Source organism: Podarcis melisellensis (assembly GCF_964234715.1).
Source record: "Podarcis melisellensis genome assembly, chromosome: 1".
Lineage (NCBI taxonomy): Eukaryota > Metazoa > Chordata > Lepidosauria > Squamata > Lacertidae > Podarcis > Podarcis melisellensis.
The window spans coordinates 45,900,769-46,010,335 of record NC_138528.1 but is presented as its reverse complement, the minus strand read 5'-3'; the positions used below and the strand labels follow the sequence as shown (position 1 = coordinate 46,010,335).

Sequence of the window (109,567 nt, the reverse complement as noted above, 5' to 3'; positions counted from 1 at the left end):
AGTTAGGTAATTTCAGACTCTAGGTTTAATAGTCTTGGGGGTGGGAGGAAGCTTTTTAGATGGCACTGTGTCATCTCTTACTTCTGACACCAGTGCTGCATGCCATACCAATCTCTGAGCAGCAAGAGATTCCCAGGGTCCAGGTGATTAGCCAGGGTTCCTGTTTCCTTTTGGAAATGAGGCACAGCAGAGACTGTGGTGTCTTTATGATATATGGCTTATGTGCGTGTGCACGCGCACACACACACACACACAGCCTGAGCCTGTGATGGAGGGGCTCCCAGCATTACACTCTGGCTTCTTCCATAGCTGAATTCAAACAGACTTCAAACATGATATAAAACATTCTAAACTCTCCACTCTGATCCATAAAGTCTCCTTTTGTCTTCTACCTGACACAAAGCTGGAAGAGAGGCCCCCTCCCATTTTTATTCTGGCACAGAGCCTTTGCCCTTTGTCGCCTTTTAATACCCATCTCCACAGCAAATTATTTCATCAGGAAGCATAGCTGTCCATGTTTTCCTTTTTTTAAGGGAAATTCACTTATTCCGAATAGGATTCCTCGCAAGAAAAGGGAAAAGTTGACAGCTATGTCAGGAAGCCAGCCTGGCTTATATTTTAACATTTGCTGGGTCCAGGGGTTAAAAGATCTGACACCTACAAGCTTATAACAATATTATAGGCCAGCCCTGCTGAGTTTGGTGGTCGTCCTGCTAATTCTACTGACCAGGGCCTTGGCTTTTGTCCAAAGTCCTGTCCTAATTGCATCCCAACCCAGAAGAGGCTAATTGGAAGTAGGTATTACCATATCAGTGAATTATACAGGCACAGTGGGCAAGCCCATTGGTCGGTGAATACTTTGAATTCACAGGAGCCTTTCATTATTTTTAAATTTTATTTGTCATGACAGATTGTAGTTTTCTCATGGCACATAGTTTGTATTTACTGGCATAGGAAGAATACTTAGGAATGCTGCCTTCCAAACTTCAAAAGTATTTTGTAAATCATTGACCAACAAAGCTGATAGTCTTGTTCTAGTTCATGATGGCAGATAAGAATGACAAAAGGGCTGGTCATTCTCAAAAATTGTCCTATCCATGTCTACTAAGAAGTAAGTCCTGTTGAATTCAATGGGTCATGCTCAGGTAAATAGGAAAGGATTCCAGCCCAAATAATGGTGGACACTTACATGTCTTTGATCGAAGAATCTTTCATAGCAATAATTATATCCTGTGGTGCATCTCTTAGGTGGAGGTGAGTAGGGATTAATCAGTGCTCATGTTTGCTTTCAAAGTGCATTGCTAGCAAAGTTTAACTTACAGACCTCAAAAGCTACAGAAGCACCTGTAACACCTGGGCATCATGGGGAAAAGCAATGTCTACCAAAGACTAATTAGAAAGATCCTGGGAAGCAACACTTACTATACCTCTATGATTCTCTATGTCTGGCAATTGATCTTGGTGACTTTCTAGTTTCTGCTGATACTGATTGGAGGATGTGGAGAAAATGGTTATATCTATATTTTGTTGTCCTCTTTATTAACTTCTATCATTCAAGAACTGACTTAGTTGGTCTTTAAGGTGCTACTGGAAGGAATTTTTTTATTCTTACCTTAAATTAAGCTATACAAAGATTGGGGGGGACTTGAAAGGAAGACTTATTCTCTGTATTATTTTGGCTCTCTGTCATTCTCGGTTGTGAATGGCAAGAGCACCATATTGCAACAGAGTGGCCATATGTTACCTGCCCCAGTCCACCCATTTTTCTGTAGGGATAACACTGAACTACCGGTATATGGAGGAATTATCAAGAGCCACTGATGTGCAGCCAGCACTGCCCCAATATTGCAGGTAGCGAATGTGGTGCCCTCCAGAAGCTGTTAGACCACAACTCTCTTCAGCCTTGCCCCAGGCAGCATGGCTAATGAAATATACTCAGCGTCACAAAGTGATTTCATGTTCTTTATTCAGCTCATAGTGGTGAGGAGGAATGAATGAAAGTCCTCTCACAGTATCTGCTTTATATACATTAGTTACACAATGGGCTGCACATGATTGGCTAATTCCGGAATTCTACTGTAAGCCAATCAGGTTGTGGATTCACTTCTATCTGGAGCATGATTGGGTGGTTCCTGCCAACCAATCATACTGCTGCATTGTTCTAGGACCAATCAGACTGCTGCATTCTGAATCCTATTGTTCTAGGACCAATCAGACTGCTGCAGTTTGGATCCTATTCAACTCAGTACATAACAGCCAACAATCAGGGATAATTTATTATTATTTATTATTTAAATGTTAAACTGCTTTGAGCATATAAACATGATGGGAGTTGTAGTTTGATGGGCCCTATTCTACAGCAACTGATACTAACAGTGGACTTGTGTTACAGAGTTGTTGCAAGTCATTCCCTGGTCATTTCAATAGATAATGAGTTTCAAACAACTGCAGGGTAATTTAGTGCCTATGCATAGTAGAGGCTGTCAGACAGAACTACATTTAGACATGATGGAGATGTGCCAGGGTGTTTCTGCCTTTCCATCTGGTGGCCTCAAGAAACAGCAATCTGGAGATTGCTATAGTGGTCTGCACTGCAAGGCTGTCTTTGGCCATTCTCTCTCAGCCTCAGCTCCTTGTTCTCAAATGTAGAGGAATTAGACCTTTAAAACAGGGCACAAGCATTTCAGCATGTTTTATGACTGATTTTCATTTTATAGTATGGCCTTGCTGGCTTTTATTGGTATTATGACTACTAGTTCTATGTCTTTTATTTGTTTGTATGCTTTTTTATTGTAAGCTTATTAGCAACTATACACTGCCCTGGGAATACTGAAGGGGGACTCTAGAAATTACTTAAATAAATCCCATCTCTCACAATGCCCCACCCCATGATCTGCAAAAGCAGATAATAATATTGGACAGTTTATTTCTAACCAGTTTAGTAAAGAGAACATACACAGCCAAGGCTTCAAAATACAGACAGACAGACAGACAGACAGACAAGAAATCCTTTTCTTAATCAGGAAACCCCAGCCAGAAAGACCCAGAAATGGGACTCATAAAAGGTTCATTCAAATTTGCAATAGCAGTCCAGAGCTGGGAGATGCTACTTTTAAGGATAGTCCCCAAGATGACCTAAATGGCAGAGAAATGCAATTGTATAATATAGAAATCCTTCCCCTCACCTGCACCTGGGATTTGATGTTATGATGCATTACGATATGTGGCTATGTTATGTAGTTGTGTGTATGCAGTATATGTTATTTTAGAATATTACTTGCTGCTTAAAATAAAAGCTGATGGAAGCTGGAGCTCAACAACCTCTGGATGTTCTGTGGAGCAGCAAAATTGCCCCTGCCCTCTGCTTAACTTTCATCTTGGTTTGTGTCCTGTTGGTCCATTTATTTCCATGGTCCTCAGTACCAGTGATATATTTTCAACGGATTTCCTAACCTTCTATGGAATGTGACAAATAAATTAATCACTTTTTCCAGAAATCTAATTTGCTCTGCCAGTTCTTTGCTTTGAAGCCTTCCTCCCTGCTGTCCTTTCATGTTATTCTTTACTAGTTCTGGTTGCCTGGTAACCCCAACCTCTATCTTTCTCTCTCACTAATTTCCTTTCCTCCTCCACCCCCTGCTCCCCTCCCTGTAATACATGATAACATTCATACGCACTGTAATATGTTTCTTCACCATCTGCGCCTCTTTGACGCTATCTCTTCCAAGACTGCCAAGTGACCAGCATATGGAGCTCAGCCTGTTGTTTTGCTTTTGCAAGAGATTAGAAGCCATTTAATGACCTTTTTCCCACTGAGGGGAAGAAAAATTTACACAGCTGAGAAGGCAGAAGGTTTCACCCTCATGTCTTCAAGCATCACACGGCATCACCCTCATGCTTCCACTTCCAAAAGGCTGTGCCTTGCAGTTTGTAGTGAGGGCCTTTCCTCACAGCATGTTTCCCCTCTGTGTTTGCTCCCACACAGACAGCCTCCACACCAGGCGTAATAAGCATGTCCTTTGTTTTGAGTGTGCCCCTATTTCTATATCCATATGCACAGAAAAAGCATGGGGGCAGGTTGTACTGGGAGAACAAGCAGCCATAGCTTGTGGCAATCTGGAGAAGAGACATTGTGTCCCTGGGCTGAATCTAGACACAACAAAGAAGTGTTTCATTTTAAATATGTAAATTTTCAGTTGTAAATTTAAATAGGGAAAACGGGTAGATAAAAATGGGACACCACGTTGCCATCTGGTGGCACAATGTTATATCACACATATGATGCATGTAAATCACTTTTTCTTTACCAGTCTAGCCAAGTCCCTGGTTTCCATATAGCTTTGTACTTCCCTTTCCCCCATTGTTATTGCATGTGGCAAGGACTGGGGGCAGACCTAACTTTTCCCTCAGGGTTTCCAGTGGCTATTTAATTGGGTTCTCCCTCCTGCTGCAATTAGTGAGAAATGGCCAGAGGAAACTGTTCCTAATTAACCTAGGTTGAAAAGATAGGTTGCATATCTTTGTGATATTCCCCTACAGAAAAAGAGTTGAGCGACAGAGCCCTGTAAGCTGCTGCCTGACAAGCCCCTGGGGGTTACTGCAGAATGTGCTAAACAAACTTCCCTGCTTAGTGTAAGTAGATAAATTTGTGCTACTTCAGTCTGTGGTATATATAGCTATACCTCAGGCTTGGAGGCTAATTGTGGCCCTCTATCTGGCCCCTTGGAGCCACACCCTCTCCTTAGGCCATATACCGTATTTTTCGCTCTATAAGGCACACTTTTCCCCTCCTAAAAAGGAAGGGGAAATATGTGTGCATCTTATGGAGCAAATGCAGGTGGGAGGCTCTGCTCAGCGCTCCCTTTAAAGAGCCGCGTGGAGCGTGTGTGCAGCTCTTCGGGGCTTTTCCCCAAGGAGGGAGAAGGGCTGCCCTTCTCCCTCTTGGGGGAGCCTTAGCTGCGCGCAGCCTCTCCCAGAAGCTGTCCTGGCTTCTGGGATTCAGAATATTTTTTTTCTTGTTTTCCTCTTCCAAAAACTAGGTTTGTCTTATGGTCTGGTGCGTCTTATAGAGCAAAAAATACGGTACTTCACCAGCCCTCCCAGTGACACTAGTCTACTGCATCAAAGTGAAATTGACATTAACTGTCCTGCCTACTTTTGCCTCTGGCTCTGCCATGTGAACCCGATAAAGCACTCTGGTAATTTTGAGTGTAACCCTAAGGTCAGGCCAAGGCATTTTGGTGCCTGAGGAAGACAATACAGATGTCCCTCCCCCTTCCACACCAATTAACTTGGGACACAATCCTAGCAGGATGCTATCCTGCACAAGACTTGACGCAATGTAGAAGAGCACTTCTTTTTCCATTGGGGCTTCTGCAGAAGAACTTCCCTGTGGATTCTGCCCCATAGCTAGGTCTTGGAGAGGTGCCTATCTGAAACCCTGGCAAGTCACTGCCAATCAGTATAGACAGTATGGAGCTCTGTGAGTGCAGCTTTCTCCCGATTGAAGTGCAGAGTGTTTGAGGACCGGGACATTCGCAGGCAAACCAAAATGCTTGTCTGCAAAGCTATTGTACTACCAACCTTACTGCATGCTTGGGAAACATGGACCAGTTACAAACGCCAACTCCAGCTTCTCAAAAGATTCCATCAATGGTGTCTCTGAAAAATCTTACACATCACATGGGAAGACAGGTGAACTAATATCAGTGTACTGGATGAAGCAGAGATCACCAGTATTGAAGCAATGATTCTTCAAAATCAACTTCGTGGGACTGGTCATGTTGTGCAGATGCCTGATTATCGTCTTCCAAAACAACTACTCTATTCAGAACTTAAAAATGGAAACCATAATGCCGGTGGTCAACAAAAGAGGTTCAAAGACTGTCTCAAGGCAAATCTTAAAAAATGTAGTATAAACACCGACAACTGGGAAACACTGGCCTGCAAGCACTCCAGTTGGAGAACAGCCTTTACCAAAGGTGTCATAGGCTTTGAAGACACTTGAACTCAGGACGCAAGGGGAAAACGTGCTAAGAGGAAGGCACGCTTAGTAAATCCACACCGTGATCAACTCCCGCCCGGAACCCAATGTCCCCACTGTGGAAGGACGGGTGGATCCAGAATTTGCCTCCACAGTCACTTACGGACTCATTGTTAAAACCGTGTTTATGGAAGACAATCTTACTCGGCTACAAGTGATTGCCAAAGAAGAAGAAGAAGAGATGGACCAATGGTCTGGCCCATTATAAGGTAGCTTTCTATATATATATTAACCAGTTCGCATAGCATGGTCATCTCAAGCTGGGCTTGTTCTCCTCAGCAATGCAACACTGGAGTCGAAGGCATCCCTCCCAGTCAGTCTTTTTTCTCCGCTTTTTCTTCCCAGCACACCTTCCTCTAAAGACTCTTTTCCTGTCACTTCACACCCAGTTACCCTGGCAACCTTCTGTTTTGCCATGCCCAAGAATTCCTCTCAGATGGGCTATCAATACCTTTTGTTATGTTGATCCCAGGTGAGGCCCTGGCTTAGAAAGAAAGCTGAGCCCCTCCTTTCCACAGGCCTGCAGTCTTCCTTTCAGTACTCCAAATAATCAAAATCCTACCAATTATTAATTGTTAGAACAATCTATAGCAATATAATTTCAAAAGTCAGGGATATTGTGCAGTCTTTGTTCAGTGAGCCATGATACAATACAGGGTATCCTTCAAAACCAGGGTTTCCCCAAACTTGGGTCTCCAGCTGTGTTGTTGTTTTTTGACTACAATTCTTATCATCCCTACCCACTGGTCCTGGTAGCTAGGAATGATGGGAGTTGTACTCCAAAAACATCTGGAGTCCAAAGTTTGGGAAACAAAGCCTCCAGGGCAACCTCCTTGGGACTAAGCCATAAACTAGCATAGAGGCACAAAGGCCTGGCCATATTCTATTGGGGTGGGGGAAGATACAAATATACCTGATTTTCCAACAAAGAAACAATGTTCTGCAGATCCTACTGAAATACCGTACTTTTCAGTGTATAAGACTAGGTCCCCCGCCCCCTTTAAAACCATGCTTAAAAGTGGGAGTCATCTTATACATGGGTAGTGCATAGAGTGGACGTTTGATTGGTTGCTGCTGCGGCTGTCAGCAGCTATTGTGCGTGTTATTGGTTGCTGCATCAATGGCTGGTGTCGATTGGCCGATGCTGCGGCAATTGGCAGCTTCTGCTGGCGAGGAGACAGACGGGAGGCGGATTTTGCGATACATGTAGTGATTTTCCTTAAAAAAAACTCAACAGCTCTCAGTAATCCTTATATATGGTGTCTTATATATGGGGGGTGTCTTATAGATCAAAAAGTATGATAACTCGAACTCAGAATTTGTAAATCGCCAGGGAAAGGGCATGTGATTTGAAACAGGCATTTTGCCATTCTGCCCATACTGTGGAAGGCAGCTAATCCACCAAATGCAGAGCTGGTAACAATCCAGTATGAGAGGTGAGGGAAAGGCCCCTGAGATGCAGATGGGTGCTTTCCAATGCTTTGTACACATCAGTGAATTTCCATGTGGTGGAATTCTCTCTGCAGGGCCAGATGGGGCCGGTTGCTTAGCATTTAGAATAGGAATAATTCGGGGCGGGGGTGCGTGTAATTAATTAGCCTCACAGTACACGGAAAAGAAATGCGTTCCAAGTACATAACTAACCTGCTCTTATGCAAAGAGCCTAATTTGTATAATTAAAGTTCCATAGTGGCTTCCTGCTTTCCATACCAGATTAAGACTCATCCTTCTCTGTGCAATGCAATTGTTCTGCAACCCGCAGAGAATCGGTATTTTTCTAGGAGGACGGAAGCAACGTAGCACAAAACATTACTTATTTATATAGGCAAACAACTCTCATACAGGTCAGGGTTCTCACTTCCCTATTTAAGAAACAGGAAAAAAGGGAAGGCAGAAGAAAATGGTAATTATGTTAATTAGCATCTATAAGACATCAAAGACTTAGTGCAGGCAACTCATTTGTAGAAAGCCCTCCCCAGAGAGGTTCATCTGGTCCTTTTAACACAAGGTGAAGACCTTTTTATTCCTCGCAAGCCTTTGAATTTTAGTGCATTTTAAATCCATGACATTTACTATTCTTGTTTTTTTATGATGGTTTTATGTGTCTTGGGTTGGTTTCATAGCTATTTCTGTTTATTTTATGCTGCTACAGATATTATATTAACATTGCTTTAGTTTATTTTTATTGCATTCTTTATTTTTCATGGGGTTTCTTTTTGTAAAGTAACCACGGGATTTGCTTCATTGGTGTATAAAATACCATAAATAAAATTAATACATTAGAAGAAGAAGAGGAGGAGGAGGAGGAGTAGTAGTTTGGATTTGATATCCCGCTTTATCACTACCCGAAGGAGTCTCAAAGCGGCTAACATTCTCCTTTCCCTTCCTCCCCCACAACAAACACACTGTGAGGTGAGTGGGGCTGAGAGACTTCAGAGAAGTGTGACTAGTCCAAGGTCACCCAGCAGCTGCATGTGGAGGAGCGGGGAATTGAACCCGGTTCATCACATTACGAATCTACCGCTCTTAACCACTACACCACACTGGCTTAGCACATTGACACTGTTTCATGCATCTCCTAAAAACAAAGAAGAGGCTGCTGGATCAGACAAGTGGCCTATTTTAGTGGTCAAGCAAATACTTCAGGAAACCCCACAATCAGGACCTGAGCCCAGCAGCACTCTCCCTTCCTGCAGCTTCCAGCAACTGTCATTCAGAGACATACTGCAAGTCAGTACAGGCAGGTGGCGCTGTGGTCTAAACCACTGAGCCTCTTGGGCTTGCTGATCAGAAGGTCGGTGGTTCAAATCCCCGCGACGGGGTGAGCTCCCATTGGCTCTATCCCAGCTCTTGCCAACCTAGCAGTTTGAAAGCATACCAGTGCAAGTAGATAAACAGGTACTGCTGTGGCGGGAGGTTAAGCAGTATTTCCGTGCACTCTGGTTTCCATCACGGTGTTCCATTGTGCCAGAAGTGCTTTAGTCATGCTGGTAACATGACCCAGAAAGCTGTCTATGGACAAACGCCAGCTCCCTTGGCCTGACAGTGAGATGAGCTCCGCAACCCCATTGTCACCTTTGAATGGACTTAACCACCCAGGGACCTTTTATAATCCCTACATTGCTAATAAGACCTGAGGCAGAGAGCACCAAGCTAAGATCGCCAAGTGAACTCATGGTAAAAGTGAAGTTAGAACAATGGCTACCTGGTTCACAGCTTACTTTCTGAGTGACTGTGCTACACTAATTCACAACATATAACAGACTGTTCATTATATCTTGGCAATGGTATTTGGAGCTTAACAGTACTAAATTCGCAGGGCCACCTCCCAGTTTATACAATATCTCACCTCCCTCCATAGAAATCAGAGTGACATAAGTGGATCTTCCTCCCATTTCAACCTCACAACAATACCCTGTGAGGTTAGGTCCAAAGTCACCCAATGAGTTTCATTTGTGAGTCAGCATTTGAATCCGGGTCTCTGATGCCAGCAAGAAGGGCTTTCTGGGAGTGCTAATCAGTTGATCAGTGAACCCCACTGAGTAGGGATTGGCTGCACTAGGGAGCTTCCTCTGCTGGCCTCAGGGGTGGGGCAGGGGAGCGGCGTTTGGTGGAAATTGCCAAATAGGGATCCCTTTTGGCATTTCAGCACCGTGGAACATCTGTGGCATGCATGCTCATCACTGAAGGCTGCAAAAGAGCGTTGAAATGACAAATGGCCAGATAATTTTGTAAGATTACTCACAGTGTTTCACTATTCCCAGAAATACATTATTGGCACTTTTCCCGTCTTCATGGATGCAGCCAAAGCACTCAGTCATGTCAAGTAGTTTTTGTATCCCAAGCTATAAAAAGATCTGGAGGTGAGAACATCTTTGGAAATTAGCCAAAGCAATTGGACAGGCACTAAGACACCAGAGTGGTTCAAAACACTGGACTGGTGAGTTGCATGGTGTGATTGTCATGGAGAATTGTCTGGTGGGAGAGAAGTACTCAACTATTGCTCTGCCCATTTCCCCTCTGCACAAACCGTGAGTCTAGTTTAAAGATAAAGAAAAACTGTGAGTCTAGTTTAAAGCTAAAGAACCGTAAGCACAAGCCTTGAAGTTGATCATCTGAGGAAGCTTGAGCGCCTGGTTACTGCCTTTTCCAATATTTCTTTATATATAGAGGCGGGGGGGGGAAGAGATTTTTACAAATAATTTCCAAAAATCATATCATATATTTTCTTATCTTATACAATGTTTTGGCCTTCCATCAACGACATCTGAAGATTTTTCAACCTTTATCACTTAATCTACATTTCTTAATTTCTCTATTACTTTTAATTATCCTTAACTAATAACTCTCTTCATAATCTTCTCTGCAATACTTCGCATAATCCTCCTTACAAAACTTATTGAAGTCCTACTAGCGTAATCTGTTTATTACCATTGCTTTTCAAATAGTTCAGATATTTACTCCAGTCCTCTGAGAATCTCTGGTCCCACAGGTTTCGGATCCTTCCTGTCATCTTGTCTAATTCTGCATAGTCCATTAATTTCGTCTGCCATTCTTCTTTCATCGGTAGTTCTTCGTTTCCATTTATGTGCCAGTAATATTCTTGCTGCCTGAGAGGAGTTCCCTACCAGGACAGACTTTGTTCGTGTGCTCAAGACATCGATTCCACAAATCATATTTTGTTGCATTGTGCAAAATATGAGCAGGCCAGGGCTGAACTGATATTACCCTTGCTGGTACCTTTCCCAGGAAAATCAGAGGCTCATTATGTCAGGTTCCTACTGGAAGACCGGACAAATGCTAGAACGTTAGCAGTGGCAAAGTTTTATCGGTGGTTGCAAGAACAAATGAGCCCTATATTCTAAACAAAATGCTTGATTAACCTGGAGGTAGGCTGTGTGAATTGTGTATTAATTTGTAATGATTTGTTGGGTCTCTGGACCATAATAAAGATTGATTCTTGCTGCCGTTATTGCATATAAAAACAGTTTATTATCCTGTTTGTTAATATCCTCCCCTACAATGCCAAGCAAAAATGCTTCTGTTTTTTTTATATAAATGTATATTTCAACATCTTTTTCATCTCATTATATATCATTTCCCAGAAGCTTTTCACTGCCTTCTCCAATATTTCTAGACTAACATCTATACATCTAAATCAGCATGTTACGCAAACTCATGTGTGATTCATCTCCCCCCTTACTTTGTAGATGTGTGAGTGCCACCCTGGTGAGCTCTCTTTCCGTACTGCTCCATGTCTCTGAATTTCAGTCACTCAGACGTTCTGCTGTGGGGAAGCAAATTTGAGGACAGACCCTGATGCTGTTAAGAGCTCTGAGGACCCACTTGGACAGCCCACAGCCAGGAGAACCCTCCCATTGCATCCCTTTCAACATGCTACACCCCTTTGAGGTTTTTATGCTCGACTTCCAGTGTATCCTTATCCCTTTGGGGAGAGGAAGTCCAGTGTGACCGATACTTACTTATGCTTCTTTATTCATTACTTGGCACCTTTTCAGCTGCAAAGCAGGCACATCCCTCCCTTGAAGAACTTGTCTAAAAGCCTCGCAAGAGAATTTAAATAGAATCTGTGCGTGTTGCTATTACAGAAATCATGTGATGGAGTTGCCCGCTTGAGAAGTCCTTCCAGAACATAATTTCCAGGCATGCAGTTCAAGCTGTCAAAATACAGATCTATGCTGCTTTCCCCCTGCAATATGTTTTAATAATTTGACTGCAGTGAGAGGGCAAGAGTCAACAGAGGGACCACAAATGTGTGCTGGGGAAGGTGAAGACAAGAGCAAGGATGGGAAAGGTTATGATAGGGCAGAGTTCGGCTTCAGTTGTATCAATTGAACCTTGGGCCCTCCAGAACTCCAGTTGGCCATGAGTGATGGTGCTGATGGGAGCTAGCGTCTAAGACATTCAGAGGGCCACAGGTTCCCCATCTGTGATTTAAGATGTGTACATCTGGAGCTGGTACAGGTTTGTTTTGTATTGTTGCAGGAGACACTTGTGCTATGACATATGCACCTGACTCTGTTCAGAAGTTTGAATAATGAACACATAGCAGTCAGATTCAGTAGCCATGATCCTCTTCTTCCACACATTCATATCTACATGAATGAGCATGTGACTGGGGCTGAGTAGAGCAACACATCTTCACGACTTACGAAGTGGATGGTTCTGTAAGACTGTTTAAAGTGTGAGATTGAATTCCTCTTGCTCTCTGTTTTACCTCTTTAAAAAAGAAAGAGAAAAAATAAAATTCTTTCCATATGCACCTACCCAGACCCTGAGATCATCTTCTGAGGTCCTCCTTTGTGTGCTTCCTTCTTGAGAGGTCCAGAGGGTGGCAACACGAGAACGGGGCCTTCTCTGCAGTGGCTCTCCATCTATGGAATGCTCTCCCCAGAGAAGTTCGCCTGGTACCTTCATTACACACCTTTAGGCGCTAGGCAAAACCATTCCTTTTTAACCAAGCCTTTGGTTGACCTGATTGACATCCTATACCCTTTTAAAATGTGGCTCTTTGGGGGGGGTGTTATTGGGTTATTGTTCTTATTTTGATTTTATATATTGTGATATTTTCTGTGAACCGCCCTGAAACCTCTGGGTATAGAGTGGTATATACAGTGGTACCTTGGTTTAAGAACAGCTTAATTTATGAACAACTTGGATTAAGAACGCTGCAAACCCAGAAGTAGGAGTTTTGGTTTGTGAACTTTGCCTTGGAATAAGAACATGTTCCACTTCATGTTGAGTGTGTTCCATTTGTAAATTGAGTCCCCCGCTGCTATGGGAAAGCACGCCTTGGTTTAAGAACGCTTTGGTTTAAGAATGGATTTCCGAAATGGATTAAGTTCGTAAACCAAGGTACCACTGTAAATTCAATAAATAAATAAATAATAAAAATAAAATATGCATGGACATGGTAAGAATACAAAAGAAAAACAACATAAATATAAATCTTGTAGTATGTTTACGGTATACGTTTAGAGAAAAACCAATGAATGAGCATTAACATCTAATTGTAAGGAAAAAATAAGGGGGGAAATAGGCAAGCAACCTAAGTCATAAATGGGAAAAGCAAACTGGGGAAGCGCAAATTATAGCTACTTCCAAATGAATTCATACTTTACGGGAACTATATTGAGATAGGGCTGGTTAATAAGAAACATCACAAGGGTTCACCAAATGTCCACATAATCCTCAGGCTCCGCAATTCCCCACAGCGTTGCATTCCTAGCTGGTCAGATCTTCTGGCAGCACAGGACTTGGTGGCAATTCCAAAAGAATCGGTCTGAAAAACTGAATTGGGAGGAAAACATCACAGGGAGTGCCAAGGCATGTCTGTGAGCACCTAGAAAGGAATGCTGTGATCACCAATAGTCAGCATGGATTTCTGAAAAATAAGTCATGTCAGACTAACCTGATCTCGTTTTTTGACAGAATTACAAGCCTGGTAGATGAAGGGAACGCAGTGGATGTAGCCTACCTTGATTTCAGCAAGGCATTTGACAAGGTGCCCCATGATATTCTTGTAAAGAAGCTGGTAAAATGCGGTCTTGACTATGCTACCACTCAGTGGATTTGTAACTGGCTGAATGACCGAACCCAAAGGGTGCTCATCAATGGTTCCTCTTCATCCTGGAGAAGAGTGACTAGTGGGGTGCCACAGGGTTCTGTCTTGGGCCCAGTCTTATTCAACATCTTTATCAACGACTTGGATGATGGACTCAAGGGCATCCTGATCAAATTTGCAGATGACACCAAACTGGGAGTGGTGGCTAACACCCCAGAGAACAGGATCACACTTCAAAACGACCTTGACAGATTAGAGAACTGGACCAAAACAAGCAAGATGAATTTTAACAGGGAGAAATGTAAAGTATTGCACTTGGGCAAAAAAAATGAGAGGCACAAATACAAGATGGGTGACACCTGGCTTGAGAGCAGTACATGTGAAAAGGATCTAGGAGTCTTGGTTGACCACAAACTTGACATGAGCCAACAGTGTGACACGGCAGCTAAAAAAGCCAATGCAATTCTGGGCTGCATCAATAGGAGTATAGCATCTAGATCAAGGGAAGTAATAGTGCCACTGTACTCTGCTCTGGTCAGACCTCACCTGGAGTACTGTGTCCAGTTCTGGGCACCACAGTTCAAGAAGGACACTGACAAACTGGAACGTGTCCAGAGGAGGGCAACCAAAATGGTCAAAGGCCTGGAAACGATGCCTTATGAGGAACGGCTAAGGGAGCTGGGCATGTTTAGCCTGGAGAAGAGGAGGTTAAGGGGTGATATGATAGCCATGTTCAAATATATAAAATAATAGAGGAGGGAGAAAGGTTGTTTTCTGTTGCTCCAGAGAAGCGGACATGGAGCAATGTATCCAAACTACAAGAAAGAAGATTCCACCAAAACATTAGGAAGAACTTCCTGACAGTAAGAGCTGTTCGACAGTGGAATTTGCTGCCAAGGAGTGTGGTGGAGTCTCCTTCTTTGGAGGTATTTAAGCAGAGGCTTGACAACCATATGTCAGGAGTGCTCTGATGGTGTTTCCTGCTTGGCAGGGGCTTTGACTTGATGGCCCTTGTGGTCTCTTCCAACTCTATGATTCTATGGCATCTAGCCTTTCTAGTCCTATTCCTTGGGGAGGGGGAGGTTTGTGTCAGTATTATTTTATCATCTTATTTTGAAGACGACTACGCCTGTGGGTGGAGTGGAAAGACTCCCACTTCTTGTGGGTTAAGAGATTGAAAGAAAACTTGGGTGTACCTGAATTCATACCTAGAGGATTTCCAGGTATTGTTGTGGCACTCCTTAACTAATCAAATGTCACCTTCCACAAATGACAAGACACTATGGTATGCAGAACATATCATCCTAGTCATAGGGACAGGTTGCTGAAGAAGGGAGCATAGTTGGTGTGCCTTATGGCTACACAAGGGAGGGAACCCAAGGTGTATAAAAGGTAGGCAATGCATAAGCCAAAGAGAAAATAGATTGTGTCACATAAAGGCCACAGTCCAGAGGTAATTGTGTGTGACCCTGGCAAGCAGACTGCGATACATGAAGGAAATCATGCAATATGAATGCAGACTAGGCAATGTGCTTCTATTTCTATCCCAGCTCACTTAGTTGCAAGCACACACACACAAATCAGCCCTAATAATAGCAAAATTTTGCAACACTTCTGCAAAGAATTCAGAGATACTGTAAATTCTGACAAATCTCCAGAAGGAGGGAGCACAACGATCATAGAACAGCCTGATATTTGAACTTGATGCTAAGAAGGTATTCTTGGCTAATCGCAGGGTTCCAATAATATTATCCATATCTATTTTGGGGAGAGTGCTCTTGAGCTCGGTCCTGTTTGTGGGTTTCCCACAGGCATCTGGCCACTGTGAGAAGATGATGCTGGACTAGATGTGCCATTGGTCTGATCCAGCAGGCTCTTCTTATGTTCTTATATTCTTAAGTAAGAATGCTGGAATCGTATGCTACTAAAGAGAGACCCAACCTTGTTAAGATGAAGGAGATGCATTCCACTGAACTGTTGAAACTTCAAGGGAAGCCCCATCCACGAGTGCCTTGCAGGAATCTGTGTATTTGTCAGGGACTGGGCAGAGGAGGAAACCAGCTTGACCCTCCCAGGGAGGAGGAAGAGGAAGACAGATTAGATTTACAACAGGGGTTTGAGGGGGGTCACAGCTCATAGGCAGATGAGGGGGAAAGTTGGGAAATAATGGGAGGGGAGGAGGAAAAGGAAGCACCAGGGGAGCGACAGCTGATGGATACAGTGTCTTTAGAAAGCACTCCAGACCCCACCCCACCCATCTCCCAGAACCCAGAGAGCCTTGAAAGTAGGAGAGCAAAGAGCTCAAAGGCAGAGGGCACGTAGCAGCACCCGTAGGAGTGACAATGCAAATGACGAAGGAGGAAGTGGGAGAGATGGGGGGTGGAGATTCACTCGGGACAACGCCATTATCCAAGAGGCTGGATTCCATAGCCTCTTTCTGTAAATACCAACTAAAAAGTGGATGGTAAGAAACAATATCTTGTCTTTGTACATTCCTTGCAACCAGCTGGGAGTTGCTGACAGCAGCCTGACAATATTAGTATATTATTATTGTATTGTATTGTATTGTATTGTATTGTATTGTATTGTGTATATATATGTTTGTGTTTATTAGTATATACTGGTAAACAACGTTTCCATGCGCTCTGGTTTCTGACATGGTGTTCCATTGCGCCAGAGGTGGTTTAGTCATGCTGGCCACATGACCCAGAAAGCTGTCTGTGGACAAACGTCGGCTCCCTCAGCCTGAAAGCGAGATGAGCGCTGCACCCCATAATCACCTTTGACTGGACTTAACCATCCAAGGGTCCTTTACCTTACTTTATTAGTATATGGTATAATAAAAATTTCTGAGTTTAAAATATTCCAGCAGTCCATCCTTGAGGGTAAAATATAGCATACTGTTGTCACACTGCAACACAGTTTAAATGAGAAGACAGAAATAAAAGAAAGCATCCAGTTGAAATTGAGAGATTAAAATATGAGACAGGAAGTCACAAGAGGAGGCAAACTCAAACCATGTGTTGTCTGATTTCTTGGCACCAGAAACCTATGAGTGGCAGGTTTTAAAGACGTCAAAAATTGTAGAAGAGACATCCTGTGAAGCTTAGGAGAGATATGAAAGCAATGGAATCTTGTTCTCTGCGCATCAAGAACAAGTTCTGCAAGATCTATGATTCTAGTCTTCTATGAAGATGGGTTAGGTGGGTGGCAAAGGCAGAGCACCACTGAAAGAAAAACAATGAAGGAAGCCGGGGGATATGCTGTAACAATACAAGCTCAGTACACAAATGCTTGACATTGTTAATTAGATGGCTGCCATGCATCCCAGTGAGGAAGCAAGGTGAATTTCAAGTATTTGATTGTCGACTGCAGACAATGCTGTATTGTATTAATTAGATTTTGCCAGTATCAGATCTTTCTAGTAGGAACAATAAACTTATAAAGCCTGATCTAAAACACAACAAAACAACTGATCCTATCTATTCCCAGTGTGAATTTAAAAAGTGGAATCCTTCTTGGAATATAAGGTGAACAGCATGACAAACTATTATTTAAAACATGAAATGAATGGTGAGAGTGGCTGATCTTAAAGTGGAGGATCCAGTCTCAACCTTCATTTTAAACAGACAAAAATGCCAAAACATTACCAGACAACCGGAAATAAGCTGTACATTGTTCAGACTGCAGCCTTCATCATTTAGAAACCAGTGTTTCTAAAGTGTTTAGTGTTTAGGCAATTGTTTAGAAATATGTATATCACATACAAAAGATTCCACTTATTTAATGCAAAATCAGCCTCCTTGTAGAGAGTGGTGAAATGTTGTGCTTTTTTAAACGTTACACTGGCCAATGCAGTGGCTGGGATTTGCCCCCTCTTACCTCTCTGCCCAAAGAATTGGATTTACCCAGGTAAATCTATACAGTCCTCTTCATAGACTGGATGATGATGCCATAATGCGTAAGGTATTGTGTCCATGTCTAGTATTTCTCTGAATCAGGATGGCTCATTCTGAAACTGCACTGCAAGCATTCAGATGACCTAGGCAACCACTCCTTTGACAGAAGCCAGGTTGCCCCCAGGTCAGAGTGAGTTGTCTCTCTCATTTAATCTGTACTTTCTAAACCTTCATCCACAAACACCTTCTCAGGTCTCTGCCTTGTAAGTTGGCTATGATAAGATAGCTGCTCCAATAAACGTCTACTCCATAGACTAGACTCCCCTGCTTGGTATTCTACAGTGGTGTCCCGCAAGACGAACGCCTCGCAAGACAAAAAACCCACTAGACGAAAGGGTTTTCCGTTTTGGAGGCGCTTCGCAAAACGAATTTCCCTATGGGCTTGCTTCGCAAGAAGAAAGCCCATAAGGAAATCTCCGGGGACCTCTTCTAAATGCTAGCGGTGGGGAGCAAAGCCTTCCCCCCCCTCCAGGAAGGCCGGCGGGGGCCGAAAGGCTTTGCTCCCCACCGCCAGCATTTTAAAAGCAGTCCGGGATAGCAAGGAAGCGCTTCCCGCTATCCTGGATGGCTTTTGAAGGCAGGCGGGGGGGAGCAAAGACTTTTGCCCCCCGCCAGCCTTCAGAAGAGGTCCAGGACCTCTTCCGAAGTCGGGCGGGGGGCAAAAGTCTTTGTCCCCCCCTGCCTGCCTTCCCGGGGGCTTTTAAATCGCCCCAGGACTGTCCCGGGGCGATTTAAAAGCCTCCGGACGGCTTTTGAAGGCAGGCGGGGGGGAGCAAAGACTGTCCTGGACCTCTTCTGAAGGCTGGCGGGGGGGCAAAAGTCTTTGCTCCCCCCTGCCTGCCTTCCCGGGAGAGCGGGAAGGCAGCGCTGCTTCTCCGCTCTCCCGGGAAGGCAGGCGGGGGGGGGGAGCAAAGACTTTCACCCCCTGCCGGCCTTCAGAGGAGGTCGGGGGACAGACTGTCCCCGGACCTGGTCTGAAGGCGGTTTCCATAGGAACGCATTAATTGATTTTTAATGCATTCCTATGGGAAACCGTGCTTCGCAAGACGAAAAACTCACAAGACGAAAAGACTTGCGGAACGAATTAATTTCGTCTTGCGAGGCACCACTGTATATGCTACCTACCTGAGTTTCAAAATCAACCCAGGGTTAACTTTAAAGAAAAAAAGCCTCAGCCATGCCCTGGAATGTGCTTGTCTCTACAATAAATACCTTGGTGGACATTTCCATTCATGTTTGGACATGGACAGACTTTTCGTCCCATTTGCATTGTGTCCTTAAAACTCTTAAAGTCAACAAACACTGTCTTTTGTGGCCATAAACATGCTGACTAAGTCGATAGTCACAGACAAGGAAAGGCTGAATATATCCTTGTCCTAGTCATCACCCAACCCCCTCCCTCTGCCCAGACGACTACTACTTCTTCTTCTTCTTCTTCTTCTTCTTCTTCTTCTTCTTCTTCTTCTTCTTCTTCTTCTTCTTCTGTTTTGCTTTAGGAGATGTACCTTAATTCTTTAAAACTAAGTAATTGCAAGAAAACAACACGCTTACATTAAACTACCTGGGCTCCCATTCATCCCTTGATACCTTTGCTTCGCCCCTCCCTCTGTTCTCACCCCAGCTCCACCAGACTTTAGATTGTATGCTCCTGTCAGGGACCGGGCAGAGGAGGAATGGTGGAGACTGCCTCCCCTCTCTGACCCTTCCAGGGAGGATGAAGAGGAAGACAGTATAAATTTACAACAGGGGTTTGAGGGAGGTCACAGCTCAGAGGCAGATGAAGGGAAAAGTTGGGAAATCATGGAAGAGCCGGAACAACACCCAGCTGACTCATCATCATGAGAGAGCATTCCAGACCCTCCATCTCCCAGAACCTGGCGACCCTTAAAAGTAGGAGAGCAAAGAGCTCAAAGACAAAGGGCACGTAGCAGCACCTGTAGAAGTGACGAATGAGGAAGTGGGAGAGATGGGGTGGAGATTCACTCGCGACAACACCCTTATCCAAGAGGCTGGGTACTGTAAAGATTGAAATAAAAAAGGGCTGTAAGAAACTTTCCTTTCTCTTTATACTGACTACTTTCTAATTATTCTCATGCTGCAAAATGCCCTGCATGTGCACTGTTGGGTTTAAACAACAAATAAACAAAAGATCTGGATGCAGGGACTAAGGCCCTGGTGGTCAAAGAGCAACAGAGAGATTGCAATCATGTTTAAAAGAGAGTGTGCATAGTGTAGCGGTTAGAGTATCGGACTAGGACCTGGGAGGCCAGGGTTCAAATCCCTGCTCAGCTATGAAACTGACCTTGGGCCAGTCACAGTCTCCCGGCCTAACCTACCTCACAGAGTTGTTGTGAGGAAACAAACATTTTAAGTGAAGAATATTATCCCAGTCTGTAATAGATTTGAAATTATTTTTATATATGGGATTGTGTAGAGACAATGCCAGGCTAGGACAGACAAACGGTCTAACATGGAATAAGGCTCCCTCCCATCCCCATCTCTGCTAGATCCATTTTACCAACAGGAAACTAAGAGCAACTTGCCAATGGTGGATATCATGTGACTTCATGGCTGAGCCTGACTTTGGAAGCAGGGTCTCAGGTCCAAGATCGACACTCTGTTCGTTGGCCCAGCCATCATACAAAAGGAAGATACTCTACATAGTAAAACTGATGTTCTTCAGCAGCTTTTTGAGCAGAGAAAATGTTTGCTCAGTTAGACAGTACATTGTAAGACTAGCTGTGACTAACCAGAGGTGTGTGTGTGTGTTTTGGATGTGACATTTGTAACAAGTCTATAATGCAAAACACAGAGACTTTTATCTGGATGGTCTATAGCCCTGCTATGCTGATGCTAAAATTCCTTTATCTGTTGTTTAAGCGCTTCCACCCACTTATTTTATCTCCTTCTCCAGGCTTTATCTGTCTAGCTTTTTCTGCACTAGTAAATCCTGCCATGTTTGAGAAAATCTGCCTGGCACTACCATCTTCCCCTTAAGCCCTTGTAGGAACTGCTTGCCTTGTTTGTTGTGGACAATGTCAGATAAGTGTTGACACCTATTATAATGAAAGTATCGCTAACTCCCTGGGACAATTTCCTTTTCCTCCTTAGGCAAAGAGAATACTCTAAAATCCAGCACTGGGCATTTTATTGCATGGAATTCATCAAAATGCAATTAAATGCCATCAACAAAGAGACTGATTGAGTCTTTTATACCTGAACTGGAGATAATTGGCAAAAGATGACTAACGGCAGTCTAGTAGGATTTTCGTCTCTTTTACTTCTATGACACACCCACACACCATATCAGTAATTTATATGATTAAAGCTCACAGGTTCTGTCTCTGGTTTCTACCACACACACCATTATTTGTTGCAGAAACACACACGCAAACACCCCTCAAGCCTTTACTTTCTTTCAATTAACCTATATTTGCAAACAATCTATCTCACGTGTCCATGTATGCACACATATGCATATGGAAGTCCTTCATATCATTTTTGTTGTTGTTGTAGCTTGGGGGAACTGCTAATCTTGAAGGGAGGGGGACAAAGTTTTTCCAGCTGGGCAGCTGGGTTTTGGTAGTAGTTAATAACCGTGGCATAATGAAGGGGGAACACAGGGAAGCAGAACTTTGGGATATTTTCAGAGCAGGAGCAATGACATCACCAGTTGGGAGCACAGGGATAATTTATGGAGCCTCCTTGCTCTGGCAAGGGAAAGAGGTGATAATGAGGCTTTCAAGTATGCCTGTACTAAGGAATACGCTTTCAGCAGAGACTGTGTTGTTGAGCTCAGGACCTGCTTATAGGTTTCCCACAGGCCACCTTGAGAACTAAATTGCTGAGCGCTTAAGCATTCATCCTGACCTGTTTGCACAAAGTCTGCATAGAGGTTATAAGGCACCAGCTGTTTAGTGAGCATTCAATCTGAGTTGTTTGTGGAGGGGTTACACCACCATGCCATGTCACAAATGTTACCCCACATTTCCCAGTGCAGTTTGTCACTTTATTTACCACAAGAAACAACTAATTATTGGGGGGGGGGAGTGGTTCATTGCACAACAGCTCCAAATCCACTTTAATTGGGCAACTTGAATCCAGTCACAATGGAAATAGGGGAACACAGGGGACACAGCCTTAAGCAGAAGTTAATATGGCCAAGGACCTGGGCAGGGTGGAACTTGTAGGACTGGAAGAGTCTTGTGACTCTGTTTTGAGGGGGTTGTGGATAAGAATGGGAGAGTGTGTACAACTGAGCCAACAAAAGGGATGGTCAAATGCATTGAGGAAAAGGCTATCAGTGGCTAGTAGTCATGATGGCTATGATCTCCATGATGATGGCTATGATGGCAGTGGGAACAGGAAGGAGATTATTGGACACTAAGGTCCACTTCTGAGGGTCTTCTGGAGGTTCCTTCACTGTGGAAAGTGAAGTTACAGGGAACCAGGCCTTCTTGGCCGTGGCACCCTCCCAGTGGAACGCTCTCTCATCACTTGTCAAAGAGAAAAAGAACTACACAAATTTTAGAACACACCTGAAGGCAGCCCTGTAGCAGGATTTTTTTTAATGTTTGACATTTTTTTATTTTTAATATTTTTCTGGAAGCCACCCTGTGGCTGTGGAAACCCGGCCACATGAGTAGGGTATAAATAAAATAACAACTACTACTGGGGGGCGTTGTTCTAGATGACGCTTGCTCCCAACACTATAATTCTTTGATTCTATGACAAGAAGGACATACCTTCCAAAGACCCAGAGCCATTTGAGGACGAAAGAAAAGCCTCTGCATGCAAAAAGCCCCAGGTTGGATCCATGGGCATAGACAGGATTTTTGTTTTGGGGGGGGGGACAGACTTTTGTTGGAGGGCGGAACCTCAGATTTGTATTGATTCTTTTTGTTTTATTTTATTTGGGGGGGAGCAGCTGCCCTCCTGCCCGTGGTGGCTGGATTCCCCCAACAGCTCCTGGTAGGGCCGGTAATGACCTCTGAAAAGCAGCTGCTGCCACTCAATGTGGACAATACCGACGAGACTCCGCGCAAGGCAGCTCTCGGGCTCTGAAACCAAATGGACCGATCATGCCCTCCAACTTTTGGACTTCAACCGTCCCGCCACTGCCCCCCTGAGCTTCGTGCCCTCGCGCCCCAGCTCCAGCCGCTCAGCGCAGCTCCCATTTCGCGGGAACCCCGCGCGTTTTCCGCACAAGCCTCCCTCGTGCCAGAGGCAGGCGCCGCCCGCTCCTCTCCCACAGCCGAGCGCAGGCGCCGGAGAGCCCCCACCTCCCGGGTTCCTGCCCCTAATCAGAAAGCGCCGCCTGCGCCTTTAAGAGCTCGCGTACCTAGGCTGTAAACAGCGAGGAAGGTGGGTCGCCGCGGCGCGCGCGTGGCTCGGCGTCCGTCCCCCCGATTTGCCGCGCGCTCCTTTGCCTACTCTTCCCCTGCCTGCGTCGCCTCCTCAGATTTTCTCGTTGCACCTCTGTTCCGGAGCGCCCATTTCTCCTGGCGGCTGCGAATGAGTTCGTGTTCGGGGAGTGAGCTGAGCTGATCCTCGCCCCCACCTCGCCTCCCCCCCTCCCGCGTGCGAAGCGAGAAGCTCCTTCCGGGTTAGCCAGAATTGCCCCCCTCGCAATCCTCGCCCCAACATAACACGACGCGGGAGGCGGTGGCAACAGCCAGACACCCGGCGCGCGCGGGGAGGAGCAGCAGGAGCGGCGGCGGCAGCGTCTCCCTCCTGGCCGCGGGAGGATGGGAGCGAGCAGCCGAGCCCAGCCGAGAGGTGGCACCACCAGCCGCAGCCAGACGGGAGGCTGTGGCGCCGCCTGAGTGTCCGGGCGGGCAGGCAGGGCGAAAGGCGGCGGCGGGCATGGAGCGGCAGTGCTCCGGCGCGGCCGGGAAGCCCAGCGCGGGCAGCCGGACGGCCCCGGACGGCGCGCGGGGCGCAGGGCCGTCGTCGTCGATGGGCGCCCTGCAGCGCGGGGGCAGCCAGAGCGCCGAGCCGGACGAGCTGATCCGCAGGGCTCTGGATTTCAAGAGCCAGGGCGCGCAGTGCTACAAGGAGAAGAAATTCCGCGAGGCCATCGGCAAGTACCACCGCGCGCTGCTGGAGCTCAAGGGGCTGCTGCTGGCCCAAGAGGACGACGACGTCGTCGGGGACGGAGACGCCGCCGCCGCCGCGCCCTCGTCCTCCTCCTCATCCGGCGGCGGCGGCTTGGGCAGAAGCCTCACGGGCGAGCAGAGCCAGCTGCTGGAGAGCATCGAGATCGACTGTTACAACAGCTTGGCAGGTCAGCAAAGGGACTCTTGCGTTCCTTCTGGCGGGAGATCATTCGAGGGGCGCGCGCCGTTCCGCTGCTCTCGCCCCGACGGCACCTGGAAATAAACTTTGCCCGGAGAGCAGAGCGTGAGGGGCGCCGGGGAACGAGGGAGGGATCATGGGGAAATGTGCCCTGTCTAGCCCCCTGCTTGCAAGGTCGATTGGAAAGCGCCGCGCCGCCGACAGGTGCCGTTTCCCTCCCACCCCATGGCCGGAATTCCGGACTTGGGTCAGATGGAGGCCGCCCTCCTGTTTCCCCAGGGTCAGGAGAGGCCGCCTCTCCAAGCCGTTTCAGGAGCCCCCCCCCCCAGCGAGGCAGCAGATTAAACGCCCCTGGCTCAGGATGGCAGGCGGCTCTCTCGGGTCTCCGTGGCATGTTGCCTCCTAGTCTTATTTATTAGGAAGAGCCAGCAGGAGAGAGAACTACTGCCAGGAGCCCCAATATCTAATGCTGGAGTGTGCAAACGTGCGGGTCAATACATCAGGGAACTTTCTCAAAGTAAAATAATCATGGAGGCAGGTCTCTGCCCCAGAATGTTGCCATTTATATTTTAGCATTAGAGAGGGGGAGAGAGGAGGAGGAAATGTCCGTCTTGTGGAACCTTAAAGACCACATTTTTCTCCTGGCATAGGCTTTCATGGACAAGAGCCAGCTTTGCCAAGGGAAAGCCTAGCTCAGCAGTAGAGCATCTGCTTTCCATGCTGCAAGTCGCAGGTTCAATCCCCGGCATTGCCAGGTAGGGATGAGAGAAACCCTGGGGAGCATCTGCCAGTCAGTGTGGACAATACTGAGCTAGATGGCCGAATGATCTGACTCCGTGTAAGGCAGTATCCTGTCAGATGCATGATGTGTTGTCCCTAGTTGACAGATAGAAATAGGTATCTGTTGACTGTGAGTAACACTTCATGCATCTGCCAAAGCGGGCCCTGCTCCAGGAAAGCTGAAGCCACAATAAATCTGTCAGGGCCCCTCCAGACGGGTGTTTTTCTGCAACATGTCATCGAGGTAATAACAAGGCATTAGTGGTGGATTTATACCCGGCTGTCCACACATCTTTCTGCTTTATTAATCGCTCTGCGATGCTTCCCAAATGATACTGCATTATTGCCTTCCGGGGGTGCGCTCTTGCGCACAGAGCTGCAAAAGCAGAGCAAAAACAGCCCCGGAACATGGGGGGGTATGAAAAGTCACAGGATTTCATCAGGAAGTTACAGAACGTTCCCTGTCTGGAAACGAAGTAGTCTGCTTCCCCCCAAACTCTTGCATGTGTTGGCAGGATTGAAAATGGGATTGCATATAAATGTCCTTATACCATCTTTTACAAATAACCATAAGAGGTTAAGGTCTGCGGGTTCTTTCTGCTGTTTTTCGTTGCAGCCAAATAACACAGCTCTGCCTCTGGAATGGATCACCAAGGGAAAGTTAGCATCACTGTAGGTCCAGTGGCAGCAGATATCTCTCTCTCTCTCTCTCTCTCTCTCTCTCTCTCTCTCTCTCTCTCACACACACACACACACACACACACAAAAGGAGAGGAGGGAGCACAACAGCAGTGATGTGTGTTTGGAGAGAGTAGGGAAGCAACAGCAAAGTTCTTAGGTCACGGTGTATAATTTGTGTCAGGAGACCAAGAGGTTAAGCCAGAGGCTCCACTAAAGAAGAGACAAATTGGAAGAACTCCAATGGTGGTTGGGGGGGGGGAAAATATTTCCATAACTGTGTGGTGAGGAGAGGGGGACAGGAACAGAGGGGCAGCATCCAGCAGATCTCTCTTGGAAGTTGGAGCAGTCGACAAAACAAGCAAAGCCAACTATGGTCCCTGGCAATGTTCTAACTCTTAAAACCCGTCATGCAGTGGGGTTAACGTCTCTGTTCTTTATGTCTTTCAAGAGCTGTGTAAATAGGAACCTGCAGTTCTGTGGGGCAGCCGCTCTGATGTTGGGGGACTTGAAAGTGCTTTCCGTCCTCCAAGCTTATACACCAGCTTTTTCCGCCTGCCTGTTTCCTGCAATTGTTTTTACCATGCCTTCAGTTCAGTCATTTGGTATGAGGAGTGTTGCAGTGGGGAGCGGAGTACTTGTCTGTCCTAGGATCAGTCACCATCACATATGTTGGGTGTTTTTGTTTTAATTGTAGATATCAAATAGGTCAGTTAAATTTTAATTTGTGCCAGCTGTGGGGGACCAACAGGAACTTGTGGCCAAGCCTGGATGTGCAACTTACAAACAGTTGTATTCTGTTCCTGCAGTATTTACTCCAACCAAAACTGACCTTAGCTCTGTGTGTGTGTGTGTGTGTGTGTGTGTGAGAGAGAGAGAGAGAGAGAGAGAGAGAGAGAGAGAGAGGGAGGGGGGAGGGAGGAAGGGAGGGAGGGAGGAAGGGAGGGAGGGAGAGATGATACAGTGGGGATCATATGCAAGTTTCTCTTTCTTGTCCTGCCCTCTTTCTCAAGCTTTTGAATACACATTTTATTGACTATATGCTATGAATGTATAAGAAGCCTAAAGCACTTTGGTGTAGAGAAGAGTGTGACAGCCCCATGAAAAGGATGGCAGTTGTTCTATACTGGCAGATTTGTTTCTGTGCTTTTTGTAAGGCATGCAATTTTTAATAACAAAAAATATTGACTGTGACCTACGAGATGGCAAAGACTGGCCAATCCAGTCTTTGCACTTTGGAAACACTTTGAGTAGGGCAAAGACAAATGGAAAACCCTGTCAAAAGAGGGTCAGTTGAACGAGAGAGCTCTGGCCTGTTCCTGTGGGCCACAATGGCTGAGAGTGGCAGAGCTCCAAAGGTCTGGCAATGGGATTCCTACCTTGGGACGAAAAGGCAGCTCATTGCTTTGTTGTGCTGGCAGAGCTATCCAGCCCTGCTTGGTGCAGCAGCATCCTTTGCACTGCTGGGTGCCAATTCTCCCTCTCCGGCTCTTAGGAAGAAACAGTGGCCAGTGGGTTGCTCTGACATGGGTGGGGAAAGGAGTCTTTTTGTGCCCACAGGAGCTCTGGAAAAGGGTTCAATTCTCATAGAAAAGAATCTTTCTGTGAATTGCACTTTGCATCACAGAACAGAGGCTTGAGAAAGCCAAGAATTCAGAAAGCTCTCTTGCTCCTCTCCTGTCTGCCTTTTGCATGTTTCTCAGGTCTGCTGGATCTCCATACACCTAGGAACCATTTAACATGTGCCTGTAAATCACTTGATGCTCACTGCCAAACATGTGAATTGCCTCCTTTGAGAAGGTTGGCATTTGAATGTTGTCAGAGGCAATGCAAGGTCTCTTTATGGTGTTTGATCTGCAGTAGCTTTTTCTTGCATTCAACCCCTCCTGGGATGTTGCAGTCAAGGAACGATAAACATATATGTGTGAACTCTCCCTGAAGCTATAAGGCTGAAACTCTTTCGCTTGCAAGTCAAAGCAGCAATTAGCTTCTCTCAAAACACATTTGATGATTTTGTGAAATGTCATCCCTTCTTTTCATCCAACATGCAATTTTTCTTTTTGCTGTAGTGGAACATTTTGGAGATAGAACATCAAATGACTTTGGGTTGTCCTCACCCCACCCCCCAATTCATTTTTGTATATGTATAAATGCTGCAGCATTGCTATCCTTATCTAAGGCTAATTCTTCCTCTTTTGTGAAAAGAAGCAACACTACACACATTGATTTGCTTCCATTTCCCATTGCACTTTGTGCTTGCAAGGTACTATATACATTATCAGGGCTGCAGCATTAATAATTCAGCAAATGCTGAAGTGCTCCCTAGTTTTGAAAAATAGACATTGTTAACTGGAAAACATCTGCATGATCGTCAGTACAGAGATGCCAATCAAACGGATCTGAAATGGCTTTGGGTGACGTTTTGGCAGTGCTGGTAGCCTTTCCGCTGAGCCTGCAAGTTCCCTTGCTGAAAATGTCTACCCGGGTGCTCGGAACTGTTTTGCATCACAATAGCGGCGTATGATACGATGTGCTTTTTCTAATTCCTTGTACGGCTTTGTTATTGTTCCTTCCACATTTTACTACAACAGAGGGGAGAGCGCATTTCTTGCACTTTCCCTCGATGTTCCCACAGGGCTTTTTGCCTTTGAGTGGCAAGGATGCCCACTGACAGTTACCAGCCCATCGTTTTGTCTAGCAGACAAGTGAGACAAGTTTGTGTGCCGTCTTTCTGTATGAATCCCACAGTAGTACACACTGCTGTAGATCAGGTGTACAGGTCTGTGTAGACCTACATGATTTCATATGGGTCAGAATGCTTTCAGAATGGCATAAAAGATGCCTGCTTTGTCCTATCCAGGGCAACTCCATTGATCCATCTCCTCCTATTTCTGACATCTTAGTACACCTGCTTGCCATGGCTCCTCTGAATGCACCCAGCTTCCCTTCTGCATAGCTTGACATCCCAAGTCACCTTGCCATGTCAGTGCAAGACAACCAGCCTGTTAGAGGACAGCATAATTAACCTTAGCAGCAAGGACAGTCTCATCCACAAATCACTGAAATACAGATACGCATTGACACTAATAGGACTAAATTAGCTGACATCAAACAACCTGGCATAGTTTATTGGTGGGTCAAGCCAACAGGGTTTCCCTGGCGACTGTTCCATACCTTATAAAAAAATTGACTGTAACGCGTGAACTCCTGCCCCTCCGATGTCTCCAGCTGTATTTCGGAGCTACAAAAGGGAGCACAGCTGTAGTGATTTCAGCGCAGTGTTTCAAGTGGGGGGGGTGTCACAGTGTATTTGAAGGATGCTTGGCATATCAAAATGGAGTGTCCATCACCAAACAAAACAGGGCAGGTTAAAATCATCACTAGAAGCCTATTTTGTGTATGTGTGTGGCAGAGTTGATGTACCAGGAGAAGGGATAATGTGTGAGGAGGTGGCTGCTATGGCTAAAGATGCTCCTTAGGATGCATTCCCATCTACCCATCCTAGGAGCAGGTGACATTGCAGACACACACAGTGTATTAAAAAGGATGAGGGGAGCAGGAGGTTTGTGGAACACTTTAGGTTGGCAGAAGCAGGCACCACAGGGCTCACCCATTTTCTCCTGCTGCTTTTCCACTGTGAGTGCCTGCCTGCAGATCTGGGGTGGGTGGGGACTTCAGCAAGATGCTCTCAGTGGTGCCCCCTCCATCAGTAGGCCTGCCTCCTCAAAGCTCTCACCACTGCCTGCTTGTTGATTGTCCTAGGAAATGAAGCTCCTTGGCTACACCTGTATTGCTCTTATAGATGCTTGACTATGTTCTTCTGAACGAGTTGCCCATTTGATCTGCTAAATAGGGTACATGGACCTGGGAGAGAACAGGATTCAAAGCCCAAGCTAGTTTTCTGATCACTATCATCACATAACCAAGGCAGCTGCTTCCTGAAACGGTTAGGGCAGGTCCTACGAAACCTAAAAAATCCCTCCTTCAAAACTAAATCCCATCATGTCGGCATATGATTACAAGGCAAGCAGAGCTCCGAGCAACCATTTGGTTATGACTCATTGCCTGTCTGTGACTTTGAGCAAGGGAAGGACTTGACCTTCTTTTGCCTCTGTCAGAATGAAACCACAAACAACGGGGGAAGGGGCAGGAACGACGTCTTGATGTTGCCACAAAACTGAGATTAGCTGGGTCAGTAGGTTAGATTCTAATGGCCCTCTCCCAGTCAGTAACAAATAACCAAATAACGGCTCAAGTGAAGAATTGCTCATTTCCACCGTTTTGCCTGCTCTTTTTATCCATTATTGAATCACAAGTGACCCCTCCATCTTATTTCTGCTCTTGAGCTGTCCTTAACCTCTTGTTGGCGGTATTGAAGGAGGTACTGTTCACCGTTTGCTGCTTTCCATTTCCTGCCCAACTTGCTTCTGATGTGGAAAGTATTATTTCCTGTAAACATATCAGAACAATAAACATTGATGAAGCGGAAAACAAGAGAGGGGAGTTTCAGAGGAGTTCCCTCGCATGTTAATAGCAGGCATAAAGGGACCGACATTGCACAAACAAGTCTTTTGCTCTGCTTGCTGGCTACATCTTCCTCTAAGCATATCTTCAGTGAACACGAGAGGGGCCTTAGGCATGTATGAATGGATCTGCATAAGAATATTAAGAAGAGTCCTGCAGGATTAGGCCTGTGTCCCATCTGGTCCAGCCTCTTGTTCTCATAGCAGCCAACCAGATGCCTGTGGGAAGCCGGCAAGCCAGGCATGAGCAAAATGGCCCTCTCCCCAACTGTGATTGCCAGCAGCTGGTATTCAGAAGCATGCTGCCTCGGACAGTAGAGGTAAACTCCAGATTGTCCTAGGTTATCCACTTACATCTACATGTGCACATTCATGTCTGCATAGGGTCCCTTCTTACAGTTGCTGAATGTATGACTGGCAGGTGAGGTCTGGTTGGAGGGTGTGGCAGGGGCAGGGCTAGGCTGCTCTGCAATCCTCTCCTGAGTGGTTTTCATGCAGGGACGGAGTGTGTGATCATCCTTAGGGACTGTCCATGGTCTGTATACATCCATAAAATGGGACTATTGCTGACCCTAATATTCTCCCTCTCCCCATTATAAGACTCCTTGGGAATAAATAAGGTAAGGACATTTTGTTGCATTTCCTGAACTTAGTAGTTAATAGCAGCTTTTCCGTTAGCGCCAAAGTTTGTTTAGGTACTGTATCTTTTAAATATCTTAACTGTATTTTTAGAATACTTAACAGTTTTAACTGTTTTTCATTATTTTAACTGTTTTTAATTATGAATTTTAAATTCTTGTAACCGGTCCTGAGACCTATTGGTGAAGGGTGAGGAGGAGTAGTAGTAGTAATATCCAAAGGGAAATTATTATCCACTATATCCCTTATCACTTTTATTACAGCTTTTTTTAAAAAATGGTACAGTTATTCCACAAGCACCATGTGATATTTTGATGATTCAAAAGCATCTGAACTGGCTGCCTATATGCTGAACCCAATTCATGGTGTTAATGCTCTTCTATAAAGCCCTAAATGATTTAGGACAAAGATACCACTCCCTATACCAGACAGCCTGGTGGTGTTGCTACACCAGCTTTGGTTTCAAATGGATTCTTGAGCTTTGGACTTTGGAGGTCTTGTCGACTGGGTAGCCCAGGACCTCCATACACACTGCCCAGGCTTGTACCCCAAATAGGTCACTTTGGGGATGCTAACGCAGCTGTTTGACTTCACCCCCAGAGGCGCACTCCATTGTCTATCGAGACAGATAGATGCCAGCAACAACATGTCCTGGGATCATTCATTATATCAAGTGTGGACTAGAAATACAAATCAATCAATTATCAGTAAATAAAATACCTTCCATGCAGAAACATGACCTTAGGGCTAAAACCAACCTTGACTTGGCAGAACCTAATAGCCCATTCTTTTGTCCATTTCCCAATGCTCAGAGAAATGCAAGAGCCAAAAGGGAGAAAAGAACAAAGATGTTTATTGTGCATATTAAGTACAGAGTTGTGAATCAACAGCTTTGGGTTTTATTCCTGACTCACAGGCTTTGTGATCTTGAGCTGGCACTATCAAAAGGAGATAATGAAGCTTACTTACCATCTCAGCGGGGGGGGGGGGGGTTGGTTTGCAAGGTTTAATTAATTAATTACACCCATTCCAATTTTCATCTTAATTAACAGAATAAATGTTTCCTTTTTTTTTAATCTAAAGAGTTTGAAGAGGGCCATTAGGCACTGTGGCTGAAGGTGCTGCTTGTGTTTAACTGCAAAGGCTTACGGTTATGGTTAGCATTAGCATTATGGTTAGATTAGCATTCAACAATCAGAAGACCAAAATTAGCAACTTTGGGATTTAAATATATTCTCCGATGGTCCTCTCAAACGGAGGATGGGATGGGGAGTAACCAATACAGAATGATGGGCTGCCTTCACGGCATATTGCAATCGGGGAGGTGTGCAATAAATTGGCATGTTATGCAACTATGTAGGTGCCCAGAGGAAAGATGATGGCAGCTCTGGTCCTGCTGTGCTTACCTAGAGCTAAGCTATGGTTTGGTTCAGCATGTGGTCCAAACCAAGACTCACAATCTGTCATCTAGAGAAAGCACAAGTGGTAAGCCAAGAATAAACATTGGCTTAAGTGCATGGCTTCATTAGAGCTACACGGGCTGTAACATTATGGTTTGGCTCAGCATTATGTTCAGACATAGCTCCAGGTAGTGTACATTGGGGAAGGAGCAAAGTGGCAGCCATTTCCCCTTTGAGCACCTGCAGGTCTGCTGCTTCACCCTCAGCCATGGTTTGGCTCAGCATTATGTCTGAACCAAGCCTATGAGTATGGGTCAGGGACTTGTATTCTCCCTTTGGATTCAGTCTCCAAGGGCAAATGGTTCTTGGTGTGTTCTTTCTCTTTTGTAACAACTGTAGCTCAAATCCAAGGCTGCTCTGTCCTTTAACAATTGAACCGTTCAAGTTGGTTTTGTGTGAGTATCCTCTAGGGAAGTCAGAGTAACACAGCAACACCACGCCAGCCATCCTGGAGCCTTGTGGATAAGCATCCTTTGTATGTGTAAACAAACCAGTCCTACCCATTGTGGCATTAAAGGATTTCAGTCCACTTGGCGTGAAGACTAGGAACTATTCTGTTCCTAGGACTAGTCATTTTTAACTATGGACACATTAACCCTGAAACTTTACACCAATGTGCCATACTAGTCACAACCCCGTGCTCTCCCAGAAGCAAAGTTCAAAGCCCAAGAATCCATTGGATACCAAAGCTAATGTAGCAACACCTCCAGCTGCCCCCACAGTGCCTCTGGTCATTCATTTGACCCTCACCCATCCTCATGATTTTTGCTAATGATGCTTCCATGGTACCAGAGGCATCGCATGAGGAGAGCCAGAGGGGCGGTGGCCCCAAGCACATTTCAGGGACACATTTTACTCCTCGCCAGCTGTATGCTGTGCTGCGCCTCTGCCCACCTGTGGCCCTTGGTGGGTGTAACAACCTCTACCACCCCACACTGCTTTGTGATGCTGCAGGGCTGCATGAGGAGGATGCAATAGGGAAGTCCTTAACTCACCAAGGGTTTGAAACCCATCGGCTACCCTCACCTGGTTTAGGTGGCCTGTCAAAGCCATTTCCAGGGTGTGGCTGTTGAGTGCCAGGGTAGAGGCCAAAGGTGGACAAACTACCCCAGAAGGAGTATGACATTCTACTGCTCTCCTAACACCTCGCACACCCCATACACACACCTTTAAGGCACTAAAATCCTAAATGCATTACAGTGGTACCTCAGGTTAAGAACTTAATTCGTTCTGGAGGTCCGTTCTTAACTTGAAACTGTTCTTAACCTGAGGTAACACTTTAGCTAATGGTGCCTCCCGCCACCACCACAGCGTGATTTCTGTTTTAATCCTGAAGCAAAGTTCTTAACCCGAGGTACTATTCCTGGGCTAGCGGAGTCTGTAACCTGAAGCGTCTGTAACCCGAGGTTACTGTACATGGAAGTGAGAACCATCAAAACCAGACTTTCTATGGCTATATCTGCCACTTGGCTGCCCATTTCTTTTGCAAACAACAGCAATGTGGTCAGCCACTTACTAGAGAGGTTCATTCAGACAGAGCATACAAAATAGCCAGAGAGCCATGACTGGACTGCTTCAGGGAGCCTCGGTGAGCCTCTGAGGCATCATGAGTTTTGTCCTCTCTTTTTCTGTCATGATTGTTGTAATGCAGGTGATGAAGCTCTCAGCTTCTCCATAGGATTCAGTCAGCAAAGACATTCACAAGAGACTGGCATCCCTTAGGGATAATACGATCATCTGCTGCAGTAAAAACAACAGTGTGTTCTGGCACCTTGGAGATGATCACAGTATTATGTCATAAATGGACAAGACTAGAGCCTGCTTTGTCAGGTGTGTGAAATGTGTATGTGTACACCAGTAGGAGCAGGGAAGGAGATTTCAAAACAAACGAACATAGATCCTGAAATCAGAGCGGTCAAATTACACTTCAATGGTTTTCTTTAAATAGTCTCACAGTTGGTTCCAAGAGAAAGAATGAGGAAAGGACAGAACGATGCAAGGGATCTTTCTGGGAAAGAGCAATAAGGAAGGAAAAGAAAGGGGTTCTTCAGCCAGTCTTCTGGTGCTTCCAGGCAGGAATTTAGTTTGTAAATAGGTCACTGAGATATTGCAAATGGGAAATTGGCAACAGGTGTTTTTTGTTTTTTTAAGCTTGCTTGGTTTCCTCCAGATAAGGAAGCTCCGGTTTAATTTTTTTGGTGGGGAGGAATAGGAGCTGGTATTTTGATGCCAACAACATTGCATGGATGCTGCCCAAAAACCTGCATGCATGATGAGAACATGAGAAGAGCCTGCTGGATGAGGCCAGTGGCCCATCTAGTCCAGCATCCTGTTTTCACAGTGGCCAATCAGATGCCTGTGGGGAACCTGCAAGCAGGATCTGAGCACCAGAGCACTCTCCCCTCCTGTGGTTCCCAGCCATTGGTATTCTGCTGTGGAGGCAGAGCTTCGCCATTGTGAGCCCCAATCCCCCAATCCACACCCATCTCAGAGTCTGCTTCCTGACAGGCCTCGCAAAAGGAGGAAAAGTAAGTCAGGAAATGAAAAGGAAGAGCCTCAGCAGGCTCTACAAGATGAATATTGATTCTGAAAGATAAAAGCGAGGGCAGAGATGATTGGGGTAATTAAAAACACACACACAACAGGAACAGAGATGAAGAAACTCCCCGGGGCATTTAACCTGCTTAATCAACAGTAACAAAAAAACTGAAAAATCCACAACCAGAATCAAAAGGAACAGTAGAAACTGGCCAGAAAGCAGAGGAGGTTGGATGGGTGGGGGCGGGCGGGGGGGATATTCATCAAAGCAACATAAGCTGGTTAATACAGAGAACTGGGTCTTGCCTCTACTGAGTTCCTATTATTTATATGGTTTCAGCTTTTTTAACAATGTGTGCGGTACCCAAACAAAGTAAGGCTAAAAGTCACAGTGAAACTGCAACCCGCAGAAACCCTGGAGAAGGCACTGTGCGCATGTGATGAAAGACTAAAGATGAAAACTTCCTCTAAGCTGGGTAGCCTTTGAAGTTGCATCCAAGCCCATACTTTTCCTATGCCACACTTTCTTTCCTTGAACTTGCTTTCTCATTTGCCTTTCCATAAGCCTGGGCTGAATGGAATGGACTTGACTGACCTTTTAAATGAATCTTACCACAAATCACCTGTTTGCTTCAATTGACAAATGGTTCTCATTAAGACTTACTTTAGTGCCCTGTTCTGTCTCCCACATCCAGAACTGGGCACAAGGCGACAATATAGGTCACCTTTCCCCATGCAAAAGCTGATGGTGGGATTTCATTCCTGCACTGGCCACTGTCTCCCACACTCTTTCCCTAAGCTGCTGCAGACATGAGAACTCAATGGGAGACAGCAGAGATAAAGTAGGTTTTTCTCCTGCTTCACCCAACCATATCTTAGGCTGGTGGCTTCAACCTATCTTTGCACATCAGAAGCTATAGCCTCAAAAGCCTTTATCTCCCAGAAATCCCAGGGTTGCAGGGAAATTCAGAATTTACGGTCCCGGCTACCTTAGTATTAATTTCCCTTCCCTGGCCTGTAGTTTTATTTATTCAAGACATTTCAGGATATCTATGCCACCCCTTTACCAAAAGGCCGCAGGGTGGTTTGCAAATTTAAAATGGCATAAATGCACCAGCTCCTTCCCCATTCCGAGCCTGTTCTGCCACACACATCTCTCAGCAGAAAAGAAACAGTTGAAAACATTCCCCACTGTTGTTGCTGTTGCCTCCACCCACCCCATGCCCCCAAATTGCTAAGTCTACCTTTGGGCCCCTGAATCTTGCCTGGTGCAGCACAAATCGATTCTGGCTAGATTTTCAGGCTCACACACATTCTGCTGCACTTAGTGCCACATTGTATGAACACTGAAGGGCATAGCTAACATAATTTTAATAAACTAATAGGAAACTTAAATGAATCAGCTGCTAGTTGGAAAGTGGCACTTAGTTTTTTTAATTTTCCCATTTACCACAGTACGTCTGCCAAGCAGTAGTATAGCCAACGGATCTAATTAATGCCAAACACGATCAAGGAGGCTGTAAGTAGCATGTCATTTGTGAGGCAGTCGAAAAACCCTCTTTGTTTGCAAGCTGATAGCAATGGGAAACCTCTTAAAGAGACGTGCTTTGGAGTCCTTAGTAATATGGACAGCTATGCAAAGGATCCTTTTAAGGAATGCTGACAGCACTGGGTCAATGTGGGAAAGGATGCCTATAGGATTAACTCAGGGGTGAGGAACCTCAGACCTTGGGGGCCTCATGTGGCCTTCAGGGCCTTATCAGTGTGGCCCCTGGGACTCTTCCTAAGCCATGCTCCCTTCCAACCTACACCTTCTACCGGATCTGCTCTACATTCTCTTTGACTGTTTTTGCTTGGCTGGAACGGGTCCTTGTGATGCTGCTTCTTGCTTGCCTGGATAGAGAAGGGTGTCGTGTGTGTGTGTGATTTATGTGTGACTGGAATGTAGCCTACCCTGTAAAGGTTAAAAGTCACGTCCATTGCACCACTCACTTTTACCTCTGGCCCTCCCAGCCCCTGGCATGTGGCCCCTGAAAGGTTCCCCATGGCAGAATAAAGCACCTCAAGCTGGGAAAGATTCCCTAGCTATGGCTGAAGTGTGATACAGCTATCAAATGAACACTGGGAACTGCCTTATGCTAAAGTCAGACCATTGAGACATCTAGCCCAGCCCTCTTGACCCTCAGTTGCATTTCCAAAAAGTAGCCTTCCTGCTTGGCTGATGTGGGATCAATAAGCTTGGCCTGTCTCCTTTCTAACACTGAAGCCCAGTCTCTCTTCAGGGGAACTGGCAAATCCTCATCAGGGAAGATCTGACAGAGTTGCTAGGCAGGGGTAGGTCTGCCAGATGTCGTTGGGCTACAGCTCCCATCATCCTCTACTGGCTTGATGGGATTTGTAGTTTAACAACATCTGGAAGGCTGAAGGTCTTTGCTGTAAGGGAAGGGGTGTAGCTCAGTGGCAGAGCATGTCATTTGCATGCAAACACTCACAGGTTCAACCCCAGCCATCTCCAGGTAGGACTGGAGAAAACTGTTGTCTGAAACCCTGGACAGCTGCTGTCCATGAGCTGCGGGTGAGGGACCTGTGGCCCCTGCAGATGTTGTTGGGACTCTAACTCCCCTCAGCCCCAGCCAGGATGGCCAGTGGCAGGGGTGGTGGGAGTTGCCTCCCAGCCACATCTGGAGGCCACCAGGTTCTGCATCCTAAATGTTGGCAGCCCTGAGCTCAATGGACTGATGTCTTCACTTGGTGCAAAGCAAGCTCCCTGTTAGATAATTAACGCTGAACGTGTTGATGCCCGGAGTACTGCCTTTCTTCACCTTTCACACTTTGTATAAGTTTGCTTTCTCCGGTCCCTTCTGAGACTATCCCATGCTGAGGGATTTCTCTCCAGTGCTGTTGGACGGGCCTCTTGGATACCTCAAGGGCAGCTGCTGCCAAGGCTGTACCTGTTGTTCGACACATAAATATAGAACAGCAGTCGCAAGCTGTCAAGGGCTCTAGCATGAAATTCACACTTTAAACGCAAAAGTGTTGAGAGAGGGAGGGGGGGGGGAGGAAGCCTAGGCAGATCATTTCAAGCTCTGTTAGAAGTGGGGACAGGAAATCAGCATTTGACAAGCAGGAGAGAATAGTAGTGAATAAAAGAAGCATTTTGCACATCATTTTTGAGGCTGCACCGCAGCATAGTTTGCTATGGAAATCTGCTGTGTGTGCCCTTCTCTGATGACAGCCACCATTTTACAGGTTTACATCTCGCCACAACCACCACAGGGATACAGTCTGTAAAGCTCATTTCTCTGAGATGTAACTAGTCCAGACAGCTGCTTCCTGCCCTGCTGGCTTCATGATTGGCTGCACTGAACTGGAAGCGAAGGGCACAAGACGAGCAAGAGAAGAGAGGGTTAAAGCTGCATGGGAAGCTTCCAAAACAATTCCTTGGCAATCCTTGTCGGGAATCCCAGGCGGCAAGGGTGCTCTTGCCCTCAGGTCCTGTGTGCATGGCCTTCCTGCGAGCAGCTGGTTGGCCACTACAGGAACAGGATGCTGGACTAGATGGGCCATTGGCCTGATCCTGCAGGCACTGATGTTCTTCATTTGGACTGTGTCACCCCTGCTCTGCACAGTCTTCTGCTGCTTGGATCAGCTCAGGGGCCAAACGAAGGCAGGACTTTTAGATGTGCATTTGCAATGCAATGCAGCGTGCTCTAGCACTGAACCGCAGCCCCACCAATGAGTCCTGCCCACAAAGCCTAAAAACAACCTCCTGCTATGCAATTGCCACTTTGTGTACGCAGTGGGTTTGCTTCTTCAGCAGTTGTTGAGTAGCTCTTAGTGACTCAGAGGCTGAGCTGGGAGTGCCCAGGAGAAATTTTGTCTCTCCCATGAACTCTTAGGCAATTCAGTCCGCACCTCATTTGCAATATGGCCCCGGCAATATACTGACCCGGCAACTTGGATACAGGATACAGTATTATCGTCATCCTTTTAGAAACCTCCTTTGCCTTATAACATAAGGAAGCAGCATTGCTAGTGCATGTGTGTTGTCGTCCTTTTAATTCTCTCTAGTCATAACTCACAACATCAAAAGAGAAATCACAAGAGTGAGAAAGATTAGGAATAAGGTGTATCTTTGTACTCAGTAACCTATTTTGTTCAGTTTTTTGTTTTTTAAAAGTCCTCCCTTTGTTTTGATCTGCTTTGAAACTGCCGGTCACAATTCACTGCCCACATTCACTTTTCCTTTGCTAATTCAAAGCCACCTACCTGTTTTTCTAATGTTTGCTTCCTAGCCCACAGAGAATCCCTGCCTCTTTTACACGGAAAACAACACCTACCAATGTATGTTTACTGAAATATCTAATAATAGGCCATTTCTCTTGAGATTAAGGACTGACAAACTGGATTTGATGCTCAGGCTAAATGGCTGTGCCATTTCCTGAGTCATCAGCATCACCTCTCGCTCGCTGTTCCCCCAGCAGTGGTGAAGAAGGGGAAAGAGCAGCTCTCTAAACAGCCTCACGTTGTCATTCATTTCCTCTTCTCTCTTAGCCTGCCTCCTTCAAGCTGAGCTGGTGAATTACGAGAGAGTCAAGGAATATTGCCTGAAAGTACTGAAGAAGGAAGGAGAGAACTTCAAGGCACTCTATCGGTCAGGCGTAGCGTTCTACCACCTGGGAGACTACAACAAGGCACTTTACTACTTGAAAGAAGCAAGGTCCCGACAGCCAACAGGTACTGGTGGTGAGGAGGAACCACTGTCAGGTTGCACCCGAATTTGTGCTTTCTTCTGCTCCTTTCACATTTGTCATCCACAGAGAGTACACACAAAAGTCAGGAGGAGGCATTAAACTTGGGATGGAGTTGCCACTTCAGTGTGATGCCTTCTCCTCCCTCTCCCCATTTACCCGTGCCATAACATCATTGCATGCTGCATTTCCCCGCACCATTTCAGCAACAAATGATGATAGAAGCAGGGAAACACATAATATAATGGTGCCTCTGCACAGATAGGCTATGATGGATAGGCCTCCTGTGCTGATTCAAGAGACAGCTGGGAGCTCTCACAATTCACAAAGGGAATTGCTAGCAGGAAGGGCTTTCACCTGCCTCATGGAGCACTTTCTCCAAAGCTGATCCTCAGAAACAAAAACCCAACTCTAACCCATTCAGCTCCGAGAGGCATCAGCTCTGAAGCCTCAGGTAGAGGGTCTTTCCCAGCCCTGGTACCGGAGGACTTTAAAAGTGAGGGTGGCGAGGAATGGACCTGGGAACTTCACCTATGCATGTCATGGGGACCATGAAGCTGTGGCACATGTTTTAAAAATAATTGGCTTTCTGCCAGAATAAATCCTTTCTGCACCGAGGACAGTACATGCATCGGTCCTTGCTGCATTACAGGCACATCACCTAAAGACTGCTGTCAGAGTCCATTTTGGTAGTAGTAGTAGTAATAATAATAATAATAATTTACCATGGCCAACTGGCTGGCTTTCCCAACCACTCTGGGCAACTCCCAACAGAATATTAAAAACACGATACAACATTGAACATTAAAAAACTTCCCTAAACAGGGCTGCCTTCAGATGTCTTCTAAAAGTCCAATAGTTGTTTATTTCCTTGACATCTGATGCGAAGGCGTTCCACAGGGACCTCTTTTGGACAGAGGTGCTGAGTCACCTTCATGATGCCACCTCCACCAGTTATCAGCGCCATCAAAACTGCCACCAGCAAGCATCTGACTGGCAAATGAATGGAGCAGGGGCGGGATCTGCTCATAAGGACCCATAGATTGGGACTCTAATATCCAGATGGGTTGAGGTCAAGGTCTCTACTTTAGTCAAAGAAATGCAAGATGCGTGGTGTTCCGTTTTCCACAAGACATGCAACAAATTTAGGCTCGCTCTGTCCTCTTAATATCCCATGTGAGGCATTTTGTTTCCATCTGTCGTGTTTGGGCAGCATTCTGCCTGAAGCGGTTTCCATTTGGCTTGAGCAGCTGCACACCCTATACATACTCAGCCAGTGTGTTTATAGACCCTTTCAACTAGCCTGGCTAGATTAGAGGCTACCATCCTCCTCTGCCTTTCAGTTAGTTCCAGGAAATGCCTCGTGAAGATGACAACTAATGAGAGGAGAGAATTGAATTACGCTCAATTCTTCTTCTTGTGGTCCACGTAAAGTTCAGATACAGGTCAGTTTTTCCAGCCATTGTACATTGAATTATAACCCCTCTACACATCTCTGTTTCCTTTTTATGGCATACAATCTGTTTTTATTCATTTATATAGTAGATGTTTGTTTACTTTTTTAAAATAAGTTGCCTCTAAACCACATTTTTTGAGAAGAATGTTTAAATACTAGAGTGAGATCCTGTTTATGTAAAGAGAGAAAGAGAACTGATCTGAAACTGCCAACAAACCATGGTGGTCCACCTCTTTGTTTTTAAAAAAATCAGGACCAGTTGCCACAGGTTAGCCACCCTTAATTTAGGTGCTCCGTTGACCTCAAGACTTTTATTTAGCTTCCATTATTGCTGTGAGTTTGCCCTGGGAGCTGTCCCAGGTCCTGCCCTGCTTGACCCAACTTTAGCTATTTGGGTCCTGGATATCGGGCTACAGGGATGCCTCCTGTCCTCCAGCCCTTGTTCAGTTGCCACTCATGGCTTTGCCAGAGGAAGATACCTGTCAGTGTCTTCCATACATTGGAAATGTCTCCTGGATCTCTGCATTTTGAGGGGAGAGTGGTGCAGCCAAGAAGAACTGAGACAGCTCTTTTTTAGAAAAAGAAAAAGGCTGGAGTGGTGATATAAGAAACTTGGAGCACTTTCAACAGTAATGTGTTATATAAATGTTTATTATGACTCTAACTACCATTCTAGCCTTCCTTGCCCCCAGTTTTTCTGTCTGTGAAATGGTGGCATTTATTTCTCCTTAGCTTTTTGTGAGGGCTCACGCTTGAGGTATCCCAAGAGTGTGCTGTCTGAGTATATCTATTTAATAAGGATGCATTAGGACAAGCCGGTGGAAAATTACTTCCCCGAACAAAAGAATTTCTTAAATGGCCAGCAGGAGTTTGCTTCACAGAAGGCTCCTCTGTTCTGAAAGCCTGCTGGTGGTGAAGCAAATCTCTTAAAGCTATTTATTTTTCTGCCAAAGGATTACAGAGCTGAAAACTAACCTGCCCAAATTGCTTTTCTCCCTGCCCTTTAACCTCAACCCACAAAACAAGCTGAGAGGGATCTGAGGTAATTCTGCAGTTCCCTCATTAAACAAGGCAATCTGAAGGAGGACAGGAGGCCATTAAAAAGTTGTGGTGGCTTCTCATACCCCTGATATGAGCTAGGCTGTTGGTACAGCTGAAACTTTTGACTCTTCTACTTCTGCCAGGATCTCCCTGTATAGAGAGCCTCAGCATACCTAACAGGAAACTAATTTCTGGCAATTTCCTCTCTGGAAAGGTAGGCAGAGGCTGGCCCCAACCCTCAGTCCTACATTTACAGAAAAGAGGAAAGGCCTCCTCTTTATGTTGCTCCCACCATCCCTGACCACCAGCCAGGCAGATGGGACTTGGAATCCAAGAACTTACAGGAGAGGGGCAGAATAGAGGATATTATTACTAGAACTGTGATGGTGATAATGTCGCCTTCTTACTCCTCTCCTTCTTGCCGCCATCAGAGTACAAGGCACTTTTCAACATACCACAGGATAGGGTCCCTGCCTCACAGAGCTAACAGTTCAAAATTTGACATATGGGAAACAACAGAGGGAAGGGGAGGAAGGGGCAAACAAGGGGGTCATATGCAGCTATTTCAGTGGTGTGTGCTTAGCCTTAGTTACAGGCTGGGTCACAGAAGTTCATGAAAACTAGGAGGTTGTACCAAAAGCTTCACAGAAAAGGGGGGTATGGAGGAGAAACTAAAAGAAGTAAGAGAGGTTGTATCATGCAGGTATTCAAGGAGGCAGTATCAAGCATGTGGGGCAGCAACAGAGAAAGGGTGGAACTGTTGGCAGTTTAGCAATGTACTGTTTACATGCATTCTTTATTTCCCAAGTACGTCAGCTCCTTTAGAATATAAGACCTGCAGACCAAAGGCACATCTAGTCTAGCATCCTCTTCGCAGAGCGGTCAGCCAGATATCCCAGGGAAACCCACAAGTGGGACAGGAGCACAGAAGCCACTCTCCCCACTGGTGTTTCTCCAATAACTGGTGTTCAGAAGCATGTTGGAGATAGTACACGATCATAAGGACTAGCAGCCATTGGTAGCCTTATCATGAAGAAATCTGTCTATCACTTTCAAAGCTGCCCCAAGTGGGTGGCCATCTCAAAATATTGTAGCAGCGATGTGGGCTGTGACCACTTTGCCGTGCTTGCAGTCATACTTGGCGCCTTTGCAGCACACATTCCCAGACCAACGAACACTCTTGTGGGTGCCCCAGCACTCACATAAAATTGTACAAATTTCCTGATGAAAAAATGTAGCATTGCAAGACATTAACCAAATGGAAAAGAGGTAAGGGATGTTAAGTTGCAGTATTATCAATTCCAACTGAATGCAAAGCCATTCGTACTCAACTCCTAAGAAGAGAAGTGGGCCTTTTATCAATGGAAATGTTTGCAAAAAGAGCCTGGATCAAAATTTCAGTGAAGAGTTTCTTTTCACAGGGATAGGGGCTTGCAGGTGGCTGGGGAAGGAATAGGCCCTGCAGGATCTTTCAGACTTTGCTTCTGAAAATATAAGTAGTTTGTTTGTTTTTTTAAAAAGTCTAAGATTCTGTGCTAAGACTTGCCTGAGAGAGTTTTAGCTAGCAAGCACTGAGGGTGTCTTCTGGCATGTTAACTTGCTTCTATTCTGCCCCTAGCTCTTGAAAACAGAATGTCTTTGATAAATCATCTACGTGGATGGATATGTGCTGTGGTGGGTCACTGCTTCTCTTTTTTTGTGGTGCTGATGATCTCCAATTGGCACATTATTGGGCTGAACCTTCATCTATTCCCCCTTCTCCCTCCACTTTTAGGTTTCTGGTTGCTGCAAGCTTCAGCATGTGTGATTTCCTAGCATGCCTAGGCAATTAATGCTCACTATGTTCACTTGGCATAGATTCAAGATAGTAAATGTATGTCATGAGGAAATTTACAGAGGATAAGAGAGGAAGCTACATTCATTACTTTGGTTCCATTTGGGGGTTAAGATCCATTAGGAGTATAATAACTTACATTGTAGTTCCACGTATTTGAAATTTTCAGCAAGGAGTCAAATCCGGTTTTCTTTCCTTAATATGAAGGGTGCTGAAGGGAGCTGATTAGCCACAGAGCTAGTAAAACATGCACAGATTTTCCTAATTGCCCATCATGTTATTTATTTTGATCCTGCTGTTCCATCCAAGGACTCTCAAAAGTGGTGTGCAGATAATTAAAACAATAAAATTTGAAAACAGTAATACAAAAATAGGAAACATTACAACAGCAATACCCACATTAAAACAAAAACAAAAGAACTGGGACACTTAAGATAGGAAATAGATGTACTCAATATGTGTCCAGGTCTTTTTGGCTACAACTTCCTCAGCCCCTGTTGTATCAAGTTGGTAAGGACTGCACTATTGGCCCAACAAATGATACCTCTTATCTGCTTGAACTGAGGATATAGCATTTAAACCGAGAAAATAGCTTCAAAGATCAAGCTGACAAGATGATGGTGGTCACCAAGGGGAGGCTAGGAAAGAATTAGATAGACAGACCATAGAATCATAGAATTGTAGAGTTGGAAGGGACCCCAAGGGTCATCTAGGAATCCTGGCCTGAGTGAGCCCAAACTACCAACTTTCTGGTTAACATTGACCCATATTGCCACTCTTCTCAGGCTACACCTCAGTACCAGTAGACAGAGGGAGATGGTGCATTAAAGAGAAACAACAGTGAAGTCCTGAAATATATACAGTCATACCTTGGTTGTCAAATACCTTAGTTGTCAAACAAATCGGCTCCCAAACAATCGAAACCCGAAAGTGAATATTCCAGTTTTTGACCTTTTTTTGAAAACTGAAAGTCTAATGCAGCTTCCATGGCTCCCGATTGGCTGCAGATCAGAAGCTGCGCTTTAGTTTCCGAATGTTTTGGAAGTCAAATGGACTTCCGGAACGGATTCCGTTCAATTTCCAAGGTATAACTGTACTGAGACTGGAAAGGTCATCAGATTTTTTTTTAAAGGTGAATGGAGATATGTAGCCCAAGAACTTTTAAGACCTTGTAAGGGATCCCTGGGTACAGTTCTTTGATCATGCAGTATTGTCACTTCGGACTGCAAAATGTCACGGGCGCTCACCTTGAGTGCACGTGGAGAATCAGATTTCTTGTTCTCTTCTGTCTCCCTCCCCCCAAGCTTAGCTGCTAGGATCTCAGTTTTCATATTTCTTAGACAATGAATCTGCGCACACTTGACTTCAGTAATTAAAACCACCCTTCCTGTATGCATGATCACGTTACAGGGCACAGTTTGCCGGGAACACTGCAAGGTTGCAGCAGGATCTGCATAGTATCATAACTTCCTGAGCATTTAACATTTACCTAGCAAGATGGGTGGGGGGAAATTGAGAAGGGAGATGAAGAAGGGCATGGGTAGAGGAAAAGAAAAAATAGGCAACAGAGGCCACAATTCCAAACAGTTCCAGAGACAGAGAAAGCAATTTTTGCCATTGAAGCAAGTACTAGAACCAAGTACTCTGAAGCAAGTACTAGAACCCAAGACCCTGTTAGGCTATCAAGTCTAAAAGTCCACCAAGAATCCTGTTTCCAACAGTTAACCAGCCAGAAGCTTCCAGAAGGCCCGCAAGCAAGGTGCAAAGGCAGCACCCCTCTTGTACCCAGAGGCATAGCCTGACCATGGCTAGGAGGCATTTGATAGTGCATTTTGGTTTTGCATTTGAAGTGCAAGGATTCATCATGACAGTGCCCTCCAAGATGTGCCCCAAGCAAGATCTAAAAATTCAGGCAGTCGCATTAATCCATGCTTACACACAATGCGGCCCACAAAAAAATCAGTACATAGCATAATGATCAGTTTATTAGGATCACTATGACTGCATCATGTGTCTCAGAAGCAGGTGCAAGAAGACAAGGGCTATTGTGTGCAGGACCTGCTTTTGGGCTTCCCATAGGCATCTCGTTGGCCTCTGTGAAGACAAGTTACTGACCTTTGCTCTTATTCAGTGCTATTTTTCTAGAAAAAGAGGTGCCAGAACTCTCCAGGAATGCCTCCCTTGCTCTCTTAATAACGGCAATGGCGCTCACCTGAGAGGTGCTGGAAAGGAGTTCCATCGAGTTCCAGCTGAAAAAAAAGCCCTGCTTTTATCCAGCAGGTGTCTTAAGTTCTAGCGTGCACAGCGACCTGAGAGTAAGGCCGACTGAACTCAGCAGTGCTTACTTCTGACTGCATAAGTTCAACTTGTTAAACCGAGTGAGCTTTAACAAAAGACCTTCAGCCAGCTGAAATGCAACCTTGAGCTTTTAATTAGAAATGAAAATGGTTGCACAAAGAAGTGTTTGCATTTAAACTGCTAGCTCAAGGTAGGAAAGGAAAAGAGGCAACTAGCTTTTTCTCGATGATCTCCCTCTTCTCTGGCTCCCTCTGTGCTAACCTGTCAGATGCAAACGTTTGCACTTCACACAGCAAAGAGGGCCAATCAATTATTCTGGCTCTCTGGCAGGTGACATCATTGCTCCTGCTTTGGAAAAAGTCCCAGGGTTGTCCTCCCGTGTGTGTGTCTGCGTCTGTGTGTCTGTCTGTCCCCTCCCCACTGCTCTGCACCAGTGCCTCTCTTCCATGAAGGATACACCTCAGGCTGTAGTTGCTTTTCTGACATGTTCACCTGGAGTCACTTAGCAAAGTCTAGCATGTCCAAGAAACAGAATCAGGCGGGGCTATGCAGATGAAGGGGTGGGGTTATGCTGATTGGAATGGCTCCTGTTGAGTTCTGGGGGGACAGAGCCTGCCACATGTCTGCCATGGTGTTGCTAGTGATCCCTGCAGCATGCAGACCGGCCTTCTCAATCATGCATATTTCGCACTTAACAACTATGGTTTAACACAGGCAAAGGCAACCTCGGCCCTCCAGATGTTTTGGGACTACATTCCCATCATCCCTGACCACTGGTCCTGTTAGCTAGGGATCATGGGAGTTGTAGTCCCAAAACGTAAGGAGGGCTGAGGTTGCCTATGCCTGGTCTAACATGACTGGTGACTGTGCTAAGCTGGTGTCTTTTGACCCTCTTCCCCCTGCAGATACCAACGTTGTGCGGTACATCCAGTTGACAGAGATGAAGCTGAGCAGATGTTCCCAGAGGGAAAAAGAAGCTTTGTGAGAAGGCGTCGGACTGCATGAGAGGATGTTTCCTCCCCTGAACGCCCCTCAGGCGGACTTTTCCTCTCTCATGGCTCCACCTTAGCTGACAGTCTCTTCCCACCAACTTCCTGCTTTGCTTTTGATCCCAGCTGGAGTGGGGTGGGGTAGGGTTGTTCATTGGTATTAGAAAGGAGAGACTCAAAATCCTGGTTCTGGCTTTGGCTGCTTGACGGCACAAATCGAAGCCCTCAAAGCACAATCGATACAGCCAATGGCCTTCCGGGACTTCTGGCCAAAGGTTCAAAGGGAGCAATGGAAGGCCATCTCCTCCACCTTGTGCTTTTACCATTCGCTGCTGCTGTCACACTCACCAGCAAACAGAAGGATCATCAGCCTTCTCAAATCCAGAGGCAACAAGGAGGGCTGAGAGTCTGCAGCTGCCTCACCAGAGCCAGACCCCCGTTGGGCAGCTTTCTACACCTGCAGATTTTTAAGTTGCAGCAAGAAGCGGCCTCCCATCCCACAGAGGCTTATTTGGCAATACATTCTGATGAAAGCACACTGGGGAGAAATGTACTTTAAGCAAGTACTTTATAGAGTCCAAAAACTGGGTGGGGCTTTAGGGACATGGAAGAACCTGAAACAGAATGTGAAAGGACACTGTATTGTTTGGGGAATGAAATTGTGGAATGGTTAACTAATATCAAATACATGTTGTTTAACAGGCAGCAACCCCATATATTATAATAACAATAATATTTTTCGGAAGGTGCACCTGGTCCCTTTGACCTAAAGAGGCAGCATGACCATGTAACTAGTCTCAGCTCAGACAGTGCAAACTGGAGCACCAAATTATGATTTTTGCCATCATCTTGATAACCACCCTTGGGCAAGTCACTTACCCTTTCTGTGCCTCAGTTTCTCCATCTGTACAGTGGGGACTAAAATGCCTCCCTACCTCACAGGGGGTGTTGTGAGGATTTGTTTAGTTGATGTTTGTACAGTGCTAAATATTATTATTGGTACGCTGGACTGAGTCTGCAATTCTTCCATCTCATATTAGTGCCTCTCTGAATCGTCTCTCTTTCATTCGTATGGGGAATGCTGATGCCAGGAAACGGTTATGCAGTGAAGACGCCTTAATCCAAAGAGCCAAACAGGAGGGATGGAGCAGGAAGACTTGGTTCAAGCCTCCCCCCCCCAATCCCTCTCCTGGCCCAAGCCATTATTAATATTATTATTTATTAAAATTCTATATCACCCTTCATCCAAGGACTACAGGGCAGTTTACAATATTAAGCGCACATGCTTTTTAGGCTCACTTATTTCATTGGGAAACTAAACATTTTCTTAATGTTCTCTCTCATGGAAATCAACTTAAAAAAATGTAGTTCTTCACTCAGAGGCACATTTATTATTGCCGAGTGGAATGCTGTTGTGTGTCATAATCACCCAGCTCTCAGACATTTTCTGCAGTGTGAATGGTAGAAACACACTTCTCTTCCTTGTAGCACTTTTGTCATTAAAAAAAATGCTTTTGGGGGCACAGACCAGCACTCTTACACAGCTCCCTGTGGAGCAGCAGACAGAAACCTATCATGCTAAGTGTTAATAGCGGTCCTGTTTAATGGGCAATAGTCCCTGTCACATCTTACCATGCAAGTACCTCATATCCTCACAGATATACCAGGTTTTACATCCAACACTATGAAATTGGCCTAAACCATACTTATAGGCTGGAGGCCAGTCAAAATCCTTTTGCTGTCTTTGCATCCTGATGATGAAACAGTATTTTGTAGGTCATGTTTTTCAGTCTTCTGTAAGCTGTGAGCTATTTATTTTTCCTGAGGTTTGTGCAGTGCCCCTTGTTCTGTAGAAGCACATCTCCATCATCCTGAGAAAACCCCTTAGTCCTGATCTTATTTTATTCTTTGTTAGATTTACAAAAAGGAAAACACACGCCAGTAAATAAATTTTAGAAACAGAGAAGATTAGAAAGCATTTTTTTGTAATTAAAAAATTGAGACTCCTTGCACTCCACCCTGCTCCTCTTTTCTTCCCGCCCAAGGTGGGCCTGTCCTCAGAGCCCGTGTGTCATGTGGGGTTGGGCCCCGGGGGCAGCAGCCTCTCCTCCTCACCTGCTCTCCAGCAGCTGCTATGAGCTGCCCAAGAGAGGAGGCCAGCAGCAGTGGCCATAGAGAGGGCATGGGATGCTCCTTTGCCACCACCCCTCAGAAGCAGCACCAGCTCATCCTGCTCCCTGAGCTTGGTGGCAGCAGCACTCGTAGGAAAAACAAGGACATTGCGGGATCCAATCAGAAGTCGGGGTGACTTTCGTAATTCCAGGACTGTCCCTTGAAAATCGGGACACTTGGAGGGTATGGTAGCAATATGGACCTGGGACCTCACTTTTGGTGAGCAAGGGTAGGATTTTTCTCTCTTTTTAGCAACACATATAGCAGAAATTGTGTTAGGTTTATGAATCAGTGAGCCACAAGGTACCTTGCTGCCTTTCCTTCATGTATCAGAGAGCTGAGAGCTGTCAGTGGGAAGTCGAGTCAGTGTGGTGTAGTGGGTAAAAGCGTCAGACCAGGACATGAGAGACCAGAGTTCAAAACCCCACTTGGTCAGGAAATTCACTGGGTGACCTTGGGCCAGTTGCTGCCTCTCAGCCTAGCCTTCCTCACAGGGTTCTTGTGCAGATAAAATGCAAATGGGAAGAACTATGTATGCCACCTTGAACTGCTTGAACATAAAAGGTGGGACATTTAAATCATTAATTAATAATTAAATAAGTGGCAGAAGTGTGTGGCAGGCTGGATGGAGGCCGAAATCCCTTCAGGATTCCTCACAACTTCAGACACTTCCTGGTCTAGAGCCAGCCATTGGTTTCCTCATTCTAGCTTTAGGGAAAAAGACCACTCAGCAGTAATCTTTTTTTACCATTTCCATAATTGCATGAAATCAACTGGTTTATAACCATATGTGATTGAGGCCTTGGTTGTCACATTAATTTGCAGTGCATTTTTAAGGCCATTATGGGGGGGGGGGGTCTTTATATCATGCCTTCCATGTGTGATAAATAATATGCCTCCATGGGTTGTTTTTTTAAGCATGCCAGAATCCATTTCAGTTTTCAGTGTTTCCCCTTGACATGGTGAAGACACACAAGAGTGCCTTCAAGTATAATATTGACTACACAAACCTGATACAGTGAAACACACATGTAGCAACTCCTCCCACCCTTAAAAAAGGGGGGGGGGAGTCACAGGTGATGTTTGGTGAAATTGCTACAGCCGTTGGACAGCTTTTTCACCATGCATATGCTTGCGTTTGAAGAGATCAAAGACATACAGAGAAAGAGGCAAGCCATTGCCAAGACAGAGTAGAACAAAACATGATTGGAACGGGCCCCGAGTGAAGGCAGTGTAGATGCACATACAGAGACTGGCTCCCCTTGCCTATCCATTAAAAACAACAATACTCAAGTTGCACAGAGACTTCTAACTGTTATCAGATGGAATTGCCCTTTAAAGGTTTCTAAATGGCTACCTTCATAAAGTTCTTAGCTTGACTTCATTCACTTGCTCAGAAGGATGCCCAGCTGAACAAAGATCCAGGTCTTGACAAGCCTTCCAAAGAAAAGAAGTGAACTACAGGAAAGTTACTCGCTTTGAAGTAGAAGATGATTGCGTGACTTGATGCTTTTTCTATTAATATTTACCGTAGGTGGAAATGAAAGAACACCTGCAGATGTAATGATACCACTCACTTCACATTTGCTATTGGGCAAGCATAAATTTCTGTCAACCATTATATATGTGTGGGTGGCTGCTTGGCTCTGTGTGTGTGTGTGTGTGCACGCTCATTCAAGCACACAGGTTTTCGTTTTGTTTCTTAAGCCACAGCAAATGAAGAAGACTCAATTGAAAAATTAGTTTGATGAGAAAAGTAACAGGGCGCGTCAAAGACAGAGCATGAGAGGAATAAGAACTTGATTGGCTTTCAACCAAACTAAGGACGTGGCCCATGCAGAAAGGCATACCCAACCCTTTCCATGTATTTAAATCTGGCAATTGCAGGAGTGCTTGACTAGTCTTAAAACTAAGGTGCATGTGGGGTCAATTTTACCAAGTACATGTTTGTGCTCTGCTGTCCACACATGAGTGCTTTCAATTTTATGTCTCCAAAATGGTGGATGAACAGTGGACGGTGCTTTCATTTTTGGTGTGTGTGTTCATGCTGTGCATTCTTGTCCGCTCCCCGCGGTACTTCTCCAACTTCTGTGAGTTCCCAAAACCTGAGGTCAGTTGTGAGCATGCACACGGGTATCTGTTTACCTGTGTGTGTGTGTACACCTTTTGAAATTAAAAAAGAATGCATGTGGAATTGTGCAACAACAAACTTCCACCAAAGCCAATGTAGACAAAATAGTCATTCTTTAAAAAAAATTAAAAATTGAATATACATTTTTTGATCTACCGGATCAATTCAAAAGAACAGGTTAAAATAATAATAATAAGTGTATGTTCTACCCAGCCACACCGGCAGCCCACCCAGAAGTGCCTTGCAAGGGCAAAGAATCGCCAGATAGGCAGGGGCCTGGGCACCTCTGATCCACTAGGGAGAGAAAAGCGGGTCCTGCTTTGTCTTGGGGTTCTGCAGATTGACTAATTGAAAGCTGCTCACATTTCTGAAGGCTGTATAATCATCCCCCACTGCCCCACACTCCATTCATGTACTGCACTTGCCTTTTCGCATGCAGGAAGCAATTTTTATTTTTTAATACAGCTGTTTTGCGCTAGAGCAAGTCTAAAAAAGCTGTTTTAATGCATTCATTTTCAATCCACAAATGCAGCATCCTTTCCCCTGGGGTGATGGGAGCAAGGAGTGTGGCAGTAGATGGCACCCGGCGAAACGTCACCACACACATCAATGAAGCCCCTGGCCAAACAAGGCGTGTCAGTGCCTCCACAGCTGGGCAACATGCAATTTCATATTGGATTCACTTCTCTGATTGGATTGTCTCTGGATCAGGAAGATCCAGATTGAACAAGGGGAAAGTGCAGGCTGCCCTTTGGGTCAGGGGGATGTTCATGTGGGTGACACTAAAAAAATGAGGCACAAGTAGCTTCAAATCTACATTAAACTCCCATGTGGATGATGTAGGAATAGTCAAGCTTGGATTAGTAAAGAGGGCAATGCAGCTAAGAAGGGAATTTGGAAGGGCAGACTCTGGTAATACGGTGCCTTGAGTGAGGACAACATTTGATTGCCCTGCCCTAAATAGTTCTTTTTTACATGCCCTCCTCCCTCTCGCCTTCCATCCTGCGCCCCTTTCTTGGCACCTCCTCAGCTGGGCACCCTGTGCAAGGGAACTGCCTGCCCCACCCTCAATCCAGCACTGGGTACATCATCATCATCATTTGGGCCTTGGAGAAATGAAGATTGTTATGCATTACAATGTGATAGACTTTCTCTAATTTTTAAAACAATGGAAGCCTTCTTCATATGTTACTAGCCTGAAGGAACACAGACAACAGAGGGCTGTGGATCTGCACATTTAGACTTGGCCCTGAGGTTGAGTGGCTCCTTCCAGCCCATCACATGCTGAGGGATAACCTCTGCAGCCAAAGGTGGAGGTGTATGTAAGCAACCTTTCAAATAATAATAATAATTCCCCCCAAGGCAAAGTGTGAAAAAGTGATAATAAAAAAATAAATGAAAACCTCCATCAACATTAATATTATGAAACAGGGAACAATAATAAAAAGTGGTGAAAATGCAATAACGTCATTTCAATTTAGCCAGTCAGTTTAGCGTAAAATTTGAAGAGCTGTGATAAAAACATAATACAAGCTTGACTTTAGTGATGGTTGGTGCACATTGGGACTGGCAGGGTGGAAAGCAAGGAGATCAACAGACAGAGCCAACTCATTCTGGTTTTGTTCCCCTCCTCTTCCCTGCCGAGATTTACAAGTGCAAGACTGAGACCAAGAAGGAAACTGTCAGGCAGCTCCACCTCCTGGGCTGGTTGTAAGAAGGCAGGCCAGTAGGGGCTGACTTTTAGGCAGGCAGAGATTGATGGGGCAGTGTCTCATGGAGACGGATGGACCAGCCTCAACTGCCTAACCTACGGTACTCTCTTCCTTAAAGCACTGCAAAACAGAACTATTTTCAAGACTCATGTATCTCCTTAGGAAGAGAATTCTGTAACTGCCAGAAATCCTTCCTGCCTGGCAACCTAACCATCCCCTCCGTGGCTGTTCTTTATATCTGGGCAGGTTCATATGGGTGCAGACAATTCTTTGAATAGCTTGGCCCCAAACTGTTCAGGGTTTGAAAAACAGCAAGATGAAGGGCTTCACAGCAGTAAAAGCGTCTTGCTTCTTCCACAGCCACAGCCTTGGATCCCAGCAGAAACTGAACATGGGTCTCTCTCTGCCTTGCCATCCTCCCGCTCTCTCATCTAGCTTCTAACTCAACTCTCAACTCTCTGGCCATTTGTATTTCTAACTAGCATTTGTATTTCTAACTTGTATTTCTAACAGTGAGGGAACTGTCTCTGGAACAGAGGCACTTCCTTTGTTCCCTATCCATACTTAGGGGGCGATTAACAGGCTGGCCTGGCTCTTCCAAGAATACTGGGCCCAAGCATTATAAGGGTCTGGGCCTACCCCCCTCCAAACTCATAATAATACAAGGGGCGGGGCAGTTTCCATGGATGATTCAAGTTTCTCTCCTTTGCTGTTACTTGATAGAGATGATAATGTGTCCCTAGCAGTGGTATAACCTTGCTTCAGCCAACTTCAGACTTCTCTGTTAGCTATTTTCTGCTCTGAACAACTTCTTATTTATAAATCCATGCATTCTCAGCAACCCCTACTCGAATGTTGGCATTAAGCATGCAGTTTAAATGCATTGTAATTGCTGACAGAACTTTTAATGTTCAGCTTACCCAGAAGGAAACATATGGACAAATGTCTCTCCCGGTTTTGCTTAGCAAAGGCAGCTGGGGATTTGAAGCTGGAGGTAGATGCTGATCAAAAAGGGTTTTTCCCCCTCCTCCCCCATGCCATCTTTCAAGCAACAATGGCTCACAAGGGTAACTGATTTGTCAGCCATTTTCATTCCTTTCTAGGTTTTGACAACCTGAGACAGACAGCTTGGAACGAACTTGGGGAGAGTCAGCTTCCTGGGCAAATTGTAGGAGTCAGCTTGTCAGCTTGTTCAGAGAACCTTGCAGAAATAATACAGAGCCATTTTGCAGCATTGCATTAATCAGTAAAAACTATTCCTGGGGTGTTTTGAAGTGTAACAACCGCTATCGGAAGGCTAACTACTTCCTTAAAGTTTATCTTGCCAAAGGAAGAAAAAGATCATTTTATCTGGTGTGCTTTCACAACACAATAGCTCTAGGAAAAGGGAACAAAATCAGGACTTTGTCTTTGTCTCTCGCACCCAAACCTTTGAGCAAAATGGGCTCCTGGGAGGAAACTCCCTTGTGTATTTGGCTGCCTGGAGAGATGTCAGCATGGCTCAGTTTTTCCATGGGGTGATGACGGCGTACAATAAGAATCGTAGTAAAACAGCAGAACTTTTTGTGACACAAATGGCACAAAGTAGGCTTTGTATCTTGGTAGCGCTCCTTTCAGGCGACGGAAAGCAGAAGAGAGACATTTGAAAATCAAGGGGCCATTGCAGCCAATGCACACTTATATTACAGGCATAGGAAATGCAAAGACCGCACTGGAGTGTCACATGAAGCGAAACCCACAGTCTCCGCTGCTGGCAGATACATTTCAGCATAATGTTGTGAGTTTGGGGTAGGGTCGGCTGGATGCCTGAGTCCCTTCTAATTCCTAGATCCAACATGGATTCCAGTTGCTGGACTAGCCAGGCAAGGTTTGTGGAAATGGCCTCAATATGGGTCATTAAGGCAACAAAGAAAGTGGCTCTGTGCCAGAGATCAAAGTGGTTGGCCCCCTTCCCCCAACTGTCTGTCAGAAAGACAAAAGCCAGAACTGAGGTGTGTGAGCTAGAAGCTAGAAGCAGGAAGCAGGCCAGGCAGCTGAGAGACAGAGCCATGCCTGATTATAGGAGAAACAAGATCCTCTTGGGGTGTTAATGCTGTGAGCCCCTCCATCGTAGACTCAGGTTCTATGTGTGTGCAAATAATAAACCATACATTATAAAAACACAACAGTCTCTGCTGTCCCTCATTATGAGGAAACCAAATCCTGGGAACCCCTGGAAACTCACACCACTCAGAGATTGGGGTGGCATGCAACAATTACAAGTGAAAACAATAACCCCCCCGATTTTATTTTGTGTTCATATTCTTTGCCTCTGTATTGTATTTCATTTAAGCTGTAAGCAGTTCTGGGTGCTCCATGAGTAGAAGAGATGTGGTAAAAACAATGACAGAATAACTTTGCAAATTCTCATATTTGCTCATTTTCTACCATTAGCGTAATTCATGCAAATTGTAAAATTAAGATTTTCTTGGCAGAACGTTTATTCAATTTTGGGTTCCCCTACAAATTGGAAGTTTGGTTATAGCACCATCTAAGCCACAAACTCATGAGAGAGTTCCATTGCTTGACAGTTACTCTATTTCAGATTACCAGTATAGTTCCTCCTTTCCTTCTAGCAGACAACTGACAATCTCACTAAGTGGGGAAAGAACAAGTGGGCTTTTAACAGCAGATAGTATTTCTGTGCTAACATCAGCAGATATTATTTAGCTCTCAGAGCAGGGAGATATTGCTATTTCTCAGGAGCCCCTGTCCCGGGTATATAATTAGAAGACGTTCTTAATTGGACTGTGAAGATGAGTTCTGTATTTCTTTTTGCTTGTTCAGCTTATTGTATGGTCGAACAAGACATTAACTTTAAGAAGGGATTGCAGACTTTAAAGAAGGAAAAGCAACTGTCAGCTCAATGTGCCTTGTCGGAATCTGAACAGCTATGATTTCACAAGGCTGAGGAATCCCTCTGTCCTCTATTTAGAAACATATCATGGGAAATATTCAAAAGAAGAAAGATGATTAATCTCCAGGGGTGGCTGTTCAGTGGATGAATATTAACGTCATAAACTCTGCCTGGACTGCTTGACTACTCTGTATTCACAAAGGCTTTCGTTTCTGCAGTATACAAAATGAAGACAAGACATTAACTAGAGTTAAGATGAAACACTCAAGTGACATAGAAGCCACACCTGCAGGAACAAGAAATATAAATGAGTAAGAGCATCTGAGCCAATCCCTAGAGTTGGAGCGGCTTTAGATCAGAGGTGGTTCATGTGTTGTCCCCCAGATGTTGGTGGGACTCCAGCTCTCATCAGCCCCAGGCATTATTGCAAATTTGTATTATGATGTTTTGAATGTTTGTTGCAAGCCACTTTGGGCACAGCTGATGGTGGAAAAGTGGCATATAAGTAATCTCAATCAATCAATCTATCTATCAAATAAATCATCAGGAGTGATGATGAGAGAGGTAGCCGACAGAAAACTTTTCGACCCTTAACTGAAGCTGTCATTTACAGATAGGTAGCCGTGTTGGTCTGCCATAGTCAAAACAAAAAAAAATCCTTCCAGTAGCACCTTAAAGACCAACTAAGTCAGTTCTTGGTATGAGCTTTCGTGTGCATGCACACTTCTTCAGATATGAAGCTGTCATATCACTGTCCTGTCAACACAGGTGGCAAGAGTGACACACAACACAGACTAAATCAGAATGCCTCAGTCATTCTGGGAATCTTTTATCTCTATTCTCATTGAATTGCTGAGAAAACTGCAATGATTTCCACAAAATCCTTTGAGCATGCTGGTAGCCACCTATTCCATGGCATTTGCTTTATTTTGTATACTTAAGTCAGGGTAGTTAAGAGAAATGAAAGGGGGAAAGATCAGTCCAAATGTTCCATTGCATTCTTACAGAGAGAATGGAATCTTAATCTTCATTAGACGTGGTAAATACAAAACCAAACCTAGGGAGTTTGGTGCAAAATGGTATGAGCTTGTGCATATAGCACAACTGAATTACTTGTCCCTGCTATTCTACCAGGGCTTTCCCCAAAGATGCTGCATTTGCTTCAGCAGATGTGTGAAATCCCAAAACGTATTACACAAACCGGCCAGAAAAACGAAAAACTAAAAACATAAAGGTCTTTGTTGCCACTTTGCAAACAGTACAAGACTCTGAAAATGGGCTCTTGGATCATTGCATATACAGAATTTTTCAATATGGCATCACCTACAAGGTCCACTGGGAATGGCTGCCCATGAGAGCTCCTGATCAGAATTCCCTTGGACAGGTGATCTCTGCCTGGAGCAGGGCTTGCTTTTGGCACTGCATTTAGCATCAAATGCAAGACCTGCCCCAGATTTTACAGTAAAGGATGGAATGGAAGACTGGGGAGTGCATGCTCAGTATGCTCCCAATTCTTCCTTTGAAGCATAATCACCTGATGACAAATGACATCAGGTGATTTGCAGGTGGGTGCCTCTGCTCTTATGTCAAAACTGGCTGACAGAAGTTTGGATGTAGTCTGCCTGCAACTTCCAGTTCATCCCTCCTGCTCTACATAGATGGTTGTTTGAGGAACTGAGCATGCAAATCCTTGAGCAGTCCCCCTAATAGGATGGGACAGATATAACATTGCTGGTTTTCCCCCCCACTGCAGGCAGCTTTTTAATTGGAAGAGAATATACACATTTATATCAGTCATTAAAAGGCACCTGTAGCAAGGGAAGCAAAAGCAGAGATAGATGGTGGTGCGCTAGAGTGTCTTAATAAACATGTGTGCTCCTGTTTCTTCAATAGGAACATGCAGAGCTTCTGTAGTCAGAAACACCTCTTGCCAAAAAGATAAAATGTCAAAGTGTTTCATCGTGTAGCAACGGTGAGTAAAGACCCTGTGAATTGCTTTCTGTCACATTTAAAACTAGCTGGAAGGAGCTGCAGAAACTCAAGCTACGATTGTTGCTGAATACAAGAACAGCTTCCGATGCTGAATAATTCATCTGAAGCCAGGAACAGCCAATGAGTCAACGAACAAAAGCAGTGTACAATGCAACATAATTATGAAGTGGCGGCAGCAAGTGGAACACACAGATGGAGCTTTCAGATCCACTGATTATGACATCAGACACCAGGCAATAATGCCAGATGAGCACCCAAGTCTGTTTTCATTTTTAATAATGGTGCTTTGTTCTTGTAAGATGAGCCTCTTAAAACTGCTTTTAATCCTTGATTACACTTCACAGGATCACTGTGAGACACCCAAGCAGCAACCTTTGTAATCACAGGGAGAGAAATTATTTTTAAATGCTTTCCCCACCTTTAAAGGTCTCTGCTGGGTACTGATGCTTTGCTGTTGACTGAAGAGTGAATACAGCTGCACAGAAAACACTGATGCATGATGCCAAACAATTTACACCTCAGTGATAAAGTGCAAGCTATAAACCCTGGGTACCTGAATTGCTAAAGTAGTTCTATACTAGGGGTTGCCATACATCTGGAATTTCCTGTCTGGATTTTCACTTTTTGAAATATGGCAACCCTACCCTATACATGGGACGCGGATGGCGCTGTGGGTTAAACCACAGAGCCTCGGACTTGCTGATCAGAAGGTCGGCAGTTCAAATCCCCGTGATGGGGTGAGCTCCTGTTGCTCAGTCCCTGCTCCTGCCAACCTAGCAGTTTGAAAGCACATCAAAGTGCAAGTAGATAAATAGGTACCGCTCCGGCGGGAAGGTAAACGGCATTTCTGTGCACTGCTCTGGTTCGCCAGAAGTGGCATAGTCATGCTGGCCACATGACCCGGAAGCTGTACGCCGGCTCCCTCAGTCAATAAAGCAAGATGAGCGCTGCAACCCCAGAGTCGGCCACGACTGGACCTAATGGTCAGGGGTCCCTTTACCTTTACCTTACCCCATACATAGCTGTCAACCTTACCCCATACATAGCTGTCAACAGCTATGACCCAATACCATAATGGCATATAGATAAAAGGATTTTTATTATGTTTGGTTTAGCAGTTTACATTAAAACCAGAGAAAGGAAAACACCAGCTGCTGGGAAGTTACGTGGGTAGTTTGATGTTGTGCTGTCCAGAATGTACAGGGATTCTAGGAAAAAGCAATAGACATGTTAGGGTCAAAAACCACCTGTCTGCGAATTATGCAGCTCATCCCTTTATAACCTCCTCAGAGAAGGATTTCAATGGTGAGCATAATGGTGCCAAAAGATCCACTCTCATTCTTATTTCTTCAGCATAAGACACTACAAGAGCATTGGATATGAGCCATAAACTATTGTGTAAAACCAATGGTGAATTAAGAGTTTTCCTGAATATAAGCTGGCACAAAGGTAAACGGTTTTGTGGACCATTATCCATCTGGCCAATTGAGCTATAGCCAGGTCAGCTCCCACATCTCTCTCCCAGACTGCCTTCAAACCCATAAAATGAGAGAACAAGGCTTCCAAAATGATAGAATAAATCAAAGAGACCACGTCCTTCTGGTGACCTCACTGCCAAGCTTTCAAAAGCTATCAGGGACCTCTTTGCTTGACCTTTAATGGTGACATCTGATAAAAAATAGCTGGACTAATGAAGTTTTAACCCATTTTAACTTGAACCCCTAAATCTCCTTGAGTGCTGTAGTTTAGTCACTGCGGAATTGTTCGGAAAATTTTAAGGCATGCACTTAAAACTGTAACAATGAAAGAGAGATCAGTAATGCTTCAAATCAGACATTTGTCCTACATGAGATCCTGTACACATGTACAGTTGTATGTCTACTTTGTCCAGTCAGATTATATGGAAGAAGCTGCTTGCTTTTTTTAAAAAAAAAATGAAAATCCATATCAGATTTTTTAACTTTGAACCATTCAATCTTTTTTCATGAACAAGGAAGAGAAAGGAAACCCGAAATGCAGAGCATAGGGCACACAACTTGCAACACTCATTGGCAAGATGTGTTGCAATTTAACTAACTTGGCGTACTGGCAGAAGCCAGCGCAAGGGCTCATGCTAGCACAATGGGGCTTCCTTGCACCTCTCCCACGATGCCTCCCCCAAATCTACTCTGGAGGGTCAGGAATATCGCCCAGAGCAGGGCACAGAGGGAATTTGTGCTGATGGAACGATCAGAAAACTGTTACATTGAATTCCCCTCCTAATTTCCCAGTATGTCCTTTTAGGGTGGTCTTCAACCACGTTTTACTCCAAGTACACCCATTAAAATTCATGAACACGACCAAGTTTGGTCCGTTAATTTCAAGGGGTCTGCTCTGAGTACAATTTAGCTGAATACCAATCCTGTTGTTTTAATCTAGTTATCAGAGCATTTAGTTTATTGTGCTAAGGTTTTGGTTATGGGGGAGGAATGGTTTTTACTTGAAGTAACAGAGCTTCATGTGAGATAAACAAGAGTTACTTACCAGGGACTAAGGAAGGTGGCGGCTGAGTGGGGGGTTAAGAACAAAGCACCTATCTGTAATGTTGTCAATTGATGCCCCAGTATACCACAGAGTATAATCTCTTGTGCTTCTACGTCTCAGAGGATTTAGGCATATTTCTGATATAACTTAGCCCTTCCATATATTTTTCCTTGAGCAAATTTGTACCTTAGATATTCTGTCGTTGATCCTAAAGGCAAGTGATGGTCTGCTGCACTCAGTCACTCTGAATAAATTTCCTGGCTACAAAAGGCCTTCAAGATGAGATTGATCTAAAAATGCGGGATTTTCTTCTGGTGCTCACTCATCTATTGCACACAATAATAGGATGCTTGCTGAAAAACTATCTTGACATTAAAAGTAATGAACAGGATATTTTTTTTGTTCATAACTTACCAGAATGCTGTAACCCATGGCCTCAAAAGCAGTGAGCAGAAAATGGATCATATCTCAAGAGACTGGTCATTCACAAACAAATGTTTAAGATATTCTCAAATCTTTCCCTACATTGTCATAAAACCCCTATGAGACAAAACCCTGTTGGCGTTTTATCTTCCATTTCCTTACACAAAGTCACTACGTCCCTCAGGAAATTAAATGCATTTCTCGACCGGATGCCACCAACAGATTAATTAAGATAGTTTCTGAAGTCTCATTTAATTATCTAAATTGATGACAAATTTGGCAATTAAGGAATTTATCTAGGTTTCACTTTGTTGGGCAGGGAGGGAGAGAAGGGATATGGGGGCATGTCTAGCAACTGCTTCTACTACATAATACAGCTTTAACATTGTGTGGTTTAGTAGTAGTAGTAATTATTATTTCTACCCCGCCCATCTGGCTGGGTTTCCCTAGCCACTCTGGGCAGCTTCCAACAAAAGATTAAAAATACATAGAACTAGGGAGGACAGGTGCAGTAATGCTCCAGCCACGCGCCCCTCCCTCACCTATCCTCACCATCCAGCTGGGTCAGGTTTGGAGAAATGGCAGCCGGCAGCATATACTTTTTACAGGACATAGCGCATCAAAATAGGTAGTTGCTGCCACCACTCCCCTGTACTAGAGTACCAGAAGACATAACCCAAGGGAGGTTATACTTCCTAGTTACTGGCTGCCCCAACCTGCAAATTGTTTCCACAAATTGTAGGCAGAAATTCAACAGATGTAGTATGGCTGATTGATCAGGCTCTGGATTCAGGCTTCCCCCCAGAATGGCACACAAGACACAAGAAAGATCTCTCTTTAAAATTTATTTAAAAAACAGGATTAAACATACTTTAAAAAGTAGACACATCTCTTGTACGTTTCAAACAAGTAAAACAGACATTGTAGAATATGACTAGCTAGTATACTCACAAACTAAGAACAAAGGCAAAGTTAGGATGATTTCAAAGTCCTTAGCTGGTTCCGCATCTCAAAGGCAGTAAGAAACTTCACTACAAAAACTCGCATGCCAATGCAGCAGGACTGTCAGAATGAGACAGGCGAATTGTGGATTGCAGAGCGCATTTTCTCAGTCCTTTCCTAGGATCTTTATTTCTAAACCTCACGTGGAGACAGAACCCAGACCCAATCAAAATTCTTGATTATGTTTAAATTCACCAATGGTGCGCTAGTTGGCTAATAAGTTTAACTTGTGACAGATGAGCTCGTTAGTTCCCAGGACTTTGGATCAAAGGGTTCCTCCCTTCTTCAGATACTCAGCAGATACACATTCTCAGAGTGATTGGGGTTTGATAACAACGGCTCTTTGGGTGTGAATGAGCTAGGCACCAGGTGTCAGAAGGCCACTAATCAACTGGAAAAGTTCCTTTCTGAGATAAGCAACTTCACACATTTGGAGACTGTTAGTCTGTAGCTTTAAAGTACAGTACCAAGGACACATTCCTATAACTCTTACAGCTTTGGTCTTCCCATAATACTTTGCTTCCTTACTTGACCAAAGTTTTGTCTATTGAAATTTCCTAACTTCACTACAACAGGGATCCAATCCTTGTTCTGCTAGGTGGTCTCAGAACACTTTTTCTCAGTCTAACATTCCTAACTTAACTCGCAGGGATGTTCTTTGAGGATAAAATCCCAGCAAGGCTGTCACAAACATCTTGGGGAAAACCCAAGGAGACAAATAATACTGTTATGAGTTTGTGGGTGCCGGGCCCCTTTCCCCTGAATACAGCAAGTGTTAAAATCTAATCAAGCCTTCTGATCCCTAGATCAAGTGTTAAAATATAAGCCAGGCTAGTTTCCTGTTGGGCCACTAATTACAAATGAAAGGGGGCTCTGTGCCAGACGGCAACTGGGTGGGGTCCCTCTTTCATCTCTGAGATAGTTAGGACGACAAAAGTCTGAGTTTAGAGTTGAAAGGGGCTGTGATGTGAACTAGAAGCAAAGCGGCAAGCTGGAAAGTGCGGTCAGACAGCAATGTTTGATTTCTATTTGAATCCAAAGCTGTGGCTATGGAAGAAGCAAGACTCTTCTGGGCTGCTGATGCTGTGAACCCCTCCATCGTAGGTTAACGTTCTATATATGTGTATGTAAACAATATATCATAAAGACACCACAGATTCCACTGTGCCTCATTCCAAAAAGAAACATGAACTCTGGCTAAGTGCTCAGAACCCTTGAAATCTCATACCTCTTACAGATAGGAGTGGCATGCAACAATACACTGGTACCTTGGGTTAAGTACTTAATTCGTTCCAGAGGTCCGTAGTTAACCTGAAACTGTTATTAACCTGAAGCACCACTTTAGCTAATGGGGCCTCCTGCTGCTGCCGTTCCACCGGAGCCCAATTTCTGTTCTCATCCTAAAGCAACGTTCTTAACCTGAAGCACTATTTCTGGGTCTGTAACATGAAGCGTATGTAACCCGAGGTACCACTGTACTGGAACACAAAGCCCTGGTTCCAAGGGACAAAGCCAGAATACCTCAACTCTATTCCTCAAATTTCTTTTGGCACTTACCCAAACAACTGGTACACCCATGCCCCAGCAACATGTCACCTTCCAAATTGGGGTGGGGAAGGCAGAAGCTGCAGAGCTATTGCATGAAGATAGTATCAAACACACATGTAATGGACTGTGTATGTGGCATGTGGAAGTGGGTTAGCTTTGCTACAAAACTATGGCTCATTCGTGGGTGTGTTTTTTTAAAGTATCAAGGGAGATAAACAACATGAGCAATGGAGCATCTAGTCTTCAAAGCTCTAAAATAAAAAATTTTAAAGTTCACAAAATGTCAAGCCACTGCTTGCTTTTTAAACAGCAAACAAATTCAAGTCTGCTCACTTTTCACCACCCCTTCCTGAAACTTCTGGTGCTTGCTCTCTTCCCTAATATACTAAAGGCAAAGTATCCATTATCTTCCGCAAAGGACAAGTTTTACCAGGGCCATATTCAAGGATGCTGTTGCTCTCCAGAGATGCTCAATTTGCAGTTGGATCTCAAACTAAAGCAATCGCGAGAGAAAGTTTACATAAATAGTAAGTGTGTATTAGTTGAAAGATGCCTGTATTCTGATTCATGAAACTGATTTATTCCCAAGGAGTAGTTGTGGAAAAATAGTTTAGGTTCAAAAGTAAGGAAGTTCCATACGCCCACCAAATTCACATTGTTTGCAAACCTAATCGAGGAGGACTGTAACCACTGGGAATTAAAAGACTAGCTCCTCAGAGAAATTAGATTTCCACATGATTTGTTCAAGCTAAGGCAGCAACAGTTCACAGAGTCCCTAGAAAAGCTTATAGATATTCCCTACACACCTGATATCTTCAATTCCTTTAACATCTCAGTCGAATAATCCTAGTTGCTAGGTATAATCCAATGAAAAGTCTAATGGAGCTGAATAATCAATGGACACAATCTCTTCAAAATGTATTACTGCAGAATCTAAATCCTTGCAGATTCATCAGCTATAGCTGGAGATCCTGAATACTCTCCGTGATCCCTTCAATCTAAAACACATTTTTGCCACCTTTGGGCTGCCTGAACATGCTGTAGATAAACGTTCCTTTATCAGAAGTCACTGTGAAACAGCAAACAGCAGCAGAGCTTCATTTTTTGCTTATCAGACTGTACAGAACTGCAGAAACCCTGAACAGCTGACTACAGAGGCTACCTAAGTCCAAGTGATGCAGAGTTCAGTGTATTTCAAACTTTGTTATCAACAGATCAAAGTAAACCTCTCCAGCTGTAGCATTTGGTCTCAGATTTAAGTATGGGGGACCACCAAGGAGGAGGGTCAACCCTGAAAAATGACCACTCTTACTAGAAGAGTAAAAGAAGAGTGAAACCTGAGTAAGGCATCCCCCCCCACACAAAGTAAAATATTTGTATGTGTAGTGATTTAGCTTAGAAAAAAGGTCAATTATATAACATTGTGCATGGTGTGAAGAAAGTGGACAAGAAAAGTTTCTCATTTTCTCATATTAGAACCAGTGGACCAGAACTGGACAGATTCAGGACAGACAAAAGAAAGTGCTTCTTCACAGAGTGCATAGATGAACTATATAATTCATTCCTGCAAGATGTAGGATGACTACCAATTCAGAAGGTTTTAAATGTGGATTAGACCAATTCAGGGCGGATGAGGCTATCCGTGGCCACCACCCAGAACGGCTGTCTACTACAGGGGTAGGCAACCTAAGGCCCGGGGGCCGGATGCGGCCCAATCACCTTCTCAATCTGGCCCGCGGATGGTCTGGGAATCAACATGTTTCTAGATAAGTAGAATGTGTGCCTTTATTTAAAATGCATCTCTGGGTTATTTGTGGGGCATAGAAATTCATTCATTATTATTTTTCAAAATATAGTCCGGCCCCCCACAGGGTCTGACCAGCCCACGGCTGAAAAAGGTTGCTGACCCCTGGTCTACTATCTCCAGTATTAAAGGCATTTTGCTTCCCCATAGCATCTGGTCGGTCACTGTGAGAACAAGGCTGGAGACTCGGTGTGCCTATGGCCAGACCCAGCAGGGCCCTTCTTACATTCTTGGGGATGGGTCCCTGAAGAGAGGGGCAGCTGAAGCAAATGGAATAGATGCCCTCCCTGCCTGCATCATCATAACCATCTTTACACTGTTCACCACTTCCCTAATGATTTGAACAGGTTGAAAAGGTTAATTACAGTGCACAACGCGATCTAACAAATACACGTTGCACAAGAGCTGGACATGTGCAATTTGTGACAGCTGAAATTAAAAGTTGGCCTGTGTGCTTGCTGGGGCTTGACTGGCATTGCTCTAGAGCAGGGTGGTTCAACACGCAGCCCGGGGGTTGCATGTGGTCTTTGAGGCTGTTTTCGGCGGCCCTCAACAACATTTGATGCCCTCCTTCATAGTCCTCAAGCCGCCTTCCCAAAGCCAAGTACAGTGGTACCTCGGGTTAAGAACTTAATTCGTTCCGGAGGTCCGTTCTTAATCTGAAACTGTTCTTAACCTGAAGCACTACTTTAGCTAATGGGACCTCCCACTGCCACCGCACCACTGTTGCGTGATTTCTGTTCTCATCCTGAAGCAAAGTTCTTAACCCGAGGTACTATTTCTGGGTTAGAAGAGTCTGTAACCTGAAGCATACGTAACCCGAGGTAACACTGTAAAGGAGGTCAAAATTTGGGTCAAATGACTTACACCCCATCCTTCAGGTGAACTTAGATCCTTCAAACTATGTGGTGGAATGCATCTTCAGTTTAAGGGGCGGGGGGAGAAGTCTGCTTCTATGGCTATGCATCAGTTGAGTATAATTCAACACCAACAGCCCCAAGGCATTTTCATTCCCGTGTGTAAGTTTTTACCACATATTATGTCACACAGTTAGAACAGATTAATTCCAGGATACATGCATGCTGGATACATGCATCACGCTTAATCCATTCTTCCTGATCTCCAAAACTAATTTCATCATCATCTTGAGTTCATCCATTCTCTTTCCCCTTCAGTGCTTTTAAAATCAGTTTATAGGACTGCTTTATTTCCCCTCTCCCGAGAATATGTGGATTTTTATCAAGTTATCAGAGTCCACTCATCCATGCTTCTCTCTTCTGCCTCCTACATCAACATATTTTTAAAAATAGTCTTAAAACGAGAAAGACCTCCACGATCCCAGCTCACACTGTTTAAAATGGCATCTGCTCCCCTACAATTGCTTCCAATTAGTCCAACCCTCAGCACTTAGGGTTCTCGAAAGGAGAAACTCATTGGTAATTGACTGCTGTTCAAAGCTGCTCCTGACCCACAAATGTAGTGGACAGAACTAGTCTGCATTTTATGGAATGAATACGTTATCTCACACCATTTGCAAAGACAGGGGGAAGGGAAGCATTTCCAGAAGAGCAACTGTGTTGATCTGTCACAGAAAAAAAGCAACACAAAGTATTGTGGAACCTTACAGACTAAAAAAACAACCCTCAAGCTTTTGTGGGTGCTGCAGTTCATTTCCTGCCCAACATCATTTCATTATTTTCAGTTCACCAAATGCACAGCTTATTAGAGTTGCTATTTTGAATAAACTAAAAGCCTTTCATCAGACTAAAAAAAATGCCCATGAATCAATTAATTTTATCAGAAATTGAAATAATTCATTTTTTACAAAGTTATTTAAAACCTGCAGGTGGTGGATGCCCTTTTGAAAGTGACACCCCCTCACTCTCACCCACAGAGAGGGGCTCTTAAGGCACTGCCTGCTGTTACACATGTGTGTTCACATTTCGAACCCTACTTTTGTGCAGTGGAGCTTTACTGGTTGTGTAAATTTTCACAGAGATAATAGACAGAACTGCAAGTCCTCCCAAATCTGCAATTGTACACCTCCTCAGCAGGCTTTACTGCACAGAAAGTAGAAGCCGGCCCCAACTAATTCGGCTTTTCTTCAAGACAGTGAGTGTCATTCTCCCATCTCTAAAGAGGCTTATATCTGTCAGATTTTCATTAGAAATGAAGGGGAATCACTGCTCATTAGTATTAGCTGTGTCAGATGGAGAAGTGTGGATTTTCCTTCCTTAATCAGATTATATTAGGGGAGCTACTAGGAGATTCTGAAAAGAATGAGTTAGTGCTCAGACCACCTTGGTTCACAGGAGAATGAAATGGTTTCTACAGTGCAGTGAGCGCCATCTTCTGGCTACTGTGAACTTTTTAAATTTAAGAGATGGCAAGAAATATTAACATTTAGGCTGCTGTCCTAACCATGTCTATTTAGGATTAAATCTTAATCAATTCAGTAGGGATTATTCATAGGTAGGTAGGGTTAGGATTACAGCCTTTCTCTTCTAAATTAATCCAAGAGATGACAGGTTAAATTAGCAAATGCTGGTGAGATTATGCAGCCTGGGTCTCGTGGAATTAATAAAAGAAAACTACCGGTATTTGTTCTGGATTCAATTTGAGGTGAGTGGGGGAGAGTATTAAGCCGCATGGGGTTTTCTGAGATGGGAAGCAGTGGAAGGAGAAGAAAAGTATAGAATAAAAATGAATCACATCAAAGAGTATGGAAAGAAAGAAAAAAGGAAAGAAACAAACTTCTAACCAAGTCTGGAAAAGCATGTTGTATGGTGAGGAGAAGAAATGGCTAGCAGGTGGAATGAAGACAATATTTCATGTCTATGCCACTTGAAGTGCAGTGTGGGCCATATTTATCCATTGACTCTACTTAAAATGCTAAAAGCTGCTTACTAAACACACATAATAATAAAATCACTAGGGCAACAGAAAATATATAGCCTACCTCACCAGGAAACTTTAAAAGATGGAAAGAAAAATGATTCTCCTTACTATATTTGTTGTTCTGTCTGCAGTTTGTTTCTGTTGCTATTGATGCTGTCTGCCCTTTGACCTTAGGGGGAGGGTTGATACAAATCCCCAAAATAAATAAATAAATCCTGCGACTATTTACCTGGAAACGAGCCCCACTTGGTTCGATGGGACTTCCATAGGCATACATCTGCAACCTTTCCCTTCAAGTAATCAATTTTGCTTAGTACTCTTGCATGTGTATGGAGAGCTAAACAGTCAAACAGAGATATAGTATCTTGTCTATAAATGGACAATCTACTGTGTATTAGGCACATCAGCTGCACAGTAAAAAGTTTTTGATTATGCTTCTAGCTGTATAAAACCTCTGTTTAGCAGTAAAGTAGTATGTTTTAATTGATAAAGCAGTGCTTGTTCAAGAAATATATGCTTTTCAAAACGAGAAAACTTATTTCAAAATCTATGATTGAAATAATCTTGACTGAAATCAATCCACGGCACTCAGGTTCAAGACCGAAGAGAACACACAAAGGGTGCTCTTCATCAGAAATTACCTGTATTGACAAAGCAGGTTAGGATATGATAGAAAGCGAGCACAAGGATATAACATACACATAACATCATTAAAGCCCAACATTTCTAGGTAACATTTGCAAAAAAGAGAAAATGAAGCTTTCACTACACAATTGGTGTTTATAACGGTTTTATTCAAGTTTGTGTGCTCTAATCTTGAGACAAGGCCTAGAATAGCATTACACTGTAATACAATAATAATTGTAGCCATTGAACCAAGCCTGCTTGGCATCCTTGTTTTACTTTCCCATCCCCCACCATACATCCAGGGAGGGGAAGCAAAGAGAAAAGCAAACATATATTATCAACTTCAATTAGCTCCATTTTAATTTAGTTATTATTCTCTAGCATAAATTAAAAATGTATCAAAGGTATACACATAACACATTGACAAAGAACAGAGATACAGTAGATTATGCAAAAGTGTAACCTGTAGATGGGCTAGCTACAGTGAAACAAACCAGTCACTGATGCCATTTAATTACCATTTTTAAGCCCCAAAGGTTGTGTCACAAAGCTTGGGGTTTTTTTTTGGGGGGGGGGTGTCAGTCATTCCCACTGCCAGCTTACAGCTGAGCCGAAGTTAAAAGGCAGGCTCCAACATCACTTAACCACCATCACAAAACAAAGCACACAGTAGCATTTATGTAGTAAACAGACTGTAATATTAATTTGGGGAGTGGGTTGGGGGAGTGCTTTCTAATGCTACTGCGTTAGAGATACTTTTGTGAACATGGCAATTGGGACAAAAGCCCTGAGGGGGGGTTCAGCACAGTAGACTGAATCAGCAGATATCAAGAACCAAACTCTCTCTACAAGGTGCCTTACAAAAACATTTGTCACATTGCACCTACACAAACATCAGACGTGAGAGTATGCTACACCTGGGCATGCAAGTTCACAGGGACTAGCCTATGAGAAACATCCTACATGCGGAATTACTCCACATGAACACAGCCTTTCAACAAAACATAAACCAGACCCATAAAGGAGACCCAAGCAAATCACCTTAAGTAGTTAAGTGCTGGCAAACATGAGCTCTTCAAGAAAGCTGATTTTGCAAGCCAAAAAAATAAAAAAAAGTTGTTTTGGATTTGGCATCCTGATCAAAAATTGAAACACAGATATTAAATTGTTATTAATGTTAAAGTAGTCATCTGCAGAGTTATACAAATGGGATCTCCAGGTATGCACAGCAACCTCCAGAACCACAGGAATTTGGGCTGACAACCTAGGATGCCTGCCTTCTCCTCTCAAGAAGAGCTTGGGAGAAGGGGAGCGAGCACCTTTCACTCAGCTGTTGTGGAAGTAGTGAAGAAACTGCAAGAAACTCTTGCAGCTGAAAATGAAGAGGGGTGTTGTATGATTACACAGAGGACCATGCAAAGGACAGTTACAAGTAGGAAACTTGCATACTGTGGGCTTATAGAGATTACATACTAGGAAACTGATGTTCCTGAAGGACAATTTGGTGTCCTAAAAGGCAACAGCTTTAAAGAAATGGTGTACTGAAAGCTGCATTTGATGCAGAATGTACATCAGCTGCAGAGCTGGGATAGCTCAGTTGGTAGAGCATGAGACTCTTAACTCCAGGGTCATGGGTTCATGCCCCACATTGGGCAAAAGATTCCTGCACTGCAGGTTGTTGGACTATGATTATTTAAATCATAATGGTAATCACACAGTTTTAGTAATGGGCCTGAATTCTTTAAAAAGGTATAGTGCCTAAACATCACCATGAAGTGGGAACAGGGAACCTGTGGCCTTTCAGATGTTCTTGGGCTCCAACTCCCATCAGCCCCAGTCCACATGGCCAATGGTCAGGAGTGATGGAAACTGTAGCCCAACAGTATTTTGGGGGCCCACGGGCTCCCCCACCCCTTTCTTAAAGTTCAGAGTTCAAGGGCAAGGGCAAGACCGTGCCAGGGCTCGTCTAATTTTTTTTAATGGATGCAATCTAGAATAAGGAAAGTTGCTGACTTCAAATTACCAGTACCAGAGTTAGGAATGAACCACCCTTGACTTGCAGGTACTTATAACTGCAGTATGTTAAATGCTAAGCAGGGCTTTACCCTCATGGAGTGAGCCATTTAGACAGTCTACATGTCTTCAAGAAAATATAGTTTATATTGGCTCATCTGGACTGGCATAGAGCACAAACTCACCTTGAACTAGCAGATCACTTACATAGCACTAAAACTGCCAGAGGGGGACTGCTTCCTCAGCATATAGAACTCAATAAAGTTACAAAGTTGTATAGCCCCACTTCTATTTAAGGTGCACTGATATGGTTCAACTTGCACAATAAGACTACACTTCTGCTGCATGAGGTAGCTCTTGGTACAGATGGAGAAACTGAGGCACATATGGCAAAAGTGATTTGCCCAATGTCATACAGCAAGCTGGTGGCAGAACCAAAATTAAACCTGAACTAGCACAGATTTTCAGATTTTTATTATTTAGATGCTAGACAACAATATTTCTACAAGTTTACACAAAACCCCTTAAGAGTGACCACTTTTGATTCCTAGTAATGATCTATACCCCCTTTTTGAACAGAGATAAGTAGTAAACTGCTATAGATACAATTCATGACATGTCAGGAACATAGGCAAAAGGGATTACAGCCTAGGAATAAAAAAGGAAACTTACATGAGAGAGGTTTCAAACACCTTTTTCAAAACTTCAGATAGGTCTTTATTTTAATATGGCAACAATAATTTAAAACCAGATGGGAGAAATAGATCTAGTCATAAAAGAGTGTGATAGCAGCAGGGGTCCAGGGATTTTGGCTGGCCTCAGTAGCTTGCCAAAATTCATGCACACCAAAGGTCCTGGAAGGGGCCTTACATGACAAAATGCTGAACTTTGGAGGCATAATGTAGTCCTCCTGAAATCTGAGGTGGTGGGGGAGGAGATTGCAGAGGGAGGGGTAATAAGGTCTATTATGCTCTAAGCACTATTTGATACTAGACCAGTAGGATTGCATGTGCTCTTCAGTTCCTGCTGAGACCTGGAGACTTCTATTTGCTTTCCAAGTATCCCCAAGTCTTGTCATTAAGGTCAAGTGTGCAAGCTGTTTCTCTCCACCAGAATCTCTATAATGCTCACTGTGATTTTTCTTTTTGGAACAGCCATGTACATGGTATTGGGGGTGGGCTATTTGTCAACTCAACAATGGGGAGACAAATTGATTATTAAATCTGGAAATTACTTACCTAAATGAAGTAAGATTCAGGGGGGAAAGGGCATATCCTGACTGGCAGTTTTTCATGCAATGTACTACCAAAATTTGTGAAAGAATGCAACGTTTCATATCAAATTACAAGATTAATCATTGTGTTTCACCACTTCCTGGTTGTGTCTCATTAAACTTCATGCTCATGTATGATGGGTCCGAGCCAAAATCTCAGAGTCCCACCTCTATTTCTCCACTATCAGAGCTCCACCCCGTTGCCCCAATCCTTTTGCACCACTGCAACCTGAGACATACCTTTTTTATTTAACATTTACAGTGGTGCCCCGCAAGACGAATGCCTCGCAAGATGGAAAACTCGCTAGACGAAAGAGTTTTCCGTTTTGGAGGTGCGTCGCAAAACGAATTTCCTATGGGCTTGCTTTGCAAGACGAAAATGTCTTGCGAGTTCCTGCGGGTTTTTTTTCCTCCCCCCCCCTTTTTAAGCTGCTAAGCCACTTATCCGCTAAGCCGCTAAAAGCCGCTAATAGCGCTAATCCGTCAATGGGCTTGCTTCGCAGGACGAAAAAACCGCTAGACGAAGAGACTCGCAGAACAGATTCTTTTCGTCTTGCGAGGCACCACTGTACTTTCAGAAACTAAGAAACAGGTGGCTCCGCCTTTTTTCAGCACGATGCATAAAAAGTATAGAGGTGGGTGCTATGGGTCATTGGCAAGATCCTGAACGCCCCACCCAGCAGCCAGTTCTAGGAGGAGGAACTGTATGCATACCAAAAATGAGTGAACATTTGTTCTGGGACATCAAGGGAGAAAAGCTCAATCAAATGCAACAAGAATGCTGGTTCAGACACACTTAAACCTTTATATATATTCCTGCATTGTAACAGTGTAGACAAACACTGCTTATCATTGCATTTAAAAGGTAGGAGTTGAGGTTATTACAAAACCCATACCAACAGAGGGTATCTGAGTTCTTGACAGTCAAGAATGGAGGCTTACTTGCCCACATTTCTTGTTGCAGTTTAACACTGTAATGAAAATACAAGGAAGACCACAGGAAACCCCACAAGAAGAGTCAGCAGCTCTGTGTAGCTTAGCTACATGTACTTACAAAAGGCCAGGTACCCCAATACCATATCTGTTAGTGGAAACAGCAGTGTGATATGACCTCAGCAGCATCTCTCTACTTCACCTGTCTTCAAAGTGCATTCTTAGTGCAAGAAGTAGAACTGAATCTAAAGGAGCTTACCAATCCCTTGTGGATTTCATGCTAGGACCAGAACTCTTGCTTGAGTTCATATGCTGCAGGTTTGCGTGTTCTGAGTTCAGTTCTGCATAGCGGCACGGTGCTGTCCTGGCTCTGCCCTTCAACATCCATGTCCAACAGTGTCCGCTCCTCTTCAGGCAATCTGACACGGAAAGAAAGCAGTGCAGGCCTCTCTTCAACAGTGCTGCTACTGCTGGCAAAGCAGGAGTCCAGGTTACTGGGAGTTTCAGTACTGGAGCTATTAGCAGAGGACTCGCCCCTAGCATTACTGGGGGATACAAACCACCAGGGGTCAACCCGCTGCCTGTTAGCTGAAGGGCGTGGCCTAGGTAGGAATTCCAAGGTCTTGGGTCTCTCCAGCATGGAGTCTTGCTGAGCATTATGGCGCCTGGGGGTTGGAGGAAAGATGAGGTTGGGGTCTGGCAGTCGAGGGACTTCATTTGGACCCTGACTTGGACTGGGAGTTTTTAATACACCTATTCCCCCACCAGAAGGAGGAAAAGAGGGAAAAACACAGTGAACACAAGAAAGGAAGAGGGAGGAAGGGAGAGAAGAAAGAGAAACCAACTGGTTAGACAACACTGATGAAGAGAGACACCGGGCTCATTAAGTAAACAAAGGGTGATGTCAGACAAAGGATTGATTCAGTTCACCTGATGCATGCAAACCACATGGGAGCTGCAATGATCTTCATGCTGATCCCTGCAAGCTAAAATGGTAGATGCTGGCAGTAGCAAGGCAGCAAGGCTGACAGAGTCCAGATATGTAACTGTCTAAGGATTGTTGTGTGAACGCACACTATGCATCTCTGTACCTCCTTTTTCCTTGATTTTTCTTCCCCCACAAGCATCTTAGTGCCAAAGTGCAACCAGCAGTATGGATGCAGCCATAGACAGGGAAGAGGACAGTATACTTAACGTTGAAAATATGTTGGATGCTCATAGTGAAACATGAATCTTATGAAGCTAATTTGCTTCTTTACTACAGAAATGTTACGATTACATTTTATTTACCAACTGTTCACGGCTCTTAGGTAGCTGTGTCTACCACTGGCAAACATATCCCAGGGCCAGAAAAAATCAATTAAGGTTCTGAAGTTTCTCCCCATAACCATTGCTGTCTCTAGGTAATACATACATATTTTCAGGGGAAGGTATAGGTTTTATAATTAGGAAGTGTTAACTTGTGCCCAGAAGCTCCCATTTTAGAACCAATTTTGCAATTCAAAAAAGGCAAATGGAGAAGGAAAAGACTCAGATTGGAATAGATTCCATTTTTAAAGGATGGTATTGGGAAGCTGCCATTTCTACTTGCTGAGGAAATTTCACAATTCTTCCCAGAGGGGCTTGTGCAAGTGGCTGGGTCAGTGTACCCAAAACAGTCACACTCTACCAGATATCTTGCACCCACATCAGTTTGCTTATTATAGTTGGAACTGTACAGCACTGAAACAGAATGTTAAGGCAGAATGAAGTGGTAGTAATGGTTAATCCCAAGAGATGACAATTAATGTTAACTGATTAAAGATTTATTTCCTTGACTGTCTGGATTGCAATCAAATTTATCAGTTAATTTATAGAACTCAAATGATTCTTTGTATTGCAAAGCCTAAAAAGATGGAAGCAAAGGCGAGTTTCACTTAAACTGTAACTGTAGTTACACCTTTAACCAACACTACCATTCACTGTTTGAAGTAAAAGGAATGTTCAATTTCCACCCATTAAAATAGGTAACAAAGCACTCTATTACAGTTAACACATCTAGACCAAACTGACTTCAAACTAGAGTCACATTCAAGTTATTCTTAGGAGTGTTACTGAAGTTTCATGCTTAAGCTGCTAGTTATGGGTGATAACTGGAATCAGAAAGTAATCTTATGAGACAAGAAATGTAATTTTATTTTGCCATTCTTACTGTGTTTTATTGTATTAATTGTATATTGTAAGCTGCCAAATCCAAACCAGATCAGTATATGAATGCTAAATAAAGAAATTAGGCATAGGAACTGATGCAATATAATTTATATGGCTACAGGCTTTCTCAACAATGTAAGAGTATTTACTTTGCTTTAGAAATTATATTTTATAATCTGCCAGACCCTGTGTCTAAAAGGTTTCTTATGACAATAGCTAATATTCAGTTTAGGGAAGAAATGCCTATATTGGATTCTTTTGCTTTGATAGTCCAAGCCTGTGTTGAAAATAAATCCCTCATTGAATGTCTATTACACTGTTAGTAAAGGGAATAGATTAGGATTTTATGTTGCAGCAGTGCTGTTCTACCCAAAGTAGCATTTCTTTTGAAATACGGCAGAGGGGATGTTCAGTGACTTGTCATTTATCAATAAGACAATAAATCAAGAAGCAGAAATTCCTACTGGCATGAAATTTAAGCACATTCAAACAATTATGGTGAGAGACTCTGAATCACTTCCAATGCCAAATCTGATGTTATTACATGCACCAGATAGGGTTAATTAAAGACATTTTTAAAATGGGAGAGGAACTGGGTTTGAGGAAGAGAAGGAAGCAATCATTAGGGTGGCAAGAATTCTTGAGAGGAAGAAAACACTTGAGGAGAACCTGGATACGTACAATTTGTGTGGCATGGGAAAAATTTGTTTAAGGAGGGAAACCATATTAAGGGAAATAGAGGAGGAGGGGAAGCTGGAACTAGCAGCCACACAGAAGGCTGCAAAGTATGAGGAAAGATGACTAAAGACCACACAAAAGCAGCCTTCATTACTCCAGTGTTTGGGGGATTCTTCTCTACTGTCACCCTACCTATATATGGGGGACACCTCCATCCTCTGTTGTTGTAAGCATCTGTCTGCCTCGCGAGACAATGGACTGCGCCTCTGGGGGTGAAGTCAAACCACTGTGTTAGCAGCACCAAAGTGACCTCCCCAGAGTGCAAGCCTGGGCAGTGTGTTTGGAGGTCCTGGGCTGCCCATATGACAAGACTCCACTCAGAGCCTCCCTGAGGTGGTCCAAAGGAAAGCAGAACAATATATTTGGCACCAGCTTGGCTGCAGGAGTTGCCAGAAGGAGGCGTACAAGGCACTTTCCAACCATCTTAGGGACTCCAATCCAGAATTGTGTAGAGTTTACTCATTAGTCTTGTGGCTAAGGCACAAGGCTGCAGAGGTTCAGGATCAGAGTTTTCCTTCTCCTAGATTGGCTACTTTCCCAGGTTGATGAGCCCCACCTACCTCTCACTTCCCTCTACATCATGTGCAGAAACCGCCCTCTTGACTGCTGAATCCACAACTGGTCTCATCCACTCAGTCCACAGAGCCCGTATTCGCATGCAGGGGAAATCCCTAACTCACTGAGGGTTTGAGACCCTCAAAATACAGAAGTAAAAAATTATACATAGTGCCTCTTGTTTCCTTCAGCTATTGCCTTCCTTCAATCTTACCTCAGAGGCAACATCTGCAGGAAGTGCAATGGCAAGAACATTCACTTTCTGGAGTACAAGGATGGAAAAGAATAACGTACCTGATCCTAATGCTGCTGCAGAAGAATTCCTGGAAGGGGATCCATTGGCAAGCGGACCAGTCACATTTATGGCACCATCAGAGGGAGTCCGTCTGTGCCCCCTTTGCCGGGCTTCAGAAGAGAGAGTCATATGTGTGGGAGTCAAGGACTGGTTGGGATCTCGCTTGAACCTTTCAACACAGATATTAACTAGTGGGTTACTAACTACTGGCAAGGGAGCCTTCACTGTCACGGGGCTGACTGGCATCTCATACACCACAATCTCATCGCTGTCTGAGCGTAACAGGGAACGGGTTGAGTTACATTCAGAAATGGAAGACAAAGAGAGAAGGGTCAAGGAGTTGGATGGCTCGCCCAGCAACAATGTGGGCTCCTCTTTTTTGAAGAGCTTCCTTGAAGGTGGGCTGGTGCTCCGACGGAAACGTCCAGCCCGCTGGAAAATACTATCACGTTTCTTCTTCTCTTCCTTGGGGGCATCCAGCTCATCCTGGCTCAGCAGCTGGCACTTGCCAGCCTCCAAAAGATCAAAGCCCAGGCCAGCAGCAGCTAAGACAGCCCCACAGCCCAGAAAGGCAAGCTCACATCGTTTGTGCTGGGAACCTCCACGTTTCAGGCTGTTAGTGGGGGTGAGCTGAGGGGTGCTTGTGGTAGAGTTCATAGGAGTGGTTTCCTCATTGGCATCACTGGACTGGCCATCCCAGTCCTCACTTCTCTGAAATGGGATGCAGAGGTATGATTGGTTAGACCCAGGTGATTGCTGCATCTTGGTCTCTCCGTTTTTCAAAGAATCACTGTCTTCATTCTCTGCAAAAGAGATACAGACACACACACAAAAGAGTGGGGCCTTGACATTTTAACTATGAATAAGAATGGGTTATGCTTCATCTTGTGTGTAAAAATAGAAACACATTGCTACCATGGAAAAACATGTTTGCATTTTGAACAAAGAATATGGAAACTTCGCCCCTTTCAAATGATGGCAGCTGTCAAATGTACATGCCACATACAGTTTATTGGATTCCAATTTCAATATAAAAGCAATATAAGTTCAGATGATCCTCACTAAAAGGAGTTGAGATTTGAAATAATGCACAGCTAAAACAGAAATGAGCCACTTGTTGCTCAAAGCAGCCACACATGTTTCTAAGGACAGCTCCCTTCAGCCTAGCCGCTGAAGCAACACAAACAGAACAGAGGGAGGAAAAAGGAACCCTCCAGTATAAAAATCATGCATGGTTTGTGTGAGAGGGTGTGCGTACACACACACACACATAGCAACTTCTCTCAAAATAGTCCACCACTATTATCATATATATCAAGGAGAAAACACCTGAAGGTGAATGACAGCACACAAATCTACCCAGGGAACAGTCTGAGAAATCAAATTTTATAACACTGGCATTTAAGTTTTTATTTTGCCATTTAATCACTATTTTAATAGTGTGTTGTGCTGACTATGTGGCTTACTGTATAGTTTCTTATTGTTTTAAATAACCATGTACCTAAAAGCCATAAATGGCTTTGGACTCAGGTAGCCTTTCCCCACATGTACTTGACTATGCATTAAGATAATTGTTGGACATCTTTATCTGAGTGTTCCCAGTTTCTGAAGTGACCTGATAAATCTGGGAGGGGAGAAGCAGAATTGCATTTGGTCCCAACCAGGCCAATGGTGTGAACAAACCTTTCATGATACTGTACATCTTTTTTAAAAAAAATAGGTGCAAGTCTTGAAATTTAAGACTACAGAGGCAGATTCTGAGGTTTGCTTTTTTGTAAGAGGTAAGTGTTGGTGGACAGAAACAAACATGAGACTGAATACAGTGCATTTAAGAAATTCATTTAACAGGTACTTACCCATCTCTGTTAGGCTTGTAAATCCTGGGAAAATGACTGGTGTTCTCTGAACTTTTCCTAGATTTGGCGCACTAGATGACCACTGTTTGGATCCATCCAAACACTTTAGACTAACGTAAAGAGAAGAGAAGACACATTTAAATGCAGATACTTTATTTCCTCTGTCTGTTTTTATGACCAATATTTATCTCCTCATTCTTAACTATTCTAATCTAACACAAATATTAGTTTATTTTTTTAAAAAAAAGCTCCCATGGTGACATATAGTTAAAAAAAACCAAATTCAGTGATATATAAAAATACAGAAAAACAGCAGCATCACATTCAATAACCCATATAAAACAAAGATAATTATTATGCATGCAAGAATATGTGGATGTTAAAAAAAATTGCCTGGACTCAAAAAGACACAGCATACATCACACTAGCTTTTCTAGCATCTTTCCAAAATGTAGCATTTTGTCACCACCCTCCTAACTGCAGATGGTAGTGGGACTCTTGAGGGGGACTTCCGAGAGCCAAGCCTCAAGTCAATTAGGGCTTTACGTATAACCATCAGCACTTTGAAATGTGCCTGGGAACAGACCATCAATCAACTGTTTATACAGCATAACTTGCCAGCTCTTCTAGCAGATCCTAGTTAGAAACTTAACAACCATATTCTATACCAAGTGAAGTCAAGCCTATAAAAGCTTGTTTAAAATGTATGGGGGCAGTCCAGTCTTAAGGTTACCAGGGTAACCTTACCCCCCCCCCCGAGTATATGGTTACCCTTTGATGCATTTTCCATCACACCAGTAAGGCCTAGCGTCAGATTAGAACATGCCTTTTAGCCCACATCTTTCCAAACTGTGTGCTGCAACACATTAGTGTGTTGGCTGCAGTGTGTAGGTGTGTGGTGCGAATGCTCCCCACGCTCCTCCCAGGGCTGGAAAGGGGTTAGTTTAACCTCTGGTTTGCTAGTAAAACTGAATTACTGTGTCACAAAAAGATGCATGTCTAAAAAGTGTGTCACCAACATGAAAAGTTCGGAAAGCTCTGCTTTAGCATATTGTACCCTCACAATGAGCCTGTGAGATAAGCCCAGAAAATTCCAGTGAATTTATGCCAGTTTTATTTATAACCATATACTCAAAATCTTATTTTCTCTGCAGACCAACCTATTACTGAAGGAATCAACCCAACAGAAGAAGTTCATGTATTGCATATTTGCAATAAAAATTATATTTTATGAATTTGCCTTTGCAAGTGCACTATTCTCTTCTATGTTTCATTCATCCTTAGAGATATAAAATTATAGGAAAAGGATACTTGCAATGTTATTTATCATCTCATTTATACTCTGCTTTTTCTCTGAACAGCTCAGAAAAACTTTGATATGATTCACAGCTGGTTTCTTATCTAGGCAGTTCATAGGGCTAAATCTGTGTATGTTTAGCATTTGAACTGCAACATAAGCCTTACATTCAGAGCATTATATAAGGAGGACCCCAATTTAAGTAGATAAACATCACTAAGCAGGCGACACATACAAAAGTGAAGTTAGCATGCTCACTTCAAAAATAAGAAGAGCCAAGGTAAAGTATGTAATTTGGGAGAAGGTTGTATTCTTATCCTCCACTCAGTTAGAAGGTTTACGTTGCATTTCTTGGTTTTGCCTACTACAGGCAAAAACCCCTCTCATATATAGAGACAAAGTGTAGCCTTCATCTTGGTCTTGAGAGTTACACAATATTCTGGGTTGTCCTTTGTAGCATGGCAGAGCAAATATTGCTTCCTTCATAAATGAAAACAGAGGACGACAATTCTTTGGCAAGCCTTAGCTGAGGAACAAAACCTGTGAGTTAAACATTTTTTTTTCTTATTCTGGAAAAAGTATTCTATTTTCCTGGGTTGTAAAAAAACCAAGGTGGTCACTAGAGGGTGCTAAAAACAATTCAGTCTCTTCCCTACATAGCACAGAAATTAATTTACAATAAAGTAGATTGTACATAGTGCCCTGGAATAGGACTTACTCTGAGACATACTGAAAATGAGGGCCTATTTGAGCAGTGGATCAAGTATAAATTCCAAAGTATATAAAAATAAATTTCTGCCCGATTCACTGCCCACCTGGATTTCTGGCAAGCAAATATGTGGCAACAGTGCCCTTCCTGCCAATTCCATCATTGCTGCACTCTTTAAAGGAATCTCTCCCTCCCTGCTCATCACCTTCCAGCACCATAGTGCTTCTTCCCCAGACAGAATAGCATGTTGTTGGTCTGCTCTATTTCTTTCAAAGCGATGCTCCTTTCAGACCATCGATAGCAGGACTTCTGAACTATCACAGCTCTCCCCAGGTTTAAAGAACCCATAAAATCCAATTTTTGTGCTGTGAGTGTTCATTATTTCTTATTTAGGGAGCATAGCCCAAAAATCTTTGAAGACTTTATTGTCTAAAGACCCCTCCCTCTGTTTACATTAGGATTGACATACGTCTAGAATTTCCCAAACATAGCCAGGATTTGGCTGTTGGAAACAGTGTCTGGGCAGAAAATGCTGAAATGTCCAGAAAATCCAGACGTATGACAAGTCATTTCGGAAGTGTTGATTTTGGTGAATTTCCTTAAATAGCAGGAAAACTGTTGGTTTTTTTGGGGGGGGGGACTCAACAACTTTTGTGTCCGCATTTTCTCTTTTTAAAATATGTCAACCCTACATTACATGAAGAAGGAATACTGCACTATTGCACTGAAAAATCTGAACATCTAAACTGTAATTATAGAACACTTGACATGGTTATGTGGAGAGACTTTGGTTTTGATGCCTGACATAAGAAACCAAGTAATTCTTGGTTGGAAAGACCAACTAGCCCGAAACTTGAAAAATCCTGTTCTTAAGTAAAACTCAAAGAATATTCCACACTACTGCTAGTGACTGCTACTTAACACCATAATCCAAAAGGAAAGCATGTGAGCCATCTCTCAAATTTGATGGGAGTTTTACTTGCAGAACCTGTTTCATCCACATCCCCCATTTTCTGACCACATATACCAGCTGTGTATCCAATTCAGCAATAAGCATCTTCTAGATTTCACTTACATATTTATGAAGGATGCGATCAGCTATTGGGAGGATAGCCCAAAAGATATAGAGAACTGATTACATTAACAGCTGTCACTTTTTGCAGCGATACAGTGCTCCTGAGGGTCCTTGTAGTAATCACAATTTTGCCAACAGAAGGCTTAAAGATGAAGTTTGCCTGCTTTATTCTGAGCAAATGAGTCTGAAGCATAAAATATTCCTCCGTCATCTTCCCTCCTCAAGGTAATCCTACAAACTGGTTGCAAACGTTACAGGCTGATAAACCACAAAACAGTAATTTGGGAGAATCCACTGCCCGAGGAGCCTCCACTAGATATAAGTCAATTGCACAGACTGAAGGAGTCCTTCTGTTTGTTGAACAGGGCTGAATCCACCCAATATGATTCTTCCATTATTCCTACCTACCACAACAGCCATTTGTATCAATAGATTTAGGATCTTGACTCATGTATAGTTTATTACATAATGCAATCCGAAGTATGAGAAATGTAACACAAAACTCAATGGAAATGTGTGCCCCTTTGTCTGCTAAGAAAAATAGGTTTGTCCAAATCAAAAATGATAGTACTGTATTAATAGGACAGATATTGCAAAGATGGCCAAAGCCCAAAGCACTCAAGAAGAGCTGGATGTTCTGCTTGGTTTTTTTGTTTCCCCCCCCAGGACAATTAGATGCCCAATTCTCTCCCAGCCAATTAACAGAAACGACTTCTGCCTTTCTCATTTCAGGAAAATGCCAGAAGCCCGTCTATTTTCTTCTGAAGGACAGCAGGAGGGTCATGGTGAAATTTTTGGCTAGTTACCAAAGCAAGCCAAGATTCGTTGAACCTTGTTTTGAAAGTAAGCTGCCATGTACACACTGTTTTTGGCTTCATGGAATATTTGATTGCTGTCAAATAGAAAACTGCCATTTTTTGGCTGGTCAAATGACCAGATGGCCAACCCTATGACAATGAAAGAATAATTTATAGCTTGCGTCAGTGAATTTAGCCAAATTCTCTCTGTCTGCACTCACCTAAGTGCCAGACTACAGGACAGGAAAGAAAGGCATTTCTATACCTAGAAACTGAGTAATAAACATAATTCTGATTAAATGGGGTGGGCAAGGGAGCATGGAAATACTAAGATTACAGAACAATCTTTGAAGTAGCAGAGATGTTACTGGGAAATCAGACTGGCTAAGAGGAGATGGGATTTTGAACATGAATCTCTTGCAGATGAGATAGCTGATTTTGTATTTTTAATGCCTCTAATCTAAAAAAATAGGAGGCAATCCTCTCCCCGTGTGTTAATGATCAACTAAAGAAATGATGCTTCAAGCACCATCAGATTACATTGTTAAAATTGAGAGCAAAGAATGCCAAGACCTTCTTTGAGATAGCTGTACCTTTGTGGAATAACCTCCACACAGATCCCCATGAGACCATATTGTTGTAGTATTTAAGGGGACATTTTTTTGTTTCAGGTTTGAGTGGGGAAAGTTTCAAGTATTAACACTCAAGAATGTTCTGTTTTAATTTTAACAAGTAGGCAGTGATGTGAACCTTTTTTCTTTCTCTCTCTCTTTGCTATCTGCAGTGGAGTATAAATATTATTATTTATTAAATTTATATACCACCCTATACCTGCAGGTCTCAGGACGATTCACAAGGTAAAATAATATAAAAAAACAAAATACATAATCAAAATAAAAACAAAAACAAAAACAATCCAATACCCCCAACACATTTTAAAAGGGCATATTACTATTTATTAAATGTATAATTTATTATTGGAATAAATAACATGAATGTAAACTGCAATGAATGTAAACTGCTTTGGCAAACAATTATACCAGCTAAAGTATGGCAGGTTTGTGGAGAAAAAAGGAAGCTGGACTGAGGCTTTATGGCACAGTGGCAGCTAAGATTACGCTTCTCACCCATCCTCGCCTGCTGTTAGCTCCTTATGACAAAGAGAACTTGGGCCCCACGTGCGACCTTTCTTCTTCTGGCCTCTTTTTTCTTCTTCTTCTCCTTCCTCTTCCTTCTGGCATACAGAGTTGCGCCCCCATGTTTTACAGCTTTCACTGGGAGTTACTGGGAGGGGGACAATAGGACAGAAAAACATGAGCATGCATTTATGCCATTATTTCGTATTACTGCAAGCAAATAATCAGACGCCCATAGATTTTATTCTTCACCCTATGTTCTTACCCAGCACTGATCAGTACCATACTGACTGCCCATAGAATGAAAATAGACTACAGGGGAGGGGAGCGGGTATCCTTACTGTGGAAAAGATGGCCATTTCCCACTTTTGATCTTGATCTAATGGGTTTTTATTTTATTTTAATGTTCTTATGTGGGTTTTTGTTAATTTGTTGTTGTTTTTTAGCTGTAAGTCATTTTGAGTTGAGACCAATAAAGTATTATTATTATTATTATTATTATTAGCCACCCCGCTATACAGGAAGCATTGTGGAATCCTGTCCTAAACAGAAACCATAACCTATTGGCACTTGGCCAAATTTTATAGCAAACTACTTACACTGGATGGCCCTGAGCCTAGGAATGATGGTAGGGCTGGCAGGAGGGCTGGAGCAGCTACTGATCAAACTTTTCCTTTTATCCATCGTTGGAGAAGCCTGTACAGTGAACTTGTGCTGGAAATCTGTTAATAAAACAAGACCTGATATACTCATTCGTCACTTCACTATGACATCACCTAAGGAAATGAATTCCTTCTTTCTGCTATAGCATTTTAGCAGCATTGTAATATGAATTTAAATTTAAATCCCCAGTGAGATGTACATTTTTCACTAAATGATCCAGTATGCATTTTTAGTGAATGCACTTTTGTCACACAAGCCCAAGAGGTGGTAATAATCAATATGTCTTTCTTTGTCAACAGTTGCAAATAGTGTTTTGGCAGGTATGGCTGTTTTCTACTCAGTTATAATAGGCACAGGAACCAGTGCCCAGTACCCTGCCTGCTCCCAAACAAGAAGGTGACAATTAAACAAGCAATTAAACTGCAGCCTGTAGAAAAATCACAATGCATTTTCAGATAATCTGCAAGACTATAATAAAGTAAGATGAAAATGTTAGCGGTCTCTTGCAGAGTACACAGTGAAGAATGAAGAATTTTTAAAAATGCATTATAGTTACAACGAAAAGCATGGGGAAGAGGCGGCTTAGTGGAAAAATGTTTGTTAACTTTACACATACCCCATGTGATGAGACATTTGCCAGTCAGATACTTATACTAAAAATGTATTTGTAGTAGTCCTTTTTAGATATTTCAACCACTGTCACCAAGGTCACACAGAGCATATTCTATATACATGTCTAGAAGGAAGCTACAGCAAACTATTACCGGACTTTTCCATGTATAAGACCATGCTTTTTTACTCTAAAATAATGTTCAAAATCTGGGCTCATCTTATACATGGATAATATCTCCTCCCTATTTCCCAAAAATAGGGGGTGTTTTACATGTAGGTGTCTTATAGACGAAAAAATACGGTATATGAGTGCAAGACAGAACTTTCTTTAGCCCTGTTATACTGGGACATACCAGAAGGGAGACTGATGCGATTGCCATCTTTCAACTTGAGCCGGTTTTTCCTGAACTTGCCCATACGTTTTTTGACACGCGGCTTCTCCTGACACAGTTGGTGGATAATTATGTTGAGTTCCCTTTCCAATATGTCAATCTCCCGCTCTGCCAGCTCCTGCTCCCGTCGCCGCAGAAACTCCTCATGGTTCTTTTGTTCAACAGCGGCTCTGGTTAATTCTTCTTCCCATGTCCGCAGTTCCTGCAAGGAAACAAGGCAATATTCCAGATTAGAAGTATCATATATTATCTCAGTTGCCCACTGAAAAATGGCAGCAATTATGATTGGTAATCTTTAGTTCTAAGGCCTATGAATGAAAACACTGGAAAAGGTTTACACCAGAGGTGAGGAAATGCATCTGGCTGGATCCTTAACTCTCCCACCTCGTGGGCCAAATTTATCAACCAGCTGGTGTCACCATGACATGACGTGACCTGTTTTCCTCTTGTGTGGTGCACAGCACTTTGAAGCCCTGATAATCAGCTGTGTGGTGAACAGCTCTCTGCAGGAACCACCATCAGCTCTATCTGCTAGTGGATGGCCACACCGACTCGGCCCCGGACACACTGACCAGATGCTTGGAAGCTGTGGCTGGATGGTTTCGTGGGAGCCAACTGAAACTAAATCCTTCGAAGACAGAGGTCCTATGGCTGGGTCGGGATGACATGGGGATGAGGGACCAACTCCCTTCTCTTACGGGGGCCCAATTAGTGCCATTGCCTTCCGTTAAGAGTTTGGGTGTAATCCTTGATGCCTCCCTTTCCATGGAGGCACAGGTTACAGCAACAGCCAAGGCGACATTTTTCCACCTTCGCCGCATCAAGCAGTTGGTCCCTTAACTTTCCCACCCTGACCTGGCCACAGTGATCCATACGACGGTCACCTCCAGGCTTGACTACTGTAATTTGCTCTACGCGGGGCTGCCCTTGAAGCTGTCCCAGAACTTCAGCAGGTGCAGAATGCTGCAGCGAGGCTCTTCACGGGGTCTCTGCCATGGGAGCGTATTCACCCATGCTTTTCCAGCTGCACTGGCTCCCGGTGGGTCAGATTTAAGGTGCTGGTTTTGACTTTTAAAGCCCTTCACGGCCTAGGACCCTCGTACCTACGGGACCGCCTCTCCTGGTATGCCCCACGGAGGACCTTAAGGTCCATAAATAGCAACACCCTAGTTGTCCCAGGCCCTAAGGAAGTTATATTAGCTTCAACCAGAACCAGGGCCTTTTCAACACTGGCTCCGGCCTGGTGGAACGCTCTGTCTCATGAGACCAGGGCCCTGCAGGATCTGATTTCTTTTCTCAGGGCCTGTAAGACAGAGTTCTTCCACCTGGCCTTTGGCTTGGAGCCAATTTGATTCCCTCCCCCTCTTTCTTTTTCCTTTCTCCTCCTGTGATGAGGCTGCATTTTAATGTTTCAGTATTTTAATGTTGTATTTTAATCTTGTTTTTAAGTTCTATTAATTCAACTTGTTTTTATTATTGCTTGTTAGCCGCTCTGAGCCTGGCCTTGGCTAGGGAGGGCAGGGTATAAATAATTATTATTATTATTATTATTATTATTATTATTAACAGTCAAATGCTGCGACTTGAAAAGACACACGTAGCACACAATACACAATGCTTTGCAGGTGCCACTGATCAGCTGATTGGTGGTGTCTGCAAACTCCTTCTTGGTCCACCCACATCTTTAACTTCTCCATGTTTAATTTCCCAGGGATAAATGGGGAGGCCTGGTGAGCCTAACTGGGCTCACAGGTCCTCATCACTGTGCTGTCAAGCACTGCAGAGAAATGGTAATGAATGTGCTGTAGCTTCTGACAGTGGTTTAGCTGCGTATATGTATCATCTGAATAATAAGTCTAATTTATTTTTTAAAATAAACGTCATTATATTGATCAGACTTTAAATATAGTACTACTGGATTATGCATGTCTACTTCAGTATTCCACTTCTACCAGCAGACTGAGGAAGAAATCTGGAGGAATCACCTTTTTTACAACCTTCTTATGTTCTTTTGACAAGTGCTCAGTCTTCAGGTAGAATTAGATCTTTCATGTAGCCAAATAGAACATAGTGTTACACAATATCTCATATTTGATAATATCTTTAATTTTAACAAGAATTTGCTTTCAAAATTGAATATTCACTGGACATTTCCAAAAGATGTGAATATTGGCAGTTTCTGCTTGACAAATTTAGACTGTGAGTATACATTCATGCAAATCACTGACCCAAGATGCATTATTTCTACCAGCATTGCAAGATCAGCTCTGATTAAATAAAATCATTTAATTAATATAAAATGCAATAACACATTAGTATAAAATCAATATCCAGCACCATTTACCTTTTCTTTGGCCCTGAGTTGGTCAAACATCTCCTGGATCTCAATTTTCCAATCTTCTTGCAAGGAATGGAATGAGTCCTTTGGCATTTCAAAGAAACCAGACTCCTCTATGTTGGTTAGATGGTTTAAAATATTGGCAAAGGAGGGCCTTGAATGAGGGTCAGCATTCCAACAATCTAAACAGATAAAGACAAGACAGAACAACAATCTACTTCAAAAGTTGCCAGGTTGCAAGAGTATTTCTGGGCCATGCCAACAACCTGTACCCTCTCAGTTGTTGATATCTTTAACCCTCTGGTCTACCACTCTTGAATTCATATGATTATACCCCATTTGCCAACTTTTTTCTACACATCAGAATCCCAAATAATTTAAATTCTACACTAGAAACTAGCACGTTAGCATTATTACAACCATCTCTAAACAAAACTTCTTGTCATAGATCTCTCACATCACACCTACTTTGCCCCCATATTACAAAGCTTTCCAGAAACAATGCTAATTAATGCACCCCATTCTACATCAATTACTCACTTACAGGTTCTCAATGCCTAATTCAGAAAAGTAAATAATATACTCGCCATAGTTTGCCCCATCATTCCTAACAGTTTTAGAAAAGTACTTTGAATTTAATAAGGATCTATCTTGATGCCTTTTCATTCAAATATGTCACTACTGGCCTTTCCCACCCCTCTGACTTTATACATTTCCTTACACAAATTTGAAATTACCTAAGCCAGGGTGGTCCAATGCATGGCCCAAGGCCTTTTTTTGGTTGCCCTCAGCAAGATTTGCCCATGAGTGTAGGCATGATTTTGGTTAGGGGGAAGGCTTTTGGGGGGCAGAACTTCAGATTTTATTGATTTGTATTGATTTAAGGGGGCAGCTGCCCCCTACCCTCCCACCCTTAGCTACACCCATGCATTTGACTCCTGAAGACCTTGCACTTCCTTCCCAAAGCCAGGTAAGCGAGGCATTGGGCTCTGGGAAGGACATGTGTGGGCTCTGACAGGGCCATAGAGTTCTCCCGCCTCCTTCCCGAAGTCTAGTTAGTGCTTTCCCAGCTTGTCTCGTGCCTTGCTTAGCTAGCTTTAGGAAAGCAGTACAAGGGATGTGCAGGGTTAAATTTTGGCCTTGGTCCCCCATCGCCTGTGCAACAAGGCAGTATGAGGTCCACAGGTTCTATGTCAAAGTACTCATGCGGCCAACTTGGTATGAAAAGTTGGGCCGCCCTGATTTAAATACAGCTGATTTCTTACTTAATATCTTACTTGATTTCTAGTAAACATCCATGTTATTAAACCCACTGATTTCCATAGGGTTGTGCTTATAAAACTTCTGAAAGCATACTTGTTAAAGCAGAATCACAGTAGTTATGTGAGTTTGTTACCTATCCTACACAATATGCAAAAACTATGAAAATGAACGCTTTCTGGAGTCTTAGTTACAAAGTTGACATCAGACAGTAACAATTTAGCTTGTTTTTATTTCTACTTCAGTTGTTAACTAGTCCCTGAACAGTGCAGTGAAACAAGATGAGAGAAAGGAAACAAGGCCCTGCATTATTACTGTTAGGGTATTTCCGTTCCACCTTAAAAGGGGACAGGCTGTTGTGAGTCACAGCCTACATATTTCCTGCTCACAGGAAGTTTCTGTTTTTGTATATAGCTGTTGTTTTTCTCTCTGTGTGTCTCGACACGCAGGCAGGCAGTCATGTTTTTCTTTGTTCTGACCAACGCTGAATAAAGTTGTAAATAATGCTCTCCTGAGTGCATCTTTCGTTGTGCGAACTCTGCAAAGGGCGTGCACCAGTCCTTGGAATGTGGACAGATGTTTCTGAGGCTTGTGTCGCTAATTGACTGATACTGCGTTTCTACGGGAGGTTGATGGATCGTCCAGAGACGGCGTGGGGGCATGATGGCCTTTGTCTCCCTGCCAGTATCCCAACAACAGGGTTCTTTTGGCGCACTTCACTTTTATTTCAAGATATTCAATAGTGTAACAAAGCAGCATGGTTGTTGTTATTTGAGAGTCATGCAATGCAGAACAGAGAACTACTAATGATCCACACAAACATGTTGTTGTTGTTGTTGTTTAGTCGTTTAGTCGTGTCCGACTCTTCGTGACCCCATGGACCACAAACATACCTACATTTAAAAGCCATTTAAATTGGATGGTCCCATGCACCCCCCCCCCCAATTTCTCTTTGGTTTTTCTTCACTGGGTTTTGTTTTCCACTATTGTGTCATAATTTAAAAAGCATCAGGAACTTCAAGGGCCTCATTTTGGATGTTCAGATATAAATATTTATACAAACCTTTAATTAAGAAAAATAATGGTTAAAGAGGGATGTGGGTGGCGCTGTGGGTAAAACCTCAGCACCTAGGGCTTGCCGATCGCATGGTCGGCAGTTTGAATCCCTGCAGCGGGGTGAGCTCCCGTCGTTCGGTCCCAGCTCCTGCCCACCTAGCAGTTCGAAAGCACCCTTAAGTGCAAGTAGATAAATAGGTACCGCTTTATAGCAGGAAGGTAAACGGCGTTCCGTGTGCTGCGCTGGTGCTGGCTCGCCAGAGCAGCTTCATCACACTGGCCATGTGACCCGGAAGTGTCTCCGAACAGCGCTGGCCCCCGGCCTCTTAAGTGAGATGGGCGCACAACCCTAGAGTCGGACACGACTGGCCTGTACGGGCAGGGGTACCTTTACCTTTACCTAATGGTTAAAGATGCAATCATAACCCCACTTATCTATAGGAATAAGCCACATTGAATTCAATAGGACTTATTAACAGGAGTAGACATAGTTAGGATTGCACTATTAATTGGATCAAAAGTGCCACAGAAAAGGGGGGGTGCTACTTTTTTGCAAATTTTCCCTATTCTTTTCTCCCCTGTTATTAACCAGTTACTGGCAATCAGCAAAATAGACGTATCCTGAAGCAGCATTGTGCCTGCCTCTTTGCATCAGGATTATGACAAGAAAGGAAACATGGCATACTGTAAAACGAAGTGCTGCTGCCAACAAAATGCATGAGTGAGTAAGCAGGATAACTACAATGCAGGTGGCCTGTGCCTTTTCAGTTCCCCAGGCTTGAAACTGTCACAGTATTTGCACTAATGAGGACTGCAGTGATATCCAAAAACCTCTTTAGAGACAAGAAGGCAAGTTTTGTATTGTTAGCTTAGTGAAGCCCACCAGCGTAGTTAATGGAAGAACAAAATAAAAACTGAAGTTACACAGTGAGAGAATTAATGGGTTTGAGCGGCACTTTATAAAAGGACTGAAGTTATAAACAAGATCTTCATCTAGTTTTATTATTTAAAAATCTTGAAATAACTGCAATGCATTCCTCAGTTCTAGTAGAAACCACAAGAAGCCCTTTTGTTTTTAAAGAAATAATGTCATCTCTATTCTCAACTTATTTTGGTTTTAAAATAAGACTATTGGCCTATTGCTATAAACTTAAAATGTTCAGTATTTTCTTAGGTTCTCAAAAGTGAACACAATGCATTATATAAACTGTATAATAAAACAAAGAAGTGGGACCTGCAACAAAACATTACAGTGTGGAGTGCTTCTGTTCAGGGCTCCAGTCAGCCACTAACAACTTATTAAAGCACACTCCATACCACCTCCAATTTTCTATCTCTTGCTCTCATTAAATCAATGTTCTGTGCCCACTGAGTATGCTCAGCCTTTATTGAATGGTTTAGGGTGTTTCCCCCTCACCTTCATTTCCCCCCCCCAAACTTCTGGAAACCTTAGGTTCCTCAAGCCAGTCGACAAAAGTCTTACAGTGCAATGCTGTTTATGTTTAGTCAGAAGTAAGTTAAACTGTTCAGTGAGATTTACACCAACATTAAGTATACCAAAATACTTTTCTGGACACTGTTGGGGGAGAAATGTACTCATGTCAAAATTCAGAACAAAGATAGTAATTCAAAAGCTGTATAAATGTAATTGCTTTCATGACAGTATAACTTGCCAACTGAGAATTGTAGATTTATATATGCAGCCTTTAGGAGTCAATAATGGATTACATCAAGTGCAACTCAAATCCTGGCACAATCTTTACTAGGTGCTACCCTCTCACGTGCAAACGCTTCATCCATATAGCAATCTGCTATTGCAGCAGAATACATACAGTAGAAGAACAGCTTTCTTAAGAACATAACAGACTCCTGGATCAGGCCAATGGTCTATCTTTTCCAGCATCCTATTCTCACAGTGGCCAACCAAAGGCCTGTGGGAAGCCTGCAGACCAGAGCACAACAGCATTCTGCCCACCTGTCATTTCTGGAAACCGGTATTTTAGTAGACAAAGGAAACAACATACTACCTACTTTGTTGAAAAACTACAGAAGCCAAATTGTTTTGCATCTTCATAAAATCAGTACTGAACTATGTCCCAATAGTAGCATGTATCTTGTCAGGTCCAATGCAGTCAACACTTACCTTCCATCAGTTTGGCAAAAGGTTCCGGGCAGGTTGAAGGGATAGGAAGGGCAAGTTTATTCATGGCAACACCATATGCTACTGCTAGGCCATCAATTCCTCGAAATGGTACTTCCCCAGTTAGTAGTTCCCAAAGCAACACACCATAGCTATGAAAAGAAAAGTTTAATAATGTAATTCTCTCTTAAAACCAACCAATTCTCCTAGAAGTGACAGCAGCAATTAAGTACACATGGATGTAATGAATGAGTTCTGTGGAGATGTCACAGAGGGGATGGTCAGATCCTGAGGGGTTTGGGGAGATGGATGAACTGGTAAGGGTCCTAGGGGAATGGGGGAGGAGAAACCGGGACTCCAGGAAGTGTCTGAACCTAGGTAAAGGTAAAGGGACCTGTGACCGACTCTGGGGTTGCGGTGCTCATCTCGCTTTATTGGCCGAGGGAGCTGGCGTACAGCTTCCAGGTCATGTGGCCAGCATGACTAAGCCGCTTCTGGCGAACCAGAGCAGCGCACAGAAATGCCGTTTACCTTTCCGCCGGAGAGGTACCTATTTATCTACTTGCACTCTGATGTGCTTTTGAACTGCTAGGTGGGCAGGAGCAGGGACCAAGCAACGGGAGCTCACCCCATCGCGAGGATTCGAACTGCCGACCTTCAGATCGGCAAGTCCTAGGCTCTGTGGTTTAACCCACAGCGCCACCTGTGTCCCATCTGAACCTAGGTAGAGGGCCTGTATTCTGGAAGATAGACGGGTACATCCAAGCAAGTTGGTGAAGGAATGTGACATCAAACATCCCTGCCCAGACACCTCTGCCTCTTTCTGTCTAGGGAGGGAGGAGCCTCCCCTCCCTCTAGGGAAGCAACTGAGAGTAAATCAGATGCTGAGCTGGCACCAACACCATCTTCCTTGACAAAGACACCTCAGAGACCAAATCTGTTTACTTGCTCAGTGTCCAGAGTATGGCTACTGTGCCTGCCACGATATTCAAAAGGAAGATGCTAGGGGCATGCCACTGCTGGATCAACATCCTAGTTTGCTAATAGCCTTCTGTCTACACCTTATATGTATCTGCTTCACCTTATAACCTGTGCCATGACTGTGTACCAATCCTATTTATGCACTGAAGTCTTTGGCAGAAACAGAACTGGGATTTTTAGTTCTTTGCCCAGCAATGAGGGCCAAGATAACGGACAAAAGGTTAAGACTATAAATATAATACCTACACTATAAATATAAACACAATACTTGGAACAAAACTGGAACATCGGGTTTTTTAAAAAGGCCATTTTGGCATTTTACCGATTTGGTGATTCCAAGTTTTATCATCTTTGACAGAAAATTTATGAGTCAGGAAGTTTCATGCTGGAAAGAAGGGCATCTAGTTTAAGTAACTGACTTGAACCTGTACCTTGTTAAGTTGTGGGCGAACATATCAGACGACACAGCGATTCTTCCAAAGCAGCTCTTTATTTGTAAGCTGGAATAGAACTAAGCTGAGGAGCTCAGTCAGCCTGCTTATATAGAGCTCCAGAACAATGTAACTGTTGCCATTTTCTAAAACTATCCAATCACTGTTCGATCCTTCATTTGCATAACTATCTACAGTATCCCCCTGCTGGCCCAGGGTGAGAATTTTAGTACATAACATACCTGTTGGTAGTTTGTCTATTCTCAATACAGAAAACTAATGTATAAGCCAATGTACATCTAAATAAAAGTGTAAGAATTTAGAACAAAGTAATCAGAAGCACAGAAACAAAAACAGTATCAAAACAAGATGTGGGGGGAGCGATGCTTTGGTAAATCAAGTGTTTAGGAATTCTGTTCAACAAGTAAACATAATTTCAAGCACAGAAAGTTAAAATAGGTTTCCAGGAGCTGCAAGTTAACATTCCAATGTGTTTAGTGCCAATATACTTACCTCCACACATCACTGCCTTTAGAAAACATGGAGGAACGGATGACCTCAGGAGCCATCCAAGCATACGTCCCAGCAGCACTCATTTTGGTCGTCCTATGCCATTCTCTGGCTAAGCCAAAATCTGTGATCTTCAAGTTCTTGTTGTTTAGGTCTCCATTTTCCACTTTCTCAAGTATCAATACTGGCACACAGGGACGAAAAATGTTAATGTTTAGTGAACATACAATTTATACTTAATGCTTCCTCTAAAAAAAAAGTCATTTTTTTAGATCTTGTCCGTAGGTGCAGGGTTGGGTGGGGTGAAGAAGTGACAGAAGCTCTGCTACTGCACATGTCACACTGTATGTGTCTAAAGTGTAAGGGTAGCGGAGAATTTCATTTGCTCAGCATTTTTATTTAAGGTTATTTTTAAATTGCTTGAAATATAAAATCTCTAAGTAGTGTACATCAAATTATGAACACAAATATTACAAAAATATACTATAAAACAATCAATACAAGCTACTGATAAATATGCTATTATCTGTACCATTATTAAATCGTAATCAATACCATTCTTAAGCAAATCAACCTAATTCACATCTCCCCTAATGGGAATGTAATAGACAAGAAATGTACTGGTATTACAACTCTATGATTCTATGAGATAGCTATGAGTAATATATTTGGCCTCTCTACTAAAGAGGCTCTCTGGAACACAGACAAAGTGGGTAGAAAGTGTCATTCCTGGCAAGCAAAAAGCCAGGCTGAGAACTAAGACACCAGCAAAGCAGCAGGCTGTATTCCTATGAACTTCCCACTATACTACAAGAACAAATACCCAACATCAAGGCACTGTATGGTAAAACATTTGAATACTGCAAACTTACTGGGAATTTTTAATAACTTTGAAGATTAAGAATATTATTATTATTATTATTATTATTAAATCACCCTTTATCAAAAGATCACAGGGTGGTTCACAACATATACAAAATAAGAATACAAAATACACAATAAAACTAAAACAGCCCCAAACACATTTAAAATGCCAAAGACCTTTAATCAGTCAAACGTCTGGTTGAAGAGAGACATTTTTATGGTAGCTCCTGCAAATCGTTGGATATCTTATTTATAAAATCTGAAAAAATTCATACATGTTTTTAATTAGATTTGTCAAACAGTCATCTATTAAGTACACTTTTAAAATACCTTTCTACAGAGGTAAGATGGAGGGGATAGAAACAAAGTTTTCACTTTAAAATAGTTAATTTTAAAAATAAAATAAAAACTGATTTAAATTGGGGAGTGGGATTGAAAACATTATGCTTTGCTTTTAAGATACATAGCCTGAGATTGAGAGAGCCCTAAATCTATTTTCCTACAAATCTCATCCACCAACTCAAGGAGACATTCTCAGGCTGTCAGTCTTAGTAACAGCAACAGAACTTGAGGGAAAAGAAGCTCTTTGGGTATACAAGCCCCAAGTCATTTAGAGCTGCATAGATTTGAAGAGTGTGTCTTGAGTTGTACCCAGGAAAGCTACAGGAATTTGAAGCAGACACTGCAGCACTGATGCAATCTGCTCCTGACAAACCACTCTCTGGCAGGATGCCAAGCTATGTATACCTCGGCCCAGTGTACCTGAAGGAGTGTCTCCACCCCCATTGTTCAGTCCCGACACTGAGATCCAGTTCCGAGGGCCTTCTGGCAGTTCCCTCACTGCAAGAAGTGAATGAATGAATCTTTATTTGCGTCAGCCATCGGCCATAGCAGTAAAACAACAATACAATATACAAAGAATAGAAATAAAAAGTCAATTATATAAAATACATTTTTGGGTTTTGAAACTGCGAGAAGTGAGGTTACAGGGAACCAGGCCTTCTCGGCATTGGCACCCACCTTGTGGAATGCCCTCCCATCAGATGTCAAGGAAATAAACAACTATCTGACTTTTAGAAGGCATCTGAAGGCAGCCCTGTTTATGGAAGTTTTTAACATTTGATGTTTTATCGTGTTTTTATTATTCTGTTGGGAGCCACCCAGAGTGGCTGGGGAAACCCAGACAGATGGGCAGAGTTTATTTATTTGTTTATTTATTCATTCATTCAATGTACCAGTTGAAGCCAGTAAATGGCGCCTTAGGGACAACACTCTACAGCAGCCAAGCTGGAATTTTCCAAAGGCTCCAACTCCCATCAACCTGAGTGCCAGCATAGCCAGTGGTAAGGAATGATTGGAGGTGCAATCCAAAGCATCTGGAAGATGCTAGGTTGGGAAAAGTTATGCTACAGTAGTCGAAGAGGACTTCAAGGTTACGAAAGAAGCAAATGAAATCCCTACTAAATATTTCCCTGTGGTGCAGTTCTGTTATCCCCAACCCATGCTTTTAAGATTGCTCAGTCTCCAGAGTCCAATTATGGCCACTTTGGGTGCTTTCAGTTTCTGGCCCTTGGGCATTATTTTGGTTAAAGTACTGCACTTGAATTAGAGAATGCTGGGGATGCCATGCACAAAATGGCTCCCATGGAAGCATGGCATAACACGAATTAGAGAGACAACAACCCCAATAGCTGACTTCTCATGGAAAGCATAAGCTTACACGCTCTCTCACTTTCATATGCAAACATACATAAACACAAACAAACACACGCCACACAAAAAGAAAAGCTGAGAGACTGGAACACCTGCCCAGAGTGCCAACAGAAGCCTTCATGGGCACCATGGTGCCCACAGGCACTGGATTGGTGACCCTTGGTTTAGAACCTAAAATGGTTGAAGACAACTGATCTAGGCCACTAGGACCACACTTAGAATTGTAGAGTTGGAAGGGACGCCGAGAGTTATCTAGTCTAACCCCCTGCAATTCAGGAATCTCAACTAGATCATACATGGAAGATTATATCTCCATTATATCTCCTCTCAATCTCCTCTTTATCAGGCTAAACATACCCAATTCCCTCAACAGTTCCTCATAAGCCTTGGTTTCCACACCCTTATCATCTTGGTTACCTTCTGCACACATTCCAGCTTGTCATAGTCTTCTTAAATTGAGGAATGAGGGCATGATGGGACCTTATGGAATAATGAATACCCATTAATGAAAGTCCTTTCCATAAGATCCTGTTCAAAATTAACTTTAGTGAAAAGCTGAGATAAAGCGATATTCTGTTCTCTTTAACCTGAAATGCTTCCATTTACACCAACAAAATGCCAATGTAACTGCACGCTGAGACAGATATGTGACTGCAGATATTTTGGATAGATGCAGCTAAACAAAAGCACATTCAAAGCCAAAGCTCCATCTACAAACTTCCCATCTAAAAGGCATCTTACCCAAGAGGGATCACAGTGATCCTGCAAAAGAACGCCTTTGGCAACTTGCATTTCACTGCACTTTAGCTGCCTGTGCTGCTTGATAGTTATCCATTTTTCATCTGCCTCTCCTATTGCTGAAACACAACACCAAAATGAATTGCGATAGATAGTAAATTGCATGCGGTGATGTCAGCAGAATGCATGCAGTAAGACAGACAGAGGATACTGAGTAGCAGCAAGTTCAATGCAGTTTCAATGAAGCATATTTACTCCTGTAAAAATGGTATGAAGCTATTAGAAAAACTAGCAGAGCCAGTTAGAAAATATCATCATAAGAGGACCAACTAAAATATTATGGAGTAGAAAGCCACCTCTGTCTCAGTTTTGATGGATGAGGCACTTGGAGAAGGATGCCAGATTATTATTTCAGCAGAATGGCAATATATGGAAAGCAAGCATTTCTTTAGGTATGCTTGTAACCATGTAGGGCTTCAAGATAAGCATCAGGACTCTGGATAGCTTAATCCTTCCTCCTGGGTGGAAACAATAAAAAACACTTTCTTTAAATAGAAAAATATATATATTTTCAAAATGGCGAAATCACTACTGGTAGAAACAATGCTGGGACTAGGACAGGTAGGGGAAAGGATTCATTTCATTGTCTTATATCCCACCTTTCCTTCAAAGAGCTCAAGAAAGCATACATCCAACCTCACCCAAATTTCATCCTAAAACCCCGTGAAATCAGTCCATATCTCTCAGCCTAATTTACCATTCAGTAATCTCCTTGGCTGAGTAGAAAACTGAATCAGGATCTCCCTAGTCTACTATGACATTCTAATCACTACATCAAGCTGCCTCTACAATGATTAAGCTCTTACTCCCTACTTCTTGATGCTGCTTATGCTACCCACAAAGGCTATTATTTACATTTTTTATGCTGCATATGTTTAATGAATTCACACAATTAGCATCATATTAACTTGGGTAATTAGGCTCCAAATTCATTCAATATAATACAAGGTAGGGCTCCAGACACCTTCCTAAACTTTGCTACAGAGCTATCTGTCACCAAGTAGAAATGGATATGAGTAATTTTATCCTCAAAATCTTTAGCAAACATGTCACAGCATACCTCTGAGGGTTCTTTCACCTTGACAATCCATCTGTGAGACTGTTAAACCACAGAGAAAAGTTCCAATGGATAATGCTTTGAGAATACGCATGTAGTGGAGAAAAACTGTTTTTCAACTCTATCATTGCCACAAAGTAGGTTAAAAATGAAAACTCTGTTTGGTTGCATCCTTGCTGAGTTTTGGGCTGGTTCATAGCCCCCAATTCACTGGTAAAGCAGGGTGCCAAACAGACTTTGTACATGTCTGCATTATAAGCTGTGTTTTAAGCTGTATTTTAAGCAGTATTTTAATTAACTGTTTGTTTGTTGTTTTCTATTACGTTTTATTGTAATTCATGTTTGGTGTTAGCAGCTCTGAGCCAAACCTGGCCGGGGAGGGCGGGGTATAAATAAATTATTATTATTATTATTATTATTATTATTATTATTATTATTATTTCTTGAATAATATGAGGAACTAAAACAATAACAGGAACTGATAACTGTTATACTTAAGCTGTTTTAGGGCAGGTGCTACCAATTTGTCAAATTCTACCTGTGCTTATCAGGTATGCATTTCATTTTACAACTAAGGAAGTTCACAATTGTTCTATTGCAATACTTAAGTCTGTAGCCCTAACAATTTTACATCAACATTCTTACTCTACCAGCCTGCCAATATGCTACCATGAAACACAAAGTTGTCAACATATTAAAAGACATGCACTCTAATTATCATGTATAGAAGGTCTTCAACTATCCTATTTCAGAAATGGCAATTGAAACATTAAGATTTTGTGCAACGATATGAAAGCATTGGAGGTTGAGGAGTCTTCCCAAAGCAGTGTGCAAAGAAATTAGAGCTCCTATTCACCTGTTCTTAAACAGATGGAATTACTTTGGTAGAACAATTTCTGATTACTCCTATGCAGATTAATCAGACACTTCAAAGAGGAAAATAATGCTTAATATATAGGTTAAATTCCAGTTTGGCAGCCACTTTACACAGTAGACCTACAACTTACACTCTTTTAACCTGTGTGCATTCAGCTTTACACGCCTAGCAATTTTATTTTATTTTTAAGGGATGGATGTCCAGGAAAAAAAGACTTTGGCAATCCCACCCACCACTGCACCCAATGTGTTTGACTATATGCAATTTTAACTTTATGTGCTAGCCCCAGAACGTAACCCCTGCATAAGTTGTGGGTCTACTGTACAGTACTGGAGACATACTTGTTCTAAATTAGTAAAGCCCACATTTAACCAATTATGAACCAAGAACAGGAATATACCAGTTTTGCAAGTGAGTTCACAGAAGTAACTCTTGCTCACTTACCTACATAGTGTAACCCCATTGTAACTTAATGACAATCCTTACCTACTGCAGGTGACCACACAAGTGGCTGTTTAAGAGCCTGAACCCCATCTTCAGAAAAAAAATTGGGATGAAAATCCCAGCAGCTAATTTGTTATTGCAAAGCAAAACAGAGTTATTTGCAGGTGAGAAGTAGCAAACAAGTGCCTAAACTGTTTCCTGTACACTTCTTCCCAACCAGACTACCTGGTACTCCAAGATTCACATCAGTTGCCAGAAAAAGCTAATGATATTATTTTTCCTAAAGTGTTGCCCTTAAGATACTTTTACTCCTATATCCAGATTCATGTACTGTGGAAAAATAAAACGAAGACAGAGAACTTTGAAAAAATGTATGTCTGCTTTGCAACTATGAGGGACAGAAACTGGATTTAAACAAAAAATTGTGGCCACTTTGTTACACACTATGGATAAGGACATGTCACAGCTTCTTGCTTGTAGTGGAATTTGTCACATTCAGTTCATGTAATATGGCAAAAATAATGCTACCGAGCACAACTGTTGTAGCCCTACTATACTTTGCTAGAAAACCTATTTGGTCATGTTTTGTAGTTTGATATTGAATTTCACAGATATTTAACTAACTAGTTTTACAAAAAAAAGGTTATTCAGTCACATCTCTTATCCAAAGTTGTGAAAATGTGAACACATCTTATAAAGCACTTATCTGAGCACTGAACTAACTAGTTCATGTAGATATCTCCTTAATACAAGGAACAACAAATACCTAAATGGTTCTAAGACAAAATTATTTCCAAGGTCAAAGAGATTTAACACACATTGACAGCTAGATCCTGCTAATTGTATTGGAAACTGACAGAGAGGAGCTTTGCTAAGAGGTTTATTTTTAATTAGTTACACATCGGCTGCCAACAGTGTCTATTTTCTCCACAGTTAACAAACTTCACTTCTAACCAGTTTAATAGAACTCCTCACAAATTTAAGTGAGAAGCTGGTGTTGCACACACAAATGACAGGAGGGTTCTAACAAAATCAATTTTATCATCCTAGATATACTATACCAAAGAGGAGGAAAAAAGGAATCAAAATTAAGTTTGTTTGCTTTCTCCTCCACATCTAGGATACCTGCTCACCAAGAGTCTCACAAGGCTATCCCAATTTGTGTCATACTCTCAATGCTACACATTCCCTCTCATCCACATGCTTGATTCCATCTTTCTAATGTGGAAGGAACATGCTGCTATACTGACCCATATTGAAAATTATCCAGATAGAGTATGCATGAAGTTCTAAGATAGAGAATTTAATCAGAGTAACTCTCCTGTGAAACCGTTACTTAACAAAACATGTGGAACTGCTTCAAATGTTATACTTTTAGTCTATACATAATTCAGGACCATAAGATAGATAACATTAATCTCCTTTCTACATCATTTATTTTAAGAGTAATTTGCTAAGATGCTTTTTACAAATCAGATTTATTCAGATATGAGAGAAAAGGCTTAAGTAACTACCCAGAGTTGCTGCCCAACCATTCTACTGTTGCCAGTCTCACTCCACCTTCTGGAAATATCCTATGGGCTAGACTGGCAGCAGGAGTAGACCAGTATAGTGGTACCTCTGGTTAATAACTTAATTTGTTCCGGAGGTCCATTCTTAACCTGAAACTGTTCTTAACGTGAAGTACCACTTAAGCTAATGGGGCCTCCCACTGCTGCCACTGCACGATTTGTCATCCTGAAGCAAAGTTCTTAACCCGAGGTACTATTTCTGGGTTAGCGGAGTCTGTAACCTGAAGCATCTGTAACTCGAGGTACCACTGTACTTGCAGCTTTCATACGGCAGCCCAGTGTTATAGAAAACTGCATATATGACTGTGTTGTCAAAGTAAGGGAAGTCATTCTTTCTTGATCCAAGTGACGAGAAAAGTGGTAAATTACAGAACTGTCTTCAAGGTTCAAAGACTTCATAGGTAATAGAAGTCTTGAAGTCTGGACTCCCAGACTGCTGATATGCTTCATGCTCATAGAAACGGGGCAGAAGGAGAAAAGACAGAAGAGGGGGAAATCGATCTACATCACAATGTTCTTGCCACTACCATTTTTGACATCCAAACAAGCAAGGGCAATTAACCTTCCATCACCTTCACAACTCTGTTATAAGTGTCACAAGTTTCTCTTAACATACCAGAGATGACAACTGGCAACAGTGCCTTAAAAGAAAGAGCGAGAAAGGACTTCACAATTGTGTTGGTAAAATCTTCAATACAAAAAATAAACTTCTAGCAGAAGGCTGTTCTCTAAACCAGGGGAAAGGAACCATTAGGCCAGAAGTGTCATAGAATCATAGAACTGTAGAGTTGGACGGGACCCTGCAGAACATCTAGACAGACCCTCTGCAATGTAGAAATATGCAGGTGTCCCATATGGGAATCGTACCCGCAACCTTGGTAAGAGTAAGTCTCATGGGAAACTTTCATGCCCCTGCCTTTCATTCTAGCCTACTCATCAATTTTGTCCTCAAGCTTATGTGGCTGGAATATATTTCAAGTTGCTAACATTTTATCTATGCTGTCCACTTCTCTGTAAGTCCCAACATCACACCCACTATACTCCCCACTTACTGTTGCTGGACTTCAGATCCCGGTGTATAATAGGAACAATTGCTTCATCATGCAGATAGTTCATTCCTCCAGCAATCTGGACAGCCCAATTCACTAGTACGTCTGGTGGGATTCTTTTACCAGACAGCACCCTATTCAGTGACCCTCCACGGGCAAACTCCATGATTAAGCAAAGGTTAGGTTCCTTTAGACATACGCCTTTAAGTGCAATTATGTTGGGGTGTTTTAGCATGGCAAAGAGCTTGGCTTCTTGATGCACATTCTCAATAGCCTCACTGATGTCTTCATCTGGATCATACCGAGCTGCCTTGACAGCAACTTCTTCTCCAAGCCAAATTGCACGATAGACCTTCCCAAAGCCTCCAATTCCAATGATTTCCTCCAGAACCAGCTCAGAGAAGTCAATCTCCCGTACTATAAATGGAGAAACAAAGAAATATGAGTTATTTTACAAGATTAAATATTGTCAGTAGATAGCTTCAGCATTATTCCTTGCCTTAAATAATATTATTCTGCCATTTAAATGTAACAGTTTAGGCGTGTGTCAACAAATTCTTAAGCTCTTATGGCTATCAGAACTTGTCTGGAAAAATTGTACCAAGGTAGTATCATCAAAATGCCCTACGCAATTTTGTTGTAATCAACAATTCTATATACCTATTTTAGGTCATTTTATAATAAAGTTTTATTGGTGGCTTGAATTATAAAGTTGGATATATTCAGCAAAAATACAATGTTTCATTGCTAAAAAGATATACACGTTACACAGGTAGCTACAAATATATAAAAGAAAACAAAATGTATTTCAACTTTTCTTTGCTTGTGCTTAACATGTAGTTATTTCCATCAATATAAACAATTGTTATAACAATGAAGTTTTTTGTAAAGGCAGACATCTCCCTTTACTATTCTTTACTACTTTAGTTTACCTTGTACTACTCTTTTCATATGAGAAGCATCAGCTATAAAAATGTATAGCTGCCAGCAGCCTAATTCAAGTGTGCCAAATAAACAGAACATTTTACATTTTCGTTAACTGGGCAAGTGCCACACGTAACCTATTGGAATCAGTACTCATATTTAATGGCACTTTAAGGTTGCAACATGATATAGTACATATACTGCAATAAAACTATGACCAGTATGGTAAGACCTCCCCAGAAAAGGCAGCAGTATTATGAACAATTTGTTTATATTTTAACTCGCCTCCCACCTGAGTTTCAAGGCTGGTTATTTTCAGGTTAGACTACTGCAATGAATTTTATGAAGTGCTGCCCTTGGAGCCTGGTACTATTACACCAGTGTTGTATCAACTGCATTAATTCCCAATTTGTTTCTGGCCACAATTCTGACTACCTCTAATGTTTTAATAGTTTGGGGCCTTTATGCTTGAAGGATCAACTCCCCTTGCATGAATCTATCCACATGCTGAAGTCTACATCTACCTCCACCCTGTAAGATGTGGAGGACAGAACACAGGCCTTAAGGCTATAGCACTCAGACTACACAGGACTAGCACGCATCTCTTTTGATGGTTTGTCAATTACATGAAACCTATTGTAGCCCATCTGACTAGGAGTCATCACTACTAAAGACTCACTAAAAGAGTTCTGAAACTTAAAATACAAAGCCACTCAGGAAATTTATGTTGAGAGAAAAACAGGAAATCTGCATGCCAGTACCAGGAAACATTATTGCCAACTCACATACTTTCTTCACTTAGGGAAAAGGAAGTCGAAGTGTGTCATAATGCCTGACAGACAGCAGGAAATACAGTTTCTGAATTCCCTACTTAAAAGTGCTTGAAATTACATTAAGTCCTTTGGTGAGCTATTTCAGGAGTAGTGAGAAGCTCTATTACATTGAGTAATACTTTGATGTGACATACCATGGGAGAATTTCTCAAACTGTAGGCCAAGGACCACTACTGGCCCTCAGCAGTACGACCTACCCCCATCATGCAGTAGTCTTTTCTACTGTCTTGGGAGTTTGAGCCATTTGGCCGTGCAGATGCTAGCAGCATCAGCTATAAAAGTAGTAGTGTAGTAATCTGGGAAATAGAGAGGAAGGGAATGAGAGGAAAGATGTCATAGGAGAAAGTATTGAAAAGAGGAGGAAGGATGAAAGAAATTGGCAATTTGGAAGTGGGTACAGGATACAAGTTTGAAAGGAAAATATGGAAGAAATAAAATGTTTTTAGAGATATACAGAGGGTGGGGAAATAGATGAATTATTCACTACTTGAAACTTCTGGATCAGCAACTTCTGGCTAAAAGGGGAAGAGTGAGTCATGATACCTCCAGAGCCAAAGCCTGTGCTTAGCTTGAGGAGGAAAGCTGAACTATGGAACTCCCTATAGCAAGGAAACTGCTGTAGTAAAGAATTTAGCAATTTCCAAAGATAAATGAGGCATTAATAGAAAATGGTATCAGTGATTGACATCTCCACCTCCACTTTCTTATTGGCTCTGCCCCTGTACCCCTATTTTGGGACTGGTGGGCCTCCATAATTTGGGCCCTGGGAGTGGAATGTCTGCTGTAAGATGCACACTAAACATCTCTTGAGCATTCTTAGAGGGAAACTGAGGATCTAAACCAAAAAGTGCTGAAGGGACAGCTCCTTTAATGCTACAAATGGTTGTTAACACAGCAGCCGGTATTCTTAACGTTCTAATGTAACCTTGCTGTTTTTGTGTTCTGAAGTGCCCTCTAACTACTAATGCATGATTTACCCTGCCTCAAATGCAAATAAAGTCTGAAAATAAAACATGCTGCTTTTTTGTGGGGGGGGGGGGAATGTAGGTACAAAAAGCCTAGCACACACCATCTCAGTTACTTTGCAAAATAGTATGTATAAAAAAATAGTTTAAATACATATTAAGTCAGTAAGAATGTAATGTTTAAGAGACACTATGCCCTCATAACTTGCCTTTCACAGTTACTTGCAAACAAGTACTCAAATGACAAACCAATTCATGCCCTTGTCTCTAAAGTAAAGACCAAGGTATATAACCAGGTCAACTTTTAACAGGTGAGCACTGAGCAGATTGCATATACAAGTGAAGAGAGATGGGCCTCTGAACCATTAGGTAAGGCTGTGTTATATGTTTTCCCTCTCTAACATCTACTGGACAGAAAAAGTCTCATATGCAGTTTGTGATAGCAGTTACAGGAACTATACTGCTGCTAATTGCCTGGTTTCCTGATCCTAATACATCAGTGATAATTTGTCCTATTCCTTTCCTACCTCCTAGAAAGAAACACCAATCCCTGGCCATGAATAATTTATAGATTAAACCCCAAAAGGAAGATACAAAGTTTTACAATCCCTTGCTCACAATATATTTATAATGAAATACTAATATTTCAAATATAATTTCATACAATAGAATAAAAGTCACAATCCTGCATAGGTTTGTGCTTCAGTTCCTTTGCATCTGCTTGCATTCAAGGAGAGCAGAGCAACATCAACATTGACAGAAGGAAGACATCCTCAAAACAAGCCCACTCGAAGGCAGCTGATGCAGAAGAACTGTGAGAAATGGGTTAAATTTGGAAGTATATCCATGTGTAGGGGTGAGAAAAAAGGAAGGCCTACAAGACAGGACATACCCAAAGATACAGGAAGTTACAGTCTCTTTGCAGCTTTATTGTAAGAAGTAATGTATCTTCCTCATAAACTCCCAGAATGTGTTTTCTCTGCCTTCACCTAGCACTGAACTTTAGGCTATGCATTTCTTAACTCCTTCAGAACAAGTTACTTTAAAAATATGTAGTCAGCAAAAGTAAGAGTAGAATGTGGAGAATGAATCACACTGTGATGGGTTTGAAAATGGAGAAACACACCCTGGACATAACAAGATGTCTGACAATGAAGAAGAATAGTCAGCTGGACAGATGGAAAATGCAGCTATATTCTATAGTTTTCATCTCTACTGAGAGGAAGGACAACTTTTGTTTTCATGAACTATAAGGTAAGCACACATATACACTCATTCAGTAACAGATGACAGTACTGAAAGCTGTCCTGGGTCTATCACCAGGTAGTTACAGTGAAAATACCATCAGACTGAATAACATTCATCTGACCTGAAGCAGCCTGGCATTTAATTAGCTTATTAAGAAACCCAGATGAGAAGGGGTGGAACAGAAGAGCTCTTCACTGGTGTTGAGAGCAAAGCTGAGACAGAAAAAGCAGTGGCAGGATAAATATAACCCAGCGCCCAGTGCCACGCCCCTTCCTTCCCTACCTCTCGAAGCAGCAAGGTATATGGGCAAGTTCGCATCCTTGCAGTTTCGTTAAACAGGGAGAGGTAAAAAAGTAGGTACAGGGAAAGCAACCACCTCTAGGTAAAGACCCCACAATCGATCAAAATGAGCTAAAAATCACATTTGATTAACCAATATGCAGCTTATACAGATGGCACAGGTCGAAAACTCAAGCCACCTCGTCCTCTAACGCTGAAGGGTCGTCTGCAGCAGGGAGCCCCTGGAGCTGGGAGTCCAGCCTCTCCCAGGAAACAGGGGCCTAAAGGAATTAAGGGATAAGCACTGTTGGCTTCTCCCCCTCCCCCCCCCCGCCATGCCCTCCTCTTCTCCTCCCGCCTTCCCTCTCCTACACTGTATGGCGGGCGTCTGCGAGTAGCGGGCCTGGAGCTCGGCGGCGCCCCCCTGGCGGAGGCAGAGGCGGCTGCTGCTGCTGCAGCTGCTGGTCACGTAGTTGCTGGGGAAGATGCCGACGCGCTGGTCGAGCTGGCCGGTCCACCAGCCTTCGTCTCCGGACACCTGCGAGTCCTGCGAGAGCACCTGCACCACGTCGCCCGGGCGGAGGCTCAGCTCGTCCTCGCCGCACGCCTCGTACTCGAACACGGCCGTCCACAGCAGGCCGCCGCCGCCATCGCACGAGGCCGCTCCCGACGCCGCCGTCCTCCAGCTGGCCGTGGCCGACGCCGACGCCGCGCCCTCATCCTCTTCGCCGTCCGCGCCGTCCGCCGGCAGCGGCGGGTGAGCGGGGCGGCGCGGGCTGCGGGCTGCGAAAGGCTCCATGCGGGGAGAGGAGGAGGAGGAGGGCGACGAGGGAGCGGCTCCTCCATAAGGGGGGAGGCGCTGCCCGCGGGAGGAGCCGCCGAGAGCTCATGCGGCTGCCGGCGGCAGGTACGACCCTGAGGGGGCGCCTGGGCCCGGAGCCGAGATGAAGCGCCTCCTCAGCCCGCGGTGACGAGGCGGCGGCGGCGACACCCGGCCTCCCCGCCAGAGCCGCGTCTCTCTCAGCCGTCGTCGGCTCCACCACAGGCTGAAGCACCAACCGCGCATCCTGAGGCACCTGACTGACCGGCAACCCGGGGGAGGAGGGGGAGGGGCGGCCTGTAAGGCCCGCCTACTCGTCGTTCAGATCTCCATCCCCGTTCGCGGTTGCAGCAGTCCTTCAAGCTCCTCCCTTTACCTGATTGAAGACCGGCTGCCCAGCCCCCGCCCCCTGCTTAGCCGCAGCCCACTCAGCCGCGTACAATCCCCGCCCCATAGACTCTTACTCGCACTCCCCCCACTCGCACGCGCTCGAAAGTTGCCCTTCCCATTGGTCCGTTCCGCGCCGACGGTAGCTTCCCCTATTGGCTGGGATCTCTCCTGCTCCGTGCAAGAAACTAAGATTGCATCTTGGCTAAATTGTCCTTTCCTTCAGCACTTCTCAGATATAGTACTGTACGTACTGGAGTTTTCATTGGGCTGTGAATGAAAGCGGGTGGCTCAGAGAACGAAATAGAGGGAGGGAGACAGGGTGGGGAGGGGAGACGCGTTCTATTTGAACTGCCTACAGGAACAACGCTTCTTTGTTTGCCATTGGCTCATTACGGGAAAGTATGTCCAATGGTTGGTCTATAATTCTATATTTCATCCGGTAAGGCAGCGTGGCACCTGCTAGGAAAGCTGAAAGAACTGCAGCTCTCTTACCTCTCTTGGCAGCAGACGAGAGAGAGAAAGACTGCCACGAGAATAATTGTGATAATGATTTTTATTAGTTTTCAATTACAATAACCCAATAATAGCCTCATTATATCAATGCCAAATGACAATACAATTCCCAATGTCAATCATTCAGATACCAAATTACATAATTTAGGTGGCACCCCACGTGCTAGAATTGATGGTTTGATGATTTACTTTATTTCTGCAATCCAAAATCTTATTTCAACTACATTCCAGTCACAATAGTAATCCCTTGTACAATAGCTGCAATATTTATAACTTTTACTTGTATTGACGCATTTAATGATTTATAAGTCTACAAGAGAAGATCTCATACTGTATCCTTGTTCTTCCTGTGTATGACATTTATTCTGTCCATGTCGTTTCTTCCTGTCCTTGTGAAATATTATGTCAGTCTTGGTTGTTGCTTCTATCCGTCATGCCTTGTGCGGAGCTGGTGTTCCGATGTTATTCCAAAAGTTTCTCCCTCAACTAATTGGTGCCTTAGTTCCTTGTTTTCAGGCAGCATGTGATACATGTTGGAATACAATTTAAATCCCTATGCACAAGGGTTATCTTTACTAGAACATGTATCTTAAATGCATGGAATCTTCAGGCTGATTCATGGGAAACAAAATATATGTGCTGGGTTTTTTAAAGAGATGTATACAAATAAAGAGGAACGCCATCAATCTCTTGCTCATGTATGCTGTTGAATCGATCTTTCAAAATATGTGATTTCCTCCTTTATGGGTTATTTTATTATGCAAAATACATGTACATCAAAAACATAATATGAAGTTGCTATCATTAACTAGAATTACAAAACCACTAATCTAAAACATGCATTTAACTAAAGAAGGAAATGCGTTGAGGATGTGGTAACTTCCGAAGCATCCCTACACAACAGTGATCAGCAATCTGTTTCTCCAATTCCTCTAGTCTAGCAAAATACTGTACTTTAATAACTTAAAAAATAAGCAGCACTGCCTTCTTGTGGTTGACATTGCAATAGCTTTTCAAACCTGATGTAGGATTTGTTTTTCTTGGCAAAGCAGAAAAAGACTGCAGTCCTTAAGTGGGCATCAATGAAGCTCAGTTCAAATTAGTGGAACTTTTCTTGTGCAGCACTGGAGGCCTGGGTAGAAACAATTCTTAATTAAATTGTACTTGCCAATAGACAAACAGGGAAATTAAATCTAGAATTGCTTTCCACACCTTCTCAAGTTAGAAATACTGTCCTAGGAGCAGGCTGCAGAAGATCCCATTGCTCAGTGACAGTTTAGGGGCCTAACTGAGGTTTGATGGGGAGGGAGCAAGGACTTAGAGGCACAAGTGCCATAGCTCAGCAGTAAAGAATTTGGTTTCTATGCAGAAGA

The 109,567-nt window shown here is 43.4% G+C and overlaps 2 protein-coding genes and 1 long non-coding RNA gene across 7 annotated transcripts; 2 read left to right on the top strand and 1 right to left on the bottom strand.

Annotated features, from left to right (window-relative positions):
- Positions 1–16,507: 16,507 nt before the first annotated feature.
- MAP3K9 (mitogen-activated protein kinase kinase kinase 9) lies at positions 16,508–107,828 on the bottom strand. 5 transcript variants are annotated; one of them, XM_081889654.1, is made up of 12 exons: positions 106,844–107,828; positions 102,226–102,639; positions 93,853–94,033; positions 91,931–92,079; positions 87,478–87,653; positions 85,095–85,335; positions 84,066–84,188; positions 83,458–83,614; positions 78,453–78,562; positions 76,596–77,399; positions 73,078–73,288; positions 16,508–16,855 (listed from the first exon to the last, which is right to left on the bottom strand). In XM_081889654.1, the coding sequence occupies exons 1-12, from the start codon at positions 107,268–107,270 to the stop codon at positions 16,828–16,830; spliced, it is 3,021 nt and encodes a 1,006-aa protein (XP_081745780.1). In that variant the 5' UTR covers positions 107,271–107,828; the 3' UTR covers positions 16,508–16,827. The 5 variants fall into 5 exon arrangements, with proteins under 5 accessions (XP_081745780.1, XP_081745779.1, XP_081745781.1 ...); XM_081889653.1 differs by having other exon boundaries at positions 73,078–73,571; positions 106,844–107,827; XM_081889655.1 differs by having other exon boundaries at positions 73,078–73,285; positions 106,844–107,827.
- TTC9 (tetratricopeptide repeat domain 9) lies at positions 23,434–47,878 on the top strand. Its single transcript, XM_081890714.1, has 3 exons — positions 23,434–23,873; positions 39,057–39,239; positions 46,788–47,878. The coding sequence occupies exons 1-3, from the start codon at positions 23,453–23,455 to the stop codon at positions 46,865–46,867; spliced, it is 684 nt and encodes a 227-aa protein (XP_081746840.1). The 5' UTR covers positions 23,434–23,452; the 3' UTR covers positions 46,868–47,878.
- LOC309358125 lies at positions 59,824–84,621 on the top strand. The gene is made up of 4 exons (XR_014163345.1): positions 59,824–60,742; positions 80,207–80,291; positions 82,266–82,376; positions 84,429–84,621. It is a non-coding gene; the product is annotated as an uncharacterized lncRNA (long non-coding RNA).
- Positions 107,829–109,567: the final 1,739 nt, after the last annotated feature.

Excerpts from the sequence above, each read along its gene's own strand:
- TTC9 (XM_081890714.1), top strand. The coding sequence starts at position 23,453 with ATGGAGCGGCAGTGCTCCGGCGCGGCCGGGAAGCCCAGCGCGGGCAGC. Across the intron at positions 23,874-39,056 it reads CTGTTACAACAGCTTGGCAG|CCTGCCTCCTTCAAGCTGAG; the intron begins GTCAGCAAAGGG and ends CTTCTCTCTTAG. Across the intron at positions 39,240-46,787 it reads AAGGTCCCGACAGCCAACAG|ATACCAACGTTGTGCGGTAC; the intron begins GTACTGGTGGTG and ends TTCCCCCTGCAG.
- MAP3K9 (XM_081889653.1), bottom strand. The coding sequence starts at position 107,270 with ATGGAGCCTTTCGCAGCCCGCAGCCCGCGCCGCCCCGCTCACCCGCCG. Across the intron at positions 92,080-93,852 it reads AAAGGCAGTGATGTGTGGAG|CTATGGTGTGTTGCTTTGGG; the intron begins GTAAGTATATTG and ends TTCTTTTCATAG. Across the intron at positions 78,563-83,457 it reads CTAACAGCAGGCGAGGATGG|TCTAAAGTGTTTGGATGGAT; the intron begins GTGAGAAGCGTA and ends TCTTTACGTTAG.